Source organism: Euleptes europaea, chromosome 13 (genome assembly GCF_029931775.1).
Source record: "Euleptes europaea isolate rEulEur1 chromosome 13, rEulEur1.hap1, whole genome shotgun sequence".
NCBI lineage: Eukaryota > Metazoa > Chordata > Lepidosauria > Squamata > Sphaerodactylidae > Euleptes > Euleptes europaea.
In genome coordinates, this window is record NC_079324.1 from 47741135 (window position 1) to 47885313 (window position 144179).

A 144179-nucleotide genomic window follows, 5' to 3' on the forward strand; every position below is an offset into this window, starting at 1 on the left:
CAAGCACAATTGAAACAAGAATTTGGAGGTCAAAACTGCAGGGACGAGAAATATGAAATTACAATACATGATAGGTAATGAGATTTAAAAGAATAATTAACCATGTAGATTCTATAGTATCATATTTCATATGAAAATGCAATTGCAATAATATCTGTTTCAGGGTGCCATGGGAGATTGCTGGGAGAGAAAGGAAATTAGAAATTAGGTAATTGTTTACTTTTACATTTCCTATATCTCCAGCTAAGGAGTTAGATTGTGATGGGAAATCAGAACTGTGAATGACTTCAGGGTGTCATGTGAAAATCTGTAAAGGATTATTGGCAAGAATACAAACTGGCAATAGGTTTCTAATGCTACAGTTATATCCTGCTACCATTTTTAAAAAGGGGTCACTCTGGTGGAGCGGGGAGATGGACAGAGGTCATGAGGGGATGGGGAAGGAAAACCAGAGAATCAGCCACTGTGAGGGTGCTTTCTTGGTGCTGAGAATACCTTTGTATTTGCATCAACAGTTAGTCCACAATGGAGAATCACCACTGTGTGGGAGCAGCCCTGTTTCTTCTGGAGCACGGGCTTTGCATTCAGCAAGTCTCAGGTTCAATCCATGGAACCTCCAGCTGAAGGGAGGCACGTATTAGGAAAGGTCGTTCTCTTCTCAAGACCCATGGGAGCTGTTTGAAGTTATAAGGCAGCTTACTATGTATGCATGAGCCCAGGCACTTGCCGTTTATCCCGTTTGTTTTCTAACAAAATCCAACAATGTAAATCCTGAACTAAGGCAGAAGAGTTGCAGAGTCTAGAAGGCAGGATATTCTTAAGAGAGAGCCAGCAGATGCTAATCTGGTGAACTGGATTTGTTTCCCCACTCCTACACATGAAGCCAGCTGGGTGACCTTGGGCTAGTCACACACTCTCAGCCCCACCTACCTCACAGGGCGTCTGTTATGGCGAGGGGAAGGGAAGGTTTGATTCTTCCTTAAGTGGTAGAGAAAGTCAGCATATAAGAACCAACTCTTCTTTTTCATTATAAACATTTAATCTTACAATAAAAGGAAAAGGGGGGAAACCTAGATATAACAGTACTTTAAAAAAATCAAATACTGGTGATACAAATTATGTAAAAAACAAAAACAAAACTAAAACAGCGCTAATATAACTTAAATACCCATAGCACTTAATCAAATAATAGTCTATTTGTCTATTTAAAGGCTTACTGCACCATCAATTTACTCCAAATTATTAGCATGGTCGAACTATGTGACTTGGCTGGGCAGTCAGATTCCCCCCCCCCCCCACACACACACACATTGGCAAAATTCATCGCTGTATTTACAACTGCCTGCTGCACTTTCCCCTGGGGAGCGTCACATAATTTATGATGTCATGGATTTGTGACAAGCTCCCCTTCCTCCCTTTTTAGTTTTTTGCAAACTCCCCCCACCCCCCTGGCAGCCTTCAGCCTGGGGACTGCATCTTCGCTCAGACCCCCTACTGTCCCTATAAAAATGTCCACAAGCACATACAAATTGGGACAAGCAGAGTGAGAAGGCAGGCAGAACTTGTACGGGGTTGAGCGAGGGAGACTGCAAGACCAAGCAAGGAATTCTCTCCCGTTGCTGCCACCTTCGTTTGAAAACTGCAGTCCCACAGTCTTCACAGAACACATTTAATTATAATAAACCCTGCTCAAAGTTGCTGGTGTGTCTGCAAAGCCCCTGTCCCGGAGGAATCCCTGCTCAGAGAGCTTGTATAACTGCTCTCCAAATTTCTCTGCAACTTTTTTTTAGTTCACTTTAGGCACAGTTCGGTGCCTGAGGATTTTTTTTTAAACAGCTACACTCAAAGGGACAAAAGACTGCTCAAAGCAGGAAATCATTCCCATCTTACCTTGGGGATATTGGATCGGGAGGAAAACGGGGGCGGGGGGGAGGGAGAGAGAAGAAACTGAAACAATCATTCTACTGCGGCTAGAACAAAAGCAACAAAGTACAGTCTCCTCCGTAACAACAGAAACAAAAGAGACTGGCTGGAGAATGGGTCGCTTCTTTGCAGGCTTTAAACACCATGCTTGACATCCTGATCCCTTTTTAAAAAAGAAGAGGAACGATCCAACATTACTCCAAGTGCATTTATTTTTTTTAAAAAGGCTCAGAAAATGGCCACCGGAGGGAAAGGGGAGGAGACATGGGCTACACAGTGGGTGTGGACTGCAGAGGGGCGGGGAAATAAACAGCGTCTTAAAGCTATCTGCACCTCAGGGGAAGCCGCCTGGGAAACAGAGGCTGTTACCGCACTAGATATTCCCAGCCATGTATCAAGAGTTTGGAAATGTTATAAAAACATCGCTTTAAAAGGGTTTTTGGATGCCATGGCTAAAAAATGGTTGGAAGACGTCTTCACAGCTAAAGAGGCCAAAGTGCGAACAGTATTTTTTATAACTGTTTCAAACTCTTACTACATTGCTGGGAATACCTAGCGCGGTAACAGCCAGAGAAAGGAAAAAGATCGCCTTATAAGCGTTTTTGGAAACCACGTGGATTAAGTGACTGCGAAGATTCCACCACCAAAGTGAGGGGAGAAGGTGCGATCGTGAATCAATAAAACATCTCAATAAACGTTTCAAACAGTGAGTGCGTTAGCCCAGTTAACTAAAATCCGCATTATTATTATATCACTCCCTCTCTACAATTTACACATTAAAATGCTTTCTCCATCCTTAAAATTGTTGAATTCCAGCGAGCATCGAGTACTTTATCATTATTACAGTATGTCAGCTTAATTAAAGCATAGGTTTCTTTAACCTTGTCGAGCCAATAATTTAAGTCAGGGAATTTATTGCTTTTCCAGTTTCTTGCAAAATTTGTTCTAGCAGCTGTTAACATACGGAGAAACATAACTCGAATATCCTTTGGTTTGTCTTCTTATTCTCTCTTCACATTGTTTTCGGCTAACAACCCCCCACTAGACCCCAGAATGGCTTCTTACCCAGTAAAAGAAAATGTTATGGATTGGATTCCATTATCTTTCCTTGGGTGAGGAGTGGTTTTTATCAGAAAAATGACACAAGAGAGGGAAGAATTAAGAACCCTATTCCTCCACATACTGATCTTCCACTGCAGGTTGTAGCTTCACTTTGTGTTACATTACTCAAAAAAGTCCTGGATGAGCTGCCTGTAACTAAGGCCATTTATGCATGGCTGTTTCCTAGCGGTCACCCTGCCAACTACTTCAAGGCTTTGCTTTGACTATGCTTGCATTTCCTAACTGTCAGAGGTCACCACTGACCCCTCGCCTTTCCGTGTGTTTCCCCCATGTTTTCTGGATTTGTGTTTAGCCAGCATCCAGAATACTAGAACATTGGGTCATCTGCTGAAGCTAGAGGGTGAGAGATTCAAAACAGATAAAAGGAAGTATTTCTTCACACAACGCATAGTAAAATTGTGGAACTCCCTGCCCCAGGATGTGGTGATGGCTGCCAACTTGGAAGGCTTGAAGAGGGGAGTGGACATCTTCATGGAGGGGAGGGCTATTCATGACTACTAGTAAAAATGGATACTAGTCATGATGCATACCTATTCTCTCCATGATCAGAGGAGCATTCCAGATATATTAGGTGCTGTGGAACACAGGCAGGATGATGCTGCTGCAGTCGTCTTGTTTGTGGCTTCCTAGAGGCACCTGGTTGGCCACTGTGTGAACAGACTGCTGGACTTGATGGGTCTTGGTCTGATCCAGCATGGCCTTACTTATGTTCTTATGTTCTTAAAACGTGGGGGAAACACACAGAAAGGCACGGGGAGAGCGAGGCAACCTCTAACGGCTGGAAAATGCAAACATAATCAAAGCAAAGCCTCGAAGTAGTCGGTGGGGTGATCACGAGGAAACAGCCATGTATAAATGTCCTAAGAGTCATGTGAGGTTTGCTCCTTACATCCAGGAAGGACCCTGCTCAGCCAGTAAAGCTCACTGGAGGATTCTGGGCTAGCCACTGGCTCTCCGCATAGCCTACTTCACAAGGTTGTTGTGAGGATTCTGTGGATGGGGGAAGAACTATATTTGATACTTTGGGTGGTGGACAAACTATGTTCACCACTCAGTATTCCTGGGAAGAAGGGCAGAATAAAATTGTAATTAATAATACCTTGATGATTGCCCGGGTCCTGAGAGATTTATAATTCTGTAAAGCTGCTCAGGGCCTCAGAATGGTTTGACAGCAGAGATGGGATCTGAATCTGGCTCTCCCCAGTCACCTGTTGGAATAGACAATATCTAGTGTGCAAAGGATGAGAAGGCCCTGCAGGGGGCAGCAAGTGGGCAATTAGGACAGTGAGGTTAGGGACCTTCCAGCCCACATGGTGTAATGGTTAAGAGCAGTGGTTTGGAGCGGTGGACTCTGATCTGGAGAACCAGGTTTGATTCCCCACTCCTCCAGGTTTGATTCCCCACTCCTCCACATGAGCGGTGGACGCTGATGAACACATGAATACATTATACTGAATTATACTGGTCCATCGAAGTCAGTATTATCTACTCAGACCAGCAGTGGCTCTCCAAGGTTTCAGGCAGAGGTCTTTCACATCACCTACTTGCCTGGTTCCTTTAATTGGAGATGCCGGGGATTGAACCTGGGGCCTTTTGCAAGCCAAGCAGACACTCTACCACTGAGCCACAGCCCCTCCCCTGATAAAAACCGATGACGTTTTTACCTTGTTGTAAACCGCCCTGAGCCCTGCTTGGCCCTGTATCTTAATATTCATTGAGAACACTTAGCAATGGAGGCACGCTCATGCAGAGAGCAAAAGGGAACGATGGAAGAAATGGCATGGGGATGGGGAGGACATCGAGAAGGATGCTGGGAAAATCAGAGAGGGAAAGAGGGCTGCCTGGGTGCAGTTTGGGAACGAGGGCCTTTCTGTCTCCAGTCTCCAGCAGCAGAGATTAGCTGAGACATGACCCAGCCCTTGCTGGCCTGATACAGGGCGAGAGGTCATCAGGAGCCTGATAAATAGAGCATCCTCCCAGCCTTCCTTTCCCAAGGTGATTGGGGGTGGGGAGGGTGTTGGATGTAAGCAATAGCAAATGCTCGTGGCAGGCAGGGGTGGGGTTTCTGTGGAAGGCACCAGCCAAGGGGGAAAGGATAACATACACAGCATTCCTCCTAACTAGCTGAGAGCCAGCGTGGTGTAGTGGTTAAGAGTGGTGGTTTGGAGGGGCTGAGTCTGATCTGGAGAACCAGGTTTGACTCCCCACTCCTCCACATGAGCGGCGGAGGCTAATCTGGTGAACTGGATTTGTTTCTCCACTCCTACACATGAAGCCAGCTGGGTGACCTTGGGCTAGTCACACTCGCTCAGCCCCACCTACCTCACAGGGTGTCTGTTGTGGGGAGGGGGAAGGAAGGTGATTGTAAGCCAGTTTGATGCTTCCTTAAGTGAAGAAAGTCGACATATAAAAGCAAACTCTTCTTATTCTCCAAGAACCTACATCCCCTGCAAGGTAGCCCCCCATTATCCACATATATTACACTGGGCAATCTGATTGAGGCTAAAGAAGAGCCTGAAGGAGATCTTTGAAGGAGGTCTACTCAGAACTAGGTCCCATTTTATTCAATAGGGCTCATTTCCAAGAAAGTGTTCTTAGGATTGCACCATAAGGATAGTAGATGAGTTTGCATCTGAGCCGAGATATGCACAGAGGACTTCCAGCTCCTGACTCCTGTTCTTAGGCTGGAAAAAAAGCTTTCCAGAAATGTAAGGGTTGGCCGAACTCTTGGGGCTCCATGGTTGAGATATGTAGGTGGAGCTTATGCATAAAGGGGAGGTTCTTACTAAATTGGGGGTGCAGAGTAGGGCCAGAACCCCTTGGGTGCTCAAACCAGCTTTCCTTGAAGCCTACATACCAGTGTTTCATTTGTGAAAAGAAGGGCATGTCTGTAACTCCCCAATTTTCAACCCTGGGATTAGTCCCCAACCCCTATATATAGTCAAAGGTTCTACTCTGTTTTGTTGCATTCACTGAAATGACAGTAATTTTTCCTGCCCTATTTTAAGAGCCGTTGTTTCTTCTTAACATTAAACACAAATAAAATTGCCCTCAGTTTGCCATAATCAGAACAAATCTCATCAGGATGTGAAATACTTTCCAGGGCACCTTTTCCTCTTCAGGTATGTACATCTGTGGTATGTTCGTTCAAAATGAGACAGTGCCAGCCAGGTACACAGAGACTGAATTTCTGGGGACCTGGGGAGAGAGATGAACCCCCCCCCCCAAAAAATGGACATGCCACCAACGATGGAACAGGGCATTTCCCCCAAAGAAAAACAGAGGCCATGATTTGTCAAGGACAAAGACCAGAAAATAAAGACTGTCTGTGCCAAATATGACAGCATTGTATGTGTGTTTTCAACTAGGCCATCAGGGATTTATTTTTGAGCTGCAGGTAAAGGACTATGCATGTCTCAGATTTGCTGCAGGCTGCCTGTGTTGAATTGGTCTCGCGTGTCTGAAGAGGTGAGCTGGGACTCATGAAAGCTCATATTGAAATAAATGTTAGTCTTTAAGGTGCTGCTAGCCTTAGTTTTATTTTGACTTGCTCTCATCAGTGGCTGCCACCTTCGGCTGCTTTTTGTTTTTAATCGTTTTGCTCTATTGTCTTTTTTAAAAAAGCGGCATTGTATTGTGTTTGTGTGTGTAAAGTGCTGTCAAGTCGCAGCTGTCTTATGGCGACCCAGCAGGGTTTTCAAGACAAGGGACTATCAGAGGTGGTGGTTTGCCATTGCCTTCCTCTGCATAGCAACCTGGTATTCCTTAATGGTAGGGTTGCCAACCTCCAGTTGCTAGCTGGAGATCTCCTGCTGTTACAACTGATCTCCAGCCGATAGAGATCAGTTCACCTGGAGAAAATGGCTACTTTGTCAATTGGACTCTATGGCATTGAAGTCCCTCCCCTTCCCAAACTCCTCCCTCCTCAGGCTCCACCCCAAAAACCTCCCGCTGGTGGCGAAGAGGGACTTGACAACCCTACTTGGTGGTCTCCCATCCAAGTACTAACCAGGGCTGACCCTGCTTAGCGTCTGAGATCTGATGAAATCAGGCTAGCCTAATAATAATAATAACCACCACAACAATAATAACAATAATAATACTCTAACCCTCTGTAGGTATTTTTAGTTGAGAGTTTTGTTATGTAAATAAATTAAACAAATGCTCATTTTCAAGAAACAGAGAGAATCTCTGGCAGCCTTAAGCTCCCATACGATATCACTCTGGGTATGAACTTCATTATTGAATTTTCCTCCTGCTTTTTTCCCAATAAGCTTGGAAGGCATCCATGACTCCCCACTATTTAATCCTCCCCAGCAGCCACGTGAATTAGGTTAGCCTATGTAAGAGTGGCCCAAAGTCCCTCGACAATATTCATGAGAGGATAGATTTGAACCCAGATCTCTCTCCACTGGTGGGGATCTGTCACTAACATCTCCACCACACTGGATCTTCAAGAGGTTTTTGGATTTTGGCTGTTTGTGAAGAGGGTCATTCACATATTTGGTCACCTGACACAAAGAGGCAGCCAACCCAGTGTTGAAACTGCACGTGTGGATCCACCCCAAGGCCAATCTGGAACTTTAGGAATGAGCTGCAGGGAAGTGCTCATAAAAAGCTCTGAGTACTTGAAGGGATGAGGGCGGGGGTCCTCATCAGGGGTTAATGAGAAAAGTAGATTTCCCCTCCCTGTTTGAAGCTTGGCGTATACACTAACCCAGCTGTAGAGCTTCAGAGGACCCTGCTGTCTGTCAGACCTAATGGATGACCAGTTCCATCCTCCTAGCAGGTCTGGAATTTCCTTAGTTGAACTTTGGGACAAATATAGGCTAGAAGAAAAAGAGATGGTTAATACAGTGGGGGGGGGAGGGGAGATTTTTCGCTTCCTGACAGAGCTTTTTGTGTGATTATTCAAACAGCAGCAAGACTTTCTTCATCCCCAAAGAAGCCACCCTTGTGCATTTTCACAAATGACTGAAGCATCTATGCATCATACCCCTTGTTTGCAGTGCCCATGTGAAGGTGCTATGCAAATGGCTTAAGACTGCCAAGTACCCAGAAAAGAAAATGGACTTTGCCAGCAGGAATCAGAAGGTGAAGTTTTCCTAGGCATTAGGCTGGCCAGGTTGCGCAGCATGGCCGGTAACTCCTGCCTCCACAGACTCTCCCCAGTCTGCCTGCTCTTGCAGTGAGTGAAAAAGGGTTGGGGTGGGCAAGGGGGTGATGTTGTGAAAGCAACAGCATCACTTCTTGTACATAGTGCTCTAGGACTTCCCCCGATCTCTATGTTCTTCACCATAGAGGAAACACCATTGGGGAAATTCCTAGAGTGTCGCGCAACACTGGGATGTTACTTCCAGGTCTTCACCTGGAAGTGATGTGACCATGTCATGCATTATTTTTCCTCCTGATGCCCACCCTCAAATGCTCCTAGGATTGTCAGGTGCAGACCTGGCAACTCTACATAGAGATCAGCATTATTGCCTGCTAATAATAGAAGAGGAAGAAGAAGAAGAGGAGGAGGAGGAGGAGGAGGAAGAGTTGGTTTTTATGCTGGAAAATCTGCCCTTCTAGGACGGTGCCACTTGCCTGCACATTGAGAGGGGGAACTGACCACAGAGTCAGATAGATAGACAGGACAGGGGGAAGGTCATCTCTAGTTACACCTTGCCCTCATTTCCTGCCCCTTTGATGTTTAGAGGATGTATTGTCAGGGAAACTTCCCCTCACTCTCTTTCCCTTTGCCCATCATCCAAGCAAGCTTAGAGCCGGGTGCTCCGCGCGTCCAGGCCTTCCCACCCCAAAGATGGAGTGGAAGGCAGATACCCTTTTATACCTAGAGAATTAGCAAGGTAGATCAGGATAGGGGACCCTTGTTTGTCCTGTCCTATCCAATGTGTATTTCAACAATAAATGTACTTTAGTTTGATTAGAGCAAACGACTGATGCTCCTTTTACTTTCACACACGTACGCACATGTAGCTTCTGCTGCTGATAAGCTTAAGGCACTCTGCTAAATACCGGAATATTCCCACGATAGATATTCCAACATTTTATATGCTGACTTTCTCTACCACTCTACCATCAAGCCAACTTACAATCACCTTCCCTTCCCCTCCCCACCACAGACACTTTGAGAGGTAGGTGGGGCTGAGAGAGCTGTGACTAGCCCAAGGTCACCCAGCTGGCTTCAGGTGGAGGAGTGGGGGAATCAACCTGGTTTACCAGCGTCCCCCGCTCATGTGGAGGAGTGGGGAATCAAACCCAGTTCTCCAGATTAGAGTCCACCTCTCCAAACCACCACTCTTAACCACTACACCATGCTCCCTCTCCAGTTTGCTGATGTTAAATGTACAGGGCAAAAGCCAGGGGGGAACGCTGGCAGCCCTTCAGTGGAAGGTGGTATGGTTCAGCAGTTGAGCTTCGCATGCAGAAGATCCCATATCCTTACTTCAAGGGTCTCAGATCTTCTGAGCCACTGAGCCAGCCCTTATATCTTTAATTAAGAGGCTGAACCTGGGATCATCTGCTTGCACATTTTGCATTCTGCCACAGAAGCACAATCCTCCACTGCATGGAAATGACATCTGGATGAAAGTGGACATCATAAGAAAGGCTGCCTTTCCTGCACCATCCTCAATTCTTACAGAGATTACCAAAAGTCTCCGGCAAGAAACATTTCTGTGCATCATCCTGAATTCATCATTTTAGAGGGCCCTTAGGCAAAGCACCCTCAGCAGACTTCCAAACCATCACATCCAAACCAGAGATTCTCTCATATTGAGCAGCAGACACTAATCTGGTGAACTGGATTTGTTTTCCCGCTCCTACACATGAAGCCAGCTGGGGGACCTTGGGCTAGTCACAGCTCTCTTAGAACTCTCTCAGCCCCACCTAGCTCACAGGGTGTTGTGGGAGGGAAAGGGAAGGTGATTGAAAGCAGGTTTGATTCTGCCTTAAGTGGTAGAGAAAGTCAGCATATAAAAACAAACTCTTATTATTATTATTATTATTATTATTACATCATGCCATCTAGCAAATGTGTTGGTGAGCACCTGCAAAACAGAGAAAGCGCAAATCTGTCAGGCCAATTAAGTTATCATCCTTCTTAGTTCATATCCATTTAAACCTTTGGAGCCTCAACTGAGATTCAGGTTAGCGCCCTAGATTTGAAGCTTGCTTTTTTAATAAAGCCATTTCCCTATCTGCTTCTCCCTATCTCCTTTAACCTTCTTAGAACAAATCTTGCTTAACACCCCCCCCACCCCGCTTTCTAATTCCAGCAATATGCTCTGCGTTTGAATTCGTGGCCTGCATCAAGGATATCTTGCGACTGTTTACATTGAACCACAAGTACAATTATACTGATGTATCTAATAGTCCTCTCTGTATATGTTACCAAGTACTTAGGCTCTTTAAAAAAAAAGAAAGCCATTATGCCCACGTGACCAGCCTCAAAGCCCTTTGGAGGGACTTTGTTTTGACAGAAGGGCATTAAGGGGGTGAAACCGATAGCATAAGTACCACTTACAGACTTTGATCATCTCGGGCCATAATTCTCCGAGGGAAAGTCTTGTATATATTAGAGGAGGAAATTAATTTTATTGCCGCTGCAGGTTCTTCCCTCTGCCCCTCCCCACTGCCTCCTCACCCCCCCCCCCCAAACACTATTGCAAGTTCAGGGGGAAGTGAAAGTTGAATGATCCTCTCCTGAAGGGAAGCTGGTCTCCAGAAGAAGAAAAGGTTTCCGATTCAGCAGGGACCCAGAATTTCCTCTTGTTGGAAAGAGAGTTGACTATAGACTGTTGCAGAGGTGTGAAAAGCGATGTAATATTTCAGAGCACTGAGGTTGGCTTGAAACACTCCCACAGCGGTCTCTCAAACACATTTTCCGTCCCAGGGGCAAGAGCTATAAAAGTAGGGAGGAGTTCCCCCAAATTCTCCCCTGCAAACCCCCTTGCGTGTGGAAAGATAGCATGTCAGGGAGAAAAGCCCAGCCTAGCCTTCTTTAGGGCCTAATCATGTTATACTGTCTTTGGGGAGGGGTTGTGGCTCAGTGGTAGAGCATCTGCTTGGCATGCAGAAGGTCCCAGGTTCAATCGCCAGCATCCCAGTTGAAAGGGACTAGGCAAGTAGGTGATGTGAAAGACCTCTGCCTGAGACCCTGGAGAGCTGCTGCCGGTTTGAATAGACAACATTGACTTTGATGGACCAAGGGTCTGATTCAGTATAAGGCAGCTTCATGTGTTCATGTGGGTCTGCCTGGCATCTTGTATTTGGAGGGGAGACCACCCAGGAAGTCCAGGGTGGCTATGCAGAGGCAGGCAAGTGCAAACCACCTCTGTCTCTTGCCTTTATGGGGTTGCCATCAATTGGCTCTGACTTGATGGCACTTTCCGCCGCCACCAGAGTTGGCAACCCTAGTCAGTGGGCCTTTCACCCAGGTAAGGAAAGCATGGGACAGCAGTGTGAACCCAGTGTCCTGTCTCCAACAGGGGTCAGCCTCTCGGACGCTCACAAGTTGCCCTCCAGGGGTGAAAGGGCAGCGGGTAGGACTTCCAGGCAGATTCCCCCCCTGGCACCTCTTTCTGTAGAAATTAATCACTGCCTTTTCCTCCTCCCTCCCTTGCCAAAATCCACAGCCTCTGCGAAAGGAAATGCCTGAGCAGAGATAGGACCTGCAGCTCAGTGCTCAGCCAGTCTGCCATCATTAATCTTCCCCCTTTCTGCTTCTTTTTTCTACCCTTCCAGTGTCCTCTGTTGCTGAGAATGTTCTGTTGCAAGCACTTCCACCACCTCTTCTCCCTCCCCTCCCCCCGGTAAAGGGGGCTGTTGAGCATTCGGCCGAGTCTGAGCAAATATGAACTGTTTATTTTGAAAGATTGCTGGTTATCTCAATACTTTCAACCTCTCTCCCAGAGTTTAGCCTTAACTCCTAGCTCCAGTGTTGGAGAAGCAATTGCCAGAGCTATCTCTCCCAATAAAGTTCAGGGGATGAGTCACTGGGACCTGCCAATCTCCTCTTCTTGTGCATGAAGCAGCCGAGCTTTGGGCAGAGCAGACGTCGACTTGTTGTCTTGAGCAGGGAGGCAACGATTTTAAAATCTCCAGACTCTGAGAAGTTCTGCGACATGATACCCCCGCCACCCATGCCCATCAGATGCTCTTCCATCAGCACTGTTAGCTACCCTTCTTCCCTACTGCATCTCCCTTCTCCCCTCAGCGTGATGTAGTGGTTAACAGCGGTGGTTTGGAGCAGTGGACTCTGATCTGGAGAACAGGGTTCAATTCCCCAGTTCCTCCACATGGGTGGTGGACACTAATCTGCTGAACTGGATTTGTTTCCCCCCTCCTACACACGAAGCCAGCTGGGTGACTTTGGGCTAGTCATAGCTCTCTCAGCCCCACCTACCTCACAGGGTGTCTGTTGTGGGGAGGGGAAGGTGATTGTAAGCCAGTTTGATTCTTCCTTCAGTGGTAGAGAAAGTTGGCATATAAAAACCAACTCTTCTTCTTCCTCCTCTTCATCTTCTTCTTCTTCCTCTTCTTCTTCTCACCCAATTGCAGCTATACTGGGGGGGATATAACCATCTCACATTCCTTTCAACCCTATGGGTGCCAGAGGGGTTAAAGGGAATGAAAAAGTCACCCCAGTGTTCTGGGGCCCTCTAGCCAAGTGGGAAGGATGCTTGGAGAATAGGACAGCAGGGTTTCTCTGCTTTCTCCACTGCCTTCAGGCTCTTCTCCCCCAGGGAGATCCAGAGTCCTCATTCAGGGGTGAGCCCTCTGCTAGTCTGCGGGCCTCAGCAGTTGCCCCGCCATGCTGAGCCCTGAGGCCGGCTCTGCTTGAAACACCCCAGGCACTAGAGAAGGGAGGTGCACCACCTTAAGTTTTACACCCTGGTGCTCAATAATCCCATTTGATTCATGATGACTGTCTGCACTGTGTACTTTCCCCTTTGCGTTCACGTATAAACACTGAATGTTTTGCAGACAAAGGAAAAGGTTAGCTATTTAAGGACCAACTCTGCTACAGTCGGGGCTTCTTTTATTCCGGCCCCCACTTCCTGATTGTTGGGTCCCCCCCCACCCCAGTGCTCTCTTGTACAGTGCATTTTTAAAAAAGACAAGGTGTGAGTTCTGAGCAGAAAATTGCTTCTTAATGCACTGTTTTAACTGCATTGTGTGTGAGGGTTTTGTGTAGTTCAAACAGCCCTCCCCCCAGGGCAACCTTGTGCAAGGCTGACAGGGCGATCAATGTGCAGGAAGGATCATATGTCCTTTTGATATGATATTAAAATGACTTCAAATCATGGAGTGCTCCCCCCCCCAGGTTGAATTAATTAGACATGTTTTCAGGATGGTCAGTCAGATATCAGCTTACTCAGAGGCTTAAGGTTAAACCAAATGTGTCGCTGGGAGTTCTATAAATAGAGCTGCTGGCATTTTTACTTTCTTTGAAAGCAGGTGCCCAATTCCACTCGGGATTATGTTGAGAGGGGAGGGGGGTTTAAATCTGCCTCTTGCACTGTTAAAGTGACCTAAAAGGGCCCCACAGAGCTATTTGCCATGGATGCATGTAGGGGGAATATGTGCGTGTAAAGTGCCGTCAAGTTGTAGCCAACTTACAGGGGTTTCAAGGCAAGAGACACAGAGGTGGCTTGCCATTGCCTTCCTCTGCACAACAACCCTGCCATTCCTTGGTGGTCTCCCATCCAATTACTAACCAGGGGTGATCCTGCTTAGCTTCTGAGATCTGATGAGATTGGGCTAGCCTGGGCCATCCAGATGAGGGCAAGGGGAGTATACAGGTACCCATATTAGTACATGTATGTTTTCCTAGCTGGGCAAATATCTGAACACACATGAAGCTGACTTCTACTGAATCAGAGCCCAGGCTTGGTCCGTCCAAGTCAGTATTGTCTACTCAGACAGGCAGCGGCTCTCCAGGGTCTCAAGCAGAGGTCTTTCACATCACCTGCTTGCCTAGTCCCTTTAACTGGAGATGCCGTGGATTGAACCTGGGACCTTCTGCATGCCAAGCAGATGCTCTACCACTGAGCCACAGCCCCTTCCCCCTTTATTTATTTATTTACTTTGTTGATGGCCTACCTTTCTCCCCAATAGGGACCCAAAGTAGTTTATATTACTACTCCATTTTATCCTCACAAAACCTCTGTGAGGTCGGTTAGGCTGAGAGTGTGTGACTGGCCCAAAGTCACCTGGCAAGCTTCCATGGCAGAATAGAGATTAAAACCTGGGTCTGACTATCAGCGCCAACAATAGAGAGGTAGGAGATGGGGGGAGATGGGGTGCACTTAGTGGGAGAATCCTAGGAGGGCATTCTGTCCAGATTCTTGCAAAGCTGAGATCAGCCCTGGTTATCAGGACAATTAAAACCAGTAGCTTAAAGATCTTCTGCCATTCCACACTCCTAGGATTCACCAGCCAGCTTCATAGGCAGAAATCTTGACTGACTGACTTGGTTTGTATAGTACAATCCTTAGCAGAGTTACACCCTTCAAAGCAGATTGATAGAAGTGTATGATGCTGCTTTGGATTACACCGTTACAGTTGCATTTGCAAAACTCCCATTCATTTTACTGGGGCCTTTGCAATAGAACGTCCAGCTACCTTGTACCTAGAGTTGCTGCCAGGTCCCTCTTCACCACTGGCGGGAGGTTTTTGGGGTGGAGCCTGAGGAGGGCAGGGTTTGGGGAGAGGAGGGACTTCAATGCCATATATAATCCAATGGCCAAAGTGACCATTTTCTCCAGGTGAACTGATCTCTACCGCCTGGAGATCAGTTGTAATAGCAGGAGATCTCCAGGTATTACCTGGAGGTTGGCATCCCTACCCAAAGTATGAAATTCTCCAGTTCAGCATTCTGACAATTAATGTGATGCCTTAAATATAAATCGGCAAGACTTATTTCTGAAAGTATCCCTCCAAACTAAATTCCAACATTTCTGAATGCTTTAAACTCAGATTTTGAAATGCCGCTAACTTTCATTGTTGGATAAAATTTCATTTATGCTCTACGCCATGGCTGCAGAAGGTCCCAGGTTCAGTCTTCAGCTATAAAAGATCACATAGTTGGTGATGTGGCCAACCTTCACCTGGGAGCCAGGGCAGCTGCTGCTAGTCACAGTCACCAACGCGGAAACCTGTGGTCTGACAGTATCAAGCAGTTTCTAATGCAGAATGGCTCTGTCAATAGAGATATCACATCAACCGTCAGAGGGAGCTCTTCCCCACCAGCCTGCTGCTTCATGGGGTTCTTGGTCTCATCAGATGTCCTTATTTTCTCACAAATTCTACCACTTCAAGGGAGCAACTTTTAGTGCTGTACAACATGCCACAGGTTGTTAGGATATGTGGATCAATTAGATTCTGCTAACCCACCCACCAAAGAATGTACCCGTTTCAAAAACAGGAGTCAGGGACAAGCGACCATCCCATTTGTCCAATAATAAATGCATCATCCTTTGAGATTTCTTTCCTTTCATCAGATGAAAACTCTATGATGATACTTTCGAACACTCAGGTGATAATGGGTTTACCAGGGCCGGATTTAGGTTTGATGAGGCCCTAAGCCAATGAAGGTAATGGGGCCCTTTATATGTCCAGCTGTCCTTTGTCAACAACAAATTGTCGCCGTTTTTTGCGTTAAATATATGCTATATGGTAATTTATGGACCTAATAGGTATCTAAAGCCATTTGCACATAACAAAATATGTATTTTTTAGGGAGCAGGCTAGCAGGCTAGCAAGCGGGGCCCATTACTTACATCATAGGAGCCTACACAACACAAAACACTGATGCTGTATGTAGGTTTTATTTTATTTGTTTTTTAGCTTATATTTTGGAAATGTACATCCAGTTTTTTTTCCTTTAATTTTTTTTGGGGGGGGCAAGAGAGTGGGGCCCTAAGCTATAGCTTGTTTAGCTTATACATAAATCCGGCACTGGTGCTTGCTCTCATCACAGTTTGGTTACTTCCACATAATCCAGTAGCTCACAAGCGACTGTGTGTGTGTGTGTCTTCCTGGAGTTAATCACAGCCCTCAGCCTTTCCCCAAGCCTCAACCATCAGGTTGGCAGGTCCCTCTTCGCCACCGGCGGGAGGTTTTTGGGGTGGAGCCTGAGGAGGGCAAAGTTGGGGAGGGGGAGGGACCTCAATGCCATCAATTGCCAAAGCTGCCGTTTTTTCTCCAGGGGAACTGATCTCTATTTGCTGGAGATCAGTTGTAATAGCAGGATATAGTCACCTTTATTGGCATAAAAATAGTAATCGTAGTAACAGAAATACATAAAACTCCATACTCACTCAAAAGGGTCTCACATATAACTCTTCAGTTTTCAATGCTGTAATAATACATTCTTCCATACAACAATGGACCTATCACACAGCCTAGCTAATACTATGTATTATGTATCGCTTGCTTCCTTTTATGTATTGCTTCCCAGTATCTGTAGATTGCCACAGTTAATTTTTTATTTATTTCCTTACCCTTTATTTTTATGTTTGATAACAATCGCCAGAAACACTGCCGCATGTTTGGAAACCGCGGGTATCCTATCCGAATAGCAGGCGATCTCCAGCTAGTACCTGGAGGTTGGCAACCCTTAACTTTGGGAAGAGAACAGTGATAGCAGTTGGCATAAATATGAAATCTACTTCGTTTCCTTCCATCAGATTATGAAGTTTGAATGTTAGACATTGCCATCCTCAAAATAAACATGTGACGATCTGACTGTAGCAAAACTCTCAGGGACTGAATGTCTGCCTTCGACCCTCTGTTCTGATGAGTGATGCTGAAAGGAATGACAGAGGATAACTATTGGGATGTCGGTGACTATTCTGGCGGGGCTCTGAAGCAGAGGGGCAGAAAGAAGGGAGCAAATGAAAGGGGTAATGTTTGGCCTGTTTGAAGCTAGTTTCATCTCCTTCATTGGGTCCCTTTGGAAGGGACTTCAGAGTGTGCCAATTTCTCCGTATATTCCTGCTTTGCCACAAGCGAGGACCATTTTTCTTTTGGTCTGGGTCTCTCTACACCCATGGGATTGTCTTGGCAGGCCTCTGTCATCTGCCTCAGGGGAGGGTGTTGTCCAAGTTCAGCTGGGCTTCTGACACAGTAGGAAGTGACCCTTGTCAGTCCTCTGAAATTCAGTCTGACAAATGTCTTAATAACATCAAATGACACTCCAGGGTTCTCCGAGGACTTCACTCTCCTGGCTTCAGTAGAGCGGTCAAAGCAATACAGGCCACGGGGAAAAGAACTGGAAACTACGTTTGCTGAGGTCCCATCTGGATTCGCTCTTGGCCCTATTCAGTAGAGGGTTTTTTTTTCCCATTTAGGAAGATCAATATGTTACTTGCTGGTATACAAGAGCGCGTGCACACACATTGATGTGCACACACATTCTCTGCCTCTCCCATCGACCCTGCTAACAAGCCAAGCATCCACATACATTTCTGGGAGCACGAACCAGAACAAGGAGAGCTCAGGGACTTTGAGAGCAAAGTACTTTCCTTCTGCTCGCTCTCTTTTTCTTTGCTGCACAGAGTGAAATAATTGCTCCCTCTGCAGCTGCCGTCTAATCAGAACATCAAAACATCAGTCCGGACAGACTGATCCATGTACTGCAACATGCCGTTTCCCACAGTGGCCTGCCAGATACCTCTAGAATGCCTACCAGTGGGGCACAGAGGCTGCCGCCGCCTTCCCGTGTGGGAAACCCCTCAGCAACAGGCGCTCTGAGATACACTGCCTCTGATCACGGAGGCTTCATTTAGCCATCGTGGCTAATTGGCCAGTTATTTACCTACCCATCTTTCTCCCCAATGGGGACCCAAGGTGGTTGACACAATTCTCCCCCATTCCATTTCATCCTCACAACAACCCTGTGAGGTAGGTTAGACTAAGAGTGTATATGTCTGGCCTAAGGTCACTTAGCAAGCTCCCATGGCACTGGTTGACACAATTCTCCCCCATTCCATTTCATTCTCACAACAACCCTGTGAGGTAGGCTAGACTAAGAGTGTATATGTCTGGCCCAAGGTCACTTAGCAAGCTCCCATGGCACTGTGGGGATTTGAACCTGGTTCTCCCAGATAATAATATACTAATAATATTCAAGAACATATTTTGTCATCACACAGATAAGCTGCTTTGGTGTTCCTGCAATATGACATCTGGTTGAATGAACAACTGGAGCCACAAACCTACTTTCGGCAAATACCTTTCTCCTTCAGCAGACTATGGATCTGACAGTGTGGCGATCGCCTCTCCCTTACAGCTGGGGCGTAAGGCCAGCAACCAGATCCCTTAGCACAACAACGCGTCCCACAGAGCCAACATTTACCAGCCCGGTGGGCGCTTAAACCTTTCGCGAACACATTTGTGTGTCCTAACAGTTTCTTTCCAGCCCACCTGCTCAGTATTTCAGTTGCCCCCACGCTCATGTAGGCCAGACTCAATGGAACAAACCGACCTCCGACCCCTGAGGAGCAGTAATGGACGGGCGTATTGATCCCGGCGCTTGTCACAGTGAGCGGAGGTGCCACAGTTAAATCCCCCCAACCTTGGAGCCGTGCCTGGTTTCTGTACATCTCCACTCCCGCTAATGCGAAGGCAAGCGAACACCATGTCCGACAGGCTATTAAGCTGCTGGATAGCCTGTCCCTTGTCAAAATACACAAGGTGTCACAGTCCCCCTGGGAATCCCACCACTGCCCGCTTTCTACAGCCGCCCCTGAACATGGCAGCGGGAGTTCCAACACTCTGAGAGCTACTCATCCAAGCGCAATGAAATCTTCTTCCAACAGGAATACAAGTGAAGAAGGTGCTTACATACGGGGCAAGCTGTCTTCAATCTTGCGTGGCCTGCATTTTTTTTTATTATTATTATAAAGAAAGTTAAGAGTACAGAAAAAAAAGAGGGAGGGCGGGGGGGGGGGAAGTTACACAAACGATGTCTTCCGAGCCATAGCAGAAACAATATTACCAGGAGAATATCACAAATTTGTCAAAATTTCAATTCTTAATCTATAATCTACAGCATTTTAAGATTTTCTCAGATATCTCGAACATTACAAACTCTTGATACTTCAGTATTAAATCTCATTGCTTATATCTTCTATTATTCAACAATATTTGTTTATTAATTAAATAATGATCACACTCATTCAGATAACCTAAACATAGCTCACACACTTTACTTCAACAGTTACTCTCATATCTAAAATCCTCTGCTTTCTAGAAAGCATTTACTTGCTATTTGCATGGTAATCATAAAAAGGTCGCCATTTCATCTCAAATTCTTCAGTGGGTTTCTGATTCAGCAGTTGCGTGTGGCCTGTATTTTTAAAAAATTGTTCTTTGTGAATCCCGGTCATTCACCAGAGCATTAAAAAATTTTCAAAATAAGAATGTCCTTGCAGGCTGTCTGAGTTGTTCACCAACTTGTCTTTAAATGAGTCTGGTTTGCTGTCCTGGTTAAGAGCAGAACAAGCAGATTGGATCATGTTTGTTAGGATAGGACTCACAATAATGGGTTTAAATTGTGGGCAGAAATGTACCAGCTGGATATTAGGGAAAAATATTTTACAGTAAGAGTTGTTCTGCAGTGGAATTGGCTACCTAGGGAAGTGGTGAGCTCCCCCTCACTGGCAGTCTTTAAGCAGAGTCTAGACAAGCACTTGTCAGGGATGCTCTAGGCTGATCCTGCATTAAGCAGGGGGTTGGACTAGATGACCTGTATGACCCTTTCCAACTCTATATGATTCTATGCTTGTCTAACACAGTATTCTTTGCAAGAACTTCAGAAACCAGCAAGTGGTCTGCTAGACGTCGACCAGTGATGCACCAGTGATAGTGATTTGTCTTCTGCCTATCCCTTGTCTAAACCATGTCAAGGTCACACAAGAACACACATGAACACGCATGAAGCTGCCTTATCAGACCATTGGTCCATCAAAGTCAGTATTGTCTATTCAGACTGGCAGTGGCTTTCCAGGGTGCATGTATGCCAATGCCTGCACATGAACGCTAAGACACTGTAGAGTGCACAGCCTACATTTTCAACTGCTGATAACCTATTTGGAGACTATTATGTTTTTCTTGTATATCTAAGAAATGCCTTTCAGACTTTTAAGTCAGTGGGTTTTTTAGCTCACCTTTCACATACACAACACACTCCTTTGTGGCTTTGGAAACTGCGTGGGATGAGCTATGGCAGAGTAAATGGATGCAGCAGAGAGTGGAAGGATTTTTGAAACCGTAGGAAGGAGGAAGCTCTGACCTGGATGGCCCAGGCTTAGCCTGATCTCATCAGATGTTGGAAGCTAACCAGGGTCATCCTTGGTTAGTATTTGGATGGGAGACCACCAAGGAATACAAGGGTTGCTACGCAAGGAAGGCACTGGAAAAAACCACCTCTGAATGTCTCTTGCCTTGAAAACCCCAAGAGGTCGCCATAAGTGTTGGCAGAGGATGCTAAGTATGCAGAAAAGCACCAGACTCACTGATTAAAGGGAAAGCTAAATGTTTATTAGGGAACTACATTTCAGATATGAAAGCTGAGAGGCAGAGATAGCCTCTGCTGGTTAAGGAAGGAGAGAGAGACTACTTCCGGGAAGAAGGAGGAAATAGACCTGAGATTATCAGTCTAAGGACAGAGAAGAAGTGACACAGAAGGGTGGAAGAGTCTCTAACCTTACAGCCCTATCTAGCTGACCACTTGCCCACCCCCTGCGGGGGTCTTCTTCTCAGTTCCTTTGCATGCTAGACATTGTCATTACTGTTGGAAATCTCTATCATAGTGATATTTCCAGTATTTAGAAGAGCATCTCTTTGAAGAAAAATGAAGGTGAGCCCCAAACACCCCGTGGGCGTGCTTAAGACTGTGTGAGAGCCAGAGTGGTGTAGTGGTTAAGAGCCATGGTTTGGAGTGGTGGAGTCTGATCTGGAGAACCGGGTTTGAGTCTCCACTCCTCCACATGAGCGGCGGAGGCTAATCTGGTGAACTGGATTGGTTTCCCCACTCCTACACACAAAGCCAGCTGGGTGACCTTGGGCAAGCTGCAGCTCTGTTAGAGCCCTCTCAGCCCCACCTACCTCACAGGGTGCCTGTTGTGGGGAGGGGAAGGGAAGGTGACTGTAAGCTGGTTTGAGTCTCCCTTAAATGGTAGAGAAAGTCAATATATAAAAACCAACTCTTCTTATTTATCATCATCATCATTTGATGTGGGAGAGATCAAGTCATGAACATGCATGTGCCAAGCAAACCGGCACTTTTTAGCAATGAGCCTAAGGGACAAACTACACTTGATTATGGAACTTTAAACAGGAGCCCCAGACATGTGTATAAATGCAGTTGGGGTACAATATGGAGTGCAAAATGGTTGCGGGAGGTATGCTGAACCCTTACTCTGCCTACTGATCCCTCCTCCAATCCATCCCTAGCGACTTTTTCTCCCAGCTGTGATAACATCTAGTGCTGCTGGAGGGGGGAGAATGCCTTGGGAGATGGGCTGGCAGGGAGCAGTGGATGGGAGACAATTATATACTTTCCACCCATGTGACTAGGCATGCCAGCCTCCAGGTGGGCCCTGGGGATCCCCTGGAATTACAGTTCATCTCTAGACTACAGAGATCAGTTCCCCAGGAGAAAATGGATGCTTTGGAGGGTGAACTCTATGGCATTGTGCCCCACTGAGGTCCCTGTCCTCCCCGGTCTCCGCTCCCAAATGCCCAGGAGTTTCCCAACCTGGATCTGAGAGGGGATATGATAACCATCTTCAAGTACTTGAAGGGCTGTCACATAGAGGAGGGTGCCGAGTTGTTTTCTATTGCCCCAGAAGATCGGGCTAGAACCAACGGGATGAAATTAAATCAAGAGAGTTTCCATCTAGACATTAGGAAGAATTTTCTAACAGCCAGAGCGGTTCCTCGGGAGGTGGTAAGCTCTCCTTCCCTGGAGGTTTTTAAGCAAAGGCTAGATGGCCATCTGCCAGCAATGCTGATTCTATGACCTTAGGCAGATCATGAGAGGGAGGGCACCTTGGCCATCTTCTGGGCATGGAGTAGGGATCATTGGGTGTGTGTTGGGGGGGAGGTAGTTGTAATTTCCTTCATTGTGCAGGGGGTTGTACTCAAAGACTGTGGTGGTACCTTCCAACTCTATGATTCTATGATCTGGCAACCTTATCCCTGGTCCCCCGCCGGTGGCCAGAGGGGACCTGGCAACCCTACATGTGACCTCATTGAACTTTAAATCACACTCCCTCTGTGACATGTGATTGGGAGAGATCCACTGGGTCTGTCAGTGTACAGAGATCCACTGGGTCACAAGTGATTTGACCCTAAACACCAGTGGACCCCCTTGGCTTTGTTTACTGGAGCCTCAAGAGTCATTTATCTCCACTCCTGGAGCCTTTTCTGTTTTCCATGAACTCTCTCCCCCATCCTCACAAGAAAAGGAAGTCAAGATGCCGGGCAACCTTTCGTGACACCTGCAGCCATCCAGCCCTTGAAAAGATACAGGAGGAATTCTTAAAATATATTTCTCGCAGACCACAATATATTCCATATGCTTCGAGACTGGAGGAGAGTGAAAGTGGCGCATTCAGCTACCTCTGGCAAATGTTTCATTCCCACACTGGGGAAAACCTTATCAGTGCTTTTCCCTTTCTTCACAGCTGGAAGGAATTTAGAGGCAAATCCTACCATGCCCTTGCAGAGGAAAGCTTAGTTTACAGAAGCACTTAAAACCCACAACTGTTGGGGAAAGTCAGGGCTTTGGGTTCCTGCTTATGCCGGCCACCAAGATTTGGGAGTCAAAGATTCCTTGTGAGTATAAAGTTTGTTGTGGGTGCAGAACAGACAGAACTGTCTTCTTCACCAAGACGGTGGGCCAGGATATTCAAAGAAAAATGCAGCATTTCCCACATGCTCCCTTGTTCCTTATTAATCAGGACAATTCTGATTTTCCAGGGCTGGAGACAAATTCTGTAACAAGGAAATAAACTGCATGGCAAAGTGAGGATGGAAAGTGCTGTGTGAAATATTTGGAATTTAAAAAAAATGTTCAATGGAACATTTCTATTGCATCAGTTCCACTTCAGAAAGAAGCAGCAGCGTTGGTTTTTATATGCTGACTTTCTCTACCATTTAAAGCAGAATCAAACCAGCTTACAATCACCTTCCCCTCCCCTCCACAACAGACACCTGTGAGGTAGGTGGGGCTGAGAGAGCTATAAGAGAGCTGTGACTAGCCCAAGATCACCCAGCTGGCTTCATGTGTAGGAGTGGGGAAACCAACCCGGTTCACCAAATTAGCGTCCACTGCTCATGTGGAGGAGTGAGGAAGCAAACCTGGTTCTCTAGGTTAGAGTCCACTGCTTCAAACCACTGCTCTTAACCACTACACCACATTACACCAAGTAATTTGTAACTCCAGTGTCTGGGGAGGGAACTGGAGAAATAAATCCCTGTGTCTCCCACCCCCACTCAAAAGATCATTTCATGGGGTATTCACAGCCATCCCTCTCTAGTTCTAGGTTCTGGGGAAGGTGCGGAATGGGAGAGGAGAATCCATGGTTGCATTTTCCTTTTGCAGTCGCTGAGCTGTTGAAGAACCAGACAGGGACTCCAGGTTGTGAACTGGCTACTTCTGTCCCAGCAGTTGGGCAACTGCATGCTTAGCTCCTGCAAGGAGATGTTGCATATCATATTGCCATAACTTGTCTCTTCAGCCAGATTAGAGTATTTATCCAGTTCTTGGATGCAGGGCATGAGTGTTTCCACTTAGCTTATGACCTGGACCTCAGCAGCACTTTCTAGATGCTGCTTGTCTGACATCCAAAGGGGGACTTAGCATGGTGGCAAAGTGCGGTCCTATCTAAGGAAAACATGACCTTGCCAAGGGACATGCAGTGGAGGAGGAGGAGGAGGAGCCAGAAGGCTCTTGAAGGAATGCATGCAGGGCTGCAGTCAGAATCTTCTGCAGAGCCGGCCTCTTGGCCATGCGACTGCGTATCTACAAAGCAAAATGGATTAGAAGCTTGCTTTCAATCAGGCTGAATTATGAGCTCAGCGATTTGCTGGACATTTTACATGAACCAGAAGATGTGTTATCTGATGAAAATTGCTTAATTTAATATCCTGGCTTGACAAGGCAGTGAACTGTACATCTCCTAGAGAATTTGCCAGGGCAGATGATTTTACTTAGCTGTGAGGATGAAGCACTTTCTCGGCTCTGTTCGCCATTAAAAAACAACAACCCAGAGTCGTGGAGAATGGCTGGAGACATTCACAGGTTCTTCTGGGTGTCACAGTCAATAGGACATACAACGTACACCACGCCCCAGAGCAATTCTAACTGCATCATTTTTCTTTTTGCAATGTAAGTCACATTTTTTTTTGCCAAAACATTTAGAATCATAATACATATTTGGTATACAAAGAGATTCCCATACCTTATCTTTATGGACTTGTTACAACAACCCTAGCAGGGAGGCCAGTATTATTACTACTAAAGTAGCTTTCCTAAGGCCACATAATGCATTCACGGGAGAGGTAAGGGTCTTTCAGAATCACAGCTCATTCAATTGTGAGCTAAAATGGGAATAAGGCTAAATCAGTGCTCCTTATGTCTATTCATTTGTAATGTTGTCAGTGGTTTAAGCTCTCTACTTTTCACTAGTTTTGTAGAAGTCTTTGCATGGCATCTGTACAATTTTTATTTTGCCATTCCTCCAAGGAGATCAGAATGCTGTCTATGGTACTACTCATATTCCATTTTGTTCCCACAACAACCCTTTGAGGTAGGTAAGACTGAGAGAGGGACTAGCCCATGGGCACATAGCTAAGTGAGAATTTGGGGACTAGAGTATCCCAAGTCCTAGTTTTACGATCGGTGCAGTACATGACACTGGATCTCTGAATACTGGTTGGACATGGAACATTTTAATGAGTAATTTATATGGTAACATTTTATTTATTTATTTATTTCAATTAGGCCCCCCACCTTTCTCCCCAAAAGAGACCTAAAGCACCTTAAATCATTCTCCTCTCCTCCGTTTTATTCTCACAACAACCCTGCAAGGTAGATTAGGCTGAGTGTGCATGACTGCCCCAAGGTCACCCAGAAAGTTTCCATGCAAAGTGGGGATTTGAACCTGGGTCTCCCAGATCCTAGTCCGAAACTCCAAACACTATACCACACTGTATCTCATTTGTTTACAGGAAGAAAATGGTAGGTAAATGAAGAACCCCCGGGGTTCAGTTCACACAAGTTAAGCTGAAATTGGGAAGTTGTAAACAGAAATTTCTCTTATCCTTTCCTAACAATAAAATAAATCTGGGATGAATGATGGAAAGAGGAAAGTGCACAGATGCTAATCTAAAGTTCAAGTGGACATCTATTTTCCCAATTTCAAATGTTTGTAAGAAGTGAGGGTGGGGGTGGAGGAAGCAAATTGACTTTGAATGTTAAAAACAGAACACGGCAACAACGAATGCATCATAAATCCTCTTTAAATGTTCCATTCCAGCAGTTCACAGGAAAAGGCTACTTTCAAAGGAGAGAAAGCACTGGAAGACTGGAAATATTTTCTTTCCACCAGCCCCAACTATGAGCTGTGAGAGGGCAGGAGAAGTGGGAGCCATCAGGGAAATTCAGGGGCTGAGCACATGCTTTGTTTCCAGGAGCTCTCCGTTTCAATCCTTGCCATTTCCAGATAAGGGATCTCCGTTGGAGGTATTGGGAAAGACCTTCCTCTCCCCGAGTCTCTGGAGAACCAGTCAGAATTGACAGTACTCAATGGGATGAGCTCATGGTCTCCATTGGCAGCTTTAGATACAGGTATTGCAAACAAAAAGAAAGATGAGGCATGGATACCGACGGAAGTACTGGAAATGTAGGGCACATTCCCACCAAACTTTGAAATCCTTACAGCAACTTTGCAAGGCTGGCCAGTAGTGTGACCGAGGCCTTTATTCCCACTAGTGAGTTCAGAGCAGGAGTGACATTCAGACCTCTGTGCCATGGTTAAGAGCAGTGCTTTGGAGCGGTGGAGTCTGATCTGGAGAACCGGGTTTGATGATTCCCCTCTCCTCCACATGAGCAGCGGAGGCTAATCTGGTGAACTGGATTTGTTTTCCCACTCCCACACACGAAGCCATCTGAGTGACCTTGGGCAAGTCACATTCTCTCAGCCTCACCTACCTCACAGGGTGTCTGTTGTGGGGAGGGTAAGGGAAGGTGATTGTAAGCCAGTTTGAGTCTCCCTTAAGTGGTAAAGAAAATTGGCTTATAAAAACCAACTCTTCTTCTTCTTCTCCAGTTTCCCTGGACCTGAGAACAGGATAAAAGTAAGTCGGGGAGGAGGAATCTGGAAGGACATTCCAGGGCTATTGAGAAGAAACAGATTAGAGGCTGCAGAATGGTCTGGAGGCTTTATGACTCTGAATGAAATTCATCTTGACTTGGCCTTGAGAAACCCCATGAAGCGGTGCTCCATAGTCCTGCCGTAGTCAGATGGACCTTGCACAGATGGATAGTTCTTACATTCTTATGGCTGCTATTAAGATAAAACAGCTATTTGGAACTTCTAATTGTTTTGATTGATAGGCTTTCACAGGGCACCCTAGCTGGATATTATCCAAAATTGATTGAGATGTCTTTAATGGGAGACATCGAAGAATACTAGTCTGTTCTGAAATGCTGACATTTCATAAAAAAAGCCATGATTGATTTGACTGATACTATAGCGGAGAAAGTGTGATTTAATAAATACTGACTCCCACCCGCTCTTGAGGTAGGGCTTGAAGGAAGAGCTTACTGGAATTTGGAGGTGAAAGGTGCCTAGCTTGATAGAAACTGTAGAGGGGTAGGCGGAATTTAGTGGAAACTGGTGATTGACGAACAGGACTTTGCAGAATTTGGTAGTGATGGGTGGAACTTAGCAAAAACTGACTTTCCTGATCTATGTACTGGTTATATGATGAAACTGAAGTCAGGCTCAGGGCAGCTCACAAACAGAAAAAAACCAATATAAACAGCAATAACATCATAGTAATACAATAAATTAGCCAGCGTAGTGTAGTGTAGTGGAGAAGAAGAAGAAGAAGAGTTGGTTTTTATATGCCGACTTTCTCTGCCACTTAAGGGAGAATCAAACCGGCTTACAATCACCTTCCCCTCCCCACAACAGACACCCTGTGAGATAGTTGGGGCTGAGAGAGTGTGACTCGCCCACAGTCACCCAGCTGGCTTCGTGTGTAGGAGTGGAGAAACCAATCCAGTTCACCAGATTAGCCTCCGCCGCTCATGTGGAGGAGTGGGGAATCAAACCCGGTTCTCCAGATCAGACTCCACTGCTCCAAACCACCATTCTTAACCACTACACCATGCTGGCTCTCTGCAAGTGGTAGACTCTAATCTGGAGAACAGGGTTTGATTCCCCACTCCTCCACAGGAGCGGCAGACTCTAATCTGGTGAACCGGGTTGATTTCCCCATTCCTACACATGAAGTCAACTAGGTGACCTTGGGCTAGTCACAGTTCTCTCCGAACCCTCTCAGCCCCACCTATCTCACAAGATGTCTATTGTGGGGAGAGGAAGGGGAGGAGATTGTAAACTGGTTTGATTCTCCTTAAAAGGTAGAGAAAGTCAGCATATAAAAACCATTTCTTCCACTTCTTCTTAAAACCTAATATTTAAATACCTTAAAAGTTTTAACAATTCTAATAATTAAAAAAAAAAATTCAGATGGTGCCTCTCATGCTAATACCAGTGATGGGCAACCAGTCAAGGGGGAGGGAAAGGGCAGAAATAGGGATAGGGTGGGGGGCCCTGTGTCTGTTCATCCTCCCCTGACATAATATCTAGTAAAACGTATCTCATGTTGTGAAGTCACAGGATTCTGTTTTTCCCACCCCCTCCCTTTGACAACCAATGACGTAGAACTAGGGTGAGCCAATGCGGAATACTGTGATGTCCCAACACAAGGAAAATCTAACCCAGTATGATATAAGGGGAGATGACGCTGGCTCTGTCTTTTCAGCTGCAATTCTGAGTTTACCAAAATTTCCTCTTTTGCACTAGAAAACTAATTTATCACAGATATGCCTCAGCAGCACTTATTTCCCTCTAGTTTTCTACATGCAGGGTTTTCCTCCCATGAAGAAACATGGAAACTTTTTTTAAAAATCCCTCTACTGTATTCTGTGGTATAACCAGGAGGGTGGGGAAAATACTTTACCACTTGACTGTATGTGATGCTGTGAAGAGCTAGACACTTTCCTGATAGGGTTGCCAGGTCCCTCTTCACCACAGGTGGGAGGTTTTAGGGGCGGAGCCTGAGGAGGGTGTGGTTTAGGGAGGGGAGGGTCTTCAATGCCTTGGAGCCCTATTACCAAAGGGGCCATTTTCTCCAGGTAAATTGATCTCCATCGCCTGGAGATCAATTGTAATAGCGGGAGATCTCCAGCTAGTACCTGGAGGTTGGCAACCCTATTTCCTGGTCATGGGATCACTGCAGAACTGCGCTTATTATTGGAGCTTGCTTAACATGAATCCAGTTGCAGAGTGTCTGCTGGGTAGGGTTGCCAACCTCCAGGTACTAGCTGGAGACCTGCTGTTACAACTGATCTCTAGCCGATGGAGATCAGATCCCCTGGAGAAAATGGCCGCTTTGGCAATTGGACTCTATGGCATTGAAGTCCCTCCCTCCCACCCTCCTCAGGCTCCATCCCAAAAACCTCCTGCTGGTGGCTAACAGGGACTTGGCAACTCTACTGCTGGGTGACCTTAGGCTACTCACAGTTCTCTCAGAACTCTCTCAGCCCCACCTACATCACAAGGTATCTGTTGTGGGGAGGGGAAGGGGAGGTGATTGTAAGCCACTTTGAGACTCCTTAAAGATAGAGAAAAGTGGGGTATAAAAACCAACTCTTCTTGTTCTTCACAGGCAGCTCTGCAGCATGAACACATGAACACATGAACCTGCCTTATACTGAATCAGACCCTCGGTCCATCAAAGTCAGTATTTTCCGCTCAGATCGGCAGCAGCTCTCCAGGGTCTCAGGCAGAGATGTCTTTCCCATCATCTACTTGCCTAGTACCTTTAACTGGAGATGCCGGAGATTGAACCTGGGATTTCTGCATGCCAAGCAGATGCTCTACCACTGAGCCATGGCCCCATCCTCACCGCATGGCAGGCTGCAGAGTCATCCTCTGGAGAGAGAACTTCTGGCTGCCTGCAAGCATCTAATGGGACTCTTTGGCTTCACTGAAAGGATGTATCTGTAATGATGGGGAAAGATTTATTGTGGCCTCTACAGTGAAGCAGAGCTGACAGCCTTCCTTGGCTTGCATCGACCTTGATGAATTTGTTCTTCACGCCCAGAGGTATTTTGGAAAGACCTACAAACATATTTGAGCAACCTGGTATTTCATCTGATGTAAGGGCAAAAGAGAGAGGCTAATTCCTGGGAGCTCCCCCACTAAAGTCAGCTTGGACTGGGCGATTATTATTTACAGTATAATAAATAATACCGAGAGGATTTTCCCCCTCCCAACATTTCATCCAAGGCTAGCGTCAAGAGGCAGCATGACTGCTAAAATGGTAGAGGAATTAAGCCCTAGAACTACATATTATATGATGCATTACATGTTTATGAAGCAGAATGTGAAGCCTCACTTCTGCTATTGCAAGTTTAGATCTTTCCTTCCACATCTGTCATAACATCGGTACAAGGTTTTGAAGCAGAGATATGAGGTTTGGGGGAGGAGGAGCCATGGCATGCAGCAGAAGGTCCCATGTTCCATCCTTGACTTTGCCAGTGGAAAGGATAAAGTAGCAGGTAGTGGTGTGTCTAGGAGCCCCGTGGTGCAGAGTGGTAAAATGGTGATCAAGCATCAGCTGAGCAGGAGAGCTCCGGCCGGCCACAGTATTATAAAAACAAAAAACAACCCCCCTATCTGTATTTTCCTACTCTATCAGGGACTGACTGACTCCACCCCAAAAATCTCCAGGTATTTCCCAACACAGAGCTGGCAACCCTCGGCTGCCCCCACCAGAGGTGGCACCATGCCACAGGAGGCCAGAATCCAAGGCTCATTCTCCAACCTCTTTCAGGCAGCCATTCTGTGACGATCTGATTTGTCCTTTTGGGGGAGTGCTATCTGGGGGTAAGAGCCCCGTGGCGCAGAGTGGTAAGCGCCAGTCCAAGCTCTGCTCGCGACCTGAGTTCGATCCCGATGGGAGTCGGTTTCTGGTAGCCGGCTCAAGGTTGACTCAGCCTTCCGTCCTTCCGAGGTCGGTAAAATGAGTACCCAGCTTGCTGGGGGTAAAGGGAAGATGACTGGGGAAGGCACTGGCAAACCACCCCATAAACAAAAGTCTGCCTAGAAAACGTCGGGATGTGACGTCACCCCAAGAGTCAGGAATGACCTGGTGCTTGCACAGGGGACCTTTACCTTTTATCTGGGGGTGGGAGTATCTAGGGCAGGCCCAGAATGCTCGCCTTTGTTGTTGTTGTTTATTTTATTTGGTATTTTATATTTTGTAAATTTCTGTGCTTTCTTTTAGGCATATTTTATGGGAAAGCAGTTAAGAAGGAGGCCGGAAGGTAGCGGAGTGGACAGATAGCTATGGAAAGGTCATTCGTGTCCAGCTACACTCTGACTAGGAAGCTGAGAAAAACAAACCAACAACAACAAAAAGAGAGAGGTTTAAAAGATCCAAAATCAACATTAGTTGTCACACAGCTTTATTTCTCTCTGTTACTACCTCCCGGCCTTCTCCCTTCTCATTCATGGTGGAGAGGGTTGGAGATGTTCACAGACCAGAGAATCTGAAAATGTTTCCTTCTGCAAGTGCCAAGCTTTCCCCACCTCTCCGAGAGAACGTTTTATGTGTTTTCCAAATAGTCTTTCCCCTCCTTCCCTCTGAATGAACAGATGGTGTTGCAAACACATTTTCAAATCCTTCTTTTCATCTCTTTCTATGTCTTTCCCTTCTCTTCTAAGCCTAGGCTACTGCGAAGGGAAGCAAGCGAGGCTTTCAAAGGCATTTTTTTTGGATCTGAATGGGGAGAGTGAGTCCAAAGTGTTCTCTGCGGGAGGATTTTCTTTCCATTTCAGTCCACTTCAAGGCAGTTCACAGGCTTAGCTGGGTTATTTACTTGCTCTTGGTCTCTCTCTCTCTCTCCAAAATAATATTTGAACCCGTCAAAGAAGGATTTGCAGAATGACTGAGCCGCCTCTGCAAAGACGACTCATGGAGGCCATGCCCAATCATGTCTCTCTCTAGAGATGAACAAGGAGACCACTAACTGTACAGGAGATGAAACCCTTCCTGCGATCTCAGTAATTCAAGAGAAGAGCCCTGGACCAGATTTGGAAGACTGGAAACAGGAGCTGGCACAAGAATGCAAGGTTGTTTCCACAGTGGTTGAAATGAAAAGCTCAAAGTATCATGGGCTTTGGATCTCACCTTGCTGTGGGAGAGCAAAAACATCCTTGAGGTAAGGCGCTCAGGAAGAAAGCAAATGCACAGATACAGAGGCTGACTAAGCAGCCTTCTGGGGTGCCAAAGTGCCCAGTTATGCCAGTCTTTCCTAGCTGTTATCTTTCTTCCACCAAGATCAGGTATAGGGCTTTTTCCTCCTCCATACAAGAATCCTGAGCCAGTGTGGTGTCATGGTTAAGAATGGTGGTTTGGAGTGGTGGGCTCTGATCTGGAGAACCTGGTATGATTCCCCACTCTTCCATATGAGCGGCGGAGGCTAATTTGGTGAACTGGGTTGGTTTCCCCACTCCTACACATGAAGCCAGCTGGGTGACCTTGGACTAGGCACAGCTCTCTTAGAGCTCTCTCAGCCTCACCTACCTGACAGGGTGTCTGTTGCGGGCAGGAGAAGGGAAGGCGATTGCAAGTTGGTTTGATTCTTCCTTAAGTGGTAGAGAAAGTCAGTATATGAAAACCAACTCTTCTTCTTCTGAGAAATAGGGCTGTGGTAGAGAAGGCATGTGAAAGGGTCCTGGCCGCTTTCAGAGAAGGCAGATTTGATCTGAGAACTGCAGTTGCCACATGAGCTCACACAGGGAGAAAGAGGCCTTTAGATATGGAGGTCTCATGTAGTTAGACTATAAAAGTGGTGGTGGAAAGTGCCTTCCAGTTGTAGCTGACTTATGGTTACCCCATAGGGTTTTCAAGGCAAGAGATGACCAGAGATAGTTTGCCTATTGCCTGCCTCTGTGTAGCAACCCTAGACTTCGTTGGTGGTCCTCCCATCAAGGTACTAATCAGAACTGACCCTGCTTAACTTCTGAGATCAGGCTAGCCTGGGACATCCATGTCAGGGGGCTATAAATGTGGGAGCCAGCAAATTGAATCTGGAAGCAAATGGGAAGCCAGTGAAGCTGCTTTTAACACTGACACAATGAGATGGAAGAGGCTTGTTCTTGTTGACTGGAGAACAAGTAACTGAACCTTCTGGGTTATCCTTGTGCAGCGCTACATAGAGTGTGGGAACACATGAACACATGAAGCTGCCTTCTACTGAATCAGACCCTTGCTCCATCAAAGTCAGTATTGTCCACTCAGACTGGCAGCAGCTCTCCCAGGTCTCAGGCAGGGGTCTTTTGCATTACCTTCCTGCCTAGTCCCTTTAAACTGGAGGTGCTGGGGATTGAACCTGGGATTTTCTGCATGCCAAGCAGACGCTCTACCCCTGAGCCACAGCAGTGTGATAACAGACTCCATAACCCCCAAGAAGTACAACACTGGAGCGGGACACAGAATGCCCTACTTGGACTGGTGGTGGGGGATCAGGGTCAAAGACCCATGGATCACCACAGCAAGGTTAACCCTGTCCAGGAGGGATAATGCCTTGTGGATCTAGGCCATCTCAGCCACCCCTGCAACATATTGTTCTAAGGACAAGGAGGGTCTGAGAAGACTCCTAGGTTGTTTATGCATGGGTACATTCACTCACGTTCACCCTGCATCTGTCTCGGTTGTTCCTTGGAGTTATGCATGAGTTTTCCGTCCATTAGAGATGACCTCACTGCCAGCCCTCACAAATCCCGGGGCTTCCTGTCCCTCTATTAACCTGCTTCTTCCCTCTCCCCTGAGCTCAGCCTGCTTGAAATCCCAATGCATAAGGCAAAGCGCTGGACAAGGAAGCTTGGCTTCTCTCACAGCATGCAAACAGCCAATTACAAAGCAGCATGTCAAGGAGCGGGGATTCAAATACTTCCTGCTTCCTCTGAGTTCTTTCTGAGCAGAAGGTTTTAAAAATGAGGGTTGTGTTCCCTTCCTTTCAAACAGCTCAGTTTTTAATTTTTGTTCTTAAAATGCTCTTAGAATGCTTTTTTATGCGGCAATTGGGTCTCAGGGGGGACGTTTTTTGTCACTACAGCCAATTACAAAACAGCATTTTAAGGGATGGGGATTTAAATCCTTCCTGATTTGAGCTTGGAGACTGCTGGTGCATAGACTCCCAACAGGGAAGTGCGGGTCCAGTGAGCAACGGACCTCAGGAAAACCTGCCATGCATAAACGACCATAAACTCTTGACGAAGTCTATGAAGGATAGCTTCATAACTATCAAGCAAAGGTAATGCAATCCTCTGCCGTGTATCAGACTTCTCTTTTGGCACTCCCTTCCTCTCTTCTGTTGCCTGGCTGCCACTGTCCATCTTTAGATGTCTGGCCAAGACCTTTTTATTCCCACAGGCTTTTAATTAAGGGATGATTCTTCTGTGAATGGTTTATCTCCCAATGCTGGGGTTTTATTGGCTGGAATCATTTTGTTTTTATTGCTGCTACTGACTGGGTTGGTTTTAGGACTGATTTTGGTTTTCATTTTTTAATTGCTTTATGAATCTCTGCTTGTTAGATTGTGAACCGTCTTGGGCAAGAGGATACTATATAAATATTTTAAATAAAGAAAGCATTCTTCTGCAAGGTCAGATCTAGTAGAAATCTGAACTGTGAGTATGGCCTTTTAGGGAGAACACAACCCCATTTAGAACATTCCATTTGTATTTTGCTGATAGTGCCACTGTTTAGTCTGGATTTAGTTTTCATTTGTGGATGCCCATTCGATCCCTTGCTGACTCCAAAAATCTGTCCAGAGCCTCATCTATGTTAGATGAACAGGAGATAAATTATAACATTGCATTCCAAATCCCTGAATGGTCTGCCCCAGTGGATTCATGGAGATATTAAAGACATGGGAGACAAGTGACAACTATCTCCCTGCACAACCTTCTGGAACCAGGCTATGAGACGGGAATGGATTGACTGGACTGTGGCATTGCCAGTTGCCATCCCAGAGAGCTGGTTGATACTGCGGTTGATGGCATCAGAAACTGTTGCAAGATCCAGACAGATCAATGTGATCACATTGTGCTCATCTCTACTCCCTCAAAGCCATTTAGCAGGGCAGTTTTGATCCCAACAGTGTTTCAGAAGTGAGTTCAAAATTAGACTAGCTAATCTATTATAATCTAACCTACTGTGTACTAAAAAAAACCATGATACATTGCAACTTTGCGTGAACAGTACATGCGTGAAATGGAACAGGTACAACAGTTTTCAGGAAAGAGTATAGGTGCAAAGGCAGGAAGGATGGCAGGAAAGAAAGAAAGAAAGAAAGAGAAAGAAAGAAAGAAAGAAAGAAAGAAAGAAAGAAAGAAAGAAAGAAAGAAAGAAAGAAAGAAAGAAAGAAAGAAAGAAAGAAAGAAAGAAAGAAAGAGAATTTATGAAAGCAACGCAGATTTTAGAAGTTCCACATCTGATGTTTGGTCTAAGATTCTGCTCAAGCAGAACCATAGTTTCTCTAGCTGAGATCTTCCTTCCTTCCATTTGCCAATTACCATCAGAGAGGCACTGCAATAAGAGGCAATTGCCAGGCATCTTTCGGTCATGCCTGGATCCAGTTATAGCTGAGATCCCCTATTCCCATTTGTGAGGCCATCAGAGGGAAAGGAACAACCTGGATCCAAGCCAACAGTGAATAGCCAGACGTCTTCCCATCAAGCCTGAACCAAGTAATCACTGGGAGCCCCATCTTCAAGATTATTATTTTTTTTAAAGTGGAGAGTCAACCTGTGACTGGAAAGCAGAAGAGCAAGGGGGAAATGGTTGCCTCCTTCCCCCATTCCATATCTGGAGTAGGTTGTCTGGGTTTTTCTGTCCCATCCTATATGTCACTTCAAATAGTTGATTGTTCTAAGGTATAAGATTTCCCATCAATCTTTATTCCCATGGAATAAAACCCAGTGTTCCATTACAAACTAGCATACGGCACCAGTTGTGGAAAGCCCTCCCTGCTCTTTTCTTCCACCAGACCCACAGAGCAATCCCCTAAACTGGTCACTAAAGTTGCCAACCTCCAGGTGGGGCCTGGAGTTCTCCCAGAATTACAATTCATCTCCAGCCATCAGTTCCCCTGGAGAAAATGGAAGCTTCCGAGGGCAGACTCTATGGTATACCATAGATTCTAGGTGAAAGCCCAAATCCCCACCTCCACAGGCACCGCCCCCAAATCTTCAGAAATTTCTCAGGCCAGAGTTGGCAACCCTACAGGTCACTGGCACAAACCTCTCATCTATGAAAATGCCACACAAGGCCATCATTTTTGATGCCAACAAAGATCTATTTACCACTGGTGGTGCAGTCTCTCTAGAGCCAGTACGGTGTGGTGGTTTGGAGCAGTGGACTCTAATCTGGAGAACCAGGTTTGATTCCCCACTCCTCCACATGAGCAGCAGATGCTAATCTGGTGAACTAGGTTGGTTTCCCCACTCCTACACATGAAGGCAGCTGGGTGACCTTGGGCTAGTCACACTCTCTCAGCCCCACCTACCTCACAAAGTGTCTGTTGTGGGGAGGGGAAGGGAAGGTGATTGTAAGCTGGTTTGATTCTTCCTTAAGTGGTAGAGAAAGTCGGCATATAACCAACTCTTCTTCTTCTTCTCAAAAAGGAAGAGAAGATATCTGATTTCCACTTGCTGCAAGATGAGGAACTCAAGGATCCAGCTGTTGAAACCATTGACGATCAAAAGCATTTATGATTTTTTTTTAAAAAGCATTTCACTAGCTGGGTCTCCTGCAACCCTCACCTGCCACCCAGTTTCTCTTCTCGTGGTAAATAAAAATGTCTACTGCTCTCTCCGTGTAGGCGGGGGAAATTATAATCTAATAATATAGGCCCCAATGATCTCCTTGGCAGCCTCCATCACATTACGGCTCTTGGGGAGCTCTGCCTTTTCAAATGGTTAGGCCACGTCCATCTGGCTTTACAGCCTCCCCTCCCACTCCCGTTCCAAAGCCAGGGTGAGTCATTTATCTTGCTTGGTTGCATTCAATCACTTTTTAATATGGAAAACTTCTGTTACCTTCCTTTTTGAACCTGGAATTATCCTGGATGCCTCCTCTTTTGGACAGAATATCCTTCTTGTGACCACAAGTGAATGCAGCTATTATTTTAATGTGGTTTAACTCCTGGCTTGTGCGGAGAGGCGGTAACAATATCCCTTTTTCAGTTTGCCTCCAGTCCCCAGTAGAAGCGAGATCCAATATCCTCTGGTCTTTATTCTCCTTTTCATATATATATATATATATATATATATATATATATATATATTAATGATTTATTGAATATCCTGTTCTTTCCCTTTCTTTCTTACTGTTTTTGACCTAATAGTCTGACCTGAAGCAGTCACAGAATCATAGAATCATAGAGTTGTAAGAGACCACCAGGGTCATCTAGTCAAACCCCCTGCACAATGCAGTAAATTCACAACTACCTCCCTTCCACACCCCCAGTGACCCATACTTCATGCCCAGAAGATGGCCAAGGTGCCCTCCCTCTCATGATCTGCCTAAGGTCATAGAATCAGCATTGCTGACAGATGGCCATTTAGCCTCTTCTTAAAAACCTCCAGGGAAGGGGAGGTTACCACCTCCCGAGGAAGCCTGTTCCACCGAGGAACTGCTCTGAGTCTGACTGTTAGAAAATTCTTCCTAATGACTAGACGGAAACTCTTTTGATTTAATTTCAACCTGTTGGTTCTGGTCCGACCTTCTGGAGCAACAGAAAACAACTTGGCACCCTCCTCTATATGACAGCCCTTCAAGTACTTGAAGGTGGTTATCATATCCTCTCTCAGTCTTTTCCTCTTCAGTCTCAAAGATAGCTTCTCCGTTGCCTGATCGTAACCTTAACATCCATCCTGACGAAGTCCGGAGAACATAAACTCATGCACACTTTGTTGTGTTATTTCAGCTGGCATTAATAAATGTTAAAGCATGGCTTTTGTTTTTGGATTTTGCTATTGACCAACATGGCTACATGCCTCTGTTGCATGTTACATTTTAAATGTTTTTTTTCCCATCAGTGAATAAAAAGAAAAATTAGAAACAGACTAATGTACAAGATCAGATGCCATGAATGCTACTATGGATGTGTGAAGTGAGTTGACCTTTTGTTTGGTAGTGAAAGATGTTTTTATTTAGTGGTCACCGATACAAGGAAGGGCTCACTTAAATGAGGATTGATGGCTGGTGACTACTACTAGCTGCTTTACACCCCCTTGCTGTTTGAAGCAAGGCTGGAAGGAAATGGTCTAGCAGTTTGAATGTAGCCAGCAACGGGAGTCAGAAGCCATAGTTTTCAGGGGTGCAGTGGCCATAACTTACTGAGAAAGTTCCTGGAGGGCCAGTGGCACCCAAAAACAAGCAGAGCCAAATCCCAGCAGCTGCAGGTGTCTCTTGGCTGAAGCCCTTTAGCAGCAATGGGAGCCTGCATGGTGTAGTGGTTAAGAGCAGTGGTTTGGAGCGGTGGACTTTAATCTGGAGAACCAGGTTTGATTCTCCACTCCTCCAGGTTTGATTCCCCACTCCTCCACATGAATACATGAAGCTGCCTTATACTGAATCAGACCCTTGATCCATCGAAGTCAGTATTATCTACTCAGAGCAGCAGTGGCTCTCCAGGGTCTCAGGCACAGGTCTTTCACCTCACCTACTTGCCTAGTCCCTTTAACTGGAGATGCCAGGGCTTGAACCTGGGACATTCTGCATACCAAGCAGATGCTCCACCACTGAGCCATGCCCCCTCCCCAATAATATAGTGAACCGGGTTGGTTTCCCCACTCCAACACATGAAGCCAGCTGGGTGACCTTGGGCTAGTCATACTCTCTCAGCCCCACCTACCTCACAGGGCGTCTGTTGTGGGGAGGGAAAGGGAAGGTGATTGTAAGCCGGTTTGAGTCTCCCTTAAGTGGTAGAGAAAGTCGGCATATAAAAACTAACTTGTCTTCTTTTTCGGTGAGGACCATTGTTTGTTCTCCAATTGCCTCCACCAGCATCACTACCAAAGGCAATGGATGAACTGATGTTAGAGTTACCAACCTCCAGGTGGTAGCAGGCATTCTCTTGCTTTCCGTGAAGCCCTCCCATCTGCTTTCCTCTGGGCAGTGGGAGGAAAATGGGAGGGGGAACCAGTGTTGCGTGCATAACAACCTCACTTCCGACAAAAACCCAGAAATAAAATCACAGCTACCCCTGTGACACTCTAGGGATTTCACCAGTTCTCTATGGTCTTTGCCATAAAGATCTGACAATTGACCATTCCTAGAGTACTGAGGGGAGGGGAGGCAGCATGGCATAGCCCAATCTTGTCAGATCTTGGAAGCTAAGCAGGGTTAGTACTTGCCACTTTTTTCTTTATTTTTGCTTCTGCTGCTCCATTAATTTCTGGATTCTCAGGGTGTTAGCCTTCTTGTTGAGGTCTCCAGTTTCTGGAGTGAGTAGTAGAACAAACTTTACTATTCAAGAGCATAAGTTGGTATTAGAGCAGTTTTCATGGTTGCATGAATTGACAAACATTTCTGGATTTGGTTGCATTTCCCCCCTTGCACCCTGTTGTAGTATAAGGTGTAAAACAGCCCTTTTGTGCAGAAGATGCTTGATGCATGCAGAGAGGCAGCTCTGCAGGTCCTTTCTTTCTTTTAAACTCATTTCTTCTACTGGATAAAATTTTATGTTTTTTTGTTTTTTTTGAGAGAGAATCTAATAACTTTATTCTGAAAGAATTCAAACAGTTAATTTTGTCCCAAACAGTTCCCCAGCATGGAGAGGGGGATGGATTTTGGGTCCTCCTCTCACCCTATAGTGTGTCCAATTCCTCAGCACAGTGACAGAACACATTATGTGGAAATCAGTAGCAATTTGATGTCAGTGGGACTGACTTCTCAAGGAAATAGCCTTGTCTTGGGACAAAGTGGCCCCTTAGCTGAGCAACTTGCGTCTCCCCATTCCTTGCTGGTCGAAGACTCGTTGAAGGTAATATGGTTTCCCCCTTGCAGATTGCAACCTGAGGCATTAAAAAAAAACATGGAACCATATCAAATGATCTTCTTGACAATCTAGTAACTCAAGAAGAACCATGGGCTTTCCCCCCTCAAGAACCAGAGCAGCAATATTTCCACAGAACTCCTACTTAAGCAAGGTTTACTCCTCATAAATCACATCCCTTCGCCAGCCAGTTCTTGATCAATCTTTTCCAGGTGTTCCTCCCAGAAACCCATAGAGGCTTTCCTTGTAGCCTGGAGTTTTTGATTAGTTTATAATTATCCGATATTCTTGAAACATTATTGTAACATGGCCTCTTCCTTGCTATCCTCTGAAGGTGGAAATCCCAGCTGTCTTCCAAAAATTTCAGATGAGATTAGAATCTGATTTGATTGCTTGGCGTTGGCCAAAGTGAAATTTTTTGTTTTGGAGGCACCCAGTGCATTGTGGTAGTTGTAGTCCTTTGCAACAGAGCGCTGCAAATGCAGGGGAGAAACTACACAATTAAATGTGTGGTGACGTTAGTTGAGGGTTGCCATGTATTATCAGTGTTGAAAAATGCCTCGTTTGCACAAATCATTCATCTTTATACTTGCACAGATTTTATTTTCTTGCTGTTGTTTCCCTCAAGCTTTGTTTGATGTTTATTAGTAATCACACATAAGGTTATCAAACTCCAGAGGGAACCTGGCGAAAAATCAAGCCTCTGTTAAAGGGGGACATTTTTCTGCATTTTTCTATGTTTGCCTGAATTATCCAGCAAACTGGGAAGGAAAATCTTACCACATTTCTGGATGGGATAGGGTTGCCAACCTCCAGATGAGGCCTGGAGATCTCCTGCTATTCCAACTGATCTCCAGACAACAGATATCAGTTCCCTTAGAGAAAATAGCTGCTTTTCAGGGTGGGCTCTATGGCATTTTACCCTGCTGAGTTCCCTCCCCTCCCCAAACCCTGCCTTCTCCAGGCTTAGGGTTGCCAATCTCCTGGTAGTAGCTGGAGCTCTTCCACTATTACAACTGATCTCCAGGTGATAGAGATCAGTTTACCTGGAGAACATGGCCGATTTGGCAATGGGCCTCTATGGCATTGAAGTCCCTCCCCTCCCCAAACCCTGCCCTCCTCAGGCTCTGCTAGGCTTGCCAGGCCCCGTAGCTCCACCAGCGGGAGCTTTGCAGGGCCGTGGCCGAGGTGCACAATGCACTCGCGTCCCTGTCACGGCATGTGCGCATACCCCGCGTGACGCGCCTATGTCACTTCCGAGTTTACCCAAGGGTTGCCAATTGCCTGTGGTGGCGGGTAAACTACCGCCCATCCACCGGGCTGCCTGCCAGCCAGCTGAGAGCCAGCGGGCACTGCGGGCCCGCGTGCGGGCACTGTGGGCACACACGCGCAGACGCGGTGCACACATCACTTTTGGGTAAACCTGAAAGTGATGCAGACGCCCTAGCACTCTTGGTTAAAACTCTTTGGAAACCATAGAGTTTTGGCCGGGATCGCTAGAGCATCCCCGTCACTTCCAGGTTAAACCGGAAGTGATGTAGGCGCATCGCACATGTGCATCGCGCGCTAATGCCATGGCCCCGTGAAACTCCCGCTGGTGGAGCAGCGGGGCCTTGCAAGCCTAATTTACCCGGAAGCGACTGGGACGCTCTAGCGATCTCAGCCAAAACTTCATGGTTTCCATAGAGTTTTAGCCGAGGTTGCCAAAGCATCCATGTCGCTTCTGGGTAAACCCGAAAGTGATGTGTGCACTGCATGTGTGTGCGCACATGCACACAGTGCACGCCGGCCCTCAGCTGGTCGGCGGGCAGCCCAGTGGATTGGTGGGATTTTACCCGCCACCACTGGGCACTTAGTAACCCTAGGCTCTGCCCCAAAAACCTCCCGCCAGTGGTGAAGAGGGACCTGGCAACTGTATCTGAGGAAGAAAAGCAAGGTACAAATGAAATGATTGCATGCAGCTCCCAGGGAGCAAGACAGTAAAGCCCCCTTGATCAGGACTCTGAAGTGGCAGCAGAAACTTTTTCTAAATAGATGCATAAATAAATAAATAAATAAGGTGTATGTGTGAGACACCATCAGAGCATAGGGGCCCCTCAGTAGTAGCTAGGAAGGAATGCTCAGGAACAGTCGAGCTATTCTCTGAACACTTGCCAAGAAAACCCATAAATACCAAGCTGATTCCAAAGTGATCCAAGGAAAGGGCTCTCATCGATAATAGTCACATTAGAGCCGTTCTCTCTGGCTTTTGCACAAAGAGATAAAGCCCAGTTTGGGGAGCGAAAAGCCAAACATATCAAGATATGTTATGTATTTATTCAGTTGGCCTGGAAAAAAGCTATAAAGCACACATTTTGAGTAAAAGAAGGGAGATTTATGGGGGTTTTGCAAATCTAAGTCATATCTTACTGCGTCCCCCAGGCTGGGATACTCTAATCATTAACATACCCTGAGCATGGACACACGGTGGCCGGAGAATTGTTTCCTTCTGGCCACAGCTCCAGCTAGAGACACGGTAGGGATTGAGCTACTCTGCCTGACAGTTGGGTAAATGAATTGCCAATTCATTCTGAGCTTGGAGGGGGTTTCTCCAGGGTTTTTTCCCCCTAAAAAAAAAAAAAAAATGGGGGCTTTTTATATGCTTCTTTGATCACTCGGGTCTTGACAAATTATTTTCCAAGGAATTTCTTTAGCCTTAATACCATAAAGAGGAAAAATGGATTTATTCTCAAGCAGTCACTTTCATGTTATAGAAACGGCAACCTGGAAGGGCCTTCTCCTCCTCCTCCTATATACAATCCTACATCTTCCACTATCTATACTTGCTCTTCTGAAATGGAGCAGACTGCATAGGCAGGGATGTCCAATCTTTTGGCTTCCCTGGGCCACATTGGAAGAATTGTCTTGGGCCACACATAAAATACACCATCACTAACGATAGCTGATTCATAATGTTTTAAGTAAGTTTACGATGTTTTGTTGGGCCACATTCATAGCCGTGTGGCCCGGGGGCCACAGTTTGGACAAGCCTGGCATAGAGACTTCCCCCATCCATATCTGAGGAAGAGAAATTATATTTAATATTTGTAATAATTCGAAGTGATGTGCTGTGCTGGAGTGCATTTTAGCCAGTAGATCAGATGTTTTTGCAATCATGATGAGACCATAAGAAAAATAAAGCATCATATTGGGCATTTTATTGTTGAATGTGGTGCTTTGATAGATAGTATTTTTTGTGTGTGCATTTACATGTCCTTGCAAACTGCTTTGAGTGTAGGATAAAGCAGTACAAAATATTTCAAATGAGTAAATAACTTAATCCTTGGCCTCTTTCATCAAAGCACAGTTCAATCAAACCTAGGATCTTTTTTTTGGGGGGGGGATAGGAGAGAATGCATGCCAATGCAAGTGACACATAAGTGATAAATAAGGCTGTGTCATAGCTTACATGCTCAGTAGATAGGGTTGCCAGGTCCCACTTCGCCACTGGCGGGAGATTTTTGGGGTGGAGCCTGAGGAGGGCAGGGTTTGGGGATGGGAGGGAGGTCAATGCCATAGAGTCCAATTGCCAAAGCAGCCATTTTCTCCAGGTGAACTGATTTCTATCGACTGGAGATCAGTTGCAATAGCAGGAGATCTCCAGCTAGTACCTGGCAGTTGGCAACCCTATCAGTAGAGACCCCTTGCCCCCTTGGAAGTGCTGGGGTTCAAGTCTGCTGGGGAAACACATCCTTATGTTAAGAAGCCTTGCATCCTAATCCATGCCCTCAACCTGTCTCTATTCACCACATGTTGTCTCTTACTGCATTTTTCAGCTTGTGCTTTCTGGCAGCTTTATAGCATTTTTGCAATGCTGTGATTCAGGTAGAGCTTCTAGACTGTGTGAAATCATACAACAAAACACATTTTATGCCACTTTGCATTTTGGGGCTTAGTTTCTTCTATGTCCAACAAAACCAATGTGTATCTTGCCGAATCACACTGGTTTTTCATTTAGGGCTGCCTGCCAAGAGTGGCAACCCTTGGAAGCTTTGGGGGCGGGGCCAGCATCATGCAGCACCACATGACAGCGTGCAATGCTGTGACATCAGTTCTGGTCGTATAACCAGAAGTGATGCCATAGCATCTGGTTATCGCAACAGCGTGGTGTAGTGGTTAAGAGGGGTGGAGTGGTTTATTATTGATAGGGTTGCCAGCCTCCAGGTGGCAGCAGGAGATCTCCTGCTATTACAACTGATCTCCAGCCAATAGAGATCAGTTCACCTGGAGAAAATGGCTGCTTTGGCAATTGGACTCAATGGTATTTAAGTCCCTCCCAAACCCCGCCCTCCTCAGGCTCCACCCCAAAAACCTCCTGCCAGTGGCAAAGAGGGTCCTGGCAACCCTAATTATTGAAGACCTGACACAAGCAGGAGATTAATTGAGACCCCAAGATGGAAATAACTCAATAGGCTTGACCAGCTCAAACCTGAATTCCATCCCTGGTTCCGGAATTGCATCACATGAGAAAGCCAAAGCCTGTTACATGAATATAGTAAATAATCATTTCACAGGTGGTGACATTAGGAAAGGAAAAATCAAAGTGTTTTCAGGTCTATTTCAGTGTATCACGCTGGTGAATAGACATATCAAATCTGTCAGAGGAATTTGGCTGTAGATAATTTTGTGAATGTTATGTATGTTGATTCAGGTCGCGCTTGCTCTTTCCCTCCAGGCTCCTTCACCCTAACTTCCTATTGGACAATGAACTCTTGCCGACCAACCATGGACTGGGGGCATGGCTCTGGGTGGTTGGGACGGGAATATAAGGAGTTTATTGTGCATTGCCAGTTCAGTTCCTTGAGTGTTGAATAAACGGTTGTTGTTGGAGCTCCGGCTCCGGCCTCGTGCATCGCCCACGTGTACATAAAAGTGAACATACCACATCTGAGCAATCCCAGCTGTGTATGTGGATTAGCTTTGGTTGCACAGAGGTTCTTCCTTCCCCTATATGACCTACCTGTCATCAGAGATGGCCCTTGGAGGCCCTTCTCAGCGGATCCCATTTTCAGAAGTTAGATAGATGTCTATATTATTTTTATTTACTTTATTTATATCCTTTCACCCCAATGGGTACCCAAAGCCACTTACATTGTTCTCCTCTCCTCCATTTTATCCTCACAACAACCCTGTGAGGTAGGTTAGGCTGAGCTTGTGTGACTGGCCCAAGATCACCCAGCAAGCTTTCATGGCACAAGTGAGGATCTGAACCTGGGTTTCCCAGATCCTAGCCTGACTTTAACCACTATGTCACACTGGCTAGTTATTGATTTACAAGTTTATAACCCACATTTCTACTTCTATAAAGTACTTCAGATAATTTTACAACAGTTAGAGAAATGCAATAATAATAATAATAATAATAATAATAATAATAATAATAATAATAATAATAATAATATCATTTAAAAGTGATCTGAACCTATCTTATGGTTGCATTGCATAGAGGGCTTCAGCTAGAACACTGGGAGCTGGATGGCAGACAGCATAAATCTCTCTCCTCTCTTCAGGGCAAGATGGTCTTCTGAGTAGGGGATACGGTTGCCAGCTCCAGGTTGGGAAATACCAGGAAATTTGGGGGGTGGAGTCTGAGGAGGGCAGGGTTTGGAGAGGGGAGGGACTTCAATACCATAGAGCCCAATTGCCAAAGCAGCCATTTTCTCCAGGCGAACTGATTTCTATTGCCTGGAGATCAGTTGTAATAGCGGGAGATCTTCAACCACCACCTGGGGGTAGCATCCCTAGTAGGGGACATTTTCTCTGGTTGCATCTCAAGGGATGTTTTCTGGGTACTTTTGTTGGTATGTTTCAGGTGCCAGACAAACAAAGCCTGTCCTTGTTGTTACTGGACCCTTCAATGCCTTAATGGTTTGTTTCTTGTAGTTTTATTGTGGCTTGTAACTTATGTGATTCCCACTGTTATTGTCATTTTATGTGGTACTTGCTTTTAACATCTTTTGGGCTGCCTTCAGTGCTCTTTGGGGCAGAAAAGCATGCCTGCATTTTAAAATAAAATAAAATAAAATAAAATAGCAATGGATTATGTTGTGCCTATGCTTAAGAGACATACGATTTCTTCATAGGATGCCTAGCATGGAAATCAAAACATTTTCCAGCCCAGGACGGGGCACAGTGCAAATTAATCCCCAAGTCCAACCAATGCACTTCTGCTCCAGTTGAAATTAATGAAAGATTTGTTCCCCTGTTGACGCTAATGAGGAGAGACATAAACCCAAAGAAATCAAATTGGGAAAGGACCTTTCAGATCCAAGATCAGGAAGGGTCATTTCCCTCCTGGAAACAAGGTCAAGTAGCTCTCCATTGTATGGTCCTGGACAAGGCATCCCATTCAATTTTGCCTTTCCCAGGAGATATGGACATTCCTGCTGTTCCTGCAGGCAGAGTCTGAACATGAAGACTGAACATGCTAGAGTCTGAACATGAAGACTTGCCGTTTCTGCTTCTCATGGTAATGATCATCTCATTCTCTTCACAACCACAAAGCTGGTTCTTATACTACTAGAGCATTAGTATCAGGTTCAGTCTCTGAGTTAAAGTCAGAAGTATGATGTGATGGTGAAAACTGCTAACGCAGTTTTGGGCTACTTTAACAGCACAGGGCCAAAGTATTCATGACCACGTCCACGGGTCTAACCCATTTTCCAGCTGGGGGGCCAGCTGTTCCAGCCCTTGAAAAAGCCCTGGGAGGGAAGCACCATCACACTGCGCTGTGGGCCCAATTAGGATCAAACCCTCACAGCATTTTTAAAACACCTCATTAGGCTTTAAAATGATGGAGCGTTCACAGGTCCAACAGAGAGATGCAGTCACATCAAGTTTGGCTCCAGTGTCCAGATTATATTACCACTTTATTCTGCACTTGTCAGGCCTAATCTGAAATGCTGTGTCCAGTTTTGTGCACCACCTTGGGCTGTAAGGCGGAGATCCTGTGCATAAATTTGTTAGCAAGAATCAATGTAATTTGTGTGTGTGCATAAAATGCCATTAAGTTGTAGCGGACTCATGGCAGCCCCTTCCTCTCCCCGCAACAGATGCCTTGTGAGGCAGGTGGGGCTGAAAGAACTCGATGATAACTGTGATTAGCCCAAGGTCACCCAGCTGGCTTCATGTGTAGGAGTGGGGAAACCATAGAATCATTGGGCGAAAACGCATGGTCGCTTTAGCCTCCTTTATTCCCTGTTTCAGCCAGGATTCAGCCAGGATCAAACGCATGCGTTTCGCTGAACATGCGTTCGATCCTGGCTGAATCCTGGCTGAAACAGGGAATAAAGGAGGCTAAAGCGACCATGCATTTTTGCCCATAGAGTTGGAAGGGACCACCAGGGTCATCTAGTCCAAGGGGGTTACCGCACTTTGTATTCCCGGCAATGTATTAAGAGTTTGAAAATGTTATAAAAAAACATCGCTTTAAAAGGTTTTTTTGGATACCACAGCTTATAAATGGTTGGAAGACGTCTTCACAGCTAAAGGGGCCAAACAAAGTGCGAACAGTATTTTTTATGTTTTCAAACTCTTAACACATTGGTGGGAATACATAGAAAGTGCGAACAGTATTTTTTATAACATTTTCAAACTCTGAATACATCGCTGGGAATACAAGTGCAGTAACAGCCCAACCCCCTGCACAATGCAGGAAATTCATAACTACCTCCCCCCACCCCCACCCCGCAGTGACCCCAACCCGGTTCACCAGATTAGAGTCTGCCGCTTTTAACCACTACACCACGTTTCAAGTGTATGAAGTATTTTATAACATTGTGTACTGTAAAGTACTGTACAACATTTTTCTTTTGCCAGCAAGTCGCAGCCAATTTACTGCAACCATGTAGGGTTTTCAAGGCAAGAGACTTTCAGAGGTGGTTTGCCGTTGCCTGCCTCTGCATAGCAACCCTGGACTTCCTTGGTGGTCTCCCATCAAAGTACTAATTAGGGTCAACCCTGCTTAGATTCTGAGATTTGATAAATTGGACTAGCCTGGCCTATTCAGGTCAGGTGTATATTCTACTCTATTATATGTTTTAATAGTGGTGTTATTATATTATGGCACCGGGCATCTGGTAGAAAAGTTGTAGCACACTCAAATTCATTATCAAGTTTAGATTTAGTCTGTGATTTTGTTCAAGAAAATAAATAAAAAACAAAAAGGGTGTCCAGATACCTTGTACTTCATAGCACATGGTATTTATTAGACATACATTGCCACACAAGAATATGGAAAGATTAGATAGGTAGAGGGGTTTTTTTGTTCGTAGCAACATACATTTGCATCCTTACATGCTGACATTCACACACATTCATTCTCTCTGACATGCATACACATATACCCTGTTTTCTTAATTAGGGTCATTTGTATTTTTTTTTTAAAGTACAGTTTGAAAAAAAAAAGACAAAAAGGAAACCAAACTTACAATCTGAATATCAATAAAATAATAAAGGTTTCAACCAGCTGCTTTGCTGATTTTATTACCTGTTATTACTTATTAGAACAACTGTTTTTCAATAAATAGTACTAGTAAAATATTACATCTGAAGCACCCTGGAAATTGAATATTTTTTGACCTAGACACAGTCTTCCCAACTCCTTTTTTAAAAACACAAATTTGTTTAACATCTCATTGAATGCATTAAAATAATGTTCTTTAAAAATTTTCATTTCCCCCCCTTTTGTACAGAAGATGACAAAGAAAGGTCATTTTACAAGCTAAACTTGTTTGCTCTTATTAAACTCACAAGTGCCCACTGGTTGTTCTTTTCTTCTTTTTTTCAGATCTTTTTCTTGTTGTTTACAATGGTCAGGGGGAATCAAATCTTGGTGTCATTCTTGGACTTAGGTAGACTGAGCATCATTGTGGAAGTGTTTGTTTTTAAAAGATGCTAGAAGACAGAATTTGGTCAAACAGATGGAAACGAGCAGTCTAGGAACTGACTCCAAACTGCTGTTTCTTTCCTACCTTTTTTTTTTTTTTTTTACCATTCCTGCCAAATACCTAAGATTTTGGTGACTTTTTTGGTACTCTTTGTCAAAATGTTTCTATTAAATTGCCCTCACTGTCCGTCACTGCCCTCCTTTGCCTCCAATAATCCTGAAGCAGCTGATTGGTCGCTTCAGCCCACGTTATTTATTGAAATCCAATGATGTGATCTCACCAGATGTGCCTTCATCCTGCTTACTACAGAGTTGATTGTCCAAGGATGGAGGGGAAAGCACAGAAGTTATAGCATTGGGCAGTGTGGGGGAGGGATTGTATTTGTTCAATCTAAGGACACAATTCATTTCCTTGCCCTGCACAAGCACATCTTTCCAGGAACAGGGAATAGAGAAGGTATCAAGAGAATAATGTGTGGTAAAGCTGCATTCATGGAAGGAGATGGGAAGGATGCAGAGAATGACTCCATTATCCTTTGAGGGTATAAATTCAACTCCAAACTGGCTACATTCATCCCCCAAACCAAAGCCGGTGAACATTTGGCACGGCCTCAATGGAGGCTACTTCAAATTGTTCCCCTGATTTATAGGGTTGCCAGCTTCAGGTTGAGAAATACCTGGAGATTTTTGGGGCAGAGCCTGAGGAGGGCGGGGTTTGGGGAGGGGAGGGACTTCAATGCCATAGAGTCCAGTTGCCGAAGTGGCCATTTTCTCCAGGTGACCTGATCTCTATCGCCTGGAGATCGGTTGTAATAGCAGGAGATTCCCAGCTAGTACCTGGAGAAAGAGCCCCGTGGCGCAGAGTGGTAAGCTGCAGTACTGCAGTCCAAGCTCTGCTCACGACCTCAGTTCGATCCCAATGGAAGTTGGTTTCAGGTAGCCGGCTCAAGGTTGACTCAGCCTTCCATCCTTCCGAGGTCAGTAAAATGAGTACCCAGCTTGCTGGGGGTAAAGGGAAGATGACTGGGGAAGGCACTGGCAAACCACACCGCAAACAAAGTCTGCCTAGAAAACGTCGGGATGTGACATCACCCCATGGGTCAGGAATGACCCGGTGCTTGCACAGGGGACCTTTACCATTACCTTTTTACCTGGAGGATGGAAACCCTACTGATTTATTTGTTTCTGTCGTGTGAGCTGTTTTAGCTGTTTCCATACTGTGAACGGTTTATCTGCTCCCACCACCATTTCATTGCACCATTTCACTGCAAACTCACATGGAGGATTAACTACATGACAGGCCATTCCAGACAAAATAGCTCACTCCAAGGAACAATTTAATGGCCCCTTACCCCACGTATACCAGTTTTAAGAATGGGAAATGATGAAGAGATGCAGAGTTGGATCTAGGGCTACAGATTTTAACATGTTGAAGAGTCATTTTTTATGAGCAAGCTCTTGACTACAAAACCAGGCTTAGACATCTTTTGTCATGGGGGTGGGGAGTCAAAAGAAGAGGAGAGAGAAATGGATATAAGCGAGTCTACTCTTACAAAGCAATTATATTGACTTCACGATATTACTGTTGGTTGATTAAAATTGTGCATCATTGCTTTTAAAGACTAGCTTTATGCAAGTTAATTTTCCTCAACCTCTTCTGGCCCCGCTCCCAGTTTTAATGGGTTGAAAGTCTATGCTCCCCTCCTGTTTTATCATTTGGTCATTGCCAAATTTGCCATGCAGAAACAGCACTGTTGTTTTCCTCCCCTAGAAAATGGCATGAATCTGAGGTCTTTAAGGACCAGACTGGATGCACTAAATGGCTGGATGCTACCAAAAATGGCAGCCGTGTGTTTGTTGCTGTCCCCAATTACATCTAGTAGAACTTCCCTCTATCTTGACATCACATCTTCCCATGTTTCCCTGCCCCCCAAGTGGAGGCCAATAGTGGGGTGTACAGTTGGGGAAGGGAAATTGAGAGTTTCATGATCTCAGGGGTTGGTAAGTTCTAGGAGATATCACATAGAGGAAGAGCCAGATATGCAGCTGCCATTTTCAGTAGCAGCTGCACGTTTAGTGTAATGCCCATTGTTGGCCCCAAACAAGGCTAATGTTTAGATATGCAGTATGGGTAAGCAAGCCATTTAAAAGTGCAGGTGTAACTTGCTAAAAAGAAAAAGGAAGGAGATGATAAGTTGTGACTAATTTTGACATCAACTCTTTTTGTTCTGGGACTCTCTAGCAGTTTGCAGATAATGAAACAGACGTGGCACAGGGGATAAAAGTCAGCCTAGATGCCAGAAGTAGGTAAAACGGTCTTACCTGTGAAATACTTGCTCTCCCTACCACCTGTTTTATGCGGGGTAAACTACACACAATGCTGAGGATTCATAATCAGATTCCCGAAAGGTTACTTCAGCTGTAAAAAGCAGCAATGGGGGAGATCAAGATTGGTGCCATGGTGCTAAGGAAGGGGAAAGCTTTTTCTCCCGGCACTGCTGCCTGGCTGCTTTAAGCCCTGGGAGGAGAAAGGGAAGGACAACAGAAGTTCTGCTTCCCTCCTCCCCTTGTGACTTAAAGCAACCCAGAAAAGACCAATTGGGGCAACTGCACAGGAGCAAAAGAATCACCCCCTCATTTGCTCAGCACTGTCCCCCTGCTCCATAACAGTACTTCCTCCAGTGGCTCCTTCTTACATGTCAGGGGATCTGATCATGGATCACCAGTGGAACCATTCAAAAGGAACCCCACATACTCTTTCAGCCCACTCATTTTTAAGTCACTGTTGAAAGGGACAGATTTTCCGAGTGACTCGAAAGAATATATATATCTATATATATTATCATTTATTATATAACATGTCAATATCAACACCAAAGGAAGAAAGAAAGAAAAAAGAAAGCGCAACATATCCTAGCTGTTTTGCTCAAGCATTCTTCGGTGTGTCAAAAGGCAGCAAAAAATAAAAATAAAAAAAATATCCTGTGAGTCACCTGAAAACGAAATAAAGAAAATGATGGGGAAAGCGTCAGTGGAGAAGCAATGCAAACTCTGTGCGGCGGTTGTGTCTGGGCATAGGGTCTGTTGGGGGAAAATATGGTGGTCAGTTTGTTGATGGCCTTTAGGACTAAAAGAGGAGGAGATACAATACCATGGTCTGGCCAGATAGGGCCCTGTCCATCTCTCGAGTGCTTGGATATGAACATTCGGTTACAAGCAGTCTCGCAAAACCACCGACTGTTTTGCCGCAGAATCTCCCAGCGACTCTTCCAGACGGCCTTGTTAGCTGTTCTCGCTCCACTCTGGCACGATGCCCACCCCATGCACAGAATGGTACTGATGGGGGGAAAGGGTCCGGGGCACCCCATGGGAATAGAGGAACTCTGGCGGTTGGAGGCTGCTGGGAGTCGACGGGATGCTCGCCTGAGGTCCACATTGCCGAACGATCGGCTGGTGAGGGACGGAGGTTTGGTGCTGAAACATGGCGTGCGTGTCCCCAATTTGCGGCGAGGTATGGTTCGCGACAGTGGTAAGGCGGGGCATCAAAGGGCCAGAGGTAAAATGGGCAGAAAAATGTTGGTAAGGGAGCCTATCCATTGGCTGCATGGCCGTCACTGTGCAGCTACTGTAGGAGGGCACGGCCGGCCATGTGTTGCAGCTGATGTCTTCCAGGCTCGGCACGGCCTCTGTGGGTTGGGCAGAGCTGGCATACATACAGGCTTGGCGCTGAGCCGATTCAGTCCTGTATGAGCTGGCATTGAGCCCCTGCTGCTGGGAGTAGCTGGAACGGTAGAAAGAATCCTCTTCAGCAGGGGACGTTTCCATGTAGGGCTTCTTGTAAGGATGCTCTGTGGTAGAACATTCTTCATCTGAGGATAGAAAACAGACAGTGAACAATCTGGAGAAATGGCATGGGGGGCTGAATCCCTTCCCCCATGCCCTATGGCCCCAATACAAACTCCCCTCCACACACACACACTTGGGAACTGAGTCAGAAGGAGGAGAAGGAGAAGGAGAAGAGTAGTAGTAGCTGATTTTTATATGCTGACTTTCTCTACTACTTAAGGGAGACTCAAACCGGTTTACAATCACCTTCCCTTCTTCACAACAGGCACCCTGTGAGGTAGGTGGGGCTGAGAGAGCTCTTAATAGAACTGTAACTTGCCCAAGGTCACCCAGCTGGCTTTGTATGTAGGAGCGGGGAAACAAATCCAGTTCACCAGATTAGCCTCCGCCACTCATGCAGAGGAGTGGGGAATCATACCTGGTTCTCCAGATCAGACCCCGCCACTCCAAACCACCGTTTTTAACCACTACACCACGCTGGCTCCCTAGGAAGGAACTCAGTGTGGGCAACATCCTACTGACAGTCAAGTTGAGGAACCTAGACATAACCGACATAAAACCATGTGACAGAGCAATATAAATTCCCTACCCTTGGAGATTTACTCAAAATGACTCATTCACACATTTATTTAGAACATTTTTTTGGTACCTTTATGCCACCTTTCCACCCAACTTAGGGTCTCCAAAGTGGCGAACAACCATTAAAACATCTTTTTAAAATACACATTGTAAAACCAATTAGACAAAAAATTAACATTCAAACAGTAAGAAGGTCAGTGATGGAGCACCAATCAAAACAGATAAGTCTTCCCTCCTTGATGGATGATGATGATCAAGGGGGACAGACTAGTCTCCCTGGGGAGGGAATGCCATAATTTTGGTAGCATGAATGAGAAGACCCTTTCTTGGATTGCCACCCATCCAGCAGTATTTTTGTTTGTTTGCATTGTTTTCTAATTCCTATTCTGTACAGCTACTTCTCCTGAATTGTTCACTGGATGTCTTATGCTGGTCTGACTGCTTTGGGTGTGTGTGTGTGTGTGTGTGTGTGTGTAAGTTGGTAATTTGCCTTGAGTCTCAATGAGAAAGGCAGGAGATAAACCAAGTAAATAAATAAATAAACAAACAGGGCATGCTGCTTTCCCCTATATCTCGTGTCCCCAATAGGCTCCTCCCATAGCTCTTATAGCCATGTCAATCTCACCTTTCAAGGTGTCACAACTACTCAAGCCCATACTCATACAGAAAATCAAGCCTATTTTGCTGCCAATAGTGATAGTCAAGTTGAGGAACCTAGACATGTGCTTCTCCAATTTGAATAAAATATCCTAACTCAGCTGAAGTTTATCTCTGAATCAAACTCTCATCTCTGATATAATAATGTTTGGTGTCTGCTTAGGTCTTCCAAGAACTCCACATTCTTTCACTTGTTAAGAATCCATGACAAGTAGGTCAGTAGTGTTATTACCCCCATATAGTAAATGCAAGGACAGATGTAGATATGGCTTAGGGTTGCCAACCTCCAGGTACTAGCTGGAGAGCCCCTGCTATTACAACTGATCTCCAGCCGACAGAGATCTGTTCACCTGGAGAAAATGGCTGGTTTGGCAACTGGACTCTATGGCAGTGAAGTCCCCAAACCCCACCCTCCTCAGGCTCCACCCTAAGAACCTCCCGCCGGTGGTGAAGAGGGACCTGGCAACCCTAGTATGGCTTGACCATAGGGTTTGATGAGGCACAGAGGTTAAGAGACTGAACAAAGAATCAGAAGGTTCCTAAACCTAGCATGAACTCACTAGGTGTCATTGGTTCTTGTAGGTTATCCGGGCTGTGTAACCGTGGTCTTGGTATTTTCTTTCCTGACGTTTCGCCAGCAGCTGTGGCAGGCATCTTCAGAGGAGTAACACTGAAGGACAGTGTCTCTCAGTGTCAAGTGTGTAGGAACACACAAGAACCAATGAACTCTGACCGTGAAAGCCTTCGACAATATCACTAGGTGTCCTTAGCCAAGCCAGGGATAGTCTTAGCCACAGGGCATCGGGGGCAGTTGTCTTGGGCCCCAGGCTGGCTGGGCCCCTGCCCCAACAGAGGGGGGGAAAGAAGAAGAGCTGGTGGCGGCCAGGTGCATCCTCCCCCTCTGGGGCTCAGGCAGCACTCAGCATCTGCTATGCACACTCCCTTGATTTGGACGATGTGAGAGCTACCCCTTTTTTTGAGCCTCAGGAGGGGACAGGCCCCAGGGAGGAGGCACTGGCAATGATTCTGGGCCCCATTCAGTACTTCTTCCCCAAAACAACTAAGACCACCCCTGACTGAAGCCTCTCAACATCAGCCCTTCCCCTTTCTGCAACGCAGAGAGAACACTGTACTACCATTGCAGGTTGTCAAGAAGTGCTTCTAGGCTTTGAAATCCTACATTAATCCCAAGAATTATTTCCTAAGGCCACAACCCTTGGCACCATCAAGCCAACATGAAGCCAGGATGCGTACAACCCAGGTTGTACACAGCAGTTCTGACCTCCTTCCCCATCATATCTTCCAGACAACACAATCAAGGAATCCTGGTTTGAAATAAACTCCAGTGGCCAGCAATGCAGAAATGCAACTGAAAGCACTATCTCAGAAGATGTGTTCCCCTTTCATAGCTACAGGCCCTCTGATGTCACAGAATAGTCCCCTGCATCTAATCTAAAGCAAATAAAAAGTTAGGCTTTTCTCTTCAAAGTGATCGCTTTAATAGTTTGCAGATTTAACCAGTTAAAACTCATGTGATCAACCAAAGGTTTCTTTAACCAAATGACAGAACTAGCATTGGCATGTGGTCTTAAACGGGTGTGTGGGCTGGGTGGGATTGCCATATCCAGGTTGGGAAATACCTGGAGATTTTTTTTGAGGGGGGGAAGCCAGAGGAGGGTGAGGTTTGAGGAGGGGAGGGACTTCAATGCCATAGAGTCCAGTTGCCAAAGCAGCCATTTTCTCCAGGTGAACTGATAGGGTTGCCAAGTGCCCGGTGGTGGCAGGTAAAATCCCGCCAATCCACTAGGCTGCCCACAATGCGTGCATGCACACCCGCACGACGCGCCTACGTCACTTTCGGGTTTACCTGGAAGCGACACGGATGCTCTAGCAACCTCCACAGAAATTCTATGGAAACCATAGAGTTTTGGCAGAGATTGCTAGTGTCCGCGTCACTTCTGGGTAAACCCAGAAGTGACATAGGCATGTCACATGGGACTCATGTGTGCATTGCGCCAGGCACACGTGTGTGTCACTCGTCGCAGCAACGCTCCAAAAAAGCTCCTGTCGATGGAGCTACGGGACCTGGTAAACCTATGAACGGATCTCTCTCAGCTGGAGATCAGTTGTAATAGTGAGAGATCTCCAGCTACTACCTGGAGGTTGGCAACCCTAGGGTGAGGAGATCTCCGCCCTCTCTAAATGGCACCCTAAGGAGATCTCAGCACAAGAATGGCCTCCTAGCAAGAGGGGCAGAGGACGAAAGGAGCAGCATCTAGCGGGGGAATTTCAAAAACTGGTCTCCTTTTTCACTGCTTTTTCCACTGAGGCCAAGCTTTCTCTTACAAGGAGCATCAGAGATGCTCCCATGTAGCTTGGGGGCTCGTAACGATGATGATAATGGATACTGTCACAGAATGAATAATTACACAATATAGGACAGGCAGGGTCTGTACAGCAAAGGGAAAGCATGTAGATGAAACAGAGCAAAAAATGGGAATGCTGTCGAAGACAAAGAGAATCCCACTGGTACAGGATGCTGGATGTCCACTGTTTAGATCAGTACATGCAGGAGAAGAATGATAGGGTGGAGTCCTGGATGGAGAGACTGGACTGCGCCAGTTCAGACAATGGGTGGGGGTAATCACTATGACCTTTTATGCAGGGACATTTCCCCACGGTCACCCCCGCCGGCTGCTTCGGGGCTTCCTTTTGATTATGCATGCCTTTTCTGCCCGTCAGAGGTCGCCTCGCTCTCCCCATGCATTTTGCCTGCAATTTCCAGATTCTGGTTAAAACAGCATCTGGAAAACATGGGCAAAATGCACAGGGAGAGCAAGGTAACCTCTGACAGGCAGAAAAGGCATACATCATCAAAAGGAAGCAGTCAGCGGGAGTGACCGCGGGGAAACATATCTGCATAAAAGACCTATGTTTAAAAGCCCCCTGTCTTTTATGAGAAATAGCATTGCCAGGTCCCCCCTCTCCTCGGGTGGGAGGTTTTTGGGGCGGAGGTGAGGCAAGATCGTGCATGTGCGACCGCGCCAATGCGACCGCGTCACTTCTGGTTTGCACCCGGAAGCGCCGCATCGCAAGAAGCCCCTTGCAATGCGGCGCTTCTGGGTGTAAACCAGAAGTGACATGTCGTGACATGCAGGCGTACATGCATGCGTTGCTTGCTGACCCTCAGATAGTCAGCGGGCAACCAGGAGGATTGGCGGGGGTTTGCCTGCCACCACCTGGCACTTGGCAACCCTAATGAGAAAGAAGAGAAAGGTAGAGTAGAACCTTTTACCCTGATTCATTGCAGGGAGTGCATTATGGAGTGGAAATAGTTTTTAAAAAGTCCTCTACTTGTATTCTGAGGGTACTCATCTACCCTACCACTACATTCTGCTGTACACAGAGATCTATCCACTGGTACAAGATGGCAAAGGGATATTGATGCATTGTTAAGTATACCTATTATAACAGACTGAGTGTCAAAGATAACCATCTTTTAAATGAAAAATTGGGGTCAGAAGTGCCGGAAGCTAACCGGGCAGGTCAGAGGGCTACACAGATTCAGCATTTGCAGGAGCTCAACCACCACCATTGATCAGGAAAGCCACAAAGGCACAATGCACTTTGCAGTCATGCTCCTTCAAGATTGTATCTCATTTTTTAGCCAATCCATTATGTGCATGGGTGTCAAGCAGCATTTCCAGTGATAAAGCAATAAGGCTTTATTTTTAACCGATTTCTTTTTGCCCTCCTTTCTACCACATGTGGCCTTCAAGGTAATTAACAAAAATGTATTCAAAACCAAAACAATTGGGTAATGCGCCTACAAAAAGCTAAAAGGCAGAGATCTTAGGGTCCTCTATCCAGTCCCCAAGGCCTTCCCATCCACTGCTGCTCCAGCTTTTCTACTTCATGGATCAAAGGAGGCATAACACTTCCTCCCCTGCAGAAACAGGTTGGGTCTTCATAATCCTTTACCCCTTGTAGCGACAAGCAGAAGTTGTCCTGTGCAAACTCACACTATATTGTGCTATTCTTGGTCTTCAACACAGAGTTATGTTCCGCCCTTATGTGAACATCTACTCACACCAGTGGTCCTACTAGGCCTGTATGGTTTACTCCAAAGAACAGTAGCTCTGCAAGAGCCCAGACAATGGCTTTCTAGGGCTTTCTAGCCAACCAGCAGGTGGGGCCAGGAGATCTCCCACAATCACAACTGTCCAGCCTCCAGAGATCAGTTCCCCTGGAGAAATTTAAAAGCCAAGATGCAATGTCTCAATTTTCTTAAAGAAAGAGAAGAACACAGAGATGTCTTACCACAGTGCAAAATACTGACTCTATATGAAATACAGACTGCTTCTATGGAGCTCCAGGCTAGGTGTGTGCATATTGGTAAACCCGAACCGAAAATAAACCCAAAATTAGCCATTTTAGTAAATTTCCAGTTCAGGTTTACCATATGCACAAACCTGGGGAAAAAGCTGAAGCCGAATAGGCAATTCCTGAAAAAGCTGAATAATTATAATTATTTTGATTTTTTTGGGTCCTGGGGGGGGATCATTTTTCGAGGTTGAGCCCCCACATTCACAGTGTAGCTTGAAGAGACTCTTCTTGCATGACCTCCAAAGTTTGGTGAAGATTGGGTCAGGGGGTCTGATTTGATGGGGTCCAGAAGGGGCTGCCCCCCTCCTCCATAGACAACCATTACAAACTTCTCAATGCTTGCCTATGGAGGAGGGGGCGTCCCCTTCTGAACCCCATAAAATGGGACCCCCTGACCCAATCTTCACCAAACCTTGGGGTTTGTGCAAGGACAGTCCCTTCAAGCTACGCTGTGAATTTGGGGGCTCTTTTCGGGAAACTGGAAAATATGCCGAATGCCCATATTTACTAGTTTGGGTATTCGGCTTATTTTAGGTTTCCTGAAAAAAAATCGGCCCCAATAAACCCAAACCTGAAATTTACCGGTTTTGTTTTTTGCACAGCCCTACTCCAGGCAGCATGCATGGGGTCTCCAGCTGGTCTCCCATCCCCACTGAGGGGACTCAGACCTGCTTCGCTTAAGCAAGATGGCTGCATCATGCTGTGGGAGCCCATGTTGCACAATACCTGCAATGAATTAAAATAACAGGCTGTGCACTGCCTGGCGCCTTACTGCTCATGTGTATGTATTTGTATGCATGCCAAATGCACTAGATACAAGATGCACATTCTGAGATTAAATTTCTGGATACCCTACAGAGAGATCCACATTCTAAAGAATGACAACTCCTTTAAAAAGGTTTTAGCCTTATTGGGGACAGAGAGGACAATGATTTACCAAGGCCAGATACTGGGGGGTAGGGTTGCCAACCTCCAGGTACTAGCTGGAGATCTACTGCTATTACAATTGATCTCCAGCCAATAGAGATCAGTTCGCCTGGAGAAAATGCCCACTTTGGCAATTGGACTCTATGTCATTGAAGTCCATCCTCTCCCAAAACCCTGCCCTCTCCAGGCTCCATCCCAAAAACCTCCCGCCGGTGGCGAAGAGGGACCTGGCAACCCTATGGAGGGCGGTAATCTGTCCCCAGAAAACAGTGCAAGTTGGAAAGTATGCTCTTTAATTGAAACATGTGGAGATTAAACTGGGGGTCTTGAGCATGCAAGATGTGAGCTCTGGCACCAAACTATGAGCCCTGTCCACAGCCAATGGCTGCTTGCTACACACAACAGTATGTCTGCTCCTTGCTGACTTTGTGGATCGCTCGATAAGCCCTCCCTCTCCTCTCTTTCCTTTTTGTTTTGTTAAAGCAGGGTAAACTAATTTTGATTTCCTGAATGGATGTTGAAGAGCTGCGCAAGGAAAGGCCAATTCACGCCCCAGAGATGTACCATTCAAGATTTACGGAACATGCCGGAAGGTATCTGACAGGATGCGGCTTCTCTAGGATTAAAGCATGTGGCAGTTTTGATAAAAGAGCCTTTTGCGGCTGGTAAAGCTCCCGCCACTGGGCAGATAGTGAGGAGACAGTAAAAGGGGAGGACAAGGGCCCCCTTAGCCACCTCATAGGGCTAGGCACGCACCAAGTGACTGAGGAGGGGGGAGATGCGCCGCAAGAGAGATAGTCCTCTTGCCTGTGACAATGCAAGGAAATTAGATAATGGGGGTGAGGGGAGAGGAAAGGAGCCAAGGGGAGCCACCCACTTAGTGGGAATCCCAAAACTGGAAGGAAACCTTTGTTGATTCTTTGTCACATCGCAGCGCTGGGGACGGATGATGGATTGCCTCTCTATCACCGGCAATCCGAGTTGGGCCCAGCCTGTTCTTGCTAAGGCATTAGGGGAGAGAACTGGCTAGAGGTCAATCCAGAGGGAGCTGGACCATTATATGAAGAACAGGGGAGTACTGTTAGTTTAACCTGGTGCCTCATAGCACTAGAACCTCCAGGTGTTTTAAAAATGTGAATATTCACCATGCAGGAACACTGTTCAGACGGGGCTGTGGGAGAGGGGAAGAGGGGGGATTTAATTTTCTGCCCCATATGATCTCACTAACTTCCCACTCCGGCACTGTAATTATTCCTAAAAAGATGAACAGCACAGGAGAGACTTTAAACCCACTCTTTATTTCCTCCCATGCTAGGGTTGCCAGGTCCCTCTTCGCCACCAGTGGTAGGTTTTTGGGGGCGGAGCCTGAGGAGGGAGGGTTTGGGGAGGGGAGGGGCTTCAATGCCATAGAGTCCAATTGCCAAAGCAGCCGTTTTCTCCAGGTGAACTGATCTCAATCGGTTGGAGGTCAGTTGTAACAGCAGGAGATCTCCATCTAGTACCTGGAGGTTGGGAACTCTATCCCATGCAGCTCTGGTCTGTCTCATGAAAGTGGGGTTGCCATCCTCCAGGTAGGGCCCAGAGGAAGAGGAAAAAGAAGAAGAGTTGGTTTTTATATCCCACTTTTCTCTACCTTTAAGGAGACTCAAACCATCTTACAATCACCTCCCCATAACAGACACCATGTTAGGTAGGTGGGGCTGAGAGAGTTCAGAGAGAACTGTGATTAGCCCAAGCAAGGTCACCCAGCAGGCTTCGTTTTTACAGGAGTGGGGAAACCAACCCGGTTCACCAGATTAGAATCTGCCATTCATGTGGAAGAGTGGGGAATCAAACCCAGTTCTCCAGATTAAAGTCCACTGCTCTTAACCACTACATCACTACACCAAATTCTATCCTCTGTAATTTGGAACCTTTTTTCAAATCCTACCCTTCCACCAAGAGGCTCAAAGCAATTCACATACTTCTTTCACCCTCTATTTTATCCTTACAGCAACTCTTCAAGGTAGATTAGGCAGAGGGAAGAAGGGAGAAACTGGCCCAAGTTAGAGTCAAAATCAAAACGTCAGATTGGGGAAGAGAAAAAAGTATACACACAGAGAACAATAAATAAAAAGTATGGAGAGCTTTGCAGCTCTACCACCAAGCAGATGGTTCTGAAGGAGTGGGTTCAAGTCTCCAAAAACTTCACCATAAAGGATCTCCTACTGTCCAACTGTTTTCCAAGGATACTCTCTGTTTTCTGGTACCTGTCCCTGTCAACTGCTGTCCTTTCCTTTAGGGGAGCTATTCTAGTTAAACAATTTTCAGTGTGCACACCCTTATATCAAATTCTTCAGGTTTGCATTCTCCTTTCCAGGTTCCCAGACATTTGATATCTAGGTGGGGTCAGACGCATTTCCCCCCCTCTTATGTGCATGCATGCAAATGCCTGGACTCAAAGTGACAACCCACTCCTTCACCTCCATTCTCTCATAACTACTTTACCACAACAGATCTTCAGATTTTTATCTGTGAAATGTAGGAGGGAAGGTTTGGCCCCAAATAACCCCCACCTCATTTCAGAAAGCCCTGTGCATGTTGTTCCTTGAGAAGAAAGCTCATCTGGGAACTGACAATTTCATGCTTCAAAGTAGGGTTGCCAGGTCCCCCTTAGCCACCGGTGGGAGGTTTTGGGGGCAGAGCCTGAGGAGGGCAGGGTTTGAGGAGGAGAGGGACTTCAATGCCATAGAGTCCAATTGCCAAAGCGGCCATTTTCTCCAGGTGAACTGATCTCTATCAGCTGGAGATCAGTTGTAATAGCAGATCTCCAGCTAGTACCTGGAGGTTGGCAACCCTACTTCAAAGTCATACATACCTAGGGTTGCCAGCTCTGACTTAGAAAATATCTGGAGATTTTTGGGGTGAAGCCTGAGGAGGGCGGGGTTTGGGGAGGGGTGGGACTTCAATGCCTTGGACTCCAATTGCCAAAGTGGCCATTTTCTCCAGAGGAACCGATCTTTATCGGCTGGAGATCAGTTGTAATAGCGGGAGATCTCCAGCCACCACCTGGAGGTTGTCAATCCTATACATACCAGAAACCTTTTCTATTCATATTGAGTTAAGCAATAATAATGGTGGCCAGTATACCCTGGTTTATAGCCTCCCAAAAGGGGCAGAAGAACTGTCATGCAAACCAAGAACAGACTGTTGGTCATTCATGTGGAAGCTTGGTGGGGAAAGGATAGCGATTCCCTCAGTGCATATCCAAAGAAAGGCAAAGGCCAGATAGGATGAGGACATGGCTTAGTGGTAGAAAGTCTGCTTTGCATAAACAAGGTCCCGAGTTCAATCCCTGCAATCTCCTGTTAAAATTATAAAGTTATAAGTGATGTGAAAGATCTCTAACTGAAACCATGGAGAGCCACTGCTGTCAAATGAGATAATAATGACCTTTATAAACACATCATTTCCCTACCAAGTTTTCAACATAAATGGCCAATTGTATGGTCTTGGTTTGCATGATCGCCTAATTTCAAGCATTCATGTGTGTTCAGATTCCTTATCACATTTTTATTCCACTCTTTCTTCATAGTCCAAACAGTGGCATTCATAGATCTCCTCTGCTCATTTTATTTTAACTGCCTTGCAATGTAGATTAATAGGGTTGCCAACCTCCAGGTCATAGCTGGAGATCTCCCGTTATTACAACTGATCTCCAGACAATAGAGATCAGTTCACCTGAAGAGAATGGCCACTTTGGCAATTGGACTCTATGGCATTGAAGTCCCTCCCCAAGCTTCGCCCTCCTCAGGCTCTGCCCCAAAAATCTCCAGGTGTTTTTCAAACCAGAGCTGGCAACCCTATAGATTAGACAGAGATAAAATGATTGGCCCAAAGTCACCCAGAACAGCTTCCAGAACTGGAGTTTGAGCCCAGATCTCCCCAATTGTTATCCGACATTCCAACCACTCCCCCTATGTGGCATCTTGACTAGTGCCAACACAAATTCAAGAAAGGAAAAATAACCCAATTTGTATTTCTCTCTTCATCTCAATTGTTTGGGCCATTCCCAGTTACAGGTGATACAAGGTTCACCATCCTCCTTGTCTCCCTTGGCACAATCCAAACTCTGTTTTTTCCCCCCTAAGGTAAAGGTAAAGGTCCCCTGTGCAAGCACCAGATCATTCCTGACCCATAGGGTGACGTCACATCCCGACGTTTCCTAGGCAGACTTTGATTACGAGGTGGCTTGCCAGTGCCTTCCCCAGTCATCTTCCCTTTATCCCCAGCAAGTTGGGTATGCCTCCCCCCCCCACTAGTGTCTAATAGCCCTGACCTGGATGGTCCAGGCTGGCCTGATCTCATCAAATCTCAGAAGCTAAGCAGGGTCAGCCCTGGTTAGTAATTGGATGGGAGACCACTAAGGAATACCAGGGTTGCTGTGCAGAGGAGGCACTGGCAAAACTGCCTCTGTCAAGTCTCTTGGCTTGAAAACCCTATGGGGTGGCCATGAGTCGGCTGTGACTTGACAGCACTTCATACACACAGGTATATTAAGTTGCTGATCAATTTACTGTGTTGCCGTCATAAAACTGTTGCAGACTGCTTTCTGCAGGGCTTTCCCACCAAAAAACCTTTTTCTCTCTCCTCCTCCCAACTTTTATGATGAAGAGTTCTCAGAAACTCGAAAGCTGGTCAATTCATTTGTGAATCTATCTTTTCATAGATAATCATAAAAGGTGTTGTTGCACTGTTGTTGTTTTTGGAGATTTTCTAACGAGCCAATAGCGTATCAACATTTTTGTGTGTGCAATATGTATGTGGTCGGGGGACTCAAAGGCATAATAGTATTAAATCTGGCAATAATTGGCAATAACATTTCACATCTTATATCCTTGAATTAATTATCAAGAGAAATGCACTTCATTTTCATTGCCTATTAGAATGAAGTTTTTAAAATGTCATTAGAAACTTCCAAAATGCAAACACCCTTACTTGCATATCCCCATCTCGTTTGCTGTTTGGGCAAATGGTTTAACAAGTCCTACACAACTACTAAGAACAGTACATTAAACACAAACCCTCTGCCCCCTGACTAACCCTGCATTAGTCATTTAAGTATTGGAATCAATCCTGAATCCTTTTTGGTGGCCTCCTAACCTGATAAGCTATCTTCATCCCAGGCACCAGTTATCTTCCTGGATGTGGATTCAGCCTGCATACAGCTATGCGCTCAACTCTCTGTATTCCATCTTGGCTGCTTTCTGTAATGTATTTGAACTGAAATTGTCAGCCCCAACGGGGCTACACACGGAGCTGCCCTTGAAGGCAACACATTTTGGTTGCCCTAACATCAAACTGGATTAGGGTTGCCAGCTCCAGGTTGGGAAATTCCTGGAGATTTGGGGGGTGCAGCCTGAGGAGAGTGGCATTTGGGGAGGGGAAGGACTTCAATGGGATATAATTAGGGTTGCCAACCTCCAGGTACTAGCTGGAGATCTCCTGCTATTACAACTGATCTCCAGAGATCAGTTCACTTGGTGCCGGATTTACGTATAAGCTAAACAAGCTATAGCTTAGGACCCCACTCTCTTGGGGCCCCAAATTTTTTTTAAAGGAAATAATAATTATTTCACTATTAATATACTTCTTCTTAATTGTATTTCAGTTCAACAATTACTTTGATAAAATACATATTTTGTTATGTGCAAATGGCTTTAGATACCTATTAGGTCCATAAATTACCATATAGCGTATATTCAACACAAAAAACAGCGACAATTTGTTGTTGGCAAAGGACAGCTGGACATATAAAGGGCCCCATTACCTTCAATAGCTTAGGGCCTCATCAAACCTAAATCCGGCCCTGAGTTCACCTGAAGAAAATGGCCACTTTGAAAGGTAGACTCTATGGCATTATATCTAGGGTTGCCAGGTCCCTCTTCACCACCAGCAGGAAGTTTTGGGGGTGGAGCCTGAGGAGGGCGGGGTTTAGAATCCAATTGCTGTAGCCTGGAGATGAGGTATAATAGCGGGAGATCTCCAGCCACCACCTAGAGGTTAACAGCCGTAAACTGGATGATCAGTATAAAACAAAGTCAGGCAAGAAGGGAGAAAAGATATTTCAGGGCACTGTTGACCTCTAATGGTTGCATAACAACTTGCTGCTAAAAGTACAGGAACAAGGACCAGCCTCTCTAAGCCTAGGAAAACAGCCGATGCTTGCCTATCTAAAGACATCAACCACGGTGGAGGCCATGAAATGTGAGGAAATGCTCTCTATTACCCAAAGAACTCTAGAATAGAAGTGAGCTAGAAAAAAACACCTGACCTTTTCTCTTGGTGCAGTGGTAAATCTGGCTATGGTCCTGGGATACTGGGTATGGGTTGGCAGGTGGTAGCAGGTCCTGGGAGGTGCTGGAGACACCGTTCTCACACTGGAACTGAGAGCCGATGTTAGAAGAGGCAGACAGAGCCCGGGTCTCGCCACTGAAAGGGCTGTGGCTGGAGGCTACTTTCTGCCTGACTGTGCTCCTGGGAACCACCGGATACTCTTTGCTGGAAACACATGCAAAAGAGAGGGCAGCATATTAATGCGATGCCAGGCATTTGCTTCAATCCCCCAAGCAGAGCCGCATTTCACAATCAGGATCAGACTATTCCTTGTTAGTGCTGCCACACTAAATCCATGCATAAAAAAAAATCAAAGATTCTTTAAAAAAATCAACCAACGTGTTCCCTATTAGGTGGACACTGGACAGCAGGGTTTTTTTTAATGCATGAGAACAATGAATGTTTTTAAAGCATGTGGCAGCTTAGAAGAGGCATTCCTTTGTCACACATGAGACAGTGCCTCTTCAAAAATGGCCCCTATTGGGCATCACCCCAAAATGAGAAATAATGTTTTTTTTCCTGCAAAACGATTGCTTTATTCAAATACATGTCTAAGCAATTACTTTATCAAAAATCTTAAATCATCTAAGGCTGCACCCTTATCTTTATTAGTATGGGAGTAAGCCCTACTGAACAGCAATGGGAATTACTTGTGAGTAAGCCTGGATAGACTCAGGTAGATGTTTCTTATGGCCATAATCCTAAACCCACTTATCAGGCAGCAAATCCCCTTCGGTGAAGGGCAACTTACTTCTGAGTAAACATGCACAAGAATGAAGCTATAAGCCACAACAAATGAAAATACAGATACCTGTCCGAGATGCATTATGCTAATGAGTTCCATATGCTAAGGTTGTCCAACTGCCTTTAAAAAATGATCCAAAGTCAGTAGGGTGATTGGCTATGTCATTTCACAACGGGCTGCTTGTAAACCCTCTCATTTATCCTTAGAGAGTCTTAAGGAACTCCATCAGAAATAGCCAAAGGGAGCAGGTAAGCAACTTTCTTATACCAGCTACAGTAGAATCACTTGTTTTAAGCCAAAACACGAACAACTCTACTACTGAAAAAGCAGCAAAACCAAACCACCCACAGACAAGTTAAGGGTTTCTACATGCCATGATAAACTCCCCAGATATGAAGAAAATACATATAACTTTGTAAAAGAAAAAATGATCCGAGCATGCTCTGAGAGGCACAGAGTGTTCAGAGTAGGTTACAAACAAATGCAAAACAGGGATGGAAATTTAGCCTACTCAAACCTCTGAGTGGGTCTAGAATCCTTAAAGAAGGGGAAATTATTCCTTCCTCCTATTGTTCTTTCCAAACCCCAAGCTTCTGCCACTTCTGCCATGGAAGCTTACTGGGTGACCTGGGGCCAGGCACACATTATCACCTTAACCTATCTCATAGGACTATTGTGATAATAAAATGAAAGGAGAACATGCCCCTTTGGTTCCAAATTGGGCAGAAAGGTGTGGTATAAATGAAGTAAATAAATATTACAAAGGAAAGAAGAACGTCCACAGAAGAACAGCTGGTTATAAGATTGGGAAGTTCTGTTGTCAAATAAACATACCCTGTTATGGGAAAATATGAAATGTCAGTAGTTTGATGAACAAGAGAAACTGAGGGCCGATGTCATTGGTTGATTTCATATGGTTAGCAGGAGTGGGGGGGAGGAAGGGGGCTATTTCGGGGCTTGCAGCTGCACTGTCAAAACTAGGAAAAGCCTGAAAAGCCACCGTATCTGACGAAACATCCCTTTTCAGGCAAGAGAAATACCCTGAGATTATCAATAGATGGATGTACAGAAAAAGATGCACGCTCATTAGAAACATATGCGTTGCGCTGTCTGCAAGAAGATGCAGTCTCTTCACCAGACACTGCGCACTCCCAAATCTATTGTTACATTTACATCACGGCTGGCCCTTCGCAAGTTGGAGAAGGGGTCATGGCTCAGCAGCCGATCATGTGCTTCGCATGCAGAAGCCCCCCCCTCCCCGTTTCGATTGCTGCAATCTCTGGGCACAGATGTTGAGAAGAGCTTTTTCAGCTTGAGACTTTGGAAAGCTGCTGCCAGAGACCGTGGACAAACATTGAGTGAGGTGGACTGAAAAGGCAAGTCTATAAGTGAGCCCAGTGGTGTGGGGATGTTGCCATGATCTAGCCAAAAATAAAGGACCTGCTTTGCATGTTGGGGGTCCCAGATTCAATCCCTGACATCTCCAGATAAAGAATCTCTTGGAGGGAGATGATGGGAAAGGCCTCTCTCGGCCTGAGAACCTCGAAAAGTGTTGCCGCTAGGGTTGCTAGCTCCGGGTTGGGAAATACCTGGAGATTTTTGGGGTGGAGCCTGGGGAGGGTGGGGTTTAAGGAGGGCCTTCAATGCCACAGAGTCCAATTGCTAAAGCGGCCACTTTCTCCAGGGGTACTGATCTCTATCAGCTGGAGATCAGTTGTAACAACAGGAGATGCTACAATGCTATGCTATTACTGGAAGAAGTCAGCATCAGGTTCCCAGAAAGCAACATTTGCTGTCCTCTGCCTATGGCTCTACCCACACAGTCAGAAAAAGAAGGGAGATTTTCTGTAGTAGTCAGGAACGTATACTATCTGTGCTTAGAGAATGCAAGCTGGATTCTCTAGTGTAGTTATTATATTGTGTGTGTGTAAAGTGCCGTCAAGTCACAGCCGACTTATGGCGACTCCTTTTGGGGTTTTCAAGGCAAGAGACTAACAGAGGTGGTTTGCCAGTGCCTTCCTCTGCACAGCAACCCTGGTTTTCCTTGGTGGTCTCCCATCCAAATACTAACCAGGGCTGACCCTGCTTAGCTTCTGAGTTCTGACGAGATCAGGCTAGCCTGGACCATCCAGGTCAGGAGTTATTATATTAACGGGTGCCTTTTCCTTCTTCAGACACAGGCCTTCAGAATTAAGAACTGTCCAAATTATCCAGTCTGGATTCAAAGAAGACCATCTAGTTCTTTGTTGTTGTTGTTGTTGTTTTTAAAAAAGTCATGTTTTACATACAACTGGCACTAACTCGGGAAGAGGATGCATGATGCCAGCCAGAGTGAGCAAGCAGCAGTCCCCCTATTGGATCAAGACCCTTTCTAACTAAGGAACAACACCTGGGACACTTGGAGCGACTCCTCAAATGCTGGGCAATAATATGGTTGCCACCTCTGGCTTGGGAAATTCCCGGGGATTCGGGAGTGGAGCCTGGGGAGGGACTTGATATAATGCCATGCAATCCACCCTCCAAAGCAGCCATTTTCTCCAGGGAAACCGATATCTGTAGTCTGGAGATCAATTGTAATTCTAGGAGATCTCCAGGCCCCATCTGGAGGTTGTTGACCCTAGAAATAAATGACATCTCAACACAGCAAAACAAAAACATGACTTTGGTATTTTCTCACATGACACCAAAAAACGTAGGCAACAGAGCCACATGTACATTTTATCCAGCCTAGTTCAGTTACAGCAAACATCTTACTTGTGTTACAGACTTGCTTTGTGTTTTTTGTGAGAAAAACAGGGGGGGGGGATGTTCTGAATGCACACAGGTCTGGCATCTGCATGAGACACCCCTTAAGGGGGGAAAAGTTTAAATCTTGATGGAGACACCATATTTGTCATCTTGTGAGAAAGTGCTCCAATCGTCACTGGTTGTTTGTCAGAAAACAACTGAGGAGAGCCAGTGTGGTGTAGTGGTTAAGAGCGGTGGTTTAGAGCGGTGGACTCTGATGTGGAGAACTGGGTTTGATTCCCCGCACCTCCACATGAGCAGCAGAGGCTAATCTGGTGAACTGGATTTGTTTCCCCACTCCTACACATGAAGCCAGCTGGGTGACCTTGGGCTAGTCACACTCGCTCAGCCCCACCTACCTCACTGGGTGTCTGTTGTAGAGAGGGGAAGGGAAGGTGATTGTAAGCCAGTTTGAATCTTCCATAAGTGGTAGAGTAAATCGGCATATAAAAACCAACTCTTCTTCTTCTACATCTTTTCTATGCTCATCAGTGCCCACAGATCACAATAGGGACACCTTTGGGTAACCTTGCTCTCACATCACTGCCTCAGCAAATCCCTCCCCCACATACACAATACCCAAACTTTGCACTTTGCTAAAAGCTCTTCTCTGCCTGCAGGAGGCAGTATTTGCTTACTCCAAAGTAACTTGCCCTGCACTGGCTTATGAAGCACAATATGCCCAGGCTTTCAGCATCTAGCCTGCTCTGGAAATGCAGTCATTACACACCCTGCTCCTCCCCAGTCAAGCTCAAGGGAAACCCATACTTGTGTCCCACACCGATTGGCTGTGAAGCAGTGACATCACTAACAGAGCAATCCTGTGCATAATGACTCCAGTCCAAATTAATTAATTTCAGTGGGCTTGGATTAGAGTAACTCTGCATCAGATTGTACTATTGCTCACTTCTTACTCCCCAAAGCATTTTTTAAAAAAGAATCAAAAGCTTTAACTTTAAAGGGGGAAAGGGGGTGAAGGGATAATTGTTTGTTGGTTTGCCCTCGAGTCACAGCTGACTTATGGTGACCCAGTAGGGTTTTCAGAGCAAGAGACATTCAGAGGTGGTTTGGGATTGCCTGCCTCTGCGTCACGGCCCTGATATTCCTTGGAGGTCTCCCATCCAAATACTAGTCAGGGGCAGGGCTGTGTGTGACTGGCCCAAGGTCACCCAGCAAACTTCCATGGCGCGAGTGGGGTTTTGAACCTGGGTTTCCCAGGTCCTAGACCGCCACCTTAACCACTACACCACACTGGCTCTGAAGAAATACACATTTAACTAAATAAATGTTTATATAGCACATTCAAAATAAGGTGGGAAGCTTGCTTGAAATATGGGGAGGGGGAGAAAGGAGCAAGGCAACCTTAATTTGGTGCACTTTGAAGTAAATTCAATGGGAGATACTCCCTACTGTGTTCAGAATCGCAGCTTCCAGGAAAAACCCAGGTCTATCCAGAAGTAACCCCCATTTTATTTAATGGTGCTTACACCCAGGAAAGTGTTCTTAGGACTGAAGCCTAAATCAACTTGTCATTCACTGTGTAGTACTTCTAATTCATTTGTGGAGGTGGGAGAAGGAGAAAAAGCTGGGCTTGATCTGCAGGAGATAAAGCCTGATCTGAGTGTCTGCATATATACCTTGAGTATGCTGACAGTGCAGTCCTAACTAGAGTTACACCTTTATAAGCCCATTGGCTTCGATGAACTTAAAGTGTACAACTCCACTTAGGACTACACTGTTTACATAACGTGTTCTAAAACAGCAGTTCAAACGCATCAGCAAAGTTTGCTGTTTGGAAAGGTAGTTCATGGGATCAAACAGCAGCGATTGCACTTTACTGCACAGGTGTGGTGTGTGCTAACAGTTCTTTAAAAGGCATCCCAAAAATCTACCCAAAAAGCAAAACTGAAATAAAAATAGGGGTATTTGGATGGGAGACCACCAAGGAATACCAGGGTTGCTGTGCAGAGGAAGGCACTGGCAAACCACCTCTGTTAGTCTCTTGCCATGAAAACCCCAAAAAGGGGTCGCCATAAATCGGCTGCAACTTGATGACACTTTACACACACACACACAAGTGATTGGCCAGATTATAAACTATTTACCAGAATATTAGGACTGTCCCTACATATGGACATTTGAAGTAAATGCTTTGGATAGTTGGTTTTTCTCCATCTTAAAATGAATCGTCCTTATTAACGTAGCTATAGAAGCCTTGCAAATAACTAACTAGCCCACAGTACTTTACTAGCCAAACATGCCTAATCTTACATTGTTTGGCATTATTCTTCCAGTTCACAAATGCTTCCTTGGACAGGAGAACACTTGGCACAAATGAATTTGTAAGCCTCAGCTATGGCTAAAGAGACCTCTTAGTACCAAGATATCTGTAGATACAGGTACTCATAACCCATATCCAGCATAATATAAGAGGATGTGTATAAATGCAGCTTTATATAATGTTCACAGTGTTTTATCTATCCTGGAGTGACTGACTTTCCCTCACTTCCACATTGCATTGGACAGACACATATGTCCATAATCTGCATGCTATATCAAGTAGGATGTCTACCTTTTCCATTTTTAAAAGCACAATGCAAGCATGTATTCACATAAAATACACATCACTTGATCCTACTTTCATAAAGTGAAGGTGCAAGAGTGCTTTGGAAGTGGGAAAGGAGGAGTGAGTTGGCGACAGCACAAGCCAATCAGCACTATGCGTCTTTTACTTCAGCTGCAAAAACCAGAAACGCTTTTCATAGAATGTTATGCCAGAGAGGAATACGTGTACGCTGCTGTACACAGCAGCAGCTCGACTGAACAAGTTACTTTGGACACATCCTGATCCTTAGGATGAAAACATATCTAAAAGGCAATCACCCAATTTTTGTCTTTAGAGAGAATCTCTGAAGATTTTACCTTTGCATTCTTGACATTCTGTGCAGCTCCATGTCGTCACTGCCTCTAAATCCTTTTGCAAAGGGGTTGTTTTCAATCTTGAGCTGGGTGATCTGAAAATAGAAACCAAAAGGGGGAAAGGGACAGTCAGGCTTCATTTATTCTGACTACAAACCACTGGCTACTGCCCACCCCACAAAAAACACTTAGTTCAGCTTTCCTCTCTGATTTTGTCTGATTACAAAATATTCTGGCATTTCTAGTATAAGCATGTAAGCCCTTGTCCAACTTGAACTTGTTTTTAATGGTAAAAGCAGAATAGTTTGGGGCGGATCTCACAGAGCTTCTAACCCTGGTAAACAAGACTATAAAACTTAAGGAGAATGAGGGTTGCAATCTAATTTTTATCTTCCAGGCCTTATTTGCTGGGCCTCTGCAGGACACAGTCCTGACCTGGATAGCCCCAGCCTAGCCTGATCTCACATGAACACATGAAGCTGCCTTGTACTGAATCAGACCCTTGGTCCATCAAAGTCAGTATTGTCTACTCAGACCAGCAGCGACTCTCCAGGGTCTCAGGTAAAGGTCTATTCACATCACCTACTTGCCTAGTCCCTTTAACTGGAGATGCTGGGTATTGAATCTGGTACCTTCTGCATGCCAAGCAGATGCTCTACCACTGAGCCACGGCCCCTCCCCTCTTGGCACAGCCCCTCCCCTCTTGGCAGATCTCAGAAGTTAAACAGGGCAAGTATTTGGATGGGAGACCTCCAAGGCATACCTGGACCATGACGGAGGCAGGCAATGGCAAACCACCTCTGAATGTCTCTTGCCCTGAAAACCCTATGGGGTCATCAAAAGTCAGCTATGACTTGTCGGCCAAAAAACAAAAGCAGGACACTGGAACTGTGTGTATGGGGGGGATCAGCTTGCAGCCCCCCAAAAAAGTTCTCAATAGAGGGAGATCCCACAGGAGACTCCAGCAATTTGCAAGCAGTCTTATTACATAACTGGACAGGAAACCGAGTGGTCACGTGACCTGCACCAACACCTCAGTATTTTTTGGAGTCCGCTGAGCTGCTGACAACTTCAGTCAAAGCCTCATGGAAATCAGTTCGGGAGCCCAAGTCTTACTGGAGGAAGGGATTTAATAAGTCTCTTTCTGACAGCCAATACACCAGGGGAAACAGTCAGCTCAGCTTCTCCTGCTCCTGTTGCTGGGTTCAATAGCACGTGTGTCTGAGCATATGCAGGGAGCCAACTTTTTTTCCCCAATGGGGTTCCTGTACTTTGAAGAGCTCACATTCTGAACTGAAGCTACTTCCAGAAAGAAAATGCAGAAGTGGGGTGCACTTCCTGGGGGAAAAAAAACATTGGCAACCTTGGCTGTCTGCACCCTAGCTAGCTCTCATTTGCTCATGCAAAAAAACATAAAAAGAGTTCTGCTGGATCAGGCCAAGGGGTCAATCTAGTCCAACATGCCGTTTTTCAGTGTGGTCCATCAAACGCCAACAGAAGGCCTACAAGTAAGGAGCAGAGGCTGCAACCATTATATGACAATCTCCTTTAAAATTTTCTGCCTTCTTTAGGAAATAAAGGTAGATAACTAAATCGATATTTAGTACCTGAAGATGATAGTCCTAGTTCATTGACAGAATAAAAGGTATAAATTTATATTAAGGTAATAGAAGTTATTTGATCAGTAATCATTTATTAAGTGCTTTTAATTCTTTTGTAATATGATATATTTTGTAAGAGAATAGTAATACAATATTAGGTATCAATTAATAATTAGTGGTAGAATTTATTGGGTGAGATCAGAGTAGATGATAGATGTATGTTAGCATCACTTTATTGAAGCTTGGACACAGATATATTTGCTTTCTTTTCTTTTCCTTTCCCCTGTATATCCTTTTTTTCTGTACCCCAATATATAAAAATAAAAGTATTATTAAAAAAAAAAGTAAGGTGCAGAGGCCAAAGCCACTATCAGTTCCTAATCCTGACCTTCCAGGAGCTGGCAGTGGTATAATGCCTCTGGACATGGAGGTTCCACTCACCCATCGTGGCTAATCTCCATTGATGGATGTATCCTGTATGAATTGGTCTAAACCCTTTGAAAGCCCATCTAAGCATCTCAGCGCCCAGATTTTTTTTATTATTGGTATGCAAATAACATCGGATCTTTTTCAACAGAGCCGCTGTTAGGAGAGTCGAGTATGAGAACTGTAGGTGGTTCTGTGCGAGAGGTTGGCAAGCCACCGTTATTTTACTAGTCAGGCCGGTAAAACCACATCCTGGCAAGAAACCAGCATGAGTTCTGAACTGCTAATAAACTCCAGAGCTGCCCTGCCAAGTCTTCCTTGCCACCAACACCACCCCCAAATTCCCAGGCTCCACCTCTGACCTATGAGGTTTCTGTCATGCACTGGAAACAGGAAAGAAAGGAGGAGAGAGAAGTAGCAATTCTGAAATTTTAAAACTGGCAGCACTAATTTTATGCAATAGAATTGGGCAGGAGATAAATTGAGAAGGGGGGAAACGGGCTGCCAACTTTTCAGCCGGCCTGCATATGTGTAGCTACCAGGGACTTAACATGTGCATATTAGCTGTGTGACAAGATTGGATTTAGGAACTTGGCACAAGAATCTTAATGTTCTTTTAATGGCTGTGGATGGATGTTTCCATGTGGTGACCTGCAGAGGGGGCAAGAGGGAATCAGAAACATGCATGTATGAATGGTCACATACACATGCGTTTTTAGCTGGGCTCAGCAGAAACTGGTGCGCAACCTTGGCTCAAAAAGCACAAATTGTTTTCTGGAGAATCTCTCGCCTGCCATAGGAGTGTCCTTCTGCCTCTGCTTCACTGTCACGTTTTCACCCCGTCTTTCCTCCTCCAAGGAGCTCAGGGTTGCTTACTTTTTATTTTTACACCAACACTGAGAGGGAGACCAGGATAACAGACAGAGACTGGTTAAAGGCCACACAGTGAGCTTGATGGCAGAGTGGCCATTTGAATCCAGGTCTCTCCTATTCTGCTCTGGCCCACAAAGCACTACACTGCAGTGCCCCACACTGGCCTTATGAAGTGACATCACAAGTCTCCAGGTCTCTCACATGCAAAGGAATTTTTTTTAAAAAAGGTGACTAGGAACATCATACTGTTTTTATTTACTTTTACATACATGGCTGCTTCCCTCACAATCACCCCTCAGATGACTTTGGGACTTTGTTTTGATTATGCACGCTGTTTCCAACTATCAGAGATCGCTCTCCCACTGAGTTTCCCTGCATTTTGCCCACCTTTTCAGAAACCTGTTTCATCTCAAATTTGAAAATGTGGGCAAAATGCAGGGAAACGCAGGGGGGAAGGAGGCGACCTCTGATGGTTGGAAACAGCATGCATAATCAACACAAAGACCCAAAGTCATCAAAGGGGTGACGGCAAGATAAGCAATCATGCATAAAAGGCCACTGATGCATAGATTCATGTAAGCCAGCCTGGAACGGCAGGATATAAACAGACTGACAGAGAGCCAGTGTGGTGTAGTGGTTAAGAGTGGTGGTTTGGAGTGGTAGACTCTGATCTGGAGAACTGGGTTTGATTCCCCACTCCTCCACATGAAGCCAGCTGGATGACTTTGGGCTAGACTTAGAGAGAGTTGAGTGTGTCTGTTGTGGGGAAGGGAAGGTGATTGTAAGCCGGTTTGAGTCTCCCTTAAGTGGTAGAGAAAGTCGGCATATAAAAACCAACTCTTCTTCTTCTCCTCCTCCTCCTCCTCCTCCTCCTCTACAAGACTGAACTGCAAAGCCCCAGGTGTGAATCTCCCCTCTTCTGCAAGTTCAGGAAAAAACTTTTGCGAAGAAACTCCTTATCCGGAAGTCCAGGAAACGAGCCGGTGTGATGTATTTGTTAATGTGCTGGATTAGCAACTAGGCTGAAACCCAGACTGAAATGCATTGCCCATTCCACCATAGAACCCAGTTGGATAACCCTGGACCAGTCATTCTCTCTCTCAGACAACCCCTAATGAGGGGGTTGTGAGGATAAAAATGAAGGAGGGAAGAATTATTCACGCACCACTCCCTACTTTGGAAGAAGGATGAGATTCAATCGGACTAATAATATAGCCTATCAGATTGTTTTTTAGGAGGTAGAACTCAAAGGAACTCTAGATGCAATGCATGGCTCTCTCTTCCTCGGTGTTATCCTCACAACATCCCTATGAGGTAGGCTAAGCTAAGAGAGAGTGGTGGTCTTAAGGTCACCCAGCAGCTTCAAGGTGGGTGTTTGAGCCCAGGTCTCTGTAGCCCTACCTGAATATAGATCAGTCAAACCGTTCTCCCTCAGCCCTCTGATCTTCAATATGGGGGATCAATTTACATAGTTCTTACATTATAGACCACCTTTTCTTCCATCCTGGAACTCATCAATATGGGACACACAGTAGTCCATCGAGAGTTCCCATCTGGGAGTCTGTTTCACTATATACCAGCCCCAACCTTAACTTACTTTATGTCGAGAAATTCCAAAAGACTCAAAGCACAGTGCATGGCTCTGCCTCACTCCATTTTTCCCTCACCACATCCCTGTGAAGCAGGCCCGGACTAGGGAAAGAATTCAAATCCCCACCTGTAAGCTTCTGTGGGTTTCCTGGAAAGAAGGTTCTGGTCTGAGCAAGCTTGGCTAGAATAAGAACATAAGAAAAGCCCTGCTGGATCAGACCAAGGTCCATCAAGTCCAGCAGTCTGTTCACACAGTGGCCAACCAGGTGCCTGCAGGAAGCCCACAAACAAGACGACCGCAGCAGCATTACATAAATAAAAATAAATAAAAGCTAAGGTCTTTAAGGGGACACTTTTTTGGCTATGATAGATCAACAAGACTAACTTTCTGGAAATGCTACTTTACAGGGCTGTTGTAAGGAGAAGAAGCAGCTAATTATGTGAAACACATACAGGGCAATCCTAAACAGAGGGGGTTACCACACTTTGTATTCCCAACGATGTATTAAGAGTTTGAAAATGTTGTAAAAAAACATCGCTTTAAAAGGGATTTTGGATACAACGGCTAATAAATGGTTGGAAGACATCTTCACATCTAAAGGGGCCAAACAAAGTGCGGATAGTATTTTTTATAACGTTTTCAAACTCTTAATACATCAGTGGGAATACATAGAAAGTGCGAACTGTATTTTTTATAACATTTTCAAACTCTTAATACATCGCTGGGAATACAAGTGTGGTAACCCTGATCGTTGCTCCAGTCTAAGGACATTGATTTCAGTGGGTTTAGACTGGAATAACTCTGCCTAAGATCGCACTGATGGGGAGAGGGGCCGTGGCTCAGTGGCATGCAGAAGGTCCCAGGTTCAATCCCCGGCATCTCCAGTTAAAGGGACTAGGCAGGTAGGTGATGTGAAAGACCCCTTGCCTTGTTGGAAATTGGGCTCTCCCGGTGTCACTTGCCTCCACACTCAAAGGGGTGGGTGGGAAACTGACCAGTTAGTCAGATAGATAGATGGGAGGTTGTTAGCAGTTGCACCTCTCCCCTCATTTCCTGCCCTTTGTTGTTTAGAGCTGTATTGTCAGGGACAATATCCTCTTCCTACTCTCTTCCCTCTCACCCTCAACGAAGCAAGACCTAGGAGCCGGGCTCTTCATGAGCTCAGGCCTTGCCACTCCAGAGATGGAGTGGAAGGCAGGTAACTTCTTTTATATCAAAGGAATTAGCTAGATAGATTAGGATAGGGGACCCTGTATGTCCTTTCCTATCCAAAGTGTATTTCCACAATAAATATACTTAGTTTGATTAGAGCAAACGACTGCTCCTTTTGTTTTTCACACACGCAAGCACGTGTAGCTTCTGCTGCTGCTAAGCTTAAGGCACTCTGCTAAATATTAGGAATATGCAACTACGCACATTCCAACATGCCTGAGACCCTGGAGTGCGGCTGCCGGTCTGAGTAGACAATACTGACTTTGATGGACCAAGGGGCTGATTCAGTAGAAGGCAGTTTCACGTGTTCATGTGCTCATCCCACCATCTCCGCTTCATCTGCTTTTCAGAGAAGGGAGAGAAGGACGGCGGCGGCCCCTCTCCAGCCCCAGAGGAAGGGGACCCCAGCCACCACCCTCTTCCCCTCCCGTTTCTTGTACCTTGTGATTCTGGTACGAGGTCACGGCGATAAAAGCCGTCTCCGGAAAGACGTGGGTGCAGAAGGCGGTGTTTTTGGAGCCGAAGCCGTTGTTCTCGTCCGCCTTGACGATATGGAGCCGCGGCTGGTATTTGTGCATCGAGTTGAGGATGATCTGGAAGAGAAGGCGACGGGCAGGCGGCGTCAGACCCAGACGGGAAGCCGGCGGCGGCGGCGAAGACCCCGGGGGTCAGTTAGGAAAACCGACGGGCCCTCCTTTCCCCCCATCTTTTGGCTAAAGGCCGCTCCCAGCCCCCCTCCAATGATGCGATTCATCATCATCATCTGTATGGAAATCACTGCAGGGTAGCGAATGCCTCACGAGGAGAGATCGGGGTTCAAATCTCAGGATGCCCTGAGTGACCTGGGACCGATCCCGATCGGCCTAACCTACCTCATGGGGCTGTGGGGAGGATCCAGCAGCAGCGGAGAGGGCTATGGAAGCCGGGCCGAGCGGTCTACTCGGAAGTAAGCCTCGTTTCCGTCAACGGGACTTACTCCAAGGAAAGTGTTCTTAGGAAAGCGGCCCTACATCTGTCTCCCCGAGCTCTGTACAGGACGTTTTAAAAAGCAGATGTGATGCCCATTCAATTCAGTGGGGGCTTATTCTCAAGGAAGCTTCTAGTTTTCTTGGGGTTAAGCAACACTGAACTCAACCCTACTTAACTGGGCACTATAGGCACACTTATTTCAGCGCTCCCTTAGGGCACTTTCACACATGCTGAATAATGCGCTTTCAGTCCACTTTCAATGCACTTTAACAATCGTTTGCAAGTGAATTTTGCCCTTTCACGGTAAAATCCAGCTGCAAAGTGCTTTGAAAGTGGGTTGAAAGTGCATTATTTGGCGTGTGTGAATGCACCCAGAGTGTATAGAAGAATTTACAGGGGGTTTTGGCATGGTTTGTTTGTTTGTTTTTGCATGGGGACATTTCAAGAATGCAGTTCCACACAGGTCTGGTGGTATCCTACAGTACAAGGAATGCTTTGCCTTTCGCCTCCACTGCATGTACAAACGGATCATCCCTTGGATTTAGACAGAGCTTTGAAGGACACTTCGAAATTGTACAAGACATTTCCTTAGTTTAAAAGGTACTTCTAACACATCTCCAGCCACACTAACAAACACACCCAATCAACCTAAAACATTAGTGGACATGACCAGGTTAAATCGTCCAGATCTACATCAGATGTCAGGAAGTCTCCAGGGAGATCATACATATATACACCCATAATCATGCCCTTTATTATAGATTAAGGGAAGGAGAGAGGAGACACCATTCAGGATTTTGCAATCAGTTGTGACATCTTTGAAAAAAGGAGGATGCCTGGCAGTGGCTGCCAGAGAAAGTCCTCTGTGTATGCCTAGGGGTACTGTTAACAAGCCTGAGGTCATTATCCCAACAGGGCAGACCTAATTACAGATCCATATTCATCCATAATGCTCACCTTAACTCAAGGTGCGCTCCTAAGAAAAGTTGCACCATTGAAATGAATGGGCTTAGACTGGAGTAACTCTCTTCAGGATTGCACTAGAAAAGAGTAAGAGCCCAGTAGCACCTTGAAGACTAACAACATTTCTGGCAGGGTATGAGCTTTCATGAGTCTCAGCTCACTTCTTCAGATACAGCTAGAATGTGGGTCCATCTGTTCTTAAGTAGAGAACAGTGAACTCAGACACCCAGTGGCAATAGCAGGTAAATGACAATAGCAGGCGTGATTGGATTAGGTGTGATATGCAGAGGGGTAGTGGGCATGGATTGACAACAAGAGACGACTGACTCCATAAAGGAAGCCACAGCCCTCAATTTGCAAGATCTGAGCAAGGCTGTCAAAGATAGGACATTGTGGAGGACTTTGATTCATAGGTTCACCATGAGTAGACTTAAGATAGGACTTTGTGGAGGACATTAATTCATAGGGTCGCCATGAGTCGACTTGACGGCACTTCTCGCACACACACAGCGGGCCTGGGGAAATCAGCATTGGTAATGAGACAGGAATCCTAGGTCTCTATTCAATCCAGGAAAATGCATTGTCGTGAGCTCCATTATTAGTTGTAATTCAGCAGTCTCTCTTTCTAATCTCCCTTTGAAATCCCCTTGTAAGAGATTGCAGTGTAAATCACTCTCAGCTCTCCTAATCTACCTCTGATCTTCTGGAGGAAAATGAAATCATACACCAAAAAAAAAAATAGTTTGTTAAAGATGTATTTATTGCATTTCCCTCAGGGAGGCTCACAAAAGTAAAAAAAAAACACCACATGGCCGTAATGAGCTATTAATCGCATTAATAGAAGTCATTAATGATGATGCTATTAATTGGAAGACTTCTGGCTCCTTTCACCTGCTACCGCAGCATGAATGAAACTCCGGAGGGAGACAGCGCGTCGAAACTAATGGAGGGCCCGGGGTCGCCTGACCCCCACCTCGTCTCCCCTTCGCCCCCGACCTCTCCATTGTCCCGTGAAAGAGATGCCGGGGGCGGGTGCCCGAGGACCGTCGAGGAGAGCGGGCCCGGAATCCCCAAGCCCTCTGGGCACGGAGACGCTCACAATAGTCCTCGCAGACCTCCGGCGCTCCCTGCAGCTTAATCCCCCGGGGCCAGGGGAAGCGCCCCCTCCGCCTATTCCCCCCTGACAATGATTGCCGTCGAACCTGGCGACAAGGAGACGCAGGACGCCCCGCCGGGCCTGCGCCAGGGGGGCCCCGGGAAGTCCGCTGGGCTGGCAAAGCCCCCTCTCATCCCGAGGGTTTAGCCAAATTGCTCTGACATCCCGCGGGGCCGCAGACATCACCGGGGAACGATCTAATGGTTTTTAATTTCATTACAGCGTCTCCGAGGGCGGGGAGACCTGCGCGCCCCCGCGGCCGTCTCCAGCCGGCCTGGGCTCTGGATGCACAGCCGGCCTCAGCCCTTGGCATCCCTTCCTCCTCCCCAATAGGGAAAGGGTGCAGATGCAGGTCCCTATGCTCCAATGTGTGTGAGGGGCTGTGGCTCAGTGGTAGAGCCTCTGCTTGGCACGCAGAAGGTTCCAGGAATGACTCTGCTGTCTTCTTTTTGCAACGCAGGTGCTCTGGGACTGAGCCATAGCCCATTTTTAATTTTTTAAAAAAGGAAGAGTGTTCACATTAATTAACTTTACTGTTAATAGAGTGGCTGACTGTTTAAATGGTCAGGAAGTCCCATCCTTCCCAGCTCCTCTGGAAGATGCTAGGATTCGAGGAGCTACCTGTAGTGTCTTCAGCAGCTTCTGGAGGACTTTAAAAAAACATTAAATTCATCTATTGTATAGTCTCTGCCGTTCACTTGAGGATAAAGATCTTGTCATGTTGATCCATGCTTTTGTTATCTCTTGGCTTGATAACTATACAATGCTCTACATGGAGCTGCCCTTGAAGACCAGGGTCAACTAGTGAAATCCAGTTTAGGGGCACCCTATGAATTATTGACCTCCAAAACAACCTATCATTAGCAGCCTTGCTCCAATCTTGCAAACTAAATGCCCCGGCTTTCCATCCTGTTAAGCTTCTATTAAAGCAGCAGGACATTATTGGTTTTTTTCCTCCAAGAAGCTGACAACTTGACAGCCCTGATTCCATTGCTAATTTTTGATTATTATTTTTTTTGTTTGTTTGTGTGGGAGAAATCCAAGGATAAATTCTACACCATCCCAAGATCGAAGGCTGAAAAAATGGGCTCTGCTGGTGCTTAATTTCTACATTAAAGTTTCTGAGGCTCAAGCTATTCAGGCAACCACAACTTCTATTGTAACAACCACATCGCTAATACTAGATGCTTTAGGCACTGGTTGTGGCTCAAAGTTCTGTGTGTGTGTCCCTAATATACTTCCTTTGCTTGGATTCAGGAGCCAATAAGTCCTACTTCAAATTAAACGTTGGCACTGCCCACTAATTAGGTTGTTGTAGGGTGAGAGATTCAAAACAGATAGTAGGAAGTATTTTTTCACACAACGCATAGTTAAATTGTGGAACTCCCTGCCCCAAAATGTGGTGATGGCTGCCAACTTGGAAGGCTTTAAGAGGGGAGTGGACATGTTCATGGAGGAAAGGAGTATTCATGGCTACTAGTTAAAATGGATACTGGTCATGATGCATACCTATTCTCTCCAGGATCAGAGGAGCATGCCTATTCTATTAGGTGCTTTGGGACACAGGCAGGATGCTGCTGCTGCCGTCGTCTTGCTTGTGGGCTTCCTAGAGGCATCTGGTTGGCCACTGTGTGAGCAGACTGCTGGACTTGATGGGCCTTGGTCTGTTCCAGCAGGGCTTTTCTTATATTCTTTTCTTATGTTCTTATGTTGCTCTCCATTTAAATAGTTCTCTCAAAATTTTCACTGACATCTGTCCAAAAAGGCTTCCTTCGAACCAATGGGCAGTTGAATTCAGTTTAATGTTCGCTTGCAGCAGAATGAGGTGGTAAAGTCCTGAGATGGTGGAATGGACTGTTCCACATTAGAGAAAAGATGAGGAGTGATATTTTTTAATTCTTTTCCTATGTATAATAAATCCTTGCAAGTAGAAAAGTAGCACAGCAGTGAGAGGGCTCAGCCTGAACCATTTCCCTTGATGTGCTGGAATGTTTTTAATTTACTTTCAGGGTGTTTTTAATATCGAGGAACATTAAAAAATGGTGCGGCCCAAATTGTCATCTCAGGATTCCACAAAACTCAGTTTGCGGCATGGATAGACCAGCCCTGAAGGGACTTGTTTTTTATTTTAAAAGAGTTGCAAAACATATTTAAAGATGTGGGGTGGGTGGGTTTGTGATTTCACATGCACTGGACAATCAGTACTGTGAGTAGCTAAGCTTTATTGTGAACTTGCTGGTCTGGTTTTACCTGAGCTTGACACTAGAGAAAAAAGATGGTTTGCCTGTGATGTGGCCACAATACTCAACTAATGTTACCACTGCTTGCCTGTTCTAAGGTATCTATGACTCCAAAGCTTGATTTGGGGAGAATATTAGCTGACCAGCACACAGAATGATGCCAGCCACGCTGCCTCAATTACGCTTGGCAGCTACCACCAGCTTTTAATCCATTTGGAAGGTTTTCTTGTGGATGGAAGTTTCAGACAGAAGTCTGGCTGCAGCACCAAGAAAACTGGCATGTCTCCCAATGTCCTTGAATAATCATGCTTGATTAGGTTTTCCTCAAAGTCAATGTGGGAAGGCAGCAAGCAGACTCCTAAATTCCAAGACTTCCCGTGAGGTCAAATCCAGAACTATAAGCAGCCACAGAGCCAAACTGGTCATGTTTCATTTTAAGAAGGCAGCTAGCATCCCTTGATCGAAGAAGAAGAGTTAGTTTTTATACCCTGCTTTTCTCTACCTTTAAGGAGTCTCAAAGAGGCTTTCAATCACTTTCCCTTCCTCTCCCCACAACAGACACATTGTGAAGTAAGTGGGTCTGAGAGAGTTCAGAGAGAACTGTGACTGGCCCAAGGTCACTCAGCAGGGTTCATGTGTAGGAATGGGGAAACAAACCCGATTCACCATATTAGAGTCTGCCATTCATGTGGAGGAGCGGGGAATCAGACCCGGTTCTTCAGATTAGAGTCCACTGCTCTTAACCACTGCACTAAGAGAGGATTTGGATGTAGTTGTTGTTGTTTGGTAACCTTTTCTTAACTGCTTTGGGGATGAGAGAGGGAATATTGTGTCACCTTTATAATGATCAGATTATATCACACATTCTCTCCATCAACTGCAGTTTCATTTGAAAGATGGCTGCAGACTTTGTTATCCACTACCTTGGCATATTCATCACTGAAGCTGGCAACCCACCAAAAGCTCAATAAGCCTTTTCATTTGCTATATTTAGTACATTTTTATCCCGCCCATTTTCCAAAGGACTCACACATGGTTCTCCCTCCCACCTGACAACAACCGTATAAGATAGGCTAGGCTGAGCAAATAAGTGCCCAAGCATACTCCGTGAGTTTTAGGCAAGCAGAGAAATGATCATGGTCCTCCATCATGCCCATTTCTAACCACTGTACCAGGCTGGTTCTCTTGTCTTTGTCAGGCCCCCAGGATAGAAGTGTCCAATCTGATTAAGGTATTTAAGCAAACATACATAACAGAGTAAAAACAAGTAGCTAGACTTCAACATTCAGTTCACAGAATATACTAGGGGGCATTCTTTGACTATGGCATCAGTTACTCTTTGGTGACTAGTATTTCTTCTGATATGAAGTTTTGCCTGGTCCAACCCAAACAATTATTGTGTTGGTAATCTGAGTTCACCACCATCTCACTTTAAACTACTTTGGCTGCCTGTCTGAAACTTCAACACAGAATGGTTAGCAAACTCCTCATAGACTGCATAATTCCTGGGGCCTGGTCTGAAGGCACATGATGCTGCAATTTTGCTGAAGCCAAGCAGGTCTGAGTCTTCTCAGTGTTGACTGGGAGACCACCGGAAAATTATATGAATGCCACATTGAGTTCCAAGGAACACAGACCTCCATCAAATAAAGTGGCTACTGGATTGTGTTCGTTCAGCTTCAAAAGATGCACAGTTCCAAGAAAGAGCATCATTTGAAATTATATATAACGTTTAATTTTTAATTTACATATTTCCAATGTGTCTAAAGTACGCTTCATTTAAATCAAAGGGATGGGTAGTGAATAGGTTCAATGCAATTGAGTGGTTTGCCTGTACGGTACCATTTGATGATGTAGGGTCATGTGTATGTGGGGCAGGAGGAAGGTGTCACAGCAGAATGCCCTGCCATGTCTAGAAAAAACCCTTTCCCCTCACATCCTGCTTCACTATGTTTAAACAGTTTTAGGGGATGTTGTACGTGTGGGAAACATTGAAACACACACATACACAATTGCCTTGCCTGCGGTCTGAGATGATACAGTCCATGAACACTTTTATCACTTGGATTCTCTTGAACATATTTTTCCAAAAGGTAACTCATGTTCTCTTATTTAGCTTCTGGCCTTTCATCTTGCTTCTCTGCCTCCTTCCCCTTTCTTTTGTAAATTTTAAACTCTTAAATAAGCTTGTGTGGAAATACTCTGGGGTATTTGTACCTCCAAATAAGCTAGGGACCACCCCAAAACACATATTCCCCATACTTTGGGGACCATGACATGCAAGGGGAAATGCAGTTTTTCCTGGTCCATATACTCGTTCTGCCACCAAGAGCTTCCATTTGGGGTGCCCCCAAGAAGCTTCTATGATAACAAATCAATGTTGTTTGCCTCAAAAAGCCCCTTCAGAATCTGCCCCCCTTTTAAATTCAGCTGTCAACCTTGAGTTAAATCAAATCCCCCTTAGTCTGGGTGAAAAGAAACCTGTTTATTGGTACCGCAGGCCCCAAACCTGTTTATTCTATAGCAAGGTTTTTAAAAAAACGATATGCAAGATTTGATGTGACCTAGGAATCATAGCCCCAGAAACCTGATTTCATTGTAGGATAAGAAGAGCAATAAATATACTATAGAATAAGAATACAGAAAAAGATGCCTCTATGTCCATTTATCTGAGCTGAGTGGGAAAGCTTGGAAATTGAGGGTTGAGTGTAAGGAGTGAATTCCAGGAGCTTCTGAGAGTTGAAGGATCTCTTTTTAGGAAGTAAAGAATAGGACCCTGCAAAAATCTCCCCATCTGTCTGTATCTTCCTTCTGCTTTTTCACTTTTTATTATGTATAAAATAATAATTGCGTACATTACTTTTATATTGTTATAAACTCGATAGCCATTAAATAATACAATAGGCATAGTGTCACAGTAAAAAGGTAAAGGTAAAGGTCCCCTGTGCAAGCACCGGGTCATTCCTGGCTCACAGTAATGGGTATTATATCTGGAACTGGAACTGCTACTTACATGGCCAAATGGATCAAGGTGATTATTGGTCAGCTTGAGTTTTTGGAAAGAAACCAGCTGCCTCATCCAGTGGGCACCGGTGGCTGGTGAATCTGGATGGACATATAATCTTCCAGGCATGGCTGGTTCCGCTTTCCCGGTTACTGACCTAACCAAAAGGAAAACAAAAGTTTTTATAGTTGCAATTTTCAAACAGATTAAGGTCTACCAACAGTGTCACACCACCAGTTCTATCCCTAGGGTTGCCAACCTCCAGGTGGTGGCTGGAGATCTCCCACTATTACAACTGATCTCCAGAGATCAGTTCACCTGGAGAAAATAGCCACTTTGGAAGGTGGACTGTATGGCAGTATACCCCATTGAAACCCCTCCCCTCTCCAAACCCTGCCCTCCTCAGGCTCCGCTCCCAAAATCTCCAGGTATTTCCCAATCTGGAGCTGGCAACCCTGTCTATCTCTGACTTATTCATATACCCCACATCTGCCACAATATCTCAGTATATCATATAAATTACTCTGAAAAGTCTTTCCCTGAGTCTATATCACTGATGATTAATGTACAGTGCAGCAGAATGAGGTGGTACAGTTCTGACATGGTGGAACAGATTGTACCATTTCAGACTGCAAGCAGGAGAATCTCATTTTGGGTAGCCATGGTACATTAACAACAACAAAAAACATCTGAAGAGGTGAGCTGTGGCTCACGAAAGCTCATACCCTGCCAGAAAATATTTTTGTTAGTCTTTAAGGCGCTACTGGACTCTTGCTCTTTTCTACTACTGCAGACAGACTAACACGGCTACCCACTGAGAATTAACAACAAAAAAGTTTTAACACAGCAGGAAAGGACCTGGCATGTATTTGTATTTTGTTTGTAGAGAGACGGAACATGTAATGGAGTAAAAAAAAAAAAAACCATCCCCCCCACATACAACCTTACGTGGTACAATCCATTCAACGCATAGAGAAAATTGTGATAGAATTCTGGACTGTACCATTAGGAGCTATTTTTCATTGCTTCCCACTCTCTGAATTTAACGAGGGGGAAGGTCAAGTACAAAGCTTTAGTGCAGTATCCCCATGCTCCATTTTATTGTATACAGTGTTTTTCACCCTCCCAGATGGGCAATAAAAATACTACATCCTAGCACCTAATTCATCCAGTTTTGTAGATCATTTCTGATCATTCAGGCTACAGCTATGGAGGGGTCGAGCCAGTCTGTGATTAGGAAATTTTTTATATCATTTGGGTTCTGTATAATTGGCCATTCCAACTGGCCGCTGCCTTTGCTCAAAAATGAGCGTCTCTCTGTAATGTGCTCTGTCTTTTACAGAAGAACGAAGGAGAATCCCGCACCACTTCGAAGATTGATTACATTCTTTGGTTTTGCTCTTAACAGACTTCCCCCCCAATCCAATTTTAACCCTTTAGTCGGACATGTTTCTTGTCCTGTCCTGGCCTCCCCGCCGATTGCACTCAGGCTATGAATCACATTATCTAGCAAGCTGTCAAACTAATAGAGTCAAAAAGCTAACCCAATGAAGTTCCAGTGGATTGAGGGAGGTTTACTCCCAGGTAAATGGGCACAGGGTTACAGATTCTCTCTCTTCCGCAAAAATCAAGGACGCTTTATAAGACTTAATTTAGACTGGATTGTGTCTTTGTTTGTAGCGCTAAGCAACCACCTGATAGCGCTTGACAAAATCCCCTCGAAGCCCCCCCCCTTCCCCGATGGCATTACATACCATTTATTATCTGCAAATTTGTATCTGTGGTCATCGGAGGGAACAATATCCATCAACAGGATGTACTTGGTTTTGGGGTTGAGTCCTGTGACTTTCACTTTGTAACTGGGAAACATACGCCTAAACACAAACAAACCAACAAACAAATAATACACCGAGAAGAAAGGCAAAAAATCCAGTTGATCTTAAAAAGAGGAAGCTGCGAAGCTTGAAGGAACTGCAGCCACGGCCCTTAGGGTTTGCAGCATCCCTATTCTTCTCCCAAGCGCTCAAGGTCCTCTCCATCACGCGTTGCTAGAGTTTCTACTCGGTCTATATAGTTATGTTTCGAAGAGCCCAGTCCTGGAGTCCAGGAGTAAGCACCATGAAACAGAACTAGACGTACTTCTGAGTAAGCAGGTATAGATTTGGTGTAGACATTACTGTAAATGGGCGCGTCCCACCTACGTAAGCATGTCTAGGATCGAGGCTGTAACAATCCCGTCCACGATCCATCTATAGATGTTCCTAGGCAAGCCAGCCCCAGAGAACACGAGGGGCTGCTATTATTGCCAAAAGTTTTCCACCACATATAGAAACCCAGACACAAGAATTAGTGGATCTTTGCCATGAGAAGGGGGAAAATGTAATATATTGAATGCAGGAGTGAAGTCGAATGGTATTTGGGCTGAATTTTTAGAGCTTTATGAAACCTGATTTAAAATTTCTTTTAAATCAGGAAAACTCCCCTTTCCCCCTTCTCCTTCGGTTTTATTTCTTTTCTTTCTTTTTCCTTTGATTTTACCCCTCCTCTCTGTATAGGACTAGGGAAGAAGGTGGGTTTACCGGAGGGAAAGTAAGTGTATGTTTAAAGACAACAACAAACGTTAATTAAAAAACAACAACAAACCACCCTCCCTGCAAATAGAAAACCAGCAGAGAAAGGCAGCAGAACCTGTCTCCCTTCTGCACTCCTTTCCTCTTTGCATGGGCTGTTTAACAAGAACAAACATTTGGCTCTGGAATCCATCACCTGCAGTCACAAATGGTACGCTCCATTCCACCCTCTCAGGGTTTTCCTACTGCATTATGCTTCGTTTGTAAACTACACTCTAGAACTGTAGCCTTTCCCATCACATACACAGATAAACACACATTTCTTAAACAGTAATGGATCCATGTATTTCCAGTAACTATAGGCAAGTGAGATTTGTTATTTTATTTTAAATACCAGTGGGGGGGGGGAGGCTGCAATAACTTTAAGACTGAAATATGCATTAGAAAGTTTGAATCTGGTTTGAATCTCACCTGGTCCTTGAACAGCCTGAGCAAGTCAACCTGGCTCCCCTCTCTACAACGTGGAAATAACACTTCCCCACTGTTATTTAATACATTGTTATCCAGCCCTCCCTGAAAGGAGGTTAGAGCAGCATACTTCCCTGTCAAACTAGGATCTGGGAGGCCCAGGTTCGAATCCCCATGCTTATAAATCTGCCCACCATGATATCACCATACAAGCATATTTGAAACAAACATGGTGAGATTATATGTAAATACACGCCTCAGAGGGGAAAAGCATATACAGAAGCATGACAGCTATCACAAAGGTTTGCTTCTTAACACCTGATTCTCATTTGGGATTGACTGCCATGTGTCCCTTAAACCAACCTTTCTCTCTCCCCAAACTCAACTTTTCTCCCCTTTTCTCCCCATAAAATTTAATTACGTTATTCATAGTCCACCTTTCTCACAGGAAGGAAGATTACACATAGCGGGACAATAACTAATGAATTAGAGATTAGACACATTCTAAAACCACCAGAAAGAAACAGAAGCATAGCATTATTATTAGCATGACACATAAATGACTTTCTCTTCCAGGTAATGCAATTTAGACTTTATTCAAACATTCAAAATTAGTAGCAAAGTAAAGCAGCCCAAAGTAAAGGTTGGTGAAACCCCAATGACTGCACCAGGTTAAAGTAGCGCTCTAGATTGATTCTCCCATTGAAATGAACGGGACTACAAAGAATGCAGTTTCTGCTGGATATTAATCCGATTTATAAATGCTATCCTGGTTATGCCATGTTACAGTCCATTGGGGAGGGAGAGGGGCCTGGGCCCAATTGATCCCCCCCTTTATTAGCCAGCCTTTCTCTACCAGGACCTTCTAGAGGATGCCAAATGGAAGGGATAATTCTAATCGAGATTTGCTATACCAGTGACCTGGGGAGAGGACTGCCAGCTGCTGGAGACCAGTTGACTTCAAGGGCTGGATTTTGCCTCTGGCCCCCTCCCCACCCCCTACCCTTGTTTTTTTCTTTCCTTCTTCAGAAGGCTCCACTAGGTTTCAGGATGCCTCCAAATCAAATTCAAACAGGAGGACAAAAATAGCACCCCAAAGGCTTCCGTTCTGTACATAATATGCGCAGCTGCCTGACCAACAAGAATGCATCAGCTACCTTGGAAAGCCTATCGATCTATGCCTGCATGGAGTTGTAGAATGTGATACATGGTTGTATCTTCCTTCCCCCCACCCCGCAAAAAAAACCCCACCAGATAGACTGGGGTAGATGGAGGCTGCTAGCTCGGGGTGACTTGTGGAGCGCAGTAGTCTGACATGCTAAGTGTCAACATGCCCTCGCTGACACTAAGGTCTGCACCACACAGCTTTTCCACGATCCTGTACAGCCAGCATGCAAAGCAAGGGGAGGAACTTAGATTACTGAGAATTTCTCTACTCATTGATTGCAGTAAACCTCCTTGGGGTCTCCTTTGCTGCAGGAAGGAGGGCCAGGAGCATTTTTAAGCAAGCAAGTAAACAACTAATCATATCTGAGAAGCCCGAAAGCGTTCTAGAAATCCGAAATGCATAACTTTGCAGGGTCTTTTGCCTTGGGCCTTTTGCCTGTGCCTAGAGCTGAGTCATCTCACGATTTCTGTCATCCCCATCACAGGATCGGGTTGCAGGGCTGCCCACCGAGGAACCTTTACTTGTGAATGTCCAGCTGAACTCAAATGGGTTAACCTCCTCAGAAGCATGTGTGTAAAGTGCCGTCAAGTCACAGCCGACTTATGGTTACCCGTTTTGGGGTTTTCATGGCAAGAGACTAACAGAGGTGGTTTGCCAGTGCCTTCCTCTGCACAGCAACCCTGGTATGCCTTGGTGGTCTCCCATCCAAATACTAACCGGGGCTGACCTTGCTTAGCTCTGAGATCTGACGAGATCAGGCTAGCCTGGGCCATCCAGTTATATCACTGCGAGACTCCAGGATGCTTAAGCGGAAGCTAAAAAAGGGAATAGATTTCTGTAAAAAAATGACATTTCCTCTTGGTTCGAGGCTTTGGCCTTGATCCAAGGAATTGTGAGTTGCTTCCAGGAGCTTTAAAATTGTTCCCCTCCCCACTCGCAACAATATACTCCAGTATACTGGCAGGCAAACAAACTGATTTTGACTGAGGAAGAGCTTCAAAGGCAGTTTTCATTTTCCAATACCCATGTCTTTAGTACAAGGAGGTCAAGGTGGTGTACATGCAAGGTCACCCAGAAAGCCTGATGGCAGATTTGACCCTGGATCTGTCCGATCCCGGGTCACTACATGGGGCTAGCACCAGAATGGGGGAGGGAGAGAAAACAGAGTCAGACCTTGAAAGAAAGAAGTTAAAATTCCAGCGGGCCATGCAAGACCCATGCATCAAACGAAGCAGCCCTTGACAGACGCCCCAGCTCACAAGACTCAAAGTGAAAAGGAACATTTAAAAAATAATAATCTTCTGCAAAATGTTGCCCTACTACTTCCAGCTGATGTAAAAGAATCCTAAAGGCAATTTGAGAGAATATCAAATGGATTAGGACAAAACTTCATGAACTACTCCACCCCTCATCAGATTTGTAAAACCGAAGACAGATTTCATGCATTGGACTCCAGCCCATGAAATAAATCTTCAAGGTACCACAAGACGAACTGCGTGTGTTGCTGTAATAGTATGATCCTAGGCAGATGAATCAGGGAACTTAGACTGGAGTAACCTTGCATAGAGTTGCTCTGGAAAGGCAGCTGCCCCACTGAAATTTGAACCCATTGCCAACAAGGATGAAGGTAACAAAACCAGAATATTAATAATCGCTGGTAGAGCATCTGCTTGGCATGCTAATAATTAAAAGGTAAAGGTCCCCTGGGCAAGCACCGGGTCATTCCTGACCCATGGGGTGACGTCACATCCCGACGTTTACTAGGCAGACTTTTGTTTTACAGTGTTTGCAGTGAAATGGTGCAATGAAATGGTGGTGGGAGCAGATAAACCGTTCACAGTATGGAAGCAGCTAAAACAGCTCACAAGACAGAAACAAATCAGTAGGGTTTCCATCCTCCAGGTTAAAAGGTAACGGTAAAGGTCCCCTGTGCAAGCACCGGGTCATTCCTGACCCATGGGGTGATGTCACATCCCGACGTTTCCTAGGCAGACTTTGTTTGCGGTGTGGTTTGCCAGTGCCTTCCCCAGTCATCTTCCCTTTACCCCCAGCAAGCTGGGTACTCATTTTACTGACCTCGGAAGGATGGAAGGCTGAGTCAACCTTGAGCCGGCTACCTGAAACCAACTTCCATTGGGATCGAACTCAGGTCGTGAGCAGAGCTTGGACTGCAGTACTTCAGCTTACCACTCTGCACCAGGGGGCTCCTAATGATGATGATGATGATGATGATGCTAATAATGTGAATAATGCTAATAATTGTGATGGGTTAAAGCATTTTCTCCAATAGGAGTGCAGTACAGCTCCAGGACCAACGTGGGGTGGGGGCATTGGGCCTCTCTTTCTCTCTCTCCCCCCCATTTTGCTTTCACCTGTCATCATTTTTTATTTGCATCAGACTAGCGACCTCAAAAGCCAGGAGTCCTCAAAAGCGAAAAGAGCTCTCTGGAACTCTGAGAGGACCTGCTAGAAGCGATGGGTTTTTATTCAGAAGTAAATCTTCCTGAGTCGAAAGGGTTTCCTTCCCATGAATAAGCTCGTCTTTGCCTCTTCCCAGGTGCCAAATTCTCTCTCACAATGACATTCACCTAACCTTCCGTATGCCTTACTCCAGTTCCTTGAAACACCCCTCCAAGATAAACATTTTCCAGATGTGATTTTGATTTGATTCTGGGCCTGCTTCTGGCCATAGAGCCTTCGCAGGGAATGCCCAAGGAGACTCGTGCAAGAGGAGTCCTGAAGCGGATCGTGCCCATTTTCGTTGTCGTGGGAAACTGTCAGCTATTGTTAGCTTCTGTTGATAACATTTCCCTCTCCGATCCCCCCCCCCCCAACCCTGGGACAAACGGCCTGTCAACATCCATAAGCAGACAAAGAATTTTCTGGAGATCCTTCCTTACCTTCCAGCTTTCGTGATGATCATTTCCGTCCCCACATCGTGAAATTTCAGCCACAATTCCCGTTCGTGCAAAAACACTTTAATTCCCTCCATGCCCTGGGAAAGGAGAGGGAAAGAGACTAAAATATGATATAATCAGACCAAAAAATCACACTATCCAGGAATACAGGGGCCCGTGGGGGCCTTCCCTCCCTCAGCCCCCTAATGGAGAAACCCATATCAGAAGGCTATGAAAAGGGTGGTTTTTAGCGTGGAACTAGGAACGAGAAGGCCCGGGTTCAAATCCTTCCTCAACCTAACATACCTTACAGGGCTGTTGTGAGAATATAATGAGGAAGAGGAGAATCATAGGTGAAAGGAAGAGCCGCATCCAGATTTAATAGATAATGAGCATTTCACTGAGTTGCACTTTTATTTATGCATCGGAATGTTTTTTTTAAAGAATGAGATCCAATATACAATCACCGGAGAGCCCCTCTGTCCTCAATCACATATTGTTTGAGCGTCACACATGTACGCATAACCCGTGGACTCACAATTAAAAGACACATGAACACATGAAGCTGCCTTATACTGAATCAAGACCTTCGGTCCATCGAAGTCAGTATTGTCTACTCAGACAGGCAGTGGCTCTCCAGGGTCTCAGGCAGAGGTCTTTCACATCACCTACCCTCCTAGTCCCTTTAACTGGAGACGCCCGGGATTGAACCTGGGACCTTCTGCATGCCAAGCAGATGCTCCACCACTGAGCTACGGCCCTTCCCTGTATCATATAGATGCGCTCACAAAGAAGTCGCGATTGGCTACTGTGTGGACGCTAGTGGCAAACTCTGGTTTGTTTCTGCAGATCATGTGAAATGTCCCCACGCAGCTGCACCCCCTCTTTTACAGACGCGGAAACTTTGCATCGAGACCCTAGGCATAGCTACTCAGAAGTAAGCCCAGCTGTGTCACCAGAGCGGACTGAGGCTTTATTTGGTTGCAATCCTCTGTCCTTTCCTTTCTTCAAAGATCCCCTTTGGCAATAAAGCCCAGGCACAAACGGCGCTGCATAAACGGATTTATCTCCCCAGATGGCAACGAATGGACATTAGAGAGTGGAAGGAGGGGGGAGATGAGGCGGGGGAGGGAGATAGGCAGCCGGGCTCACGTTCAAAGAAAGTCCAGGGCAGGAGATCTGCCCAGCGCCAGCGGTCGTGGGAGCCGCTTGTAACTGCCTGATAGGAGGCGGCCTGATAGGCTCCGGGCCAAGAGCATCAAAATAGAAGGGGCTATAATGGGATCGGCGAGCTGAGCTGTGCCGGGCAGGCGCGATGAGTGGGCCAGGATGGAGAGGGCCGGGAGGGAGAAGAAGAAGAAGAAGAAGAGTTGGTTTTGATATGCCGACTTTCTCTACCACTGAAGGAAGAATCAAACCGGCTTACAACCACCTTCCCTTCCCCTCCCCACAACAGACACCCAGTGAGGTAGGCGAGGCTGAGAGAGCCCTAAGAGAACTGCGACTGGCCCAAGGTCACCCACCTGGCTTCGTGTGTAGGAGTGGGAAAACAAATCCAGTTCACCAGATTAGCCCCAGCCACACACGTGGAGGAGCGGGGAATCAAACCTGGTTCTCCAGATTAGAGTCCTCCGCTCCAAACCACCGCTCTTAACCACTACACAACGCTGGCTCTCCGGAACTCTGAGAGGCGGGAAGAGGGGAAGGCCCGCCGTTGGAAGCCTTACAGAGAGACAATGTTGGCAACGTGTCTAGCCCGAGAGAGAGGGGGGGGGGATGTTTTCACCCTTCCCTGAAGATAGTCTCAGAGAGCAGTCCTCCTGTTGGCCTGCAGTAGAACAACCAGATTCGAATCCAGGAACACCTGACCGACCAACAAGATTTTCGGGGTCTAAACTCTCCAGAGTCAAAATTCCGGTCAGATACGAAGGGGTGGGGGGAGCTCACACCCCGAAAATCGCATTGGTCTGGAAGGCGCACCTGGACTCGAACCTGGCTGTGGTCGCTCTGGCTGCCTCCTCCGAGATTTCTTGCTCAAAGGCACAACCCCTACTGTGTGTTCACCCAGATGTTCAGTTGACTCCTTTCCAATCCCCTCTGAGGTTGTTTCCCATCAATGGACACGCGCGACAGAAATACACAGACGCCCGTGAGCGTGGAAATGTTGACAAGACCGCCGCGCAAGAATGCCTGCGGCCGGACCCCAGTGGTGATCAACAGGCTCGGTTTAGGATTGCCCTCGTGTCTACTCCGAAGTAAGTGCTCTGGGGTTTAGCCTAGGGTTGCTGCCCCAGCTGTTTAGACCGGCGACTTTTAAAGATCTTTGCATATGAGCGAAACTTAGAGGTAAGTGCCACCTAGCTGAAACGTCGTCAACAAAAGCCGCCGCCGGCTGTGCCAACTTTTCCTTCTACCTTTAATGTCCGGTTACTCCCATTCAGAACCGAAACAGCCGCAGGGAGAGCCACCCTCCCCAAAAAAACACACCTGGTTTTCTATCGATGAACAGACCGATTCCAACCCCGGTCATTTATGCATGGAGGTTTTGCCTTAGATTTGCCACTCTCTAGATGCACATTTTCCCCATCCAAATTCTCAGAACTCTGCCTGGGGGCTTCTTGTTGAGTTCTGTGAATTTGGATGGGAAAAATGTGCATCGAAAGAGTGGCAAATCCGAAGCAAAACCCCCTTCCACTCTCCCACGCATAAATGGCGCACCACGTTGCCAGGTCAGCTTCCTCCGGAAGCGTTTGTTCTCAGGACCCAACTTCAACTCTTTGCGCAACACATATAAGCTTATTCCCGATTTAAAACAAACAGACTGACAAAAAAAGACCACGGCCTTCTCATAGAGGAGAGCTGCGGGGACGCAACGGAACAAGCTTCCAGTATGAGTCTGTGAATTTAGCAGAAGGCCGCCCGGCAGAACTTCCTCTCCAGTAAGCTTACTCAGGATCCCACTGCATTAGATTTCAAAGGGAGCAAACCTGAATTGCGTTTCCCTGCAACTTTTCTCCAAAGGGGGCAAGTCGAGGCACTGAAGGGGATTTTCAGGTTCGGGACCCCCCTTCCCTCTGCCGCTCACCGATCCGAATAATCTCCCCCTACACCATTTAACTTAAAACAAAAAACGATTAATTTTTTGTTTGCATTCTTGTCTGTTTCGAAGCAACTCCTGCAGATCTGGGACGCGAAAGGGTTATGCAGGGGGAGGGGGAGGGGGAGGCGGGCAGCCACGTTGCTTTCTCCCGTTCTGTAAACTGTTAAAACTTTTTTTTTTAAGGAAAAAAAATAAAGCTAGAAAGGAAGGACCGCCTCATTCGAGCCTCAGAGGGAAAAGTCTCTGTGCCGCAAACCCGCCACGACCTTTTGAAGCGCCCTGGAACTATTTCCTGGGTTCTTCTCCATGCGAAAATCGCGACATCCAGCAATTGTAACAGCGGTGGATCGCAGGAGGCAGACCCCAAGGAACCGGAGAGGTGAACTCTTTCCCCAGCAATGCCTTGAGGATTTTTTGTTTTGGGCCAAGGAGCGGAGGAGGAGCTGGGTTTCGAAAAACCAAGCCACAGATGTGAGAACGTCAGGAGGGATCCAGCCAGAAAGCTCTGACTGGGTTGGTTAGAGGCATTGTACACACACCCAGACTCACGTGTGTGTGTGTGTGTGTGTGAGTGTGTGGGTTAAACCTTTTTTCTCAGTGCCCTCTGGATATACACAAATACACCTGCCCGTCTAATACCAAATACCTCTGTGCGAGGGCCTTATCCATAGCTCAGCATCTTCACCAGGGCTTCACCTAGATACCTTCCCCCTTTTATATTTTTGTGGCCCTCGCTTTCGCCACGGTAGTTCAAGATGGTAGTGGTGGGGATTTTGCTCTCTGATCTGGCGGTTGCCCCCGTAGATCCGGGAGTGGCAGCTCGTTAGGGGATTGGTCCCCAGGGTCCTTCTACAGGTGGCGGAGATCCCCGACCCATGGCTGGCTTCTGCTACCAGGAAGAAATAGCCTGACCCGTTTTGACACCCCGAGGTAGATCATTCTAACGGCGCCACTTCCTTTCGGGATTCCAACGCAAGAATCATTCAGCTCTCTTGCAACGAAACCCCCCAAAACTTGCAGCAGAGCCTGCCTTGCAAAAGGACAGATTAATGCGTGTTATTCTACCAGTGGCCATTTATGCATGGGAGGTTTTGCCTTGGATTTGCCGCTTTCTGGATGCACATTTTCGCCTATCCGAATTCTCAAAATTCTGCATGTCGGGCTGATTTTTGAGTTTTGAGAGCCAAACCTCCCATGCATAAATGGCCAGGTAGAATCCCTGTAGATTAGGATCGACTGAAGCAGGCGATCCAGTTCCGTATTGCCGACAGTGCCTGGCCGCAGATGGCCAGTGTCCATGACAACCCCATTACGATTATTACAGCCCTATTGCCATGATAAATCCATTCTTGTTAATAGTTACTGTTAGGGGGAGGAGGAATCAGAACCTGTGGGATCACCCCCTCCCCCCGAAAAAATACATAGACTTCCATTACACCCCCCACCCCACCCCCTCGGTCAGCTTACCTGTTGGGTAAAGGCGGCCTGGGGCGAGGCGGGCTGCTTGCTGCTGGCGCCCAACTGACTGTCCGGCTTGCCTTCGCCGGCCAGCTCCTTCGTCTCGGATTCGACCGGCGTGGAGGGGAGTCCGAAGCCTTCCTCGGCATCCGCCATCTTCTAGGCTGCTGAGCCCCCCCGCTGCCTGCCCGGCACATGCAAGAGGGAAGAGGAGGAGGAGATGGGTCAGCACTGCCGGGTAAGACGCGCGGAGGAGGGAGGAGGAGGAGATCCCGCGCCACTCTTGCCCGGGGTCGGTTCACACGGGGAGAGTCTCCTTGGCACCAAGAGGAAGCGGAGCAGAGAAGCCGAAGGCCTAAGGACACCCCTCCCCCCCCAATGTACATTCAGTGCAAGCAGGAAGGAAGGCCAGGCCACGCCATTCCAGCACGGAGGCCAAGAAGAGAGGTTGCTTTGGGGGGATCCCTGCCTTGCGTTCATCTCGCTTTCTTCTATGGATGCGTAGATACGCACAAACGAATTAAAAAAGCACAACGCCAACAGCAGGTCCCGTTCTTGCTAAAAGCCAGGAATAGCAATGAAACACCCCTCTTACACACACACATATGCATACATATAATCACACAAAATATCTCTCTGTCTCTCTATCTATGTGCCTTGAGTCGGAAGCGACTTGAGGGCATTTAACACACACACATACAAGCAGAGTTACACCCTTCTACGTTCATTGAGGTCAATGGGCATAGAAAGAAATAACTGTTTATCATTGCGCCTTTCCTTCGAGGAGTACATGGTCCTTCCGTATGAGAATCACAACAACACATTCGCTATATACGTTATGAAGAGAAGATCATGCCTGTCCTATCCATGCCTATTATTTCTGTAGCTTTCTTCTTCCTGTATTCTAAACCAGAGAGGCCTGCGTCCCTGGGAATACTTATTTGGGAGTAAATCCCGTTGAAATCTGCCTCAGATTTACTTCTTTGCATATCATGGGGGTATAGAGTTGCTCAAGCCCCCACTGAAGTCAATGGGATTTAAATACTCCAACAGTACTCAGGAGTCAGGACTCTTTCTTATTTGTTGGGCCAGTATGGCCTCTCTCCCTGTTTCTTTCCTCCTCTCGCTGTTTCTAGATTCCCGCCCCACACAAAGAGTGTGCATAGGTAAACAAATACAGGCAAACGTACACTGCTCTCACACACAAATGCCCATGTCCTTATAATCACACAAAGGAATATATATTTTAAAAACACAGCAAATATGGGAGCCCACACCATTAGAGAGAGAATTGGTGAGACGCCTGCGGTTTGTGTACTCACTTTAACAATATCTACACACAGATATGCTCGAAGTGAACAGAGGAGGGGGGGACAAAGCAAGATTAGATGGCTAAAGGCACAGAGGCATCAACTCCCACCCTTAGGTGCTTGTCAAAATTATCTAGGAAAGTCCCCATAAAGATATAAGGCATTGTTTTTCTTTCGGAATCCTTCAATCAGGAGTCACTTCAGTTCACAACCGATCCCGAATTGATTCTCCTTGGCCTTTCCCTGGTGGCCCCCAAGAGCTGTGGTCTTCTTTAAAACTGAGGTTGCTTTATAAGATGTTTCATTATGAAGGCCTTTTTTTTTTTGGTTATCATAATCGGCAAATAGAATCTTAATTATATAAACTAGTTTCCCCCCCCCCTCGACAAAGCGAGCATCTATTTCTGTGGAAGAGCACATGGAGACTATGAAATTCACAGATGGGCTTTATAGCAGCCACCCTCAAAAAATGGTCTTTTGGGACTCGAGTTAGAAATCAGAATTTTGAGGCAGAGAGATATTTGTTATGCCATATTAAATCAAGGCCAGTAGGTTAAAGGTCGTTTTTGGCCTAAGGATGGGTTTAAAGAGAGACCTTAAAATAACAACCCAGTAAAGAAAACACTAGAAACCAGCTTCTGACAGTCCATCCCAAATATATTTATTTGGAAGAAAATGCCATTAATTGCTCTGGCGTTTTTCAAATAATGGTGCAGGTTTGTTTATTGGTTTTGAGAGCCATGTTTATTTGAAGCCCCTTCTCCCAAATCAGTAAGACTTACTTTGGTAATAAACCGTGGTTAGAGTCTGGCTGTGAGACATTTAATTTGGAGAATATTTTTCATTAAAAAAAATACGGCTACTTTTGCGGAGAGGTATCCCACTGAAAGCAGAAGGATACTGACTGAATGGAAAGAATAAAGCAGAGTTCTGTAGTATCTGGCTATTGACCAGGTTGAATTTCACATGGACTTAGAGAAAAATGTCCATTATACTTTCCAGGGATTTAAGATGGGATGTAGAGATCGGCAGCATTTTTAATAAATCAAAGGAAGGGTGGATATTACCTTGAAAAAATTAAGTGGATCAAACACAACCAAAAACGAATGCTTAACACAATGCTAAGCTATTATAACATTTACTGAAAATTTAAACAATTCAGCTTTCTGTATAAATCAAAGCACGTGATTAATATGATGATCTGGAAAAAATTAAAAAACACACAACAAGATTATTCTTTGCTAAGCTCACACCTCGGTCCTCTTAGCAACACTTAGCTAATATGAAAGAAAATTCCTTCTTATAAACTTAACCTAGAAACAAGAGGGGACGTGGGACAGGGGTGGAAACAGCATTTCAATTCACCTCAGATAAAAATGCCGTCCAGCAACAGATTGAAAGCCTATGCATATTTATTGGGGGAGTATCGATTAATCTCATTGAAATTAATAGGATTAACTTTTGAGTTAACATATAACTGGGCTGCAAAGATTATTTCAAAGGAATAATTTTCCAGTTTGGGGAACAAGTCAGACTTTTTCTCGCTGTGTGTGCCTGGGTGGTGGTGGTAAGATTCTTAGCTGTGTGTATTGTGTGTGGGGGGGTAATATTATTTCACCCTTCATCTCGGAAATACTGGAGCGTGGCGAGAGGGGGATGCCTTAAAGGCACGAAAGTCGACGGATGGTGCCTGCGGGTCAGATCGCGGGTGAGCCCCGTTCGCATCCAGCGGTTGGTGGGGGGGGGGCACCGAACCAGCATCTGGTCGACCCACACACACAAACCTCCAGCCCAGTCTAGGTCGCCTCCTGTGGCGGAGGAGCCCTCGATTACTTCCCCCCGGCATAGGAAAAGGGCAAACTCGGCCGTCCAGCGTGCAGCGTCAACCCAACAAAGGCTCGAAGCGGAGCGCTCCCTCGTTCTCAGCGGGCGAAAACGCACGGGAGGTTTCGCCTTGGACGGACCGCTCTCTACATGCAGGGTTCCCCCAGCCAAACGGTGAAAACTCAACACTAAGCCCCCATGCAGAGTTTGGAGAATGCAGATGGATGAATTGTGCATCTAGAGAGTGGCAAAAACCCCAGGCAAAGCCTGCCGTGCGTTTGCTGGCTTGGGGAAGGAGCTCCCGCAGCTCTCCCCGCCGCCCGTCTCCCGCTCGCCGCATCATTAAACAGAAGGCTGCGAGCGGGGAGGTGGGCCCGGCGCCGAGAAGAATGGCCGGCGAGCCTCCCAGAGCTGCGGAGAGGAAATCGGGCTTGACAGAACCAGGCCGCGGCAGGAGGCGGCTGAGCGACGCAGCCATAGCGTCGGGAGTCCAGCGCTGCGGGGAAGGCAGGGGGGTCGCGTCCGCCCGAGCGCTCCCCCGAGCCCGCACGCACCCGCCAAGGGCCTCGCCGGCCGGCCGGGTCTCCCCCTTCTCGGAGCCTGGCCCCAAGGAGGCGAGCCCCCTCCCAGGTTAATAAAAGCAGGCTCTCGGGGGGGTCAGCGTATGGCGGGGGGCTGGGATTTCTCTGCCCACCCCCGTCTCTCTCTTTCTCTCTGGCCGTTTAGGCACGGGAGGCTTCGCCTTGGGTTTGCGGCTCTCCAAACGCGCGTTTTCCCCATCTGAATTCCCTGAACTCTGCATGGGGGGCTGGTTTGGCAGTTGTGAACATTCGGGTGGGGGGAAACGTGCATTTCGAGAGGGGCAAATCCGAGGCAATACCCCCCCCCCAATGCATAAATGGCCTTTCTCTGACACGCACAGAAATCTACTTTCAGGCTCCGCTCCGGCTAACCGCTCGCTCGCTCCGGATTGTGCTCCGGCCGAGGCCGCAGAGAATCCGTTACCTTCTCCTGCCCGGCTCCGAGCGATCACCGCATCTCCTGCGCCTCTCACGGGGCTCCCCGTCGCGGCGCGGACATCTCCCGGCCTTTTTTTCCGAGTCCAGAGACCTTCCTTAAGGCAGCAGCATTTAATATATATATATATATTTTAAAAAAGGAGGGGAGGGATCCCCCCGGTCCAAAAACCTCCGCGCTCTCCGCCGCCTCTTCCTCGCTCTTCCCTCCTGGCGGCGCGGCCACGAAGCCCCCTCGGTCTCCCCCTGCCCGGAAAGCGACGGAGACGCTTCGCCCCTCGTCTTCGCCCCAGCCCCCCTTCTTCCAAATTCAAGGCGCACAAAGGGAAACCGAAGGAAGGGCGGGAGGAAGCTGGGGGGGGTGGGGGAGTCGGTGGCGGAGCTGCTGCCGGAACGGGTTAGCCTTTGCTCGGCTGGAGAGAGGGCGAGAGCGAGCCGAGAGAGAGGGAAGGCGAGAGCGAGACGGAGAGCGAGGGCCGGGCCGCCAGCCGCCAGCCGAATGCGCGCAGGCAGAGGCCGCGGAGCGTCGCTGGCGAGCGCTGCTGCGCTTGGCCAACCAGCGCCTATCCTGCAGCGGGAGGCTGGCTCTCCTCGGGCTCCCTCCCCCCCTCTCCTTCCCCCCCTCTCCCCAGCGTATTTCTCTTGCAGCCAAACAAGGCACAAAGAGACGTCAAAAATCGCTGCCCCCCCTTTTTCCTTCCCTTTGCCTTTCTCTCCCTGCTTCGCCCCCTCCCCTCCGCCTCTCTTCGATCCATTTTTCTCTACCAGGAACATTGGGAGCTTGAGAAATGGCCTCTCTCCCCTCCCCTCCCCGTTCTTCAGGAGGAAAGCATAGACGCGCAAGCGCGCCCGCGCAGGCACGCACACGGGCAGAGAGCTTCTAACGCAAACCATCCACCAATGGCTTCCCCGCCCCAGCCTCCCCTACCGCCCCCGAGTCAAGGAAAATAGATTGGGTCGTGTGTAGAAATCGTCAGTGTATTATTCTGCGGCTGGTTTCTTCGCCTGGCGAAGAGCGAGTCGAGAAGGGGAGGAGGGGGAGATAGAAAGAGAGAAGGGATAAATATAGCAAAAGAGGAGAGATAAATATAGAAAAAGAGAGCCGAGGCAGAGCGCAGGAGCTCGCTCCTGGCACTCGCCCTGGCTCGTTTTCAAAGGAGTTACTTTCCTGCAAAACGAAGAATGCCATTTGCATTTTTAACAGAAAAGTCAACAAAGGAAAACTTTCCTTCGTCCCCGCTTAACCAGCCACCTTCCTCGAAGCAGAAGGAATTCATAAGGTGGAAATATATACAATGGCTCCAGAGCCCAGCCGCACTTAAAATAATCAAGCCGTCAGAGCGGCCCGAGGCTCTGCGTGTGTTTTATCTGTCTTTCGAGTCTCTTTCCCCCCCCCTTTTTAAAGTATTATTTTGAGGGCAAAGTTGAATAGGTCACAGCAGGATAAACGGCCTCTCTGTCGCGTTCTGCAGTCTGAGAAGAGCCAGGTTGGCGATGATGGGCCAGAATGTCTTCCTTCTATTCGTCTTTGGTCGGGCCTGCCGGTTCCCTGGACTGAGATATCAAACCGGAGTCTTTCGTTCCTCTCCCTCTACCCCACCACAGGCAAATCCAGCCGGTCTGCAAGCCACGATCAGCCCGGATCGCTTTTCCAAGTTGGAGGCGAATGGGAAAAGTCTCGCAGGCTTGGATTCCCCCTGCTGGCTCCGCGCATCGCCGGTAACCAACTGCAAAGTTTCCTCCGAGTCGTGTGGACTCGAAAAGCTATAGCAACCGAGCCTGCAGAATCCCTCGTGGGGGAAGAAATGCAGCCTCTGTGCTTGTGTCTATGTTTAGGTAAATATATTGGGTTACGCACTTTTAGGCAAATATATTTGGTGCATATGATAGACACACACACAAAACAAGAGGAAGACACGCTTTCTACATCCTTCCTGAATTACAGGCGCAGAATATATTTTAATATAAACTCAGGCACCCTGCACAGACTCACGCACAATCCTTGAGTGTGATATGAGGCGTTTGTTATTCAGGTTGTCCCTATCTATCTCTACACAAAAACTGATGGTGTGTAGTGTTTTGTTTGTACCTCTGTTTAGCTTTCTGCCCATCTCTAACTCGGACTTTATTTGCTGTCTCTTTCATCTCTGCCTGTAGCGATCCTCTATTTGGCCATTTACCCACAGGAGGTTTTTCCTTGGTTTTGCCGCTCTCTAGATGCACATTTTCCCCATCCGAATTCTCAAAACTCAACAATAAGCCCCCATGCAGGGTTCTGAGAATTCGGATGGGGAAAATGTGCATCTAGAGAGCGGCAAATCCAAGGCAAAACCTCCCGTGCATAAATGGCCTTTCTCTCTTTACCTCTACATTGCTCTTGAGTTCTGTCTCTCTCCACACACCCGTTCTAGCAATCGGAACCGCGTTCCCGATGCTCAGAAGACATAATTACGTGCGCCGCTCTAATGCATACAATACTATCTATATACTTCTGCTAACGCTATGTGCACATCTGAGCTAAGTGCTCATTTCCAAAGGTAGCATTCACTATAGGTCACAGTGAGAGGGTGTGTGCATTTAATGCTACAGAGAGTAAACTTTCTGAAAACTGAACATTTGGCCTGAACCTAAATAAAGTTGGTCGAAAGCAAATTTCATGGATTTCACTGGTCTAAATTACAAGGGCAAAATCCAGCAAAATCAACCGGATTCCATTTTTAATCCTCTACTTTTGGAATAAAGAAGTAACTCCGCGCCACTCAACATTAGCAGATTTGCTAAACGAAGGTCATTTATGCATGGGAGGTTTTACCTTGGACTTGCTGCTCTCTAGATGCATATTTTCCCCATCCGAATTCTCAAAACTCTGCACGGGGGCTTATTTTTAAGTTTTGAGAACTCGGGTGGGGAAAATGTGCATCAAGAGAGTGGCAAATCCAAGGTAAAACCTCCCGTGCATAAATGGCCAAAGAAATGTCTTTCTGTCTCTCTTCACTTGAAAGTTCTCAGCTAAATCCCCTGAAGAAATGTTGCATATACGTTTATGCCCGAAGGGCATTGTTTTCATTGCACTTTGCCAGAGTCCAAAAGTATTCTGCATTAAATAAAAAAAAATCAATTTTATTTTTTGGGGTAAAATAACAAGCTTCTCCTGGCCCTTGCGATGTTCCATGGGCCTCCTTAACTCTGCCCAACTCTGCAAGTTGTATTTGGCAAGCAGAGAGAGAGAGAGCGACTGAGAGGCAGAGCAGATGGAACGTGCAACTGCAAACTGGACTCTAGATGCTTGTACGCGCGGGTCTGTCTCGCAGTCTCTCTCTCTCTCTCACACACACACCCCCCATCAACAAGATAATTAATTAAGCTATTCTTTTTCTCAGTTCACACAAAAGAATACTGAGCGACGGTGAACAGGCACACCTACCGTATAAAATATCCCCCCTTTAAAACGCGTCCTGGACGCGAGCCGGAGAGTTCGCTGAGTGCCTTCCTTCCAAAGTCGGTTCCCTGCAAAGTCTGGGCCCCATCCAACCAATCCCTCCAAGTCCCGTCGCCAGCAAAGTGACATCTGTCAAAGTCCACTGAAGTCAGTGGAAGGGGCCCAACTCCTCTCGGGACGGCACAGGGGACCCCGGACTTAAATCCACGGGACTGGCGAGGGTCCCACTCGGGTTGGACGGGGCCCGTCCCTTTTGCACGAAACAGCGCCCATGCCAGGGAAACCAACCCCTTCCCCACCCCCCTCCAAGAAGCCGGCTCTGCCTAACGATTTCTCTCACCTTCGGCCAGCCGAGCGGGACTTTGCGAGAGGGACTCGGAAGACGAGCGGAAGAGGCTGGGAAGCGATTTCCCTTCTCCAGGTCGAGGGGGGGATCCAACCCCTCCGAGTCTGGGGAGCGCAGTCGCTGGCCCGGGCGCCGCGCGGAATCTGTCAAGGCGAGACAGGCTCCGGGCTAGAGAGCGATTTGTGGTCGCGGACAAATTAAATATTACTGTTTATTACCAGCCATAATCCAATAAAATCAAGCGGGTCCGAAGCGATGGCTCCTATCTCACCCGCGCCTGCACCTATAGGACACGGAGACGTCACCGACCACGCAACGGAGCCCTTTTTGTCATGCTTGAGCGCGGCGGTAATGGAAGGTTAATTCGCCTTCTTCTGCTTTAAAGAGCCATCCGTCAGTCCTCTTCCCTCCCCCCCCACCTCTTTTTCTTTTCTTGCTTTCTTTCTTTTTTTTTTTTTTTGGCTGGGTGCAATGCGAAAGAATGCCGCTCTGTCGGAAAGGGGAGAGGGGAGGGAGAGAGAAGAAAACCCCGAAGTGGGCAAAGGGATGCCCCACGAATTGCTGGACAATCAGATTCCTTTGGGATCGGAAGGGAAGAATTGCAAACTGGTGCAAACCGGTAGCGTGGAATGGCCGTGGGAATTCCCCTGCGGGGTCGTTCAACGTCGCCGAGGACTGGCCTGCGGGGAAGCGCAGGCGCTCCGGCCTCGCAAACCAGAGCCTTTGCGCGGATCCCACACGCGGGAGGCTTCAGTTCATACCCCCTTCCCCGCGGAAGTTGCCCGAGAGGAGAACTTCCCCGAGTAACTCTTTGCAAGCGGAAGGGGGCTTTTCACTGTGCATGTCTGCCGCTTTTGAACAAAAGAGGGCTCGCGCAAGTTGCGCGGTGCGGTGCGATTCTCATTTCTTTTCCAGGATCTTGCAAGCCAACGTCGGTGGGTTCTCCCGGCTGCCGGAAGGAGGAAAGATAGCGAGGGAGAAAGAAAAAGAAGAGGATAAGAAGAGGAGAGGGGTGGAAGTCACCTCGGAAGACTGAAGAAGATTCTTCGGGCTCTAGTAGGGAGGTAAGGAACGCATCGCACCGCACAAGGGCCCACCCACACGCCGCACACCTATAATCTCCGCTCCCACGTTTCACCGCAGATGCCCCATTTCGAGCTCTGGTCTAACCTCGGGACACCGTTGAGGGCCCAGTGACATTCCTGCGGCTTTTTGCCAGCCCTCCCGGCCCTGTTGCATTGTGGGCTTCTCTTGAGGAGGGCCCGGGATCTGAACTAAGGCCTCGCTCAGAAGTCGGCTTGATAGCAACGGGAGGGAGGGGAGCCGCGAGGGTTGCGCCTGCAAGTTGTGGGGCTGTCCGGGCCGGGGTCAGCTGGGGATGCAAATGCCTTCCCAGGAGGGTCTTGCAACACCCTTGTATTTCCATTCACTTTAACCACAACTAATTTACCGAGTTAGAAAGTTTCTTTCTTTCTTTCTTTCTTTCTTTCTTTCTTTCTTTCTTTCTTTCTTTCTTTCTTTCTTTCTTTCTTTCGTTGGGCACCCTTAAGGCAAAATCATTCTTCCAAAATAAACAAATGTCTCAGTCAGGCGTTATAAATGTAAGACTGTATTTCAAAGAGGGGTAAAGCTACAGATATTGCTTCTTTTCAGAAGAAGTTTGTTGGGGGAAACAGCGTCCTGTAGCAAGTTTGTTTATTTATTTAAACTGCTCAGTTTTGGACAAGTTTTAGTCTTTCTTTACGCTTTGGATAGAAGTTCGTCCTTTTGCAAGAAGTTTCACCACGCTTAGGTGGGGTTTTTTTCTTGAGCCCTTTGTAAATAGGTAGGAGACACCATGTGACTCAATTCTTCCTGTTAGCAGATAAACCACCTGCATAAACCTGCAATCCTATGCACACTTTCCAATAAATCCTTTCAATACGGTGGGACTCATTATGAGTAAAAGTGAGTACAATTTGCTGCACGTTTGCAATCCTATAAATACTTACTAATGAGTAAAATCGTATTGGAGGTAAATGGAGATTACTTGTGAATCAACTTGCGTGGCATCGGGCGGCAAATCCATTCATTCTCCCTCAACAGGAAGACACAAGTTGTAACTTAAAACATTTCTTTCTAGAGAAGCTCCATCTGTTGCAAAAGAATATATTATTTAGAGGAGCGCTGTCGTATTTAAGCCCTGTGGATTTTGAATCTTGCAGGGCTTGCTTCAGAATAAACATGCTTTGGTACTGGGCGGATGTGTCTACATGCGATTGCATATAAACTGTATGTGAATCGCTACTTGCAAAATGATGTATCTGTATCTTAATTGACATCTAATGGGAAGTAAATCGCATTGATTTCAATTGAAAGTTATCTCCAGGTGTTTACTATAAGGTGTGTATTTACTCTCTCGTGTAAGAGAGAGAGCTGTACCTGTAATTTTTTTTTTTAATGAAGTTTGCTTCCAGGGAGATGTGATTAGACCAGGAGATGCTGCGCTAAACATACTTACTCTGGCTGAACTCAACTGGAATTACTTCCTGAGTAGATCGGCTGCAAAACATTTGAGAATAAAATGCGATGGGATGTCTGTCTCCCTTCCGGTGGGCCAGAATGCGTTTGTCGTGTGTACTTTTTACAACAAGACCAGCCTAAACGCAGTTGCTCGCGTGTAATTTCAAACCGATTTCAAAAGAATCTGTTTCGACTCTGTCTAGTGAAGCTAGGGCCCTGCGGGACCGAACGTAGTTCCGCAGGGCCTGGGAGACGGAGCTGTTCCTCCAGGCCTAGGGTTGAAGCCAGCGACTGTTGATATATCATAGCTGCCCTCCCTGCCCACAACTACTTCTGTTTTTGTTGTTGTTTTCTGTCCCATCTAATCGATTCTTTGGTGGGGTCTTGACTGATTTCCCCCAGACTCACCATGGCTCCATTGTGCGATTAATGTGCACCAACTGGTTTTAATGGGCCTTACTGGTTTTATTGTTCAGTTTTATTGATTTTGCTCTGTATTGTATTATATTGAATTTTATGCTGTGATGTTGGATCCCCCCCAGTGACTGTTACATGCTCTGAGCCCGGCTTTGCCAGGGGCAAAAATCCAAATAAATTAATTAAATAAATAAATAAGAGGAATGGCTAGCAAAAGGAACGCCATAGCAATCCAGATTTGAATGTGACTTTGGTTCAATCCCCGCACTTTCGCAAGCCATCTTGCTTTTCTTAGTCCACTGATGGGATCGTATCTGCATCTAAAAAGCTGTATTTAGTTTGTACCCTCGCTACACTTCAGCAACCCACCTTGGATTCTGAATCGCTAAGCTCAATACAGAAATAATTTTAAGTACGCCTGACCAGCTGTTCCCACCCCTTTTCTCTCATTCATTCATTTTTGAGCATAACCGTTTTGAGTGCCTTGGCCAAAAAGCGGTATACAAATGTGGTTAGTCACACATTGATGACAGGGGGAGAAGACTTAACAGAGAGTTACAATCCTAAACGCGGTATTCTAGAAGTGAAGCCTCCTTGAACAGGCCTGCGTAGAACTCCAAAGAGATTTGTGGTGCAATCCTAAGGAGAGTTACTCCGGTCTAAACCCATCCTTTTCAATGAATGAATGAACTCTACATAGGATTGTACTGTTGGTTACGCTTCCTCTTTAAAGCGCTGAAAGCTAAGTAAAGTCACCAAGCAACGAGAATGAGAAGCATGCCAAATTCTTATGTTTTCAAAAGAAATTTTGAACGAAAAGGAGAAAGGCGGCAGCGGATGTCTGGGGCGTGGGGAGGAAGTTCATATCCCCCTAGGCTAGCCGTGGCTACTTCACCGGGTACCCACTTTAAGGAGAAGTTCTAATCAAAGCCGTCTTGGCCTCCCTGCTTTCTTCGGGAGAATTTAAGTACAAGTACTTCTCCCCACCCCCTCCACCAATACATGCGAAATTTAATGGAAAATAACTTTCATTTCAACGTCTCTTTATAACCTTCGCTGGAATTTCGGAGAAACAGCCTAGAGCAAATTTTCCGAGTTCAGTGAAACTTTAGGACTCCAACCGCTGCAGTATTTTAACGCCCTTTTCTGGGACGTGAATTCCAGTTCAGGTTAGAGAATCGGAAACAGTTATTATTATTATTTTTTTTACCCCTGTCGAATTCTTAACCATATTTTGCAATGTTGGTTAGCGTTTCTTTATAGCACACATGACATTCTAAACAATTTAACAGATCGACAAATAAACTGCGGACCCGAACCAATTACAATCAAACCGGAGGGATCCTAAACTCAAATCTTAGGGATTACTCTACTGAATGCACTGAGATTTATTTCTGAATCAACACTGTTTGGGCAAATTCTGCTTTAAAAGCAACGAGAAGTGGTGAGTAGTTCTATTGATTTCAATGGGACGTGCAAGAGGATCGGGTCCCTGTTTACTGGGAAGGAAGTTCCCTTGTTCAACTACTTTTAGTCAAAGATCAAAGTGCGCTAAAATGGCTGCTGGATTCGGCCTTCATTCAACCCAAGAATGTTTTTGTGTGTGTGTGTGTGTGTGCATTTGTTGCTAAATTGGCTGTGTGTGCAAACTGAAGTAGGCGAGTAGCATTTTGAACTCTCTTCCCCGCCCCCTCCCAAATTTACTTTTGATGTCATGCTTCTCTTTGCAGGCGCACAGGACTCTGCAGTGCAAATGAGACTGGTATTTCTTCGGGGGGAGAATTATGCCCCCCCCAATCTCCTGCTCTTTCTGGGCCCCAAAGTGGGTCCTTAGCGGGTTGCAGCAGAATGAAATTTCGAGCCGGTTGGATTCTCCGGCCTCCACCTTCGAGAGTCACAGGTGGACACAATTTTCAAGAAATGGCTCTTTCAGGTGCTTTTTATTTTCCTTAGATGAAAACCCCTGTAATGTTCTCCACCCCCCCTCCTCCTGCAGTCCATTAATCTTTCCCTCCGTCCCAGGGCTGCAAGAAATTGAAACGCAAACAGCCCCAGAGCCGCGTTTAGAAAGAGTAGATTGTATTTCTGCAGCGAGAAGCAGCCTTCTCAGAAGCAGCCGGGCTGCTGCTGGACCTCTTCTTCCCCAGAGATCGGCGACTGTGCGGCGGGACCGTGAGCTCCTGGCCAGATTCTGGGATCTCTCCTGTCTTCGCTGCTGTGACCCCTGGAAGAGAGAGCGAAGGGCCTCTCCCATCCACGGCATTCTGAACTATATCCCCGTCCCCATTCCCGTCTTGACTGTTCAGCGCGCCAAGCAACTTCTTCTATTACAAGTTCTGCTACAGTTGGCCGTCAGAATAAAGCCACCCCCGCCGTCTGATTTTGCTGTGCGTGTCTGAATGCGGCCCTATGGAGAAAACATCAGTATAGAATCATAGAGTTGGAAGGGACCGCCAGGGTCATCTAGTCCAACCCCCTGCACAATGCAGGAAGTTCCAAACTACCCCCCACACCCCCAGTAACCCATACCTCATACCCAGAAGATGACCAAGGTGCCCTCCCTCTCATGATCTGCCCTATACCAGCAAGGCGCTTCAATTTGACGGGTTAAGGCTAGCAGCTCCTCCCCAAACATGCTAGTTTTCTCTTTGTCACTGTATGTGTGTGGGGGTGGGGGGTGGGGGAGAAAGAGATCATTCAGTGGGGGGGGGTAATTGAATGAAGAAACGGGCTCACTCTAATGGTCTTCGTGGGCTACAGTAAAAGCCCTAGTACTACACTGATACAACAGGACTTCAGAGCACCACAGGATAGATGTAGGAATACCATCTGAACTGGGCTACCGACCGTGGTACAAATCAAGGGAGAAAATGGAAAACCAGGATTCATTTAGAATAAGGCTGCCCACAATCCTAGGCCCACTTCTTTGAGCGACAGCCTCAGTGGGATTTACTGCCCCCAATTCTGGGTTTGGGATGCACATTCCCATTTGTGGGGAGGGGTTGTGGGGAGAATACAGCTGAGTTCCAAGAAAGATTTTGTGCTCTTATCTACTCAGGATGGTCGGTAGAAAATGTAATAAGCATTTTAACTTACTGACAATAACACTGCTCTATATCTGTTCTAGGTATACATACATAGGTCCAAGGAGAGGAAAATAAAGTGGGAGAAAAGCAAAGAACAATGCCAACTTTAGAATGACACTGAATTAATGATCATAAAAAGAATTATATTCTGTCCAAGGAGGAGTGCTGTGTAACTTGAAAGCATTATAATCCTGTTATTGGCAAAAGGACAAAAAATAGATGCAGACAATTCTCATTTATAGTCTCATGGCCTACCGGTTAGAATGACTGACTAGGATCTGGGAAACCCGGTTTCAGATGTCCGCTCTGCCATGGCACCTTGCTGAGTGACCTTGGCCCAGTGACCTTATGCACACTCAGCCTGGCCTACCTCACAGGTTATTGTGAGGATAAATGGAGGAGAAGAGGACGATGCAAGCCACTTCGGGTACTCATTGGGGGCGGGGAGAGAAAAGCAGGGTATAAATGAAGTAATTAAATCAATACATGAATTAACCCTTTTAAAATGGGGACAGGATCTGGGTTCTCTCTCGGCTGGAACTCATCGGTTTGCATAAACCGAAAGGAACAGTAAAAGGGGACTTGGCTTTTCCCAGGGCAACGTCGCCTTCTCTGCTCCACACACCTCCCCTAATCAATGCCTTAATGGAGGAGGGCGCTGTTATTGATGCCGGAATAGCACCACTAATCTCCGAATGCCAAACATCGCGTCAATCAACGCCCGATTGCCCCCTCAAAGGGCAAACGCCACCAAGATAAGGGCCCTCTCCCCAAACGCGGGAGAACGGGGCGAAAGGCCCTCGCGCCCCTTTTCCTTTCATGAAAAGTGATCCCGCTTGTAATGACCGTGGAGGGCTCCGGGTAGGGGGCGAACCCAAACCGCAAACAATGCAATAACTCAATACCCAAGAGACCCCTGGGCTTTCTCCGCCTTTCTTCTTTCTCCTAGGCCATTTATGCATGGAAGGTTTTGCCTTGGATTTGCCGCTCCATTGATGCACATTCCCCCCATCCAAATTCTTAAAACTCAAAAATAAGCTACTCCGTAGAGTTTTGAAAATTCGGGTGGGGAAAATGTGCATCTATAGAGCGGCAAATCCAAGGCAAAACCTTCGAATGCATAAATCGCCCTAATCGTGGTGGTGGTGGTGGTGGTGGTGTTTCACCGAAGCCGACGATCCAGTCGCTGCGGAAATGCAGCCGGAGGGGGTGGAATCGAAAGGAGGGGACGTTGGTCTCCGCTTCTTCTGGCTCCCCCCGCCCCCGTTTTCTCCCTTCTTTCTCTCTCTCGCTTTTCCTTGGGTCGCATTTTTGGTCGGAAAGTCCTCAGGGTAGAGGGCAGGACTTTCTGTTTTCACTCTGGAAAGCGCCAAGCGACGGGTGGCGAGTGAATATACAAAATAGGACGTTACGCCACCAGGCTAAACGGGTAAGCGCCAGATCCCGAACGGTCATGCGCTCCGTGAAAATGCAGGCAGAGGAATGGGCGGCCCAAACCAAAAGATGTTGAAAAGCGTTTTGAAATGCTTTTCGTTAAAGGTTATGGCTGGGCTTTCTTCCAGAGGGCGGATTTCTCATTTTCTTCCTGAAGGCCCTAGCCTCTCTGACGAGACATGTTTCCAGTAGAACAACCATCCAACCCAGGGGCATTAGATTAGAAGCAAGAGGAAACTTGCAGGCTGAAAAACTCCACACGGCTAGATATCAATATCTATCCAGCCAGCCACACGCACACATTTCACATGAACACATGAAGCTGCCTTATACTGAATCGGAACCTTGGTCCATCAGAGTCAGTACTGTCTACTCAGACCGGCAGCTGCTCTCCAGGGTCTCAGGCAGAGGTCTTTCACATCATCTACTTGCCTAGTCCCTTTAACTGGAGATGCCGGGGATTGAACCTGGGACCGTCTGCATGCCAAGCAGATGCTCTATCACTGAGCCAGGGCCCCTCCCCATACACACATATTTCATTAAAATATGTGTCTAATATAAACTATGCCATCAATTACTTCCTATGTCTTCCTTGCCCAGGGCAACAGCTGAATGTATACAATGACCCGGCCATTTGCTCGTTCATGGGTATGACACCAGTCTCTACCTCCCGGCTCTTCCTCTCCTCTCTCTGTAGCTCTGCCCAATGTCTCTCCTCCGTTGAAAGCTGATTGAGGTCATAATCTTGCAGAATTATTTTGCCCATTCTTCCCTTCGTGCCATCCGTAGAGGGTTCATGCATGCAGGTTCATCCTCGGATAGCTGCACCGCCAAGGAGAAACACACAAGCCAGGTGGGGCCATCACAGATCTCACCTGGAGCGTTTCCTCTCTGTTCTCCTCACACGAAATTAGGTACCAGACATCGTGTAGAACGACAGGTAAGCCAGGATCAGCCCGAAATAACGCTCGACCCGAAATAAATCGGGCCATTTTCAAGCAATGTGGATCGCACCCCCTTGGGGAACAATTGAAGCAGTGATAACCCGTTCTCATTTAGCGATCATTTCACTTCCGTTGCTAATAACCAAACTCCGTGTAGGTTCCCACTTTACAGCATCCATTCCACAGTAAAATCTACAGTGTACCTTTCCTAGCCTAGCTTGGGAACTCGTCCATCCTTGTAAAGGTAATGCCTTGAAGCAGCTTCAGTACTCTGATATTTTTCTGCCTTCACTATAAATTGCAACAATAACTCTCCAGTTGCTAGGTGCTGCGGAAACTTTAGAAAGAAAACCGCCCGGCTTCAGATGTGCAGCCTGATTAGCATACTTATGCGAAGTTGACATTAACATTGCAATCCTATGCAATGGAAGTTACTCCACTGGGTTTAAGCTGGAGTATACCATAATGGAGTATACCATAGAACTGGACTATAAATTTTCCAAAGAGATAATGGGCTCTTTCGCACATTCCTAACAATGCACTTTCAGTCCACTTTCAATGTACTTTAATGATTGTTTGCAAGTGGATTTTGCCCTTTCACACAGTGCATTGAAAGTGGATTATTTGGCATGTGTGAAAGTGCCCTGTGTCCGCCTGTGTTTACGATAGCAGAGCTCCCAGAATTAAATTAAAATAAACTTCACTCCTATGCAAGCTCACTTGACAGCCAGCCCCATGGAAGTTAACGGTACTTGCAAGAAAACCTGAACCCCATCGAGCTTGGAGCCCTGTGAACTCGGTAGGACTTTCTTCAAAAGGGCAGCCTCTATTAAAACCCCGCCTTTAATGACTGAAAGCCATCACGAATGCCCTCTGAATATACACCAGATAAAATTATGAACTGTTAAATCTGAACACATCCTACGAAAAACACTTAATTCTCGAGGAGCAGGAGCAGACTTGAAACTGTGGATTGTCAAAAATCTGGCTCTGGGAGAAGAGGGAGAGCGTTCCCAGTCGATGGCCTTCTGGCAAAACCACCTACGGACATTTTTCAACCCGGCTGCTCCTGCGAAGATGAAGTTTCCTAGCCATAAATGATGTCTCTTTTATTGAGGCTGGGTGGGAATCTTGCGGTCTCCCTTAAACATCTTCAAAATATCTACCGCCTTATATCAGGCACGATTATTTTTATTTTTATTGGACAATGAACACATTAGCAGGTTAAAGGCGAGACAGCTGGGGAGGCCGAAGATAAGATAAATAAGCCAAGTCCCAGGCAAGGGTTTGCTTGTGAATGGTCAACCCGTCCCCTTACTTCATCTCCAGTTTTGCTCTAGGAGCCTGAATAGATAAGACTACACCATCGCTCCGCATCAAAAATCTCCTCCCCGTTGATTTACGCTCGAGAGAATCCATCTCCAGTTTTGTTTTTTTCTCTACACACCCGGGGAAACGGGCACCCTCTAGCCAAAAGACGACTTAAAATATTTTATTAGTTTTTATTTGACTTGATTTCTGCCCCGCAGTCTCATTGATTTCACACGCAGCCTCATTGACTTCAAACTCGAGAATCCAGTCCAGTCGACGTCTTCAGTGGGAATGAACAGGTCCTAAAAATGCCCACTTGGAACTGGAGGGTGCCTACTTCTCCACTCGCCTCCTCAGCGAAGTCTAATTAAGGACGACCTCTTCGGGAGGGAGCATTTCCCAAGCAAGTGGCGTTGTTCTGCCCAAGAGGAGGGGTTCTTTCGGCCGCCTATGGAGGAATTCTTTAACCAGCCAACAGTCTGCGGTCTATTCGAATCCGACTAAATGGGGTCGACTCACATGAAAGCGTTTCTAGGGCCATTTACGCACGGGACCCTTTGCCTTGGATTTGCTGCTCTCTGGATGCACATTTTCCCCATCTGCATTCTCAAAACTCTGCCTGGGGGCTTATTGTTGAGTTTGGGGGATTTAGATGGGAAAATGTGCATTTACAGAGTGGCAAATCCAAGGCAAAACCTCCCGTGCATAACTAGGTTTGCACTGTTAGGAGCCAGCCCATAGCGTTTTCTTTTTCACAAGGAACTTACATATTTGCCTCGACGTTCAGTACTGACCTTGTTTTCTAGGAGGCTGTTTCAACGTTAGATTTAATTAAAAGCGTCTACTCCAGATGCTCCCAAATTAAGGTTATTTTTAAGTGGGTATAGCAAGAACTGCCCAGTCGGGGAGGCGAGATTCTGCTTGGCTGCTGTTTCTGTTTCTTCAATGCTTTCAGTGTATGACCTATGGGCTACTAAATCTCAATAAAGTTGCATAGTTAAAATCGACGATTGACCTTCGGATAAATGCAGCTTTAAAACATTTCTTTGACTCACACCGATTTTGAATTGTAGGTACTTTTCATGTGCACTGAGAATCATCCCAACATAACAGGCAGAACCTCCACCCTTTCCTTCATTGTGCTAACATGTGGGCAGAGGTGTGTTGGGGAAAGGGGCGGAGCCATTGAGAGTGAGCCGCGGGGACGATTTCTTTTTCTTCCAGGCTAAGTTACATTCTTTAGGCGCACCTTAATTATAGGTATTATTATTACGAGTTCTCGTTATGAGGCAATATGATTATTGCGACGTTATTAGGCGTTAATATTTCGAGGTCTGAAAGGCTGACGTTATTAGGAGACATTTTTTAAACCAGAACAAACACTCTGAAAGCGAAAGGCCTTTTCGTGATTTAATCATGCTAATATATCTATGAACAGGTCTTTAAAGATTGTCATGGATCTTGTGTGTGTGTGTGTGTGGGGGGGGGGTTCTCACTAAAATCCCTCCCCCTTTTCCAAAAGCTGAATGGAGGAGGGGTGTTTAGCGTTCGGATACTCAGGAGTTTTTCGAGTGTCTGGCTCGCATTTTCATCTGGTGGAGTTTTACCCACCCGATCCAAATGAGGAATCAACGTTATCAGAAAAGGGGGGGATTAATCGGAGTTGTGGGCAAACTCCAAAGCCTTGATGGACCAAGGGTCTGATTCAGTATAAGGCAGTTTCATGTGTTCAAACAAGACCTTCTCGGAGACTACAAGATCGCTAACAAGCTGCCGCTGTCGAAGAAACTACTTCTCAAGATAGTATTTATTATTTCTTGGGATTCAAAGCATACTTGGAATAGAATTGTTTGGGCTCTCCGATTTGTGTGTGTGTGTGTGTTAATGTTTCATTGGAACAAGACGAAACACATGTTCGTTTAAGCAGGTTTATGGAATCACTGTAAATCATATAAAGTTTACGACTTTAGCAGGAAATGCAGAGTAAATGGGTGGGGGCGGGGTAGAGTTCCCAGTTGTATGATAGGAGGTGGGGGGGAGGGAAGGCCCGGGCTCCGGTGTCCTTTTCTCTGCCCCTCCACCTCTTGGAGGATTAAAGGCCTTGGCCCCTCATTGGAGGCCCTCTTTGGCGCCGGGTGGCGTGTTCTTAATCAGTTGTCCATAAGTCCAGTACACATCAGGAAAAATTTAATCACGAGGAGCCAGACCTAGCTTAAAAGGGAAATCGCCATTTCCCCCCTCCCCCCATCCTGCGACGGCCATAACTTTAGCCAGGCAGGCAGATATTTCAGGGGTTGAAATCTGAGGAGGGGAGGGGGGTCAAACATGCCCCAAGAAATTGCACCACAAAAAAAAAGAGAGAGTTAACCCACCAGGAAACCAAAACTCCCCTTCATCTTCTTACGACTTTAATAAGGCAATAAGCATTGGGGGGGGTGCATTTGAGGAGGATCCGTACCGTTAAGCCTCCCCCCGTTGACATAAAAAGGACTTTGAAGACCCTGCAGAACTGAGAAGGATTTCTTTCGGCTCCACTATTTTCCTCTCCCTGCCCTTCTACTCCCATCGCCTGGGTTCACCGGTTCAACTTCCAAGAGGGTAGCTCCAACATAGCGCAGGGGGGAAAGGTCTGGGAGGATCACGGCGAAACTCCTGTTCCAACCGACTCTGCGAGCTTCCCATCTAAAACCTGCTTTTCGAGGAGTCAGGGGGGAAGGAAAAAGTTCCTTTCCCTTCCAAACTTATAAACCGGAGCAAAAGCTCCGCTCACAGGGCGAAAACGCATGGGAGGTTTTGCCTTGGGTTTAAGGTAAAGGTAAAGGACCCCTGTGCAAGCACCGGGTCATTCCTGACCCATGGGATGATGCCATATCTCCACGTTTCCTAGGCAGACTTTGTTTATGGGGTGGTTTGCCAGTGCCTTCCTCAGTCATCTTCCCTTTACCCCCAGCAAGCTGGGTACTCATTTTACCGACCTCAGAAGGATGGAAGGCTGAGTCAACCTTGAGCCGGCTACCTGAAACTGACTTCCGTTGGGATCAAACTCAGGTCGTGAGCAGAACTTGGACTGCAGTACTGCGCCATGGGGCTCCCTTAGGCTGGGGTACCAGCTGCTTAAGGTACCACCAATCGGCCTCTTTCATAAGACCAAGTTCCAAATACTTGCCCGAGGTGAACATTCTAATCTATGGATATTAACTTAGATCTAACTTGCATGGAGGACAACAGACCCATCCAGATCGGTGGGATCTGCTCCAAAATAAGTGTTGGGAATCCAGATTGGGATTTAATGTCCGGTTTACTCACACTAAAGATGACATTCCAGGCACTCTCCCCTGAATCTTCAGGCTATATTTCTTTAAAACTGAATTATTCAAGAGGGCTTTTCTACGCAGGCAATAGAGCTGCACCCCATATTGTCATCCTTTCCTTGGAGATCGGAAGAAGCTAAAGTTTCCCTTCTCTTAGCAGACTCCTCTCGGGAGATAACCTCTCAAGCAGCCAAATTTTGCCTCCGGTCTAGTGGGATTCGTAAACGGCTGGTTGAAAACCATTGCCAGTAGAAGATCTTTCCTCCTCTTCATATCATCCTTCCCAGAATCATCAACTTTTATTATTTTATTATATTATTTTAACCTAGCTTTGATTTTTATTCAGAGCTGATATTGTTGATTGAGTGAATAGAGCTACACGTACTCAATGATTCACTAAGTTACTTAGAAAAATTATTAGAGACTGTGGTCTACACTACTGTGTATAGCTTGGGTATATACTGTGTATACTGTGTATAGGATCCTACTATGGAAATTTGCATCATTTAATGAGTCACGTTGAGACTTATGCTTTGGTTCAGTTCTGTTTTTCGACTTCCGGTTGGTTCCACAACCCTAATCCTACTGCATTGTTTCTTGAATGCCCCATCCATCAATTGACCCAATCTGCCTTGGCCCTTGATTCCCAGTGAGAAAGGCGGACTATAAATAACGTCAATGAATGAATGAGTGAGTGAATGAATGAATGAATGTCCCTAAGCCCTTCTGTGGAAGCCAGAACTAAAGCAGATACGGCAGAACAATGACGGGGTTAGACCCTTTTCTCCGTCCAGTTTTTGCCACCTCAAAGCCCCTGTACCGCTGCCAATATATTTCCCTTAGGGATAAATACTGCGGAGTGGGGGAGAGGATGAGACTGGGTAACAACCATCACCTGGGTGCGATCTACCCCCATCCCAACCCCGTGGCTGTGTATGTGCCAATATAAGATTCTGGGCAGATCCTTCCAAGTGGCCTTTAGTATAATAACAACAATTAACAGCAAAAACAGCAGCAGCAATCTCAACAATTATGACTATTTTAAACACCCTTTCATCCCTTCCGTTCACCCTTATTGTAGTCAGTCAATGAGTTCAAAGGCGCTGAGATGACTTGAGTTCTGGAGGCGTTCAAAACATAGTCATATTAAATGTTATTAAAATAACTGAATAAGCAAAACAAAATGCTGTAAACTCGTATTTAGGCTGTTCAGTATTGACTTAGAACGGGCCTTCCAGCGCACCCTTAAAATCCCCTTAAACTTGAGAGCCAGCGTGGGGTGGTGGATAAGAGGTGGTTTGGAGCGGAAGACTCTAACCTGGAGAACCGGTTGATTCCCCACTCCTCCACATGAGCTGTGGACTCTAATCTGGTGAACCGGGTTGGTTTCCCCACCCCTCAACAGGAAGCCAGCTGGGTGACCTTGGGCTAGTCACAGCTCTCTTCCAGCTCTCTCAGCCCCTCACAGGGTGTCTGTTGTGGGGAAGAGAAGGGGATTGGAAGCCGGTTTGATTCTGCCTTCAGTGGTAGAGAAAGTCGGCATATAAAAAACAATTCTTCTTCCCCACCTTCCTTCCACAAAATGATTGGTCAAGGGCCAAGGTCTTTCCTTGGTCTTCCTAAAATAATTGTGGGTCAAGGAGAACTGCACCTAGAAGGGGAAGGTTGGTACCTATGAGACTGCTCTTGGGGGAAACAAGCTGGGGGGGAGCGCTCCTCGGCCAATCTTGCTGAACAAGATGGGAGTGGGGTTAAATGCTCCCCTCCCTAAAATGGGCCACGTGCAGCAGAAGTTCCAACAGGATCGACCTGTTCCGTGTGGAAGCCACCTGGCCAAGTCCCCGGCCATCAGATGCATTCAGTGAAACGAAAGAGGTGGGGAAAGTGGGTCTCCAGTGTACGGAAGCTTATGTTGTGATCTTTAAAATGTTGTTAGTGTTCAAAGTGGCAGACTTCTGTTTTGGGTATGATGGACTACAGTGGAATTATTTTCATTTCCCTTGTTGGTTATTGTTAGGCATCTCTCTCTCTCTCGCTCCTTCATAGCTCTCCCAGTGTCCCAGCAATCTCTCTACCATTGGAGACAGATCCACCATTTAATGACAAGTGAATAACTTAGCATTCTTATAGTAGCCCTCTTGTGTTCCAGGATGACTCATAAGCAATTTTCACCGCCCTCCTTGAGATTGAATTAATTGTACAAAGGACCGCCCTCCGAGAGACAGAGAGAGACAGAGACAGACATACAGAATGCCCGCTTCTGTGAGCTTCCTGGAGGATGGGTAGAATAAAAATGTAATAAATCCATCCTTCTGAGTCACAAAAGAAGGACTATTTTATTTCTCAAATGCTGTAAATGCAGCTGTATCCCGGGAGACCCTCCCCGTCCAGCAAAAGCACCCCTCCTCCGTCTAAAAGCATCCCAGAACTCCATAACCCCCCCCCCTCAAAAATCTGGAAAATATAAAGCGAGTCTCTGAAACTACAGCTCACTATTTCAAAACACTGTGTTTAATAGACAGGCAGGGACCCTTCCTGGAAGGCGACCTCCCTCCTCTTGTCGAAGGGCAACAAAAATCAAATTGCAACCCCCCAGGACGGGGGGGGGGAGGAGAGCCCAACCCCCGCCGCCCGCCTTGCTCCGAGTGCCTGCTTCTGGCAGAACCTGTCCTGGGACGTTTCTCCGAGGAGGCGGCCAGAATCTGGCCGAGAGAAACGCGAGTCTGCTTCTAAATTAGTTCTACATACCTATCAACAGCTGGGGACGGCTTGGCCCGGGTGCCGAATAAAGCCGTGTGTGTGTGTTGGGAAAGATGGAAAGAGCGCCCAGAGGTCATAAATTTGACAGGCACGGAGCAATACTTAAGCCTGTAATTTGGCCCGGCCTTGTTACCCGTTGATCCCAACGACGATGGTCAGGGTGCCTATTAGCTTTATAATTGCTCATCGCCAGCCTCGCTTGTTTATAAAGGAGAAGGAGGGGAGGGAGGGAAGAGGGGGAGGTCGATGGCTGGGGCTGCTATATTTGGAAAAGAATTTCTGAAAGTCCTTCCAGGAAAGCTGTAAAAGAGGCCAGGCGGGACTGGCCGGCTGACTTGCAAAGAGGATGCAGGGAAGCAGAGGGGGGACACCTACCCCCCACCCCTAAGAAATATGCCAGGTTTTAGGGTTTGGGTCGTGAAAAGAAAAGGCGCCGGGTTTCAGTCACTAGCCATTTATGCATGGGAGGTTTTGCTTTGGATTTGCCGCTCTCTAGATGCACATTTCCACCATCCAAATTCTCAAAACTCAACCATAAGCTCCCATGCAGAGTTTTGAGAATTCGGATGGGGAAAATGTGTATCAAAAGAGCGGCAAATCCAAGGCAAAACCTCCCATGCAGAAATGGCCACTGTCTGGGATCAAGATTCGAGTCCAGCAGCCCCTTAAAGACTATTATTATTATTGTTGTTGTTATTATTATTATTATTATGAATTCCAGGGTATAAGAGTAAGACTGGAGACCAGGAGCACCTTAGAAGCCAACAAGAGTTTCAGGGACAGGGTATAAGCTTTGGGCAAGTTTGATTCTCGAAAGCTTATACGCTGAAACGCTTGTTGCTCTCTAAAGTGCTCCTGGACTCCAACCTTACTGGAGCTCAGTGGTAGAGCATCTGCTTGGCATGCAGAAGGTCCCAGGTTCAGTCCCCGGCATCTCCAGTTAAAGGGACTGGGCAAGTAGGTGATGTGAAAGACATCTGCCTGAGACCCTGGAGAGCCGCTGCCCTTCTGAGTAGACAATACTGACTTTGATGGAGCAAGGGTCTGGTTCCACAGAAGGCAGCTTCACGCGTTCATGTGTGTTCAGTTCACCTGCCACAGACCGCCAGGGCTACCCACTGAATTTATCTCCGGGGTATAAGCTAAAATGACTAAACTGAACCTATCGTCTTTTGGCCACATTATGAGAAGACAAGAGTCACTGGAAAAGACAGTCATGCTAGGAAAAGTTGAGGGCAGCTGGAAAAGAGGAAGACCCAACAAGAGATGGATTGACTCTATAAAGGAAGCCACGGCCCTCAGTTTGCAAGATCTGAGCAAGGCTGTCAAAGATAGGACATTTTGGAGGACTTTGATTCATAGGGTCGCCATGAGTCGGAAGCGACTTGACGGCACTTAACACACACATAAGCTATGGGGAGTTTTGACTCTCCAAAGCTTGAGCCCTGGAAATCTTGTTCGTCTGTAAGGTGCTGTAGGACCCGAATTTTGCTCCTTTACTGCCGACCGACACCGCTGCCCTCTAAAACTGCCTGAGATCAGACTGCCTTGCTTCGTCTCAGTGGTCTGGCACAACGGGCAATCCCCCTGCGTATGGGGAGTTTCCCTATCATTTTCTAGCAAAAGGTAGCACCCAGCGTGGCCAAAATGTGCGCGGAAGGGCGTTAGAACCTTACGCCAGACTTCACTTGCAACAATCTTGCTTTTCAACTTCTTTTTTTAACCGCCTTGAGGGGCCCAGCTGGAAAGGCGGACTACACATGTTTCTAATAAACATGCAAACAAACAAATACATTAATGTCGCCCCCCGGCTTCCCTTTTCTTCGGACACCAGAACACAGATGGAACAGAAAAGACAGTTGTTGCAGAGGGAAGCGTTTCCATCTAAAGCAGTGGTTCCCACAGTGGGCAGTACCACCCCCTGGGGTGGCGGTGGGATTACCTAGGGGGGGCAATAAGAGGCAAGGGGGCAGCAGGGGGCGCTAGAGGCAGGCCCCTTCAACTGTGTTGTTGGATAGGGTAGGGGGCACTGAGGTTGAGTTTGTGGAACCAAGGGGGCGGTGGCCCGAAACGTTTGGGAACCACCGAGCTAAAGCAACCGATAGGGAACTGCTAAACACGCCGTGTGGAAGCCAGATCTCCAGGAAAAACAGTTAACATTTTTAGCAGAATTTTTAGCAGGAGAAGCCGGTGCCTCATTGGAGCGTCGACAGGAGGCTTAAACGCGGATCTTTCCGTGGATCCGGGCTTCTTCTGCCGCACATTTAAATCGAAACACACACACACACATTCTTGCTGCATTCTTTACTTGGCACTTAGTTTCTTAAAGCCATTTGTTGTGCAGAAATCTGCATTTCTGCAGGGGAGGCAAAAGGCTGCGAGTACCAACGGGGGGGGCGCGCGCAGAAGGGGGGATTTCCAATAGTCTTCATGGCCTTTCTCCTTTGAAGTCCGCGTTGTGTTCGTGGCCCCGGTGGGCGCACGCTGTACTATCCGAAATAATACAAGATTAATTAATATATGCATTAAGCCCCTCACGCATCTAACACTAGGGCCGGGAAAGGGGGGACAAATAAAAAACACCCAAAATGCTACTTTTATTTTCAAACTGGTTTCCAGCCGCGGTGCTCCCGCCAGATGGACGCAGGGAGGCGAAACACCTCTGCGTGTTGGAAGCTATCTTCAGAGAAAAAGGTTACCTGGCCAAGGGGTGGGGTGGGGTGAATACATGTTCACCCTACTCCCACTTTTCCAGAATAATTTGGAATTCGACTCCGCGAAAAGGCAAAGGGACAACCGTGAACCGTATTTATCTGGAACAAAGACAGACTGCTAAACCTGAACGGTCAGGTTTTTGTATGTGTGCCATTTCAAAATTCGGGTAGGCTAGTTTAATTGCCTAACCGTTTAGACTGTTCTCTGTTTCACACGTTAATTCAGTGTCTTACACACACGCTGAGAACAGAACGAGAACATATAACATTCATTCAGATTCACTAATTTCGGGATAATTTTATGACATTGACAACTTTCCAGGGAAGAACACTTTGATGGTCCATCTGTTTCTTAACAAGCCCCAGATATGAGTTACATAATTGGGAAATAAGACTATCCTCTTGAAATCAATGCGACTGACTTCTGAGTAAACATGCTCAAGCGGTTTTACTTATACATTTCCTCCTGGTCCTTCATCCAAGGAGCTCAGGTTGCACACGTGGTTCCTCTCGCCCCCCATTTTACCCTCCCAACAACCCTGCGAGGTAGATTAGGCTGAGAAAGAGACTGAGGGCGAAAACACATGGGAGGTTTTGCCTTGGATTTGCTGCTCTCTAAATGCACATTCCCCCCAGCCAAATTCTCAAAACTCAAAAATAAGTCCCCATGCAGAGTTTTGGGAATTCAGGTGGGGAAAATGTGCATCTGGAGAGCTGCAAATCCAAGGCAAAACCTCCCATGCGTTTTTGCCCTGAGTCTTCCATATCTGTACCGTGTTAGTCTTTAGCAGCCAAATAAAACAGGACTCCGGGGCCCCTGAAGACTAAGGAAGTTGATCTCAGTACCCCTTTCACTTACCCCAGCCCTCCTGCAAGTCCCTGATCACTGGATGTCCTTGAGACAGTTGCTATCACTCAACCTAAGCTACCTCACAGGGTTGTTGTGGAGATAAATGTAGGAGACCAATATAAATAACTCCATATGAGTTTGGACCCGGACTCTACCAGCACTCCTCTCCTCTTCTGCGGCAGGCAGGCCAAGGTCTAACTCTTTAGCTGCAAGCCAGGCGTCACAGATAAGTGAAAGTGGTATTTTTATATGCTGATAAAGCAAAACTTATCTGGGTTCCCCCCTCCCTTTCCCGGCTGCGACCAAGATTCCCTAATTGGTCATTTGCCCAGCACCGTCTCTGCCATTCTTCCTACCCACTTGTTTCTAACCACCAACCATGGCTGTCTGCAGAACTCTGTTCTTGTGGCTCGGCTGAAGATCTGCAGCCTCGGTAGCCCTTCATTAGGCTACCGAATTCATTCGGGTGGCAGAAAGGAAACACATGAAGCAGGAGACCCGGTCCGATGTCTACTTCTGTGTCTGGAATGAGCAGGTGTTTCTTAAATGGGGTTGGGGGATGCAGCCCTCTTCCTCTTGAAGTCCACTGGGAAATCTTTGTAGGTTTGATTGCAACTTGCTAACTGCGTGATATCAATCATCAAAAGGGTGGGCAAGTCGAAGGCCTGCGTGGAAGGAAGAGACGGAGGCTGTGGGAACGACAAGATAGAACAGCAGAGCAGTGGGTGCAGTGTGTGTTTTAATCATTACACACAAAGAGACTATTTAAGCAGCCTATTCACCATCTCTCGGCTTACAAGATTGGCTTACAATCATCCTCTACTCCATTTTAACCTCACAACAACCCTGCGAGGTAAGCTAGGCTTAGAGCAGGGGTCCCCAACCTTTTTGAGCTGGCAAACACCTCTGGAATTCTAATCCAGCATGTTGGCACAGTTACAAAAGGGTTGCCACAAATATGGCTGCCACCGGAAGCAGTGCCAGCCACAAGATGGCTCCGAAGTTTACCTTCAGTCACACAGAGAACATCCTGGTGCTGCACAGCTAATCTCCAGTGGCCAATTCGAAGCCTTGCTGGGCAAAAGCTCCCCTTGGCCATGCCCGCTGTCCAAAAACACTTGACGGGTGCCAGAAAAGGTGTTGTGGGCTCCATGGTGCCCAGAGGCTCCACATTGGGGACCCTGGCTTAGAGTGTGTCCAAGGGCATCCAGCTAGCTTCCATGGCAGACAGAGCATTCGAACATGGCTTTCCCAGATCCTAGTCCCACACTCTAACCACTACACTATGCTGCCTGTTAGTCTCCTATTAGCCATCTATTGGTGGTAGTAGGAAGTGCTGTCAAGTCACAGCGGATTTATGGTCTAATGTAAAAATATTTAAATCAAGAAGAGTTGGTTTTTATATGCCAACTTTCTCTACCACTTAAGGGAGAATCAAAATGGTTTACAGTGACCTTCCCTTCCCCTCCCCACAACAGACAGCCTGTGAGGTAGGTGGGGCTGAGAGAGCTCGAAGAAAGCTGTGACTAACCCAAAGTCACCCAGCTGGCTTTATGTGTAGAAGTGGGGAAACCAACCCGGTTCACCAGATAAGCGCCAGTGTCAGCGAGGGCATGCAATCGGACCCTGGATAGCGAGGTGACTTTCGTTTCATCTCTCCTTCCCGTGGGAAGGAAGAGGCAACAGCCAAAAGGCTCGAGAGATCTCCACTTCAAAGTGACTTCCTGATTGTAATCCTGCTCTGATCTTAAGGTGTGAATTCTCTCTCTTGGTATTGGGGAACCTCTGATGTTTTGCATTTCAAAGATGTTACTTGTAAACATGCTAGCTTGTGTACACTATAAGAATACCCTCCAAATGATTTGGCGCCATTGTAACGTTGTGTTTCATAGGTTACTGTACCCTTCCTTTCAAATAAATTCTACTTTAAACTCTCTGCTAACGTCTGGAGTAAAGTGGATGATTCCTGAGAGGCAACGGAGTCCTAGAACCTGACAGTACGTTACAATCCCAACCTTTTTTGTTTTCGGGTTAGAAGTAGTATTAGGATGTCGGCACCACCCTCGGTCCCGCTCAACGCGGGAGAGGAGCTTCGGCAGACTCCCGCTGATATTGAGGTTGGTCAAGGAGCAGCGACCCCGGAGCAGCGCCCACCCGGGCCTACCGATGTCCCTGGGAGGCCGACGTGGACCCCCCGATTCTCGGAGACCGGGCAGCGGCAGAGAGCAGCGTCAGAACCAGGAGGCGACTTCTACCGGGGACCGCTGGCCGCTTGGTATGGAGAAGGGGAAGGGTGGAAGGACCCCACGCTCGCTCACACCCCGACCCTCACTGCAGAAGCGGCCACTCTGATACGCGGACAGAATCAGATGCTCGTTCTGCAGAATCGGGACCTGCAGACTCAGCTAGATACCTTGCAGCGAGACCTGGCAGCCGTTCTAGGGGCAGTGAGGGGGCTTGGACAGCCCGTGCAACAATCCCAAACGGGTTCACGGCCGACTACAGGACCGCTCGTTGTTGGGGAGGCTCCCACGCCCAGACGCCCTACGGCCAGAGACCTGAAGGTATCTTTCGACGGGTCCAGCTCACAGTTGTCTCACTTCTTACTCCAAATCTCCGGCTTTATGAAGGACCAGGGGGAGACCTTTGCCTCGGAAGAAGCTCGGGTCAGGTATGTGATCAGCCTGCTGGAGAAGGAGGCAGTGGAGTGGGCAGTGACAGCGGCAGAAACTATGCCCCGAGTTTTGGCATCCCTGGATGAGTTCTTGTGCGCTCTACGACGCCGGTTCGAAGACCCCCACCGGGGGGAAAAAGCAAAGATTGCCATGCGTCGTTTGAAGCAGGGAGCCCGCTCAGTAAGTGAGTATGCACAGGACTTTTTATCTTTGTCGTGCAAGATAAGGGAGTGGAGTGAGGCCACAAAGGTCCAGCATTTCCGCGAAGGGTTGCGGTGGGAAGTGCTGGATGGCTGTTTGACTTTGGGAGATCCAGAGTCAGTGGAAGAGTGGGTAAATTTGGCAGCTCTAGTGGAGAACCGCAAGCTTACCCTCCAGTTCTCCAAGGATCGTCCTTCGAAGACGATCCCTATCCCGCCCACGAGAGGGGACAGCGCAGCAGGTCCCCGGCGAGAGGGAAGACATCGAGGAGTCTACAGTCTCGACAGGGCACGTCGGTTCAGGGAGGGAGCTTGCCTTCAGTGTGGGAAGATGGGTCATTTTGCAGCAAGATGTACCAACACGCCGTCAGAAGGGACGAGCAACAGGGCGACACAAGAGCGGGAGGCGACACCACCTCGGAACCTGGAGCACAGGAGAGCGGAGGGGACGAACGGTCGCCGGGGGGCGGCGGCCCTGCAAGCGGAAACCTCATCGGATCTCCACAACCGTGGCACCCGAGATAGCTTCCGAAGCCCCTCACCGGCAAAAAACGAGGACGGCCTTCTGTGAGGGAACCGGCACAGAGGGCACCCTTGGAAGAAACCGAACCGGCTCCATGTAGGGTGAGTGACCAGGGAGAGACATTGCTGATACCTGTTGTATTACGAAATCCCCAAGGGGGGGAACCGGTGGCCGTTGTGGCTATCGTGGACTCCGGGTGCTCCCGGACCCTAATTGATCAGGCGGTGGTAGAACGTCTGAAAATTGGGACTCGAGAACTGGATCAACCCTTACATTTCCATCAAATGGATGGGAGTGACCTGCGGGGGGGGCCGGTTCATTTGCACACTCGCAAGATGTGGCTGGGGGTGGGAAACCACTGGGAACAGATCCACTTCACGGTAGTGCCTAAGATTTCCTACCCGGTGGTCCTCGGCGTTAATTGGTTGGCGGGACATAACCCGAGCATTGACTGGGAACAAAGGCGGGTGGTGTTTGGAGCTCCTCAGTGCGAAAAACACAGCCGGGATGATTTACCCGGGGGCGAAGGGGGAAGCGCCGCTGCCTTGGAGGAACCCACGTTGCCCCCAGAATATAGTGATTTCGCAGATGTATTTGAGGGGACGGACTGTGACTTATTGCCTCCTCATCGCACTACGGATTGTGCCATCGAACTGATTAAGGACGTTAAACCGTCCAAGGCCCGAGTTTATGCCATGAGTCCTCAAGAGAAAGCAGTGCTGCGAGAATTTCTGGACAAGAACTTGGAGCGGGGCTTCATACGACCGTCCAAAGCTGCATTTTCTTCTCCCTGCTTCTTTGTGAAGAAGAAAGGTACATCTGATCTCAGACTGTGTGTAGACTATAGGGGGCTTAACGCGATTACTGAAACTAATGCCTACCCCCTTCCCTTAATCCCAGACCTCCTGAGTGTGTTACAGGAGGGTTGTATTTTCTCGAAAATTGACCTGGCGGAAGCCTACTACCGGGTCCGGATCAAGGAGGGGGATGAAGCTAAGACAGCCTTTTCTTGTTGTTATGGGTTGTTTGAATTTTTAGTCATGCCGTTTGGTCTGTCTGGGGGGCCCTCGTGCTTCATGCAATTAATTAATGAGATTCTACACGACCTCCTATTTAAAGGTGTGGTAGTCTTTTTAGACGATTTGCTCATTTACTCCAAGGATCCCGCAGAGCACAGGGAATTGGTGCGGGAGGTGTTGCGTCGTCTAAGGGACAATCATTTGTATGCTAAGTTATCAAAATGTGCATTCAACCAGGACCAATTGTCGTTTTTGGGTTATGTGATCTCGCCACAAGGGTTAAGCATGGATCCGGAGAAGGTGAGGGCAGTGTTAGAATGGGAACCTCCCAGAACTCGCAAACAGGTTCAGCAGTTTTTGGGGTTTGCGAACTTTTATAGAAATTTTATTCAGGATTTCGCTCAAATAGCTTTGCCTATTACTGATTTGCTTAAAACCAAAGGGAAGGGGCAAGGGGCCACTTTTGCACAATACCAGGTACCTTGGACCGCCAGGTGTCAGGCGGCTTTTGAAACTCTTAAGGAGCGCTTTACCTCTGAACCCATTCTGGCGCACCCAGATTGCTCCAGGCCATTCACTTTACAGGTAGATGCCTCGGACAAGGCGATGGGAGGCGCACTCCTTCAGAGGGATGATCAAGGGAGGCTTAGACCCTGCGCATATTTTTCTAAGAAGTTCTCTGGTCCTGAACTAAACTGGCCGATTGGGGAAAAGGAAGCCATGGCAATTAAACATGCGCTCATGGTTTGGCGACAGTTCCTGGAGGGAGCGGCCGAGCCCTTTGTGGTTTGTACAGATCATCGGAATCTCGAATCTATTTTGGGTCAGCGGAAGCTGTCCGCCAAACAAGTACGTTGGTCGAGTTTTTTCTCTAAGTTTAACTTTACCATCAAACATATGCCGGGGAAAGAAAATTGCTTAGCAGACGGACTGTCTCGCATGCCGCAATATGAGTGTCAGGTTGAGCGGCCGGTGGGTTCTCTCTTCACACGGGAACACCTGGGTTTGACTCCAGAGGGGAATAGTGCAGGAGTTCTGACCAGAGCACAAAGCCGCGCGGCGGCACAAGACTCGAGTTCGAGTCTCCCTCGAGATGTGGTCGCTCCCACCTCCTCATCCCCAGCAGTCCCCGGAGAACTTTCAACCACAACCGCTGGGGAGGGGGGGGAAAGCTCCCAAATAGAGCGAAGGGACCAGGCTGAAGGGCCGATACCCATCTCCTTGCCGGGGTCGGATGTTGCCATTCCCCGCCTCTGGGCAGTTCCAGAAAGCCTCCCGGAGGCAGTCAAGAAAAGGTGGGGGGAGGCTCTTCAACGGGAGCGGGAGGAAGAATCTATCCCATCCCAGGTGACGGACCAAAACGGTATCTGTAAGAACAAACATTACGTGCCCAGGGAACTGAGGCGGGAGATATTGGAACGGAGCCACAGTTCAACAATAGGGGGACATTTTGGGTTTGCTAAATCCTTACACCTAATAAGAAGACAGTTTTGGTGGCCTGGGATGCGCCAAGACATCGAAGTATTTATCAAATCCTGCCCTGTGTGCGCAACTAGTAAACGTTTGATGGGAAAACCCCCGGGATTATTAAAGCCCCTAGAAACTCCCGAGGCACCCTGGCAAGTGATTGGGATGGATTTCATAACAGACCTCCCATCCAGTCAGGGGAAGACTGTCCTGTGGGTAATCACGGATCTTTTCTCTAAGCAAGTTCATCTAGTGCCGTGTGAAGGGATGCCATCTGCACATAAACTGGCTCGCTTGTTTGTGCACTGCATATTCAAATTGCACGGATTTCCACGGAAGGTCCTGAGTGACAGGGGCTCCGTGTTTGTGTCCAAGTTCTGGAAAGCGTTCTTAGGAATTGTAGGTGTGCAGTTGGGTTTGTCATCTGCCTATCACCCCCAGACGGATGGGCAGACCGAAAGGGTTAATGCGGTGATGGAATGTTATTTGCGTTGTTTTGTTAATTATCACCAAGACAATTGGGTTGATCTGCTGCCACTGGCAGAATATGCCTACAATAACTCGGTGCACTCTGCAACCGGGGTGAGCCCATTCAAAGCAGTTTATGGAATGGATTTTGGACCATTAGGGGCTGTACCTACCCCACCAGAAGGCGATCCTCCCGAGGTGTCTAAATGGGCTCACACAGTGAGGAACACTTGGCCCTGGCTTGTAAAAAACCTGGAACAGGCTAAAGACAGGTACAAACTACAAGCAGACAAACACAGAACACCTCAGTGGGAATTGAGGGTCGGAGAAAAGGTGTATCTTTCCACTAAGAACCTCAGGTCTTTACGCCCGTGTAAAAAATTGAGCCAACGGTTTGTGGGCCCATTTTCTATCTCCAGAGTTATCAATGAGGTTACGGTAGAGCTGGAGCTACCCAAATCCTTACAAGGGGTGCACCCGGTGTTTCACGTGAGTCTACTAAAGCCCTTTCTACAAGCACCAGAATGGCACCCCGAACCCGAAGCGGCAACTCCCATCATGGTACAGGGCGAACGGCACTTTGAAATCTCCAAGGTGCTCGATTCTCGGAGGCGCAGGGGCCGACTGGAATATCTTGTGCGTTGGAAACATTTAAATTCCAGTCACGATGAGTGGGTGTCCGCTGTTCACGTACAGGCTCCAACCCTTGTAGCGGATTTCCATCGCCATTACCCGGACAAACCAGGAAATCTGGAGGGGGGGCCTTTGGGGAGGCGGAGTGTCAGCGAGGGCATGCAATCGGACCCTGGATAGCGAGGTGACTTTCGTTTCATCTCTCCTTCCCGTGGGAAGGAAGAGGCAACAGCCAAAAGGCTCGAGAGATCTCCACTTCAAAGTGACTTCCTGATTGTAATCCTGCTCTGATCTTAAGGTGTGAATTCTCTCTCTTGGTATTGGGGAACCTCTGATGTTTTGCATTTCAAAGATGTTACTTGTAAACATGCTAGCTTGTGTACACTATAAGAATACCCTCCAAATGATTTGGCGCCATTGTAACGTTGTGTTTCATAGGTTACTGTACCCTTCCTTTCAAATAAATTCTACTTTAAACTCTCTGCTAACGTCTGGAGTAAAGTGGATGATTCCTGAGAGGCAACGGAGTCCTAGAACCTGACAGCCCACCGCTCATGTGGAGGAGTGGGGAATCAAACCCGGTTCTCCAGATTAGAACCCACCACTCCAAACCACCGCTCTTAACCACTACACCATGCTGGCTGAAGAAGGGTGCTGGTCCTGCAGCTTGCTTGTCGTTTTATTTTACAGGTGTTTTGTACCTTGAGCACCTGCACAGGTGTTCTGTACCTTGAGTCCTACCTCATTCCATTGCTCTTGCAGACCAGGATTCTGCTAGACTTCTGCATCCCCCCCCCCCACCCAATACCCTGGATCTCTTGGTTGGAACTACGACTGCATTGCTTGTGCATCTTCTTGGTTCGTGGGCTTCTTAGGCAGCTGGTCGGCCACTGTGTGAACAGAATACTGGACGTGATGGGCCTTTGGTCTGATCCAGCCGGGCTCTTTCTAGGTATCAAAATGAGGAGCATCTCCTAATTCCCCGCAAAACCCGAGCGGTCTCGAACACTAAACAGACTTCTCTCTCCCCATATTCTTTCCTTCCAAAAATGATGGATGGAGAAACTGGAGCATCTCGAACGATGCTTTGTTTTCCTTCTTCTCTTCCAGAGCCAAACACGTCCATTAACTTATGGTTGCTGACCCAGTTGTCTTGAAAGTATTGTTTCTCTACTAAATGAGTCCTGAAAGCTGGAACGGATAGATCGGGCGCAATTAATTCCTACGCCTCACATTAAAATGTGGATGTAATCAGGTTTCAGCTTCCAGCGATCAGTGTCTACCTATTGGTTCAAGATGTCTGTCTGCGTCAGGCAGTCACGAAAAGCTGTCTCCCGAAAACTCTTCAAGAGGGCCAATCCGGGCGTGTAGAATAAGGGACCCAGATTGGATCGGAAGTACACTGAAGTAATAGGACTTTTAAAAAAATTGAACGTTACTGTCCCGAACAGGAGGAGTCGAAAGTACCCCCGTTTTAAATTAACTTGGCTCCCCCCCACAATACCGCAACCATTTCAGAGTATTCAACTGGGTTTCGATGTATTATACACTCCTCTCCAGCAACCTTGTACTTATTCATTAGATTTTTATCCCGCCCCTTTCCTAAGGGGCTCCGGGCAACCTAGGTGGTCCTCACAACAAGCCTGCGAGGTAGGTGAGAGGGAGCAGTCCAAAGCCACAGGCTGAGTTTCATAGCACAGTGAGCATTTTTTTAACTTCATGAGAGGCAGGGGGGTGTAGTGGTTAGAGCGTCAGACTAGGATCTAGGAGAAACAGGTCTGACTCCTGAGTCCTATCCCCTTTCTTCACACGATTAATGCTTTAAAAAAACACCCTTTATCATCTTTGCTCCCTGTAGAGGACTTTTAAAAAAATACTGAGAAGATCCAAACGCTGTAGACTTTCCTTGTAAGAAAAACACTTTGACTTGGGGGGTGGGGTGGGAAATTCAACCTAGCGCTTGGTCATGTTAACACAGTGGTTGGCCACTGTGTGAACAGACTGCTGGACTTCATGGACCTTGGGCTGATTCAGCATGGCCTTTCCTATGTTCTTAACACGGAAATAATCCGTGTTTTTCGCAACCGCCAGTATTTCCTCTAGAGAGCCTTGGAAGTGGCTAGCGGAGGCTGACCCCCTCTAACTCTGTTCCAGCCCCCTCTAGCTTCCTCTTCCCCCATTTTCCCCCTTCTTGGAGAAGAGGGGGGTTGATAGATCCTCTGACCTGCCACTGCCCGGCAAGCATGAATCAAAGAGATTCAAAGAGCCGGTGGGAAAGGTTAGCCTGACCCTTCCTACCGGGCGGCGCGCCCTCCCCACCACCACCCGGTGGCCCCGGCCAACGCTCAGCCATGTAATGGGCTTCTAATGAAGGCCGACTAGAAGCGCGATCTGTTTGGTTTAAAGTCACACCTCCTTCGCTGCCAGGTGGAGTGGGGAGGGGAGAATATAGAGTGTGTGTGTGTGGGGTGATATTCATTTAAAAAGGAGAAGGGGAGAATATTTAAGCCAGTTTGGAACCCCATTGGGGAGAAAAGTGGGGTACAAACCAAGTAAACCCCCCCCTATTTATTAGAGTGATTTATGGATCACCTTTTCTTTATAGCTCAAAGTGGTTAAGTTCCCCTGAGGTTTTTTTTTTCTTTTTTTTTTGGGGGGGGGAGTGTATCTCTGAAATAATGGCATAATAACTGGGCACTCACAGTGAAGAAGAAGTTTGTTTTTATATGCCGGCTTACTATCCCCTTCCCTTCCCCACAAAAGACACCCTATGAGGTAGCTTGGGGCTGAGAGAGCTGTGACTAGCCCAAGGTCACCCAGCTGGCTTGATGTGTAGGAGTAGGGAAACAAATCCAGTTCACCAGATTAGCCTCTACTGCTCATGTGGAGGAGAGGGAAATCAAACCTGGTTGTCCAGATCAGAGTCCACTGCTCCAAAGCACCACTCTTAACCACTACACTACTCTGGGTCAAGGAGTTCTTGATTGCTGGTTGGAATTATATGCTTGTCCTGGGTGACAGGTTTTCTTGGAAACCGCTTGCCCGGAGAAAGCAACCAAGTCTGTGCATTACAATTGACTGAGCCAACTGCCCTCATGTAAAGGTATTGATGACCACATATGATCAGGTTGGGGTGGAAGCTCCTACTTAGGCCAACCCTAATTTTATTTGTGCGCTCTTGTGTGTGTGTGTGTGTGCCCACTTAGGTTCTTTGATTGCAATCCTTTCCTGGAAGTAGCCCCACAGAATAACATGAAACTTCTTAGGAAAACCTCCTTAGGCTTCCTCCCTTTGTCATAGGAGCTGGGCAGGAGGCCTTAAGCTAAATCAAGTTTAAGAATGCCCATAGCCTCATCCATCCATCCATCCATCCAGATCCATCTATCCAGCCAGCCATCTGTAACGAATAAGTTCAGTATTTTTAAAATGTAGAGGCCCCACATAATCTGAAAAACTTTAGTATACTTGTGTGTGCATGTGTACTTGTGTGGGTGTGTGACCCCATAGGGTTTTCAAGGCAAGAGACATTCAGAGGTGGTTTGCCATTGCCTGCCTGTGCATAGCCAGGTGGTCTCCCATCCAAATACTAACCAGGGGAGACCCTCCTTATCTTCTAAGATCTGGTGATATCAGGGTAGCCCTGGCTATCCTACTTTGAGCATAAATCCAGCTCTTCTCAGGGGAGTTCTACAATTGTCTTGGTAAATGGCATGGAAGGCTCAAACAGAATGTTCTGGTGTCCCTAGTTTCATAATTACCTTAACAATGAGTCATATACATGCATCTGAATGGACCCTTTTGACTGAAAGCAGTTTTCAAGCCAATACATTTGCTGGTCCTGCTACCTGCAATCCTTTTGAACTGGAGATGCTAGGAATGGAACTTGAAACCTAATGGATGCAAAACACATACTCTACTACGAAAACCCCAAGGGTTGCTTCAGACTAGCAGCAGTGGCTCCCAGAAAGGGTAATGGTGTCTATCCAACCATGCCAGCTTTTGTTTTCAGCCGTGCCAACTGGATACAAGGGGGAAGATTTGCAGCTTGAAGGCAGAGATCAGCATATTGCAAGAGGGTCAATACTTAAGGTCAACAAATGCACACAGATGGCCTTTTGAGTACTCTTGCCAATGTCAGGGTCAACAGAAGTTCTTCCCCCAAATTATGTGGCTTTTGTTGATTGATCTATGGAAGTTGTGTTTTTAGGATTCTGGTCAGAGGCATACTTATTTGCACACTTCCCAACTTCCTGAGAAGCAATATAAATCTCTCCTTCTGTAGAGAGCCAGCTTGGTGTAGCGGTTAAGAGTGGCGGACTCTAATATGGAAAACGGGTTTCATTCCCTGCTCTTCCACATGATTCCTGCTGGGTGACCTTGCGTTAGTCACAGTTCTCTCAGAACTCTCTTAGCCTCACCTACCTCACAAGGAGCCTGGTGTGTGTGTGTGTGGGGGGGGGAAGAAACACAGGAACATAAGAAAAGCCATGCTGGATCATACCAAGGCCCACCAACTCCAGCAGTCTGTTTGGCAGTGGCAGAGAAGCCCACAAACAAGACGGCTGCAGCAGCAGCCTGCCTGTGTTCCACAGCACCTAATATAATAGGCATGCTCCTTTGATACTGTAGAGAATAGGTACGCATCATGACTAGTATTCATTTTGACTAGTAGCCATGGATGGCCCTATCCTTTATGAACATGTCCACTCCCCTCTTAAAGCCTTCCAAGTTGGCAGCCATCACCACATCCTGGGGCAGGGAGTTCCACAATTTAACTATATGTTGTGTGAAAGTGACTGTAGGCCACTTTGAAGGGAAGGTGATTGTAAGCTGCTTTGAGATTCCTTTCGGTAGAGAAAAGTAGGGAATAAAAACCAACTCTTCTTCTTCCTCCTCTTCTTCAGACCTTCATAGGATAGCACACTCTAACTTCAATGTTGTTTGGTTTCTGAATAAGATAATATTGGATTAAAGTTTAATCTACTTGTCTTCATTGGAATTATTTTATTTGAGTCATTGTACTGTGACAGTGAAGAATGTTCAATGTTTGCTTCTTATTAAAATGAGCTAAATACCTTCTTTCTCAAAGTATTTGTTGAGACAGTCTGACTTTAATGTTCATGCCTTATTCCTTATATTCAAATTCTGTTTTTTGCTGGGTGAAATCATTATCGTACTTTGGATCTTTGAAATATTCACTCATGCTCATGTTCCTGATATGGCCACTATGAAGTCAGAGATTCCTACATAGATCTACAGAAAATAAACATACAATTAAACATTTATCCCACTTTTCATCTAAAAAGTTCAAGGAGCCAGCATGGCGTAGTGGTTAAAAGCAGTGGTTTGGAGTGGTGGACTCTAATCTGGAGAACCAGGTCCTCCACATGAGCAGTGGACTCTAATCTGGTGAACCGGATTGGTTTCCCCACTCCTACACATGAAGCCAGCTGAGTGACCTTGGGCTAGTCACAGCTCTCTTAGAGCTCTCTCAGCCTCACCTACCTCACAGGGTGTCTGTTGTAGGGAGGGGAAGGGATGGTGAGTGTAAGCCAGTTTGAGTCTCCTTTAAGTGGTAGAGAAAGTGGGCATATAAAAACCAACTCTCCTCCTCCTCCTTCTTCAGAGCAAGCAGCTTTTCTGCTGGTGATAAAGGGAAGAGGGGGTCCTATTTGACCAGCAAAAAGGCTATGCTGAGGCTGCATGTACAAACACCAAGGGGGAAACAGTAAAGGGGTCAGTAGGTGATATTGGCTCAAAAACCTAGTTGGCTCCAACCCATATTGTACCTGGCCTTTTATCTGTTCCACAGACACATGAGGTAGTTCCCCCCCCCCTTAAGGTTACTCCTTATGGGTGCAGAGTGATGGGTGCAGAGTCACCTAACAAGCATCATAGCAGAGCAGGGATTTGAATGCCAGCCTCCCAATTTCTATTCCTCGCATTAGCAGGAACCCAGCGGAGCCATGCTATGTTTGACATGATTTTTAGATAATTTTGTATTCCTAGATCAACCCATATTTATCTATTGGATCACAATTCCACTGACCTGGTGCAGATATCTGTTGGGAGGGAGCTAATCACCGGGAAGCGGCAGGCAAGGAGAACAGCAAAAGAGGAGCCAGTCGAGATTATAAGAAAATAAACATCTTGCTTTGATGCCCTGCCATTTGCAACACAGCCTCTCACCACTCCCCCTCTCCCCACAAGTGTAGAAGACTGGGAGAGAAAAGACAAGGAGAAAATGGTAGAAGCTGAAGCCAAGAAACTGACACATCTGCTATTGTGGCACGGGTCCTTTCAAATCACACAACTGCTAGTTGGGACTGAGGGGAGAGTTTTTGTGTGTTCAGTAAAGTGCTGATTTTTTAAAGTGCCCAGGAACAGTTGACACACACTTTGCAAGGGTGGGAGGGGAAAAAAGATGGGCATGTATTTATTTTTCCTTTTTTGCTTTTGTTCCCTAGTACAAAGGAAGCCATCCATTAGGGATCTGTTTTCTGAAGGGGGATCAAAGGCGCGTGGATGGACCAGAGCCCTTCCAGCCACGTGCCAAGAGCATCTGTGGTTAATTGCAGCAGCCATTGGCCTCTTGTGCTGATTGTATTTGTGTTTAAGGAGTGCGCACCATTCGTTCTGCCATAGGATAAGCCAGTACTTAGTTCTGGTGAGAGCTGGCAGTTTACAGCAGGAGGCATGTCAATTTGCGGTTCTGTGATTCAGATCAAAGCTCTTTAAGTCCGAACATTAAGACAGCCAAATTTCCCCTAGTGCAGGACTCTGGGTTCCTAGTCTGAATGCCTCCCCTGCAAAATTCCCTGCACATAGAAAAATAGCATGCCAGGGGCAATGGCTAGGCTGGACCCCTCTGCCCTGCTACTCATGCTCAGAGGTTCACCCAAGAAATCATGGAGCCCGGCCATAAACACACATTACCTGTAGATCAGAACATAAAAGACAGTATTCTCCTAGTCAAGTTATCCCCAGTGTTGAAGGGCCATGTTGCCCATGGGCACCACTACATTGGAGATCATTTGACTAGTGACCAGCAGTATGTTTCCTGGCACCAGTCAAAACCCTGGCTTCCCTCCACCTAACTGGAAGGAGGAGCTGCTTCAAAACAGCCCTGGAACATCATATTTGGTTCTGCCATTGCATGGGTCATTGGCAGCTCTTTCCTTCCATCTTGAGCTGCATGCAAAAACTGGATTCTAGAAGTACTACAATAAGAGCACGTAGAGTGTCCTCACCTCTATGCATGTGTGTAAAGTGCCATCAAGTCGCAGCCAACTTATGGCGGCCCTTTTAGGGGGGTTTTCATGGCAAGAGACTAACAGAGGTGGTTTGCCAGTGCCTTCTTCTGCACAGCAACCCTGGTATTCCTTGGTGGTCTCCTATCCAAATACTAACCAGGGCTGACCCTACTTAGCTTCTGAGATCTGATGAGATCAGGCTAGCCTGGGCCATCCAGGTCAGGGTGCTCACCTCTATACCTAGGTCTAAACTTGCCGTAATCCCTCCCAATGTATTTTGATTTTCTGATAATTCATCGATACAGATGATTGAATGTCTGATGGCTAGATTGAATGCCATCCCATCAGGGGAGTTGTCGTTTAAATAGGGTACCATACTGTGAGAGAGTATGTCAGTGTGGTTCTGGCCAAACAGGCACTCTTCAGCATTCCTTGTTTAGCTGTGACTTGCTCAACAAGGCTAGGGACAGATGGATAAAGCCTTTTCAGTAACTGATATTCAGCAGAGACAGATCACAATGGGTAGTCGTGTTAGTCTGTCGCTAGCAGTAGAAAACAGCAAGAGTCCAGTAGCATCTTAAAGACTAACAAAATTTCTGGCAGGGTACGAGCTTTTGTGAGCCACAGCTCTGAAAAAGTGAGCTGTGGCTCACGAAAGCTCATACCCTGCCAGAAATTTTGTTAGTCTTTAAGGTGCTACTGGACTCTTGCTCTTTTCTACTGATATTCAGTGGTTCACTGTCACCCAGACCCTTCCAAACATCCTCGCCACAAAAACCACACATTAAGTCAAAGGGGTTTCAAGGCCAGTGATTGCCTGCCTCTGCAAAGTCTTCCTTGGTGGTCTCCCATCTAAGTACCTACCCTGCTTAGCTTCCAAAATCTGACAAGATTGGGCTATACTATACCATTCCACATCCCACAGCCAGAGCGGAAAGGGTTTCAGGCAGCTCTCATTCCACAATGCTTTGGACCTTTGCCTGCATCCGGTGAAACCTTGAAAGTAATTTAACTGCTCTGGCAGCACATGCCAGATCCCAGTACTGCAGGTGAAAAGATTTCGAGGTCTTCCTTGTAAGGCTTGGATCAGCAAAGATGCCTCTTGAAAGAATCATCTGCTCTCTTTCCTTAGGGCACAGTGTGGCAAAGTCTTACGAACTCTGTCCTGTCTTTTCAAGTTATATCCATTTATCTCATCCACTTGGAGTGGAGTGACTAGTGGAGTGCCTCAGGGACCAGTCCTGGGCCCTGTGTTGTTGAACATCTTTGTAAATTATTTGGATGAAGGAATAGGGGGGATGATTATTAAGTTTGCAGATTATACTAAATTGGGAGGGGTAGCAAAAAGGTAGAAGACAGAGCCAGGATACAGGATGATCTTGACAGGCTGGAGAATTGGGCTAAACTAATAAAATGCATTTCAACAGAGATAAATGTAAAATTCTGCATTTAGGTAGGAAAAATCAAATGCATAATTATAGGATGAGGGAGACTTGTCTTAGCAGTAGTGTGTGCGAAAAGGATCTTGGGGTCTTAGTAGACCAAACACTAAACATGAGTCAGCAGTGTGATGCGGTAGCTAAAAAGGCAAATGCAGTCATGGGGGCTGTATCAACAGAAGCATGGTGTCCAGATCATGCAAAGTGATGGTATCACTTTGCTCTGATTAGACCTCACCTAGAGTATTGTGTTCAGTTTTGGGTACTGCAATTTAAGAAGGATGTAGACAAGCTGGAACGTGTCCAGAGGAGGGCAACAAAGATGGTGAGGGGTCTGGAGACCAAGTCCTGTGAGGAAAGGTTGAAGGAGCTGGGTATGTTTAGCCTGTCGAGGAGAAGACTGAGAGGGGATATGATAACCATCTTCAAGTACTTGAAGGGCTGTCATATAGAGGATGGTGCCAAGTAAGGTTATGCAAAAAAAAAAAAAAAAAAAAAAACCCCTGTAAATTTTGGGTTCAGGTTTGTTGGGCCCCTTAGATGGTTGCCGAAGTCTGATTTTATAGGCCCCCAAAGGGGTTGCCCCATCCTCCAGGCATTTGCGAACCAAGCTGTCCATAGGTTTTAAGGTTCAGACGTTCAGTGTTGCCGAGGACTGGCAGAAAAAGCTGATTGCCAGGCTGGTGCCTCAAATTCTGGGGGCTCCCTTCATATCTGGGGTGCCAACTATGGGGCCCTAAAAAAAAAAAAAACCGGAAAAAAAAGATAGAAACATGGGAGAAAGCTCAGAGCCATGCCTCTGATCAAAGGTGAATAGCCGAACTTGAAAAAGCCGAATAATTATATAGCTTTTCCAGGAAATGCCTATTCAGCTTTGGGGAGATCCCCAGGTTTTGGTGTTTGGTAAACACGAAGCCCAAATATTGCCGAAATGGATAATTTTTGGTTTATTTTCAATTTGGGTTTATCGATATGCACCACCCTAGTGCCAAGTTGTTTTCTGTTGCCCAGAAGGTTGGACTAGAACCAATGGGTTGAAATAAAATCAAAAGAGTTTCTATCGAGACATTAGGAAGAATTTTCTAACAGAGTGGTTCCTCAGTGGAACAGGTGGTAAGCTCTTCTTCCCTGGAGGTTTTGAAGCAGAGGCTAGATGGCCATTGGTCAGCAATGCTGATTCTATGACCTTAGGCAGATCACGAGAGGGAGGGCATCTTGGCCACCTTCTGGGCATGGAGTAGGGGTCACTGGGGGTGTGTGGGGGGGGAGGTAGTTGTGAATTTCCTGCATTGTGCAGGGGGTTGGACTAGATGACCCTGGAGGTCCCTTCCAATTCTATAATTCTATTAAAATTTCTCTATCCCGCTGTTCCCCATGGCTCAGGGCGGCTCGCGAGATACCCCATGATTACTTCGCAAGGTTGCTTTACCCCCTTGGCATCTGTAAAAGCTTGCAGGGAAATGGTAAAATGAGTCCTGAGAGACCCAAAGGAAGACGGCAGTCTGAGCCAGTTAACCAGGCACACAGCACATGACGCTGCAGCCAGAGTTTATTCTTAAGTGAAAGGACACTGATTCTCCTTTTCTCCCCTCTGTCTCCCAGCTGCAACTCAGCCAGCATGGAGTAGTGGTTAAGAGCTGCTGACTCTAACCTGGAGGACTGGATTTGATTCCCCACTCCTCCACATGAAGCCTGCTGGGTGACCTTGGGCTAGTCTCAGTTCTCTCGGAACTCTCTCAGCCCCACCTTCCTCACAAGCTGCCTGTTGTGGGGAGGGGAAGGCGATTGTAAACTGCTTTGAGACTCCTTAAAGATGGAGAAAAAACAGAGTTTAAAAACCACACACGAAGCTGCCTTCTACTGAATCAGACCCTTGGTCCATCCAAGTCAGTATTGTCTACTCAGACTGGCAGCGGCTCTCCAGGGTCTCAGGCAGAGGTCTTTCACATCACCTACTTGCCTAGTCCCTTTAACTGGAGATGCTGTGTGAATTGAACATGGGACCTTCTGCATGCCAGATGCTCTACCACTGAGCCACAGCCCCTCCCCTAACTCTTCTTCTAAATTCAGTGCAGGTTGGGAGGACAGCAGCAGTGTTGAGAAGGTCTGGGGTGAGCCTGTTTTCAGATCAGGCTCGAGCTTTGGCGACACCCCCCCCCCCAGAGTCACAACCAAAAATTTCTTTATGCCAACTCTTGATATACCCAAGGGTACCTGATTTGTATTGCTCACAGGGCGGTTCTCGCTTCTTGGCGCTAGCAGACGTTTTATTGGGGGGCGGCGGGAGGCAACCGGGTTGTCCTCTTGTAAATTGAAGATAAAGGGGCCGAGTTAGAAGGGAGCAAGCCATTAATCCACCACGAAATCGGTCAAAACGAAAACATTACCTAAGTGCTTGTGATAGGCAGGCGGCAGGAGGAAAAGGTCCGCTCCGTCGGGTCTACGGAGACCGCCGGTCTTTGTGGGCGTCAAGCACACAGCGACATTTCATCGAGAGTTGCGAAGAAAGAGTTTAACAAGAGATTTGAGTAACAAAAACAAAACAACAACGTCGCTTTTGAGATCAGTCCTAAAGGAACACTCAGCGATAGAAACTGGCAAAGGAAAGGGGGAGATAGGAAAATAAGAAGGACCCTTTATGGTGTTTAAAAAAGAAGAAGAAGAAAAACAGATTAGACCTTAGGGAGAAACATTCCGATACAGATGAATGGTACTGAATGGGTTTGAGTACCGGGTGTCTTGATTCCCAAGGGCAGCAAGTAAAGTCAGGGCCATCTGAAGACAGTTTATCGTCCTTGCCCATTTATGCATGGGAGGTTTTGCCTATTTTGCCGCTCTCTAGATGCACATTTTCCCCATCCAAATTCTCAAAACGCAAAAATAAGCCCCCATGTAGAGTTTTGAGAATTCAGATGGGGGGGGGGGATGTGCATCTAGAGAGATTCAAATCCAAGACAAAACCTCCCATGCATAAATGGCCAGGGGATCTTAGAAGAGACTTACTTGTTGCGGTTCTGCGCTCTTCTGAATCTGGCCACACTAAAATAAATTGGCTTTTAACTTTCAGGCTTCCCAACGCAACAGAGAATTGGTCTCACCGGAAGGAAGGGCAGAGGGTGAGGAGAGAGAAATGACCCCAATGTAGGTGTGATTCAGGACTTTATTTTTATTTGGGGCGGGAGAGCAGAATCGAACCGCTGTCCTTTTGCGCCGTAGCGCTGGGATCTACCTGGTCGGTTCCCTTAAGGACTAGACGGATTTACAAAGGGACGGGAGACAGGACTATGCCGGCTCCCCGAATGGAGGTTTGCCATCCAGGCATAGGGTAGGTTGAGGGGGTTCAATCCTGAAGTGGTAGAATGGACGTTACCCCTTTAGACTGCAGGTGGGAGGCGCCGTTTTCGAACAAATCTTCACTTTAGAAAATATCCCCGCAAGGAAAGACCTAGCGCATCAGGGAGAAAAGCTCCAGCCCAGCCGACTCCCTGCAGGGTAGTTTTCTAACTGCAGGGGTTATCAGAGGCAAAGCAACAAAATCCAACCCGCATTCTAGAACAGTGCAACCACACTCCCAAGTCTATCCCTCCCCCAGCCTCATTTTGTCGCAACTGTAAACCAGAAGGTTGGAATGAGAGCGAAAAGATCTGGGTTCGAATCCCTTGCCCTTGGGGAGGCATGCACGACTTTTTGCAGCCTAAACCCTTACTTCCCCAGGTTGCTGTGAATGTGACGGTTAAATAAAATAAAGCCTTGAGGGTTTATTTGATTTTGTGTTTTTTAACTTGTGATATTTAGCTATCCGGATTGGTCAAGGAATGAAATGCTCGGAAACCGATTCCATTTAGTAAAATATCTGATGAACACATAAAGCTGCCTTATACTGAAACAGACCCTTGGTCCATCAAAGTCAGTATCATCTACTCAGACTGGCAGCGGCTCTCCAGGGTCTCAGGCAGAGG

At 46.7% G+C, this 144179-nt stretch overlaps 1 protein-coding gene across 2 annotated transcripts; it reads right to left on the bottom strand.

Annotated features, from left to right (window-relative positions):
• Positions 1-51643: 51643 nt before the first annotated feature.
• TBX5 (T-box transcription factor 5) lies at positions 51644-97451 on the bottom strand. 2 transcript variants are annotated; one of them, XM_056859411.1, is made up of 8 exons: positions 97289-97451; positions 92725-92819; positions 87373-87492; positions 85628-85775; positions 77727-77879; positions 71587-71678; positions 65071-65297; positions 51644-52231 (listed from the first exon to the last, which is right to left on the bottom strand). In XM_056859411.1, exons 1-8 carry the CDS (start codon positions 97433-97435, stop codon positions 51645-51647), a joined length of 1569 nt encoding a protein of 522 aa, XP_056715389.1. In that variant the 5' UTR covers positions 97436-97451; the 3' UTR covers position 51644. The 2 variants fall into 2 exon arrangements, with proteins under 2 accessions (XP_056715389.1, XP_056715390.1); XM_056859412.1 differs by lacking the exon at positions 92725-92819.
• Between the last annotated feature and the right edge of the window lie 46728 nt (positions 97452-144179).

Excerpts from the sequence above, each read along its gene's own strand:
- TBX5 (XM_056859411.1), bottom strand. The coding sequence starts at position 97,435 with ATGGCGGATGCCGAGGAAGGCTTCGGACTCCCCTCCACGCCGGTCGAA. Across the intron at positions 87,493-92,724 it reads ATCATCACGAAAGCTGGAAG|GCGTATGTTTCCCAGTTACA; the intron begins GTAAGGAAGGAT and ends GTTTGTGTTTAG. Across the intron at positions 71,679-77,726 it reads CCTCGTACCAGAATCACAAG|ATCACCCAGCTCAAGATTGA; the intron begins GTACAAGAAACG and ends TTCTATTTTCAG.